Genomic DNA, 144,179 nt, shown 5'->3' on the forward strand with positions numbered 1-144,179 from the left:
AATACATTCTGGTCACCTTAATTAGACTGAGGCACTCTAGTTTTTATTAGACACAAGAGATGGCTTGATGGTTTTGCAAAAGGCTTGCTGAGTATCTCATTAATATCCCTTTCAGATACCATCATGTAGATGGCAGAACCTACCCATTTTATATTTATTTTATTAGATTATATTTCAAAGAGTGAGCTTTCTGACCCGACCTTGTCACTGAGTTAAATATATGATTACACAGTTCTTCTGGAAACTCTAGTAAGAATCAACAACAGTCATTAGCAAGAACCTAGATGATGATTGGAAAAAAATTTTGGTCAGTGAAGTTAATATTTAGACTAATCAGACTTATAGTCTATCCTTTCTTTATATTTTTTTCTTGAAACCTCATCAAAGACTAATGTGATTGTTCACCCTGAGATTCACATAACAAACAAAATTGTAACAACCAACATTTTAAAAGTTTCGTGTTTAAAGATATTAAGCACTTTAATATATAGCATTTCCTCTAGTCCTTTCAGCACTGGTAGATGATCACATTTTATCACTTTCAACCTTTAGACTAGAGCAGCAATTCTTAGAATGTGGAGCCAGCATCAGCAGCATTAACATCATCTGAGAGCTTGACAGAAATGCAAAACGTTGGTGCCATCCAGATGGGCTGAGTGAGAAACTGTCTTTGTTTGTGTGTCTTGATTTTAAAATACTTTTCCTTATCACAGGACATTCAGATCTCTGGGGCACAGGGCTGGGAGGTTCCACACAAAGTTGCCTTCTCATATGGAGGAGACATCTGTTGTATTTTCTCCTCGGTATTCATTCACCATCCACTTTCCTCCATTTATTTCTGTGGGATATTCCTCTTCTCATTTGCTTTGAGTGAGCTTCATTTCATAACTGTCCCAGCCCACTGGTTCAGGGGTAAGCCTACCTAGCCTAAGCTAATTAGTCCCTCATATTCTCCTAACACAGTGCTTGGTTCATGGGTGGGGTATATATGGCCAAATAAAATCCAGTACATAAAGAATTTTGGTGGATTGTTCTCCTAAATATATACTAGGGAAATTTTCTCACAGACCCACGAGGGGCCATGGAGAAGGATGTTGATCACAGTAGTGTCTTGTTCACTGTTGTGTCTCATGCGCCTGAAACAGTCCCTGGTGCATTGTTGAGACCCATCACATTTGCGAATAAATACATTGCTTGAAACATAGGGAGTGGGGGGCAGCCTGAATGTCTATTACCAAGAGAGCTAAGGGAAAGATAATAGTTGTATGCTGTTTTATAGCAAATAGAATCAATAGAATTCCATGTATAATAGTAACATAATTGGAACCTAAAAACAGTGCTTAGTGAAACAGTAGGATACATAACATCCATCTCATTATGTTAAAACACAATTACACAAAATAACATACATTTTTCAAAAACACCGTAAGACAAAAAGACAATAAACAAATTAAATGGTTTTCATAGGGAAGGCAGAATTGGATTGGCACATAGTGATAGAAATACATAGTAAAATACATAAACATATACTGAAAGCATGATGTTTTGTAAGGACCTGTTGCAAGAAGATGTGTTATAAACTGAAAAAAAGCAATCCATTCAATTCTGGGCACCTGATTTAAGAAGGAAAGTTGCTGGAAATTCTGAGAAAGTGATTCTACTTTTTGTTCTACATTGAATCTGGGTAAGATAGAGCCCTGGGAACTGTATGGAAAAAGGAAAACTAGAACCTGACTACATGATTAAAATTCTCTGGATCCAGCCTAGCCTGAACTGTGTCCATAAACTGGATATAATCAATTACTACTTCTTACCCCACCTCCAATTTTTTCTTTTATTGTGGTCAGTTAAGATGTTTGAATTCATGTTTTCTTTCACTTGTAACCAAGAGAATCCTGACTGATATATCGTCTCTTACTTTGCTTCCCTCAACCAACTTGGAAAAAAAAATAGTGTTTCCTAACCCCATTTTACCACAAATACACTCTTGCACATGAGTATATGAGCCAGCTGGCACTGATCCTCCTACCTCTCTACTAAAACTGCTTTTGTTTGTTATCAAGAATCCCCAAGTGGCACAAATATTTGACACCTTAATATGCTCTCCTCCTATTATTCCACTGGCTGTTCATCCTCAGATTTTATCCTTGGATCCTTATTAAATATCCTGATTTTTAGTCCATAGTAGTTGAAGATAAGTATGTAACCAACTATGAATCACAGCAGATTCATCAACCAGCAAGAACAGCTGCTGGTCTATAAACAACGAGAATGGCGTTACTGGCACTTGCTGGCTGGCTATCAGATTGAGTGGGAGCTATCTTTACTATTACTCTGAGTATCAAGTTGCTCTATTAGCCCTCTGTGATTTATATTCTCTTCCTTATCTAAATTATCCAGTGAAATAAATGATTTTTAATATCACTTCAGAGATAAAGACTTCTAAATCTGTATTTTTAAATTCAATACCTCCAGAACTGGAAACCTGAATTCCTTACTAACACAAAGACAGAGGTTGAACATAGTGACTCTTACCCACTGAAAATCTTTCCCATGCTAAGTCTCTTCTCTGGTAATGGCACTACCAGGGACCCAGTTTTAAAATACTAATCATATTTCATTTTTCCCTCTTTTTCAACTTTCTATACCCCTTCTCACCCAAGTAGCCAAGTACCAGAGATTCTACTCTATTTTATTTCTTTAGTGAGTACGTCCTTCCATCTACTCCTCACAGCAATTGTCTTAATTTAAGCTTCACATTCTTTTGTCTAGATTACGGTATTAGTCATCTAAAAATCTCTCCCTTCTTCTAGTCTTCTTTGCATTGCTGTTGAAATATTTTTTTCCTAAATCACAGACTGGATCATCTCACATGTCGCTTGTAGTCTCAAGTAATATTCAGTGATCTTCTGCTGAATATAGAAGTCTGCATGCTCTTATGTAGCATTATAAACGTTTCCTGAAATGGCCCAAAAGAAAACATCTACTTTATCCTTTCCTGAACTCTAGAATTCAATAATATCAAGTTCATTGTCATCCTGGAGGAGATAATGAAATTCTAAGACTATGACTTTTTAAATATCATTTCTTGAGCCTGGTTCTTCTTCTCTTTATTTATAGAAACTCTTTTACTCTTCAAGGTCTAATTCAAGTTTACTGTTTCCTTTATTGCTTCTGTGAAGCATACAGTCACAAAGAATGATTTCTTCACTTAAAATCCTATGCAGTGTCCCTTTTGCTCCCCTTCAGTTCAGTTCAGTTTAGCTGCTCAGTCGTGTCCGACTCTTTGCAACCCCATGAATCGCAGCGCGCCAGGCCTCCCTGTCCATCACCAGCTCCCGGAGTTCACTCAAACTCACATCCATCGAGTTGGTAATACCATCCAGCCATCTCATCCTCTGTCTTCCCCTTCTCCTCCTGCCCCCAATCCCTCCCAGCATCAGAGTCTTTTCCAATGAGTCAACCCTTCGCATGAGGTGGCCAAAGTACTGGAGTTTCAGCTTCAGTATCATTCCTTCCAAAGAACACTCAGGGCTGATCTCCTCTAGAATGGACTGGTTGGATCTCCTTGCAGTCCAAGGGACTCTTGAGAGTCTTCTCCAACACCACAGTTCAAAAGCATCAATTCTTCAGTGCTCAGCCTTCTTCACAGTCCAACTCTCGCATCCATACATGACTATTGGAAAAATAGTCTTGACAAATTAACCCTGCAATACATATTTTCCCACTCATATATATCCTCACTAATTCCTCACGAGAACTAGGTTCTAAGAAATTTTATGATAAAGATCCTGTCTTATTCATCTTTAGGTCTCAATTCCAAGAATAATACTTGGCAAATAGATGTCCAATAAATACTTAATTAAATTTAACATATATAAACATCTGTAAAACTTTCCTGGATCATGGACCCACTGAGATTATGGGTAAGGTTATAAAGATATATTCTCTAACTGAAATATACAGACGTATACACAGAATTTTGCATATAATTTAATGAGATGTGTGGTGAACATCTGGTCTGGCACACTCAAAATTTGTTCCAACCTCATTCCAGTCTACAGAGAATGGAAAACTTAAAATTATTTTTTGTAGGTTTCTTTGAAGCTTTTCATCTCCAGCTGCAGAATTCAATTTTTTTCAAAATATAATACCCACTCTTGTTTTTTATTGTTGTTGCTGAGTTGCTAAGTCGTGTCTGACTTTTTGTGACCCCATGGACTGCAGTAGGCCAGGCTTCCCTCTGCTTTACTAACTGTCAGAGTTTGCTCAAATTCATGTTCATTGAGTTAGTGATATTATCCAACCATTTCATCCTCTGTTGCCCCCTTCCCCTCTTGCCCTCAATCTTTCCCATCATCAGGGCCTTTTCTAATGAGTTGGCTGTTCACATCAGGTGGCCAAAGTACTGGAGTTTCAGCTTTAGCATCAGTCCTTCCTATGAATATTCAGGGTTAATTTCCTTTAGAATTGACTGGTTGGATCACCTTGCTCAAGAGTCCTCTCCAGCACCACAGTTAGAAAGCATCAATTTTTCAGTGCTTAGCCTTCTTTATGGTCCAATTCTATATCTGTACATGACCACTGGAAAAACCATAGCTTTGACTAGACAGACCTTTGTTTGCAAAGTGATTTCTCTGCTTTTTAATACGCTGTCTAACCTAGATAGCATATTCAAAAGCAGAGACATTACTTTGCCGACTAAGGTCCGTCTAGTCAAGGCTATGGTTTTTCCTGTGGTCATGTATGGATGTGAGAGTTGGACTGTGAAGAAGGCTGAGCACCGAAGAACTGATGCTTTTGAACTGTGGTGTTGGAGAAGACTTTTGAGAGTCCCTTGGACTGCAAAGCGATCCAACCAGTCCATTCTGAAGGAGATCAGCCCTGGGATTTCTTTGGAAGGAATGATGCCAAAGCTGAAACTCCAGTACTTTGGCCACCTCATGCGAAGAGTTGACTCATTGGAAAAGACTGACGCTGGGAGGGATTGGGGTAGGAGGAGAAGGGGACGACAGAGGATGAGTTGGCTGGATGGCATCACGGACTCGATGGACGTGAGTCTGAGTGAACTCTGGGAGTTGGTGATGGACAGGGAGGCCTGGCATGCTGCGATTCATGGGGTCGCAAAGAGTCTGACGCGACTGAACTGAACTGAACTGAACTGAAGCTTGTCATAGCTTCTCTTCCAAGGAGCAAGCATCTGTATTTCATGGCCACAGTCACTGCAGTGATTTTGGAGCCCAAGAAAATAAAATCTTCCAGTGTTTCCACTTTCGTCCCATCTATTTGCCATGAAATAATGGGACTGGATGCCATGATCTTAGTTTTCTGAATGTTGAGTTTTAAGCCAGCTTTCTCATTCTTCTCTTTCATCCTCATCAAGAGGCTCTTCAGTTCCTCTTTGCTTTTTGCCATTAGAGTGGTATCATCTGTATATTTGAGGTTGTTGATATTCATCCTGACAGTCTTGATTCCAGCTTGTGATTCATCAAGTCCAGCATTTCACATCATGTACTTTCTTATTAGCTGTCCTCATATACTCCTGGCATTGCTTAAAGATTTTAGTTTCTGGCTTTCTTGTCATTCCTTCCAATACTATACAGTTCATAACTCACAGTGATTTCAATATTTGTGGAAGAGTGTAAGATACTCTTTTCAGGTTTTTGGTCTCACTATTTCATACCTTTCTGTCCTCCCCTAATCTCTGTGGCTTTACCTCAGTATCCTATTATGAAGGTCACATGCCAGATTATTTTACTACCCAAAACTGCACTAACTCTGTGTTCTTAGTTTCAAACACTTCACTCTGTCCACTACCTCCTAAATTTCTAGTACACCACTTCTATTATCCCAATTGCAAGAATGTTATATGACTAGGACATAAAATCCAATGATCCTGTTAATTTACTATTACTATTACATGGTTCATCTTTCTGAGTACACCCTTGTTTATGACTTCAGCTGTCTTGCTTCTCTATGTCTCTTTTACACTGAGTTGGAAAAATACTAATGCTGGTTAAATTCAACTCTCTTCATACTCTGCCAGCACCTGAGCAATAAAAATCAGTTCAGAAAATCATACAACCATGCTGATTAGTCTTATTTTAACTTATGGCCATTAACCTCAAGTGCAGTCATTGTGCTGCCTTACAATTCTATATTACACCATTCTATTCACTCTCCTGTTAACCTGGGTGGGATATTATATACCTCTTTTGCTCAAAAATCAAAGCAACACTACCTCTGTCCCCTCCTATCCTCACTCTCAACTCATTGAGAACATAAAAGCAATCAGATAAGATTTTCCAAGCAATGGCACCATATTCTCTTGTCTCCTATTTATTTGAATGAATTTCACATGCATTGCATGACCTTTGACTTCTCAATGATACCCTTTTGTTTTTGTCCTTCTTTATCTCTGACATCATCAAATTTCACTCTCTACTAAGCCATTGCATCAGAATACAAACCTGCTATAATATCTCCTGTTTTAAAAAGCTAATTTTACTCATATGCCTTTCAGCTGCAGTCCCTGGAAGAATTGTATATATTTGTTGTTTTTATTTCCTCTCCTTCCATTCTCCATTGAACATACTGTAATCAAGTTTTCATTCTTGTAATTCTCCTGAAGAGTTGTCAAGATCACCAATGATTTCAGCACAGCTGTATCTAACGATCAGCTCCCTGTTCTTGTTGACTTGTGAAGAGTATTTGCTACAGCATACAGTTTCTTCTTGAAATGTGTTCTTAGTGTTCAGGAAATTACTCACTCTTGGTGTCATTCTTAGTCTCATTTGCCAAATTCTCCTCCATTCCTGTATTACTAAACCTCATGGTATCTTGGAGTTTAAGTCTTAGGTCTCTTCTTTATGTACCTGAACTCTTAGGTAAGATTATTTAGTTCATGGCTTTAAATACTTTCTGTATGTTGAAAAATTCCATTTTATATCTTGCTTCTCTCTTGAACATCAAATGGACTTCTAACCAGCAACTCAGTATCATCTCTGTTAATGGTAATTTTAGTTAATCAAATTAAAAATGTTGGTGCCATCCTTGACTCATCTCCTTGTCTTACATTTGACAGCTATTCCTCTAGACTCTACCTTCAAAATATCTCAGAAACTGACACCTTACTGCTTTCATCAGTACTATCTTGATCCAATACACTGTAACTTTTTAAGTGGATTACCCTATACTTTTCACTCAAGAAATAGAGGAACCCAAACTCTATAGTGCAGTTAGACAACTACCCTATTTTCTATAGAGCAGACAGAATGAAATTATTCAAAACTCTATCAAATTATGTCACTCTTTTACATGGAGCCTTCCAGCATCTTACTATTTCACGCAGAATAGCCAAACCTCTTAGCACAATCTAGAAGGCACTACTTAATCCAGAGGACTCACACCAATTCTAACTCATGCTCTTCCACTCACTCTTTTTTTCACTCTGACCATCCTCAACTGAACTTCTTTGCCATTTCTTGAACATACTAGATTCTTGCCTCAGAGACTTTGAACACATTAATCTTTTCCTAGAATTCTCTTCCCCCACATATCTGTATGGCTTATTCCCTCAATTCTTTCAAGTGTCTGCTCAAATATTACTATAATTGCCATCCATCATTAGAGCTTTTCCTGACTGAAAAGCATAGAATAGTAACCCTTCTTTTTTAAAAAAAAAAAAAAAAAACTTACTCTTTCCTTTTAGCCTATTTAATTTTCTAAACATCTTTTATTACCATATAGCATAGCATATAAAGAAATTTCTATTTGTTTATCTCCTGCCTCTATAAAAAGGAGATTTGCTTGTGTTGTTCACTGCTGTATCCTTGGTACCTTGAGCAGTAACTAAGTATATGGTAGGTGTTTTAGGAATAAATGAATGAATAAATTGCAGAAAGAAAGAAATTTAATCTCTAAATGTTTCATTAGGAACTGTGTCATATTAAGAGAGGGAGGTAGTGAAGCATCTTTTTTTTTCCTGACCTGGATCATGACAGAGTTGATGTGATTTTATACTCAGGAGAAGCAACAACACTCAGAGTCTTTGATCATTTGCATCGGTATCCTTTTGATAGAAGATTCTACAGAGCTAGAGTTGTTACTCAGAACTTAGTTTAGAGCCTATTAACCTACAATTTTGCATTCACATAACTTCTTCCATTAAGTCCCTTCTGCCTGAACTCAGTAGAATGAATTCTATTGTCTATTTGTAGGTGAAATTTGAGTGTCACAGTAACTGCCTCATGAAGTGCTCACAGGTAATAAATATTTAAAGAAATGCAAGTCACAACCCCCAGAATAGGAGAAAATAATAACAAAGGAAACAACTGGCAAAGGATTAATTTCCAAAATATAATAGCAGCTCATCCAGCTCAATGCCAGAAAAACAAACAACCAAATCAAAGTGGGAAAAAGACCTAAATAGGCATTTCCCCAAAGAAGACATACAGATGGCTAACAAACACATGCAAAGATGCTCATTATTAAGGAAATGCAAATCAAAACTACAATGAGCCTCATCTTCTGGGAGAGGGGTTTGAGTTCATTCTCTTGTCCCTTGGCTTGGCTGCCTTGTAAATAAACCCTTCTTCAGCAAATCTCAGCATCTTAGCAATTTGGCTTCCTGTGCATGAAAAAGGAACCTGGCTCAGTAAAAAATCTCTTGGGCCAATTCCAACTGATTGATGTACTCTCTTAGAAGATTCTGAGGCCATGTCAAGCCTGGGAATATCCTTTCTACTATGCTGTATATCTTCAAAACTCTACTCAAGAATCATTTCATTCATGAAGCTGTCCATTGAAAAACTTATTGTTTATCACGGATAAACCTGGTTACACTTGTGTTCCAGTTCATTTAGAGATCAAGCCCTGAACCTTTGGAGTGGGAGCACTGCCTCCAAGACCATAGAATACCAGAGAACTAACCCTAGGGAGTATCAAATAGTAAGAACTCACACAAAGGAAACCACTTGAATACAAGGCCCAGCATCACCTGACCACCAGTAGCACCCAGTGCATCTAAACAACAAACAAAACAAAAATACAAACCCAATCAGCAGCAGACAGGATTACCACCTCACTCAGCCTTGCCCATCAGAGGAAAAACAGACAAACAAAAACTCAGCACAAATCTCACCCTATATGAAGCTTTCACAAACCACTGGATCAAATTTAGGAGGGCAGAAACCAAAAGGAAGAAGGAATTCAACCTTCTTCAAGGAAAGAATTCAACTTCCCTTGAAGCCTGAGGAAAGGAGGCCTCAAACACAACAAGTTTAAAAAAAAATAATGAAAAGGCAGAGAAATACTATACAAATGAAGGAACAAACTAGAAACACAGAAGTCCAAATATATGAGGAGGAAACAGGCAAACTCTCTGAAAAAGAATTCAGAATAATGATGTAAAGATGATCAAACACCTTGAAAACAAAATGGAGAAAATGAATGAAACAATTAACAAGGACTTAGAAGAATTAAAGAATAAACATACAGAGATACACAACACAATTACTGAAATTAAGAATACCCTGCTGCTAAGTCACTTCAGTCGTGTATGACTCTGTGCGACCCCTTAGACGGCAGCCCACAAGGCTCCCCTGTCCCTGGGATTCTCCAGGCAAGAACACTGGAGTGGGTTGCCATTTCCTTCTCCAATGCATGAAAGTGAAAAGTGAAAGTGAAGTTGCTCAGTCGTTTCCGAATCTTAGCGACCCCATGGACTGCAGCCCACCAGGCTCCTCTGCCCATGAGATTTTCCAAGCAAGAACGCTCTAGAAGGAATCAATAGCAGAATATCTGAAGCAGAAGAATGAATCAGTGAGCTGGAATATAAAATGGTGGAAATAACTTATGAAGAGCAGAATAAGTAAAAAGAATGAAAAGAACTGAGGACAGTCTCAGAGACCTCTGGCACAATATCAAATGTACCAACATTTGAATTATAGGGGTCCCAGAAGAAGAAGAAGAAAAGAAAGGGCATGAGAAAATTTTTGAAAGATTATAGTTGGAAAATTTCTCCAACATAGAAAAGGAAATAGTCAATCAAGTCCAAGAGGCACAAAGAGTCCCATACAGGATAAACCCAAGAAGAAACATGCCAAGATACATACTAATCAAACTAACAAAGACTAAAAACAAAGAAAGAATGTTAAAAGTAGCAAGGGAAAAGCAACATACAGGGGAAACCACATACACTTAATAGCTGATCTTTCAGCAGAAACTCTACAGGCCAAAAGGGAATGGCAGGATATATTTAAAGTACTGAAAGGGGAAAACTACAACCAAGATTACTGTACTTGGCAAGGATCTCATTCAAAATTGATGGAGAAATAAACTTTTCAGGCAAGCAAAATTTAAGAGAATTCAGTACCACCAAACCAGCTTTACAACAAATGTCAAAGGGACTTATATAGTCAAGAAATTACTTTAAATGTAATTACTTTAAATGAAATTACTTTAAATGTAAATGGGTTAAATGCTCCAACCAAAAGACACAGACTGGCTGAATGGATACAAAAACAAAATTCATATATAGGTTGTCTACAAGAAACACACCTCAGACCTAAAGACACATATAGAGTGAAAATCAGAGGATGGAAAAATATATTCCATGCAAAAGGGAAGCAAAAGAAAGCTGGAGTAGCCATCCTCATATTAGACAAAATAGACCTTAAAGTAAAGAAGATTACAGGAGATAAGGAAGGACACTACATAATGATCAAGGGATCAATCCAAGAGGAAGACATAATAATTGTAAATACCTATGCACCCAACATAGGAGCACCTCAATACATAAGACAAACACTAACAGACATAAAAGGAGCAATTGGCAGTAACACAATAATAGTAGGAGACTTTAACACCCTACTCACACCAATGGACAGATCATCAAAACAGAAGATTAATAAGGAAACACAAGTCTTAAATGATACATTAGATGAGATGGATCTCATTGATATCTTCAGGACATTCCATCCAAATGCAGAAGACTACACCTTCTTCTCAAGTGCACATGGAACATTCTCTAGGATAGACCACATCTTGGGTCACAAATTAAACGTCAGTACATTTAAGAAAATTGAAATCGTATTCAGCATCTTCTCCAACCACAATGCTATGAGACTAAATACCAATTACAAGAAAAAAACTGCAAAAAAACACAAACATATGGAGATTAAGCAACATGTTTCTAAATAACCAACACGTTATTGAAGAAATCAAAAGATAAATAAAAAAATTTCTAGAAAAAAAAATAATGAAAACACAAAAACTCAAAATCTATGGGATGTAGGAAAAGCAGTTCTAAGAGGGAAATTTATAGCAACACAATCCTACCTCAAGAAACAAGAAAAACATCAAATAGACAACCTCACTTTACACCTAAAACAACTGGGAAAAGAAGAACAACAACAACAAAAAGACACCCCAAAATTAGTATAAGGAAAGAAATCATAAATATCTGAGCAGAAATAAATGAAAAAGAAATGAAAGGAACAATAGTAAAGATAAATAAAACTAAAAGCTGGTTCTTTGAGAAGATAAACAAAATTGACAAATTTTAGCCAGACTCATCAAGAAAAGAAGAGAGAAGAATCAAATCAACAAAATTAGAAATGAAAAGGAGAGATTACAACAGACAATGCAGAAATACAAAGGATGATAAGACACTATTATGAACAACTATATGGAAATAAAACGGTTAACCTGGAAGAAATGGACAGATTCTTAGAAAAGTTCAATCTTCCAAGACTGAACCAGGAAGAAATAGAATTTATGAACAACTCAATTACAAGCACTGAAATTGAAGCTGTGGTCAAAAATCTCCCCCAAAATGAAAGTTCAGGACCAGATGACTTCACAGAAGAATTCTATCAAACATTTAGAGAGGAGCTAATGCCTATCCTTCTAAAACTCTTTCAAAAAATTGCAGAGAAACACTTCCAAATTCATTCTATGAGGCCACCATCACCCTGATACCAAAACCAAACAAAGACAACACCAAAAAGGAAAACTACAGGCCAATATCACTGATGAACATAGATGCAAAAATCCTCAACAAAATTTTAGTAAACAGAATTCAGAAAACACATCAAAAAGCTCATACATCATGATCAAGTTTGATTTACTCCAGGAATGCAAGAATTCTTCAATATATGCAAATCAGTCAATGTGATACACCGTATTAACAAATTGAAAGATAAAAACCATATGGTCATCTCAATAGATGCAGAAAAAGCCTTTGACAAAATTCAGCACCCATTTATGATTAAAACTCTTCAAAGAATGGGCACGGATGGAACCTACCTCAACATAGTAAAGGCTATGTATGATAAGCCTACAGCAAACATTATTCTGGTGAAAAATGGAGAGATATTCCATGTTCCAGGTAGGAAGAATCAATATTGTGAAAATGATTATACTACCAAATGCAATCTACAGATTCAGTGTGATACCTATCAAATTACCAATGGCATTTTTCACAGAATTAGAACAAAATATTTCACAATTCATATGGAAACACAAAAGACCCCAAATAGCCATAACAGTCTTGAGAAAGAACAATGGAGCTGGAAGAATCAACCTTTCTGACTTCAGATTATACTACAAAGGTACAGTCATCCAGACCCTATGGTACTGGCACAAAAACAGAAATATAGACCAATGGAACAAGATAGAAAGCCCAGAAATAAACCCATGCTCCTATGGGAACCTTATTTTTGTCAAAGGAGGCAAGAATATACAATGGGGAAAAAACAGGTTCTTCAATAATTGGTGCTGGGAAAACTGGACAGCCACATGTATAAGAATGAAACTAGAACATTTCCTAACACCATACACAAAGATAAACTCAAAATGGGTTAAAGATTTAAATGTAAGATCAGAAACTATAAAACTCTTAGAGGAAACATAGGCAGAACACTCAATGACATAAATCAAAGCAAGATCCTCTATGACCCACCTCCTAGAGTAATGTAAATAAAAACAAAAGTAAACAAGTGGGACCTGATTAAACTTAAAAGCTTTTGCACAACAAAGGAAACTGTAAGTAAGGTGAAAAGACAACCCTCAAAATGGTGAATATAATAGCAAATGAAACATGTGACAAAGGATTAATTTCCAAAATATTCAAGCAGCTCATACAACTCAATGCCAGAAAAACAATCAACCCCGTCAAAAAATGGGAAAAAGACCTAAACAGACATTTCTCCAAAGAAGATATACAGATGGCTAACAAACACATGAAAAAATGCACAACATCACTCATTATTAGATAAATGCAAATCAAAACCACAATGAAATATCACCTCACGCTGGTTAGAATGGCCATTATTAAAAATTCTACAAACAATAAATGCTGGAGAGGGTGTGGAGAAAAGGGAACCCTCTTGCACAGTGGTGGGAATGTAAATTGATACAGCCACTGTAGAAGAAGGTATGGAGAGTCTTTAGAAAACTAGAAATAAGACCACCATATGACCCAGCCATCCCACCACTAGGCATGTACCCTGATGAAACTAAAATTGAAAAAGACGTGTACCCCAATGCTCACTGTAGCATTATTTACAATAACTAGGACATGGAAGCAACCTAGATGTCCATCTACAGATGAATGGATTAAAGAAGCTGTGGTACATACATACAATGGGATATTACTCAGCCATACAAAGGAATGCATTTGAGTCAGTTCTAATGAGATGGATGGATCTAGAGCCTATCATACAGAGTGAAGTATGTCAGAAAGAGAAAAACAAATACTGTATATTAACATATATATATGGAATCTAGACACATGGTACTGATGAACCTATTTGCAGGGCAGCAATGGAGACACAGACATTGAGAACAAACTTATGGACATAGGGGACAGGGAGGAAGGAGATGGTGGGACGTATGGAGAGAGTAACAATGGAAACATATACATTACCATATGTAAAATAGATAGCCAATGGGAATTTGCTGTGTGACTTAGGGAACTCAAACTGGGGCTCTGCAACAACCTAGGGGGGATGTAGTGTGAGGTGGGGGGAAGGTTCAAAAGGGAAAGAACATAGGTATGCCTATGGCTGATTCATGCTGATGTTTGGCAAAAACCAGCATAGTATTATAAGGCAATTATCCTTCAATTAAAAATAAAGAAATTTAATATAAGAAATAAGAAATGTAAATCATTGCTTGGCTCTGTTCCAGGGTCCAGTTATCATTAGAAAATCAGACATATTGTGTCAACCAGTGGTAAACAGTTATTTAAACTAGCTTTTGTGTTGTTACTAGAATGCAGTCCTATTGAACACAAGCTATTCAGAATGAGTTATTGTTGGTACAGTCTATTTTAATGCTGGGTCAAACATAGAAAGACTATGTGGATGGAATGGCTAATTTTAACTACATTGCAGAGTTTTGAATGTCTCAAAATATCATCAGGGAACAAAGGAATTTCTATAACTGCCTTAAATCGATATCTTATCTCTTGTATCAGCAGAGTTATGATAATGAAAACATCAAGAATCTTCTAATCTTCTCAGTGTTTTGCAATTTTGCCAAAGATGGCCTTTGTATATTGGCTGCATGTTGTTTATTTGTTTGTAGTCTCCTATTAGCTCAAAAGCCCATGAGCAGCAATATCAAAATTTTAGATATCTACTTGTTTTAATCATAGCCCAGATAAGCATATGTTAAGCTATTGAGAGCCTGCCTGTTTCCCACACCCATGAAACTACACCCAACATCTGCTAGCCATAGATAAGACCCGTAGGTATAAAAGATGCCAAGCTACTGCTGCCTTTCAAAGCTCTCTGACCCAGACTCCCTGTTGGACTGTTGAATGACGTTACCTAGACACACAGGCCCACCTCTCTGATCTCTCTCTCCCCTTGGAGTTCTCTTACCTTCCTATTTCTGAGTAGTAGTCCCTGGGTATAGTCTCTGGATGGTCTCATGCCATGAGGGACTCCTACATGCAAGTGTGTTGCCCGAATAGAGAGCTCACTGTGTGTGCTGACATCATATATATATATATTTCTTTCTTTTTTTTTTTGATCAGCCGAAATCCCTCATATTCACTATATCATGAAAGCTGAACTGAAAAGCACTATAGGTAGAATTCACAGCCACACCAGATCTCTTGAGTGAAATACGAAGCAATGTTTGGAACTGAGGACTGGACTGCTGAGCAGTGACATTTGGTGAACTGGATAAATAGGAGTTTCTTGAACACCCCAACTCTAAGTTGTATCCTGTGCCAGGAGAAGCACCCTCTCCCTCTGAGGCTCAGGTGTCTGGTTCGTAATCACATGATGACCCAGTAAAGCTTTACATGCAAGGGGATGCCAGTTCTTCTCATTTCAATATGTCTACTTCCGTTCTTTGCCTCAAGGACTGTAAATGGAGTCAGGTTTCAATATGCCCCAGGAAGCCAATGTAAAGTAAACCAGGAGAAATAAGGCTTTCGTATCAAAATAATTCCAAAACTGTGTTACTGTGTAAAAGAAAAATTTGAGGAGTAGACTCTCATATTCTAGACAAGGATGGCAAAAATATTTTAAGATAGGCTTGATATTGTTAGTATAGGTTTATATGACTAGAGCTTACTTAACCATTTTTTGATTTACAGTTCTAGTCTGAGGAGCTGAGATTGCTTTTAAATGGTTTCCCATGAGCTGATTAAAACCTAGACTCAATATTGACCCATCATTAATGAAATTAAGGTATCAGGATTTCCTGAATATAATGTAGAGAAATAATCCAAGGTCTTAGGGAAATAAGACTGTGGATTATTTTTTTATAGGTAACAGTCTCAATCACACCCTAATTCTGTTTTCACCACCGAATTGAGAATTATGTCATTATAGATAAACACATTAGGCAAAGTTCTGTAGCGTCTGCTCTCTGTAGGCCATGAACGGTAATGGGAAGTGGTGATACTGAAACAGACTCTCTGATATCAACGGGGTTATGAAATCCCTGGGTGACAGTGGCAAAGCAGCAGCAGTTAATGAAAAGGGACAAGATTGTAACAGTTATACTAATAGGCAGCAAAGCCAAGGTGGTGATAAAAGTGCTTTGATCTGCAGTTATTTTTGGTGGTAACTAATTGTACCTGGCATTTCTAGAACTGAAATGGATGAGCAGTCCATTAATTCTCTACTTGATCTGTTTTATTAGAGAGGAACAAAATTTATGTATGTTAGGAAGGTCAAAGTGGAAAGCTTTGCAATTGGAGAGATGGTCAGAAATATAGGTCTATGGTAATGCATGAGTGGTGAAGAATTTCTTTTGCCCAATTAGCAGGGACATGAAGAGAACATTATAAAGATGGTGACAATGACCTTTGAGGAGTAGATATGTGAATGGATCTCTTGAGATGGGATCAAAATGGAAGATGATTTGTTTTCCATATAAATGATCATCAATGACACCCTCTTTTATGCATTGTCATACAGATTGATCTATATGTCATACAGATTGATCCACACTGTGGGTGTTACTGTTTCTTCATCCATTCCAATTCATGCCCATTGGACTCATGAACAAAGTGGATATAATGTCAGGGACTCAACATTTCCTCCCACTGAAGTTTCTATCTGACCACTTACATTCAATTCAGTTCAGTTCAGTTGCTCGGTCATGTCTGACTCTTTGCCACCCCATGAACCACAGCACGCCAGGCCTCCCTGTCCATCACCAACTCCTGGAGTCCACCCAAACCCATGTCCATTATCAGTGATGCCATTTAACCATCTCATCCTCTGTCATCCCCTTCTCCTCCTGTCCTCAATCTTTCCCAGCATCAGGTCCTTTCAAATGAGTCAGCTCTTCGCATCAGGTGGCCAAAGTATTGGAGTTTCAGCTTCAACATCAGTCCTTCCAATGAACACCCAGGACTGATCTCCTTTAGGATGGACTGGTTGGATCTCCTTGCTGTCCAAGGGTTGAAGAGTTTTCTCAAACACCACAGTTCAAAAGCATCAATTTTTTGGCACTCAGCTTTCCTTATAGTCCAACTCTCACATCCATTGTGGTGTGCTAAATATTGCATTAACAAAGAACAGTGATGAGACCATGATATAGCAGTATATTGAAGGAATCCTACCAGCCACCTAGAGACAAGTTAACCTGTTTCATTATATAAGGGGTAGACATTTTTCATCCTGTAATTGACTCATATTTTGCATATGGCAGGAACCACTGAATAGATCTACTGAAAATTACAAAGCATTCAATAAATTACTCTGTGTGAATAATTCAAATCATTTCTATAAATCTAATGAGCACTATTGTATGGGTCTATGTCATCTCTTTATCATCAAATCAGGGTCTAAGAGCTAGTGTAAATACATGTTAAAAATTGCCTGTAGCATTGGAAATCCTTGCTAAGGATTGCTGCTGCTGCTGCTAAGTCGATTCAGTCGTGTCTGACGCTGTGCGACCCCATAGATGGCAGCCCACCCGGCTCTCCCATCCCTGGGATTCTCCAAGCAAGAATACTGGAGTGGGTTGCCGTTTCCTTCTCCTATGCATGAAAGTGAAAAGTGAAACTGAAGTCGTGTCCGACTCCTAGTGATCCCATGGACTGCAGCCTACCAGGCTCCTCCATCCATGGGACCTTCCTGATGAGAGTACTAGAGTGGGTTGCCATTATCTTTAAATGCTTAACAACGTTGATATCTGTAATAGAATTGTATTGGTTCTGCTGCCATAAAATACAACCCATATCTCAGTGTCTTAAAATTTTTTGTTGTTCAGTCATTCAGTCGTGTTTGACTCTTTGTGACCCCATGGACTGCAGTACACCAGGATTCCCTGTCCTTCACAATCTCCCAGAGTTTGCTCAAACTTATGTCCATTGAATCAGCGATGCCACCCAACCATCTCATCCCCAGCTATCCCCTTCTCCTCCTGCCTTCTATCTTTCCTGGCATCAGAGTCTTGTCCAATGAACCAGGTAGCTAAAGTATTGAAGCTTCAGCTTCAGCATCAGTCCTTCAAATGAATATTCGGGGTTGATTTCCTTTAGGATTGACTGGTTTACTCTCCTGGCTGTCCAAGGGACTCTCAAGCGTCTTCTCCAGTACCAGAGTTTAAAAGCATCAAGTCTTTGGTGCTCAATCTTCTTTATGGTCCAACTCTCACATCCATACATGACTGCTGGAAAAAACATAGTTTTGACTAGATGGGCCTTTGTTGGCAAAGTGATTTCTCTGCTTTTTAATACACTATCTACGTTTGTCATAGCTTTTCTTCCAAGGTACAAGCATCTTTTAGTTTCTTGTCCATGCTCCTCAACTGTTACACACTGCCAGGTAGTCATCATGGTACTAAGGTAGACATTTTGAATATTGCCTATTGTGCCAGAGAGAGAAGCCCACCCTAGAAAGTCTTCTCCAGATGTAATCCTTCAGTTTTGCTCACTCTTCATTTGCCAAACTAGGGATAAACTGTTAGAGGTACAATCCTGTAATAAACCTGGGGCAAGGAGGACTGGAACAGTGCTGCTCACTCCGGGGAAGAATAGATGCTTTTGAAATGTGGTGTTAGAGAAGACTCTTGAGAGTCACTTGGACTGCAAGGAGGTCCAACCAGTCCATCCTAAAGGAAATAAGTCCTGAATATTCATTGGAAACATTGATGCTGAAGCTGAAACTCCAATACTTTGGCCACCTGATGCAAAGAGCTGACTCATCTGAAAAGACCCTGATGCTGGGAAAGATTGAAGGCGGGAGGAAAAGGGAATGACAGAGGATAAGGTGGTTGGATAGTATCACTGACTAAATGGACATGAGTTTGAGTAAGCTCCAGGAGTTGATGAACAGTGAAGCATGGAGTGCTGCAGTCCATGGGGTCACAAAGGGTCGGACACAACTGAGTGATTGAACTGAACTGATCTAACAGATAACTTTCAAATTTTGAAGAAGACTGACTAATTCATTTCTCGTATATTTTCCTAAGGATTTTCTTGGAGCTATGTTGCCTTGCTTGATTTTCCTTTTTTATTTTATTTTTTCCTCCATTTTCTCTTTTCCCTTTTGTCTTGGGCATGTATTCCAAGAATGACAAATTCAGTGTGAAAACATAGGCTGATTCCGTATAGGCAAGGGAAATGTTCCTGTTGGGAAAAGGTCAAAAGAAAGATGATTCTGCGATGTACTTTGCTGTACAATAAAGAGCATTTCCTAAAATTGAATTTTAGTCTAGCTATTTCAAAATGCTTCCAGATTAATGAATTAGAAGATGTGTAAATGGTGTGACTGTGGTGGAAAATGTGGCCTCCATTATCCACTTAGCCATAGATCAAACAGAGATGTGGATATTAGGACATGGTTTTGTAACTGGATTATGAAATGTTACCCAGGCCACCTCAGTTATTTCAAAGTGCCAGGGGTCTCTTTTCTTCCATCTGACATCCAGATGGACAGGAAAGGCTGTGCAGACAGGGTGCTGAATGAGGACTATTTTATAGTCTGTTTCTTGTGGCAGTGAAGGAGGGGACAGAGACGTAAGGAATACAATCTCACCATAGACGCTAGAATATCTAGATACACTAAAGTAAGACAGATTGATGAAATTTCACCTAAATGTAAACTCACTAATATTAAAGTTCCCTCAAATATTACTGTTTAAGAAGCCTTCAACTTAATGCTACATTTAATTGATGAATTTTAAAAATTATTGAGTATCTTACATGCATTGCACAATGCAACAATCAAACACATTTCAGCTTGGGGTAGAAGTTTTATACAAACTTCATCAAATCTAAAAACTACACAGAAGTGCCACAAAAGTGGTCACAATATTGGGGAATTGCATTTACTGAATAAATTTAACTTAACAATGATAAAGACTAGATGTATGCTTTCACTACTGAGAAAAAATGATGGGAATTAAAAGAGGGAGGCAAAACTATACACGTGACAGGTTTGAAGTCAATAACATGATTTTCCAAAAGACCCTAAAAACAATGAATTCTAAACTGTTAAACTGGATTATTTCCCCCTGAGTGAGTACACCAATGGGATCTTAAATCCCCAAACCCTGTCGTGACTCAACCATACGCTTTTTGACTTATGCAGTATTCTTATCTGATAAACTCAGAGCGCTCCATTTTATTAATGTTTGTTCACAATCTTCTAAAGAACCACAAAAGGGCAAATATAATCTTCAATTCAGTGACAGAGAAACTAAAGCCAGATGAGAATTAGTGACAAGCCCAAGACCATGTAAATACCACCTGAAATTGAAATAGAATTTACTTGTCTTCCCAACCAGCAATCTTTCCCTACATCACATTGTCTATTCAGTTCTCAAGTGAATCACTTTGTTGATAAACAGGAATAATGCTGAATCCCATATAATTATGCTAACCAAGTAAGATTTAGTGACTGTGTGATATCTGTCTATCTAGAGATTGGACAGACATGTTATTATTCTTTAGCAAATTACTAAGCAGCAATTCAAACGCAGTATAACTCTAAATGCCATACTTTGGAGTTGATACTGGGAATTCTGTAGTACAATTTTCACTTTCAAAAATTTTTCAAAAGATAACTGATATGAGGAGGAAACCAGCTGCCAAAACAGTTTGTAAGATGATTCAGTTCAGTTCAGTTCAGTCGCTCAGTCATGCCCAACTCTTTGCGACCCCATGAATCGCAGCATGCCAGGCCTCCCTGTCCATCACCAACTCCCGGAGTTCACTCAGATTCATGTCCATTGAGTCAGTGATGCCATCATTACAACAATTCAAATGAAAGAAAAAATCTGAAACTAAAATTGACTTTTAAAGTCGAACTAATACTTAAACCATAAGTAAAACTGACTTCTAATTAGTATTTTTTATAGTGTACACTGAATATGATTCTCTTTATGAAGGTAGAATGGCAGATTCCCTTGCTAGACTCAATTGGTTTTATATAAGCTACCTGTTTGACAATGAGAAATAGAAGTATTTGCACCTTCATCCATATTAAGTCATAGGAATAAACTTAATGAGTGGTCTGATATTTCCTGGAGAGTGTCTAATCATCAGATAATATGTGTGGACACATTTGAATAGATTTTATGCTATCAGTAGTTCATAATTATGCAGTCAGGTGAATTATAGTTAGAAGGCATATACCATTCAATGATGGTCTTTTTACAACCATTAAGCTTATAATGGCTATGAGGAATCTATACAGCATAAGATTACACATAGGGATAAGGATAAGCATAAGCATATATGCATAAGCCTGCATATAAGGAATCTATACAGCTTCCCTTGTGGCTCAGCTGGTAAAGAATCTGCCTGTAATGCTGGAGACCTGGGTTCAATCCCTGAGTTGAGAAGATCCCCCGGAGAAGGGAAAAGCTGACCACTCCAATTTTCTGGCCTGGAGAATTCCATGAACTGTACAGTCCATGGGTTCAGTCGCAGAGTTCGACACGACTGAGTGACTTTCACTTTCACAGCATAAAAGGCATTCATTATTACAAACGTAAAATACAAGCTTCAGCTCATGTCAGCTGTATAGTGGTATACAAATAAGTATTTTATGATGATTACACCATTAAATATTAGCAGTTGGTGTTTCAGAATGTAGGTCACCTAACTAAGCCTATAAAAGTAAGGCTAACTTAGTAAATTTTAAGCTTGAAAGTAGTGATTTTACATATTCTTAAAAAGATTAAAAAATTCCCATGCCTTTCTAGTGGCAGAAAAATGTATGGAAGGTGACATGGGGAAGAATACAAGGTAGAACACAGCAAGCCTGAATTCTAGTTGGGCTGGACATGATCTTGGATTTTAATTATCATTCATATTTTCTTTATTATAAAATTATGATAATGAGCTTAACAGTTGTAAGTGAAAGTTATAAATGTATAAAATGCTAAGCAAACACAAAATGTGATCATATTAGTAAAATTTGTGTATGCTAATGGGACATTAGCATGTAGTCAATGATTATATACATTAATGCTTTTTATTTATTTTTAATTATAATTACATTGCTTTATCTACTTTCAAAAGCATTCTCCAAAAGAAACAACATTTTTCCAGTAGTTGATGCACTTATAGCCACATAATTCAAAAGACATGGTTTGAAATATATGCTTGAGGATGAGTTAGCTGTATTAACCTATGTTTTCCATACAGGACAATGAGATGTTACTACAAGCACAAGTACCAGCAAACTCTAACCAATGTTAGCAATTTGCTGTTTGGTGAAAAACACTATTGGGCACAGGCAAGCCTTTGAATCTGTTGTACACATCATCTTATAGTACTATGGGAATTTGAGACTGGTGTTTAGTAAATTGTTCACAATAAGTGTTTTTAAATTTTCAATTATAAATAAAAGTTACTGATTGATGAAGCACGAGTATGCAGTCATGTGATTTATGGGGCATGTCACTTATTCATATATCTGGAAGTGACTGATTTATTCATCCAAGGAGTTGTTTCCAAGTCATGCAACTGCTTTGAGACCATGACTGATTTATATTCTCAGGAAATGGTGAATGGTTCATGTACTTGATTTATAAGATGCATTACTGACTTATAATTCCTCCTGCTGAAGCAGAAGTCAGTGCTATATACCTGGGATATAAATACCTGTTTTATTAATAAGATTGATTTATTTTACTTATTTGTATACACAGACTTTAAATTTTAGCTATAGTGTCGCTCTCAATCCCATTGATTCTATAATGGGACTCTTCTCTAAGGTGCAGCTTGTGTAATTACAGTTCAGTTTATGGAAACATCTATTGTATGCTGTACTCTATTCTTTCAGAACATTCTCTGACCAAGATGTATTATTTGCCTATTTCTTTTTTCTTCTAGAGCCAAATACACAAGTCTATACTTGTTTTGCCTGTCACCTCTTATTCTCTATTCTCATTATTAAAAAAAAAATGCAGACAATCACAACTGGCACTTAGGAACATTAGCTGCCACTTTAGGAGCCAAAGGCTGGCTTCCTGGTGGCCTTGTGAATGTTACTGATTCAGGATAGCTTGTCTTATGAGGGAAGTGTTACCAGTCCCAGGGAGACACCTGACAGGCAACTAGTGAGGAGCAAGCTAAGAATGGAAGAGTCTGGGACAGAGGCAAGTGACCTTGTTGCAAACACTCACCTTTAAGAGAGCAACACGGGTCTAAGTTAAGAGTTTAAAAGCATGTGGGTCTGAATTTTGTTTCTAAAATTCTTGGATCTGAACACATCTAAACTCATCAAAGGTATAGCAGATATAGTGACTTGGCACTTATGTGACAAATACTTGGAAGCCAGGTGTTGATGATTCTGAGAAATAATAATAGTGGCTAATATTTATTGGTGGTGTTTCAGTCACTAAACTGTGTCCAACTCTTTGCAACCCCATGGACTGTAGCCCACCAGGCTTCTCTGTTCATGGGACTTTCCGGGCAAGAATACTGGAATGGGTTACTATTTCCTTCTCCAGGGCATTTTCCCAACCCAGGGATCAAACCTACATCTCTTGCATTTCAGATGATCTCCTGCATTGCAGGCAGAGTGCTTGCTGTATTCTGAATACTGTTCTAAAGTCTTTACATATATACATTCAATTGCCACAACAATCATTTGAGGCAGATACTAATAACAAGTTTTTCAGAGATGAACAGAGACCTGGAAATGTTGCATATCCCACCCAAGTTCAAACAAAGAGACAGTGACAGAGCCAGAAATTATATGCACCCTACTCTGTACTGTCGTCTAAGAACAAGGTGGGAAATTGACCTCAGATCCAGAAAAGAGAGGCTGAAAGCAAGAATGAATGGGAGAATTACAGAATATCAGAATTTCAGCAAAGCGCACTGCTATTGAAGGTGGAGACTACTTCTTTTGTAGGGAAGGTGGTAAAGAGCTTGACTTGTGCTCAAGATAATCAATTGGAACTAAGGAAAAGAACTGTAGGTTGCTAACCGAGATGTGGGAACCTTAGTAGGCTAAGGAAGCATTTGAGTATCAGATGGCTTCAGAAAATCACTCTGTCCTGTAGTGAAGAGGGTCAAGTAAGTACTGTGCCTGGAATAAGGATGATTGAATAAGACTTTATCAAATAAACACAGTTGAAAGAAAAATACTTGGGGAGAGACACTATAGTCTATTCCATGTATTTGGAAGACCTATGAAATTTGTGAATGTGGGCTACTTGTTGACCTATGAATTGGCCGAGGAGCCAGAGAAGGTAGCTGAGTTAGGGCAGATGTTTACCACAAACAATTTTAGAAATATGGATTTTTTCCATAAACTCATTGAATAAATATTAGCTTTTTAAATCATTTCAATTATAAAAGCAATTCATTTCTATGGTTAAAATACACGTCAATGTTTAAAGACAGAACATTCTTCTTCCCATCATAGAACAGCCATGTTTGAACTTAACTTCTCATCATAAACAATGAGAAAGCTGTCCAAAATTCATGAAACATCTGCTGTCAGACATTGAGCATCAGGGAGAAGAGATTTGCAGTTGTTGTGAAAAGGAAACTGCACAAGAGGTGAACATTTTGTCAGCAGGCTCTTTCCAGATCTCAAGCAAAGCTCAGTGGTCCTGGGGAATCAAGAGACAGAGACTGTACCCAGGGGAAGAGGTGACGTGAATTTTCAGTCCACATTACAATACAGGCGGGAGTTAGAATTCCTCAAGTCTGCATAGGAATCATTTTGAATCTTTGCCTGAATTCTAACCTGTACATGTGTAGGGTATTGCTTACCACCTATAACCAAAACCAAAATCAAATAAATCAAAGTCAAGCACAGAGGAGCATGAGGTCGAGGTGATCTCCTTAATCCAAAGTCACGACCCTTTACTTCGTGTGCATACCTGAACCAGTGTTCAGATCTAGAAGCCATTGATTGGGTTTCTGGGAGGAAGGACCCTGAAAGACACGGCAAATACATATGAGTGCAGTTCCTTCAATCCTTCCCCAACAGAGCCAATGGCCATTTACCTGGGTGCATGTCTGCTCTGGGGAAGATAGCTGAACACAGGGAAGGCTGGTGTGCTGCGGTTCATTGGGTTGCAAGGACTCAGACACAAATTAGCGACTGAACAACAGCTCGACACAGGGTCTGAGCTGACATTGACACCCAGAGATTTAAAGCGTCACCACTGTACCCTTTCAGAGTAGGGGCCAATGGGATTCAGGTAATAAGTAGAGTACTATCTAAAGTCTGGCTCACAGTGGGCCTCCCACAGTTACTTCTCTAGTTCCTAAGAGTATAACTGAAATTTCTATCTTTTGCCATTGTAACAGCATCAGCATTAAGTCCCTTGTCCCTAGGGTAGACTTTGCACATAGAGTGGGAGGCATAGCTGTGATTATGCTTATTTCATGTTTTAAGCAAGAGGGAGTCTACAGTCTACACTCACTTCCCAGGATCCATCTGTTTTCTGTAGGGGCCAGACTGGCAAAATAAAGGAAACATCAAAGGGACTAGCACTCCTACTTCATTTTACTTTCAATGGTAATACAAACCTCTGCCACAATCCCTCTCTCACCCTGGGATACTATGTTGTTTTTGAGAACCGCTGGCACTACGTTGATATCATGATGACTGATGGGAAATCAGTAAAAGTGGATGATATGCAGATGATCTTGGTAAGACATATCAGAGAGTGGGAGATAAATCCTACATAGATGCAAGAAGAGCCACTTCAGGGAAGGTTTAAAAGGTCTAGCGGTTATAAAATATTGCTTCTAAGTATATTGCACCCCCTACTACAAGATAGCCTGAAAGACTTTTATGGGTTCTTGAGGCAGCATATTCCATGCCTAGCAATATTATCAACCCATACACTGGGAGGTATGGAAAGCTGTTAACTTTGGGGCTTTGAGTAGGTCCAGACTGCAGTGCAGACATCCTATTGTTTGGGCTGTCCAATCCTGCAGACCTTATGGTGTTGGAAGTGCTAATGGTAGAAAAGATTCAGCATAGAAATTAAGGTAAACTCCAGTGGGAGGGGCTATCCACTCTCTGCACATGTTTACACTCATAGGACCCTTGTAGAGACAGATGATTTGACCAAGGAAAATCAAGTGACATATTGTAGAGAAGTGAGTCTCCAAGGATCTCTCAGATTTTTTATATTAGAGCAGGGGTGCTACTTTTGTTCTGGGCTATCTCTTTTTTTCTTTTTAGCAAAATATAACTTAATGATTAACTTCAGGGGATTTATGTTTTATCAGATACACTAGGTAAATTATTTAACTTTATAATTTACAATTCTTGTCTGTGACACAGAGAAGCTAAATTGAACATATTAATCCCTTTCTCTTTGAAGAACTTTGCTCTGAAGCAAAACAGAGTTTGAATAGAAATGTTATTATACTACAGATCAGTACCGCTGGACAGAAAATAAAAGTCTATACTAGAAAACAACCCCAATACATTCTTCTGTGTTTTCATGTTTATAACATAACATTTGGGAAAAAATCTTTTGAATAAAAAGTTGTTATGCTCACCAGGCTCCTAAGGCAACTATCAGAAATTGATTCAGCCTGTTAAAGTGGTAAAACAATTTAAACAGATATTTAAACAATTTTGAGAGGTACTGATAATCATATGGAAGCCTAGAGAATATTGTGTCCTAAAATAAAAGAGAGCTAGAAGTGAAGTGAAGTCGCTCAGTCGTTTCTGACTCTTTGTGACCCCGTGGGCTGTAGCTTACCAGGCTTCTCCATCCATGGGATTCACCAGGCAAAAATACTAGAGTGGGTTACCATTTCTTTCTCCAGGGGTTCTTCCCCACCCAGGGATCGAACCTGGTCTCCCACACTGGAGGCAGACGCTTTAACATCTGAGCCACCAAGCAAATCACACCACACCACCCGCCAGTTGGGGAACAGAGCTGCTCCACTAAGCACCAGATGTCCAGCCTGCTCGCTGGTATAGCTGATGCCATGCCCTGGATGTCACCCGTGTAACTCTGGACACTCCTATTACTTAATCCGTGAAAAACTAAATACTACTTCCAACATCAGTGTGTCCAAAGGAATTTGCCATTATCTCTGCACCGGGGCCTAGGAAAATGAGTGTGCAGCAATTTTAGATTCTAGAGTAGGAGACCGTTAACTCGTCTCTCCCCATAAAAAGCAAATGGAAGTAAAAGTGAAAGTGAAAATGACTCAGTCACATCCGACTCTTTGCAGTCCATGGAATTCTCCAGGCCAGAATACTGGAGTGGGTAGCTGATTCCTTCTCCAGGGGATCTTCCCAACCCAGGGATCGAACCTAGGTATCCCGCACTGCAGGCAGATTCTTTACCAGCTGAGCAACCAGGGAAGCCTAAAAATACTGCAGTGGGTGGCCCATACCTTCTCCAGGGGATCTTCCTGAACCAGAAATACAAACCAGGGTCTCCTGCATTGCAGGCGGATTCTTTACCAACTGAGCTACCAGGGAAGCCCATAAAAAGCCAATAAATATCCGCTTTAGTCCATCCTAACACAATATTAAGATCATCCTTTTCTTCATACTTCCAATTTTATAGATTATTCCTTTGTAACAAAAACACGATTGGTCACACAAACCAAGCACTTTCACCCTCTCAACAAATGGATTACCTCAATTTCTCATTAGGAGGATGCACGCAAATCCATCTTCAGAATTTGTGATGTCTACTCCTCCTCTATGGGCTATGTTTTCAAGGATATTTTTGTAGCTAAGAGTCTTGACCAATAGACAATACAGATAGCCTGCCCCCACTTCTTTCTCTCACGCAAAAGGTAGGTTTGTTTATTGTCTAGTAAAATAAAATGAACACATACTTTCCAGGTAATTATCAGGCAGGCTCACCAGCAATGATAAAATATTTAGATTCTTTAAGCTCAGAATCCCTCACCTTTAATCAGGTGGTGTGACCTGGGCTTCTTCACATTTCCCCATGGGAACTGGGGCTTTGGCAGCCAGGACAAATGGTGATGCTCTGGCTACTGATAGTGCTGTGAGCAATGACATCATTATCTCTCCCCAGGAATCTCATGTATTCTGTCAGAACCCATGAAACTGTGGCAGGATGACCTTTTAGCTTACGTATAGAATAAAATCCCATTTCCTTCACTGTAAGACAGCCTTGACATTTAAGTGTCATTTGTTGTTTATTCTTAAGTATTTTATTTTGTTGCTGACCCATAAGGTACGTTCTAAGTTTTAGGGATCTCTGTGGTTTTTAAGAAGCACTCATGTTCAACTAGGCCGTCTTTGAGCCTTTGAGAGTTTTAAGCTCATGTCATCTTGATACTATAAATTTTTATCTCTTGGTTGCATTCCTTCGTCTCCCTGCCAAAAATTGTTGCAAGTAAGATTTCACACCACATAGGTCATGAAAATGTGTCACCAAGACTCTAAAATGCACAGAGAGTTTCAGTTCTCTTACGCTGGGCAGACCTTTCCCTTTCAGGTCTTGCACAAGCCCCTGAGTTTCATTTTTGTTTTGTGATTCCTGGCAAATAAAAAAGAATTCATGCAAATCAAGCATTCATGCAATCAGTGTCTCCTAGGTTTAAATTTTGTTCTGAGGATTTCAATAAAGCCTTTGCAGAACATTTGTTCAAAACATCCATAAGACATTTGGTCTACACCAAAAGATCCTTGATATTTGGTCCTATCCAAAATCATTTGGCATGAACCAAATATACTCAGGGACAATTTGGACAGGACCAAATTTCAAGGACCTTTTTGCTGTTTACCAAATGTCTCATGGACCAAAAGTATTATGGATGTTTTGAACAGCACCAACTATCTGCTAACCAATCCTATATTATTTGAATAAGTATTGATAGGAAATGAAACACAGATGCAAAGAAATACTGAGAATAGAGTTCTCTGGCAGAAAAAAGTAGAATAAGCATTAAAAAGTTAAGCTGAAAATTTAAAACTGAAATCACATTCTTTGTTATTTAGCAAAGAGAAATAAAACATATGTCCTCATACAGATTTTACATGAATGTTCTTAGATGCATTATCCTATTAGCTCCAAATCAGAAACAAACATATACCTGTCGGCAGGTGAACAGGTCAACAAATAGTGGTATGTCTATATCACAGAGTGACATCAGCAACAAAGCAAAATACTGATACATGAAACAACATGGATAAATATAAAAAACTGACTGGAAGAATTAGATTTTATGCAGGCACATGCACACAAATGGTACTATTCCATCCATGTGAATTTCTACAATAGGCAGAACTAATCTATGATGACTGAAGGCAGACCAAGAATTATCTGTGGTTGTCGGGTGGTAGTTGCAAAGGGACCAGAGGGAACTTTTTAAGGGAACACAAATGTTTTACAACGTGATTGTGATGGTGGTCACAAGGGTATACATGTTTGTCAAAACTCATCAAACTAGATACTTAAAATAGATGCATTTCATTGTGCATAAATTATACCTCAGTAAAATTATTCTAAAAGAAAAAATTATGATTATAAAAAATTAATGATTTAATTTAAAATGTTACATATGTGGAGTTAGAAATATAGCTTGTATTGTGCAAGAGAAGATTCTAAGGTAAGTGTTGCACAGAATTGTGTCACCTATGATGAAAATATGGAGGTAGAGTTGGACACGACTGAAGTGACTTAGCAGCAGCAGCAGATGTCTAGAACCTGAATGTCAATGGATTGAAATATATGCTTAAGAACTCAGAATGTTTAGTGATGCTTATAGCACTTTTATATAGGTAATTACTCCCACTTTGTATATTTATAGTTTTTCTACCAAAAATTTACATTAAAAATGTTAAGTGCTGATACTTCATAAACAGCACTGCCACATATGATTGCTTAGGTTGTATGTTGTATAACTCCAGGATAACCTCCATGATACTGTAATATGATTTTATCACAGTTTTACCTGGCATTAAAAGTCCTTTCCAAACATCCTTAAGATAAAGACTCCCTGCTATTTTAGGACTTTAGGTTCAGTTCAGTTTAGTTGCTCAGTCGTGTCTTTGTGACCCCATGAATCGCAGCACGCCAGGCCTCCCTGTCCATAACCAACTCCCGGAGTTCACTCAGACTCACGTCCATCGAGTCAGTGATGCCATCCAGCCATCTCATCCTCTGTCATCCCCTTCTTCTCCTGCCCCCAATCCCTCCCAGCATCAGAGTCTTTTCCAATGAGTCAACTCTTCGCATGAGGTGGCCAAAATACTGGAGTTTCAGCTTTAGCATCATTCCTTCCAAAGAAATCCCAGGGCTGATCTCCTTCAGAATGGACTGGTTGGATCTCCTTGCAGTCTAAGGAACTCTCAAGAGTCTTCTCCAACACCACAGTTCAAAAGCATCAGTTCTTCGGTGCTCAGCCTTCTTCACAGTCCAACTCTCACATCCATACATGACCACAGGAAAAACCATAGCCTTGACTAGATGGACCTTAGTCGGCAAAGTAATGTCTCTGCTTTTGAATATGCTATCTAGGTTGGTCATAACTTTTCTTCCAAGGAGTAAGCATCTTTTAATTTCATGGCTGCAGTCACCACCTGCAGTGATTTTGGAGCCCAAAAAATAAAGTCTGACACTGTTTCCACTGTTTCCCCATCTATTTCCCATGAAGTGATGGAACCGGATGTCATGATCTTCGTTTTCTGAATGCTGAGCTTTACGCCAACTTTTTCCCTATCCTCTTTCACTTTCATCAAGAGGCTTTTTAGTTCCTCTTCACTTTCTGTCGTAAGGGTGGTGTCATCTGCATGTCTGAGGTTACCTTGGAGTAAAATGCTTCTATGGGCTTTCTTACAGGACGGTCCTAAGTTTCCTTTCAAGAAAGCTGTCAGCTGACAACTTGACTGAGGAACAGTCTAAATGCTCTTTCAATGTCTGATGCTTCTTTTTTGTCATCACTAAACTGAAAAAAAGAGAGAGATTAGAAGGAGAGTTCTGTGGTTGATTTATTTTATAGCCCTCCTTAGCGGAAATTTTTATGGTAAGGAAGGAAGGATGTTTCATTACACATGCTTAGCTTCTTTTGAAGTCCTTTACTCTTTTTTGATCAATAACTTAATTCTCTAAGTAATGTTTAAATTCATTAAATACTAGGTAGCTGTAGGTTCCCTAAGCTTTTTATATTTGAGTCTCTGAGAAAGACCATAGAGTCAATGTTCCTTTCTTATCAGACATGTTAGTTCTGTCTTATTTTAGCACAAAGGGATGAAGGAGATTTTCTCACATATATATCAGTGTAAAGCAAGCCAGAACATAATTTTGGAAATTTGATAGTTATTTATTCCATATTTTGGAATTAATTGATATGATAATTCCCTTGTCTCAAAGAGTAATGAAAATGCTAATTATATATATATATATTTTTAAATAAAATGTAGGGTATAGGCAATTATGGCTTGGCAAAATTTTTCTTAAAGGTCAAATAGTAAGTGGTCTAAGCTTGTGGGCCATATGATCTCTGTTGCAAATACTCAACTCTGTCACAACAGCAGGGAAGCAGCCATATACACTGCTTCAATGAATGGAAGCACCCAGGGTCCAGTGAAACTTTATTTACAAAAGCAGGTGATGGGACCATGAGCCAGAGTTTACAGACAACTGAATTAAGCTATTTAAATTCCCACAATAGTCTAACATGTTATAACTACTTTAATGGACTATAAAATATTTTAGAAAAATACAATGTGACTTGCTAACAAAAGTTCCTTGTCAGAAAGCTGGAACTATAATTCTGTAAGCCAAGATTTTGCATGACAGATCCTTTAGCATTTAAGATGATTATAGAAGGAAAAATTCAATTTATCTCTCTCACTATGTGCACTTTCAGTAAACTATTACATGTATTTCTTTGATAGGAATTAAGACTGTGTATATTCAGATTAAATGAGCTTGAAGTGCAAGGTGTATATCAAGAGGACTTTGATCAAAAGCCACGTTATATTATAAAGGTAAGATGTTATCATGAGTAATTTATGGAACATGAATTTAATACTCTAGCCTGTCAAATTTAGGGCATAACCCAATTGACATTGTCACAGTGTATAAGCAACCTTTCTGGGTTGGTGTTTCCTTGATAAAATATTATGAAAATATATTCTGTTCTTTATAAAATGCAAATCATTTCAAAGTACATTAAACTTGAATAAATAAATTTTTAATGAAACAGAAGGGTTGTTTTTGAAATTCACTGTTCTCTGACAGACTCTAAATGGCTTCATTTCTCTGTGCTTATCCGCTTTTCCTAAGGTCTATGACTGCTGGTCTTTGGGTACTAAATTCTGGGCAGTTTCTTGCATCTCTTACAGAGTTTGAAGAAGGAATTAATGAGCAATAAGCCTGTAAGTTTCTTGCTCAACTTCTCCTATTAAGACAATTCATCAGAGATCACTCACAAACAGCTGTGCTCTGCAAGTCATAAACGATAGGTCATGTGTGGTGACTAAAGTATGACTCTCAATCAGTGTTGGTGAAGAGCTCCTCGTCAAGAGTGCTATTTTCACTATGTGAAAAGTTATTTTAAAGGACTCTATCATCACTGAATAATTCGAGCCCTGTATAGCCCCTGCCATTTTAAAAATCTGACACATGGTCAGAGGCTCATTTACTCTCTCAAGTCATAGGAAGTACTGTAAACCAATTTAGGGCTCTCAGATCCCCAGGGACAGGATTTATCGGCTCCTTAAATCCTTTTCTCTTCTTCCTGAAGGCATTTGCCTTATAAATTTCATATGAAGTTCTGATAGTGTCAGCAACCAGAAGCAGAGAAGTATTTTTCGTTCTCTACTGCAGTTTTCACTGATCTTAGAATTAATGTAAGTAGACCCCACCTTTCTGAAAGCCTGTATTAGGAGAGCTGGAGCTAGAGTGTTGGATGACAATAACACTGAGCAAATAATACTGTGAAGCTGGTTTGGAAGGCTCGGGGTGGGGGGAAACTCATTCACAGTCCAGACTTTGGCTATTTTCTGGTTCCAGTCAGAGCTGAAACACTCACAAACATGAACACTTTTCTAAATTGCATTCTGGCGCATCCTTCTCCAGTTCCAGCTGGATTCAGGAAATGTGCCAGGAGGAAAAAGAAAATGTATTTTGAGTAAGACTTTCTTTCCTAGTCCCCCCGCACCCCACCCCTTAAAGAGCCCCCAGGACACTGTTAATACTGTCAACAGAGAGCCATGATTGCTTTTTCTTGGCATCTATCAAGTTGTTAGAATTACATTCTCAGTCCCTTTGATAGAACCCAGAGTCAGACGTGTGTATGGAGCTAGGAGGTATGTATATGATATGAGAAGTGGATCCAGGAGTGGGGCAATGGGTGCTTCCAAATGGAGCTGACAGGCAGCATCGTCCCACCTTGATTTCACCCTGACATGTCTTCAAAATACAGACTGTAAGGCCAGAACAGACGATAGATACCGCAAACACGTGCTTTCGTGTGTAGTCTACGTTCTCCTTTCCCATTAAATCTGTGCATCTTATTTTTTCTTCCAACAGTCACGTGCCATCTGCAAGACCTTAGCCTTACAAACGGTCATCCACAAAGATAGGATATTAGCAATTTAAGAAACTAAAATTTAGGTAGAATTTCAGAAACTAGAGTGGCAATTTCTTGTAAAGGTAAACATAACACTCACCCTATGATCCAGCAATCCCATTCCTAGATATTTACTCAATGCACATGAAAACACATTCACTAAAAAATCCTGGTCACAAATTTTTCTAGTAGCTTTACTCATGATAGTCAAACTGAAAATAATCCAAAGTTCTATCAACTGGTGAATAAACTGTCATATATCCACACAATGGAATAGTACTCAGCAAAATAAAACTAAATAAAGTAGAAAATGAACTACCAACACATACAACAGCATAGATGAATCTCAAATACATTGTGCTAAGTGAAGGGAGCCAGGCTTGAAAGCCTACATATTGTTTGATTCCATTTATATAACATTCTGGGGAAGTTAGGCAATGGTGACAGAAAGCAGATCAATGGGGATGGAAGAAGGATATTGAGAAAGAGGACTGAGGGAAATTTTGGAGGTGATGAAAATGTCAATTATGATTGTGTGGTATTTATTTTTCTTTGTGCTTGTCAGAGTCATAGAACTGTATGCTAGAAAGGGTGAATTTTTATAGTATGTGAATTATATATTTTTTCCTCTCTCTTTCTCTCTCTCTCTATATATAAAATTAGATCTCCACTGCAGTATTGAGAAACTTAATGTACATTTTCTGTGTTTTTCTTTGTTTCCTTTGTTTAAAATTCACCTCCTCTCTCTCACCCACCCCCAAACCAGCACACTTACTCTGTCATCTATTATGACAAGCTAAGCACAACATTGTTATTGACCAAAGCTTAATTTAATGCTTTCTGACATCTTTTCAGTCTCCACTTATCTCTTATAACTCTTTGTCTTTCTCGACAGCCCAGCTGTTTCTGAAACCCCCTGCCATCTGAGAACCATCAGATCTACTTTTCAGATTCTATCATTCAAAACTCTCCAGACAAGGGAATAGAACCCAAACAATTCCCATCATGTTTACAGTGGCTATGAGAAGGATAGCAGACATGGCCAATTTATGTAGTCATTCAACAGATATGGACTGATATTTGCTGTATGCCAAACACTGCTAAGCCTGGTGATCTGCACTGTGCAAGGAGGTGAAGCCCTGTCTTCATGTTATTGCCTGGCATTAAAGGACCACAGAGATAATTATGATCTGTACCAGAAAGAGAGAGTGACGGTGGTGGTTAGAGCAAGGTTCAGAGCATTTCTCCTGTCAAGGCACACAATTCCATGTGATAGTATATGATGGCACATGATTAGCAGATGAGATTAACAGAGGGTGGAGGAGGTTGATACCTGACTTTATTAATAGTTCATGTTAGGCTGGTAGGAAAGCACTGGTTTTGAGGACTCACCCTATCTGGGACACTGGATAAGGCTGACACCTGAAAGAAAAGTCTTAGCAGTAATAGTAGTGATGGCCTTGGTGGTAGTGATGGTGGTAATAGTTACATACTAGTAATGGCAGTAGTAGTAATGGCAGTAGTAATAGAGAAGAATTGGGCGTGGGAAGTATTTCAGGTACAGAAAATAGTAAATGGTGTGTATGTGGGGCTCTCCTAAGGTGATTAACCATTATTATAATAAAAATTGGATAGTACATGTGCTGTGCTGTGCTTAATCCCTCAGTCGTGTCTGACTCTTTGTGGTTGCATGAACTGAAGCCCGCCAGACTCCTGTGTTCCTGGGGATTCTCCATACAAGAATACTGGAGTGGGTTGCCATGCCCTCTTCCTGGGATCTTCCCAACCCAGGGAGCAAACCCAAGTTTGATCCACATTGCAGGGGAATTCTTTACCATCTGAGCCACCAGGGAAGCCCAATGTATACATATTATGTAAGAATTCACCCATAATTCTTTAAAAGTTAGGAGAATTAGACTAGATTGGATTTTATACTGACAGATAAGTTTTTATTTCTACTCATATCAAGATATATAGGACTACCTGGATGTTTTGCCTATATACTCCCTGCTCTTAAGGCACTAATATTTTGGAAAAAAAGACACACAAAGGGAATAATTAGAAAATGGGATAAAGCAGAATATTCACATCCTAAAACAACTGATGACAGTTAACTAGGTAAAAAGGGCCAAGAATGGCTTTGTGGAGGAAGACAGAGGAGGGTGGAGGGGAGGCCTGTCTAGCCATGGGGTTCTCCTGGAGCAAACCCAGAGATGCAAGGAGGAGAAATGCAAGGGAGAGAAAGCAGGAGTATATTTTGTTGAAATTATTAAGATCATTTGCTTGTCTGCTTTTTCAAAATGGATGTGTCCCAAACACTATGTCCCATTCCCATTAGGATCAATATGCTGCTTACTGCCATTAGCTTACTCCACTGGGGGAAAGCATTTATTCTCCCATTATGCCTGCTGTTTATTATCTCACCATAAAAAGCGCTAGATGCTGTGATGAAATTAGCAAGATTAACATCTATGGCGGTGAAAGGTACATAAGTACCAGATCAAACAGCTTTTGCACTTTTAATATCTTTTGGCTTAGACCTCCTGTGAGGCACACAAATCTGAGAGATGTTTTATCCTGGCTTGTAGTTCCCTCTCATCCTGGAAACCTCTCCAGGTGTCTTCTCTGAGCCTTGTGGATGGTTCCACATCTCAGTAACCTCAGCGTTGATGGTCTTTAGACCTTCTAATCTTCAGGCACCAGATTCAGGAAGTACAGCAAAGGGTTAAGCTCATATGACAATGAATCAAGAGTTTGTGGTCAGGATCTGAAACTGTTCTCGCAAAGTTAACAAAATCAACATCAGAACCCAAGCCTGAATGGTGAGAAAAAGCAACTCCCTGCCTGAAGACTCTGCTGCTGAGTTCACTGTGATTTCCCAACTGATAAATTTCTGATTTTTCCTAGTATATGAATGATTTCTCCTCAAAAGACAGGGACACTGGGATTCTTACCTACTATCCTGTCAGCAAACTAGCCTTACCTAGTTGGTCACCGTGCAAAACTACCACACTGCACGAACATAAGAATACAAAGAATATATAAATACACGATGACAAGCCCAGTGCAGATTTTAGTCTAGTTTGGCAAAGGTCAATCTATAATTAGACTCTTGATTTATCATCCTTTAATGCTTCCCAGGGGATGCTAGTGGTAAAGAACCTGCTTGATAATGTGAAAGACATAAGAGGCATGAGTTCAACCCCTTGGTCAGAAAGGTCCTCTTGAGGAGGGCACAGAAACCCACTTCAGTGTTCTTGCCTGGCGAGTCCCATGAACAGAGGAGCCTGGCGGGCTACATTCCATAGGGTTGCAAAGTGTTAGGCTGAAGTGACTTAGCATGCACGCACGACCCTTGTTCATTCATATTTACTTCAGGCCCAGCCCTTAAAGAAACTCTCATTATGGTATAAAGTCTTTTTTAAAAAAATCATTTGATTCAATTCCTTCTTAAGTGCAGGTTGTACTTTTTCTTTTCACAAGCTTGTGAATACTTGGTCATTAATTTAGTACATATTTCAATTTAGTACATTTAAGTTGATTTCACTTCAGCAAAACTGTATTGGGCATCTACCACAACCCTGGCCCTTAGGGACAATAGAGATGGCTTTTGTCAGGGAGGAAAATCTTTTTTTCTATGCCTTTTGTCAGGGAGGAAAATCTTTTCTTCTATCCTCTTAGGTTTATGTCTTGAGTGCTTGCAAATTAAACTGACAAAAGACAGATTAGCAAGAGAAAAGACAAATGAGAATTCACAGAAAAATGTGACTCAAGGAGGTATTTAGAATTTGGGGCATGAATCTTAATAGGAGAAGAGGAGATGAAGAAGGACATTTATGGGAAAATAAATGACTTTAAGGGAAGATAAATGGGCCCTTAGGAAAATAGATGGGCGATACAGTTTTGTGACAATATCTTTTTAGGTGTGATATGGGAATTGCTCATCTCTAGTGGTAAGAGTCGAATTTTTTGATAGCTCCCAAGCAGGCGATTTCTTCCCATTAAGTTTTTTGGGAGGTTCTACTTTTAGGTTGATGGGAAATTTCAGGAACTCAAAATAATTTTTGTGCTCTAATTTTTTTTTTTTTTTTTTGGCCACAGTGGCATAACTCTTTCATTTCCATTTAGTGGAGAAAGAAAAGCATATATAAATCACTGTGTCACAAGCAATTCACAAATACATCAGGAGAGCAGAGGAGGGAAAGCTGAATTCCGACCAAAAAAGCTCTGGGCAGTCACAGGATTCCTGGACAGATTCTAAAACATTGTGTAGGACAGAGGAAGTTGGGGACATGAATCAAAAGGAGGAACAAGAAGGAAGGGAGTCTGATGACTTTCTTGGATAAAGAATTCTTTTGAAATGTGATCTCTTCTTGATACTAATTTACATAATTTTTTCTCACTTTATTTTTCTGGTTTTCTTCTTGTTCTTTTTGTCATTTTGCCCTGATTTGTGCTTCATGCTTTATCAAATCCAGTTTTCTTCTTAATCTTCTTTTTTGCAGTAACAAGGGGTCTAGCTCAGCAGCTTTCTTGCTGTATGAACTTAAGCAACGTCTGAAGATTGCAGCTAAACTAATAGCACAGTGCATCACACACAGGCCACACTGCACATGATGGCTAAAAATTCAACACTCTACTCACACATACACTTTCAAATGCCTATGAGTGTGTACTCAGTCGTGTCTGACTCTGTGTGACCCTTTGGACTGTAGATTGCTGGGCTCCTCTATCCGTGGGATTTTCCAGGCAAGACTACTGGAATGGGTAGCCATTTCATCCTTCAGGTGATCTTCCAGACCCAGGAGTCGAACCTGCATTTCCTGCCCTGCAGGTGGGTTCTTTACTGCTGAGCCATCAGGGAAGCCCATTCAAATGCCTAGTTACCTTGGTAAAATCTAGGTATCTAGTAGCATTTATAGTATGATTTTATCCAAAATCCAGGTAATTTCAATATTCTTATGTATTACAAAATAGGAGCTTTTATAGCCAGCCAGGTAGGATAAGAATCCAGAATTATCAAGATGATTGGATCTCAATTATGAATTACTAAAGAAGATGGCAAGACTGATCATAAAGCACAACCTGTGCTGAGGGTACTCTTCAAAGTGGCCCCTGTGGCTGTCTGTTTCTTTAGAGAATATGGGGCAGTAGCCCTGCCTTTCAGATTAGACCTTCTAAAAGTATAAACCACAGGTTTTTCAGCCCAGGCCTCAAGTTACAATCAAATTATTCAACACGAAAGGATTTACAGTTTGGAAAACCACTGCAGTCTCCTCGTATTCTAACTTTTCCAGTCCATTCCCTATTAAGTTTTACTCCAATTTATAGTTGGAAAGTCTTAAAATAAATCTGATTATGGAAGAAACTCTACAAATGGCTCAGAGAGGAAATGAGTCTGTAGAACCTAGACAATGCTTAAGTTACTCCTTTTGTAGAATACCATAGTTGCCTGCACAGTTTTTGTTTTAACTTAGGACTTCCCTGCTCCAAAGGCAGGATGCCCCCACCTGCATGAGCGCGAATAGAAAGAGGAAATGCGTACAACTGGCATAGTGTTGCTTTTTGGTTACCTTAACACACCCTAGGATAGTGACGTCTGTGTACTGGCAGTGTTTGTTCAGGGACGAATTCTATAAAGTAAAACAGCTTCACAGATCAATTCAGATGCTTAATGCACAACTCTATCCTTTAATACATATTCGAGGCATTTAATGAATACAATCTGAATTTACCCCTGTTCCGTTTAAATATGTCTAAAATTTACATGTTGAACCTTAGCAAAATGACAAGTATTTGACCATTTTCCACCTTCCAAAGTTAAGTGATATTGCTAAAAACCTCTTAAGCATAGTAATATCCTCTAAGAAAAATTGCATATGAATTGGAGCAAAAAAATGATTGTGAATAAGAACAGAAGTTTAGGCATAGCTGACTGCATGTTAGGTTTCAAGGCTGCCCACAGTGCTTCTTTTTGATGCAGGTCAGAAGGATATCATCTAGTCTAGAGTTAGGGTAAAAACTCAGGCCACTAGCTTGTGATAGTTCTTCACCCACCATGCTTACCAATCTGCCCACTTGCATTATCATCTCCAAGTAATACTCAATCCTCATAAATACACATCATTTTTAGCTGAATAGAGGTTGCCTTGAGCTAAAGAGTGTGGATATCAACAGAGTTGAGACCAGATGTGACTCCTTAGTTGAAATAATGAAAAAAGTCTACTTCATTAAGAAGAAAATGTTACTGTTTATTAAGAAGATCCGTTTTTCCTGGTATGCTGTTCTCACATTTACACAATGGCACCCCGCTCCAGCACTCTTGCCTGGAAAATCCCGTGGGTGGAGGAGCCTGATAGGCTGCAGTCCATGGGGGTCGCTAAGAGTCGGACACGACTGAGCGACTTCACTTTCACTCTTCACTTTCATGCATTGGAGAAGGAAATGGCAACCCACTCCAGTGTTCTTGCCTGGATAACCCCAGGGACGGAGGAGCCTGGTGGGCTGCCGTCTATGGGGTTGCACACAGTCGGACACGACTGAAGCGACTTAGCAGCAGCAGCAGCATAGGGTTGGGAAGATCCCTTGTAGGAGGGCAGGGCAACCCACTCCAGTATTCTCCCCTGAAGAATCCCCATGGACAGAGCAGGCTGGTAGGCTACAATCCATGGGGTTGCAAAGTTTTGGACCAAGTAAGTAAGCATAGCACTATAGGGTCTAGAAACTGAATTGAAGACATTTGTTGAACTAAAAGTAAAAGAAGGAGAGACTACATATTTTATGAGAATTCCTACAAAATACATGTCTAGGGGGTGTGATATGCAAGGTTCACACACAAATCTATGTGTATGTGTATAGGGAAGAGGATGGATTAAATTAGATAGCCTGGTTTTTCTTTATGGTATGAAACAGTGGAAACGGATTATCTCTTCCCATTTTAGCAATGAATATTAAGGGAAGAATTTGTACATTACACTGTAATAGTAATGCTAATACATTATAATCATAAAACAATATATTGAAGACCAACTATGATTAATATTGTGGTCAAGGCTCAAATATTAGTTTAGATCTTGCCTCTACCATCTACTTCCTGTAGGACACCAGATCTATTACTTTCTTCTTCTGATCTTTGGTTATAGAAGTAATAATAACATCTATTTCTTGGAGTAGTAATAAGATTAAAGGCAATGATGAATAGAGGTATTAGTGTAGTCTCAGAATGTTATAAGCTCTCAATATATGTTAGGCTAATTCTTGTGGTGAAATTAGTCAAATTAATTATTTTTGATCTTTATTTCACTGGCATGAGATGCCAACTTCTTGGAAGCTGAAGAAGCTCCAGACACTTTTCATATAACATGAACATTAAGAAGAGTGTCAATATTAATAGAGGTTTTCAGGGAAAACTTTCTTATGTTCATTTTTTTTCCCCTAAATATGAGGCTTTCCTAGGATTACATGACCTTGAAGTCAGGGTTGACTTATTCATTAGTGCCTAGGACTCACAGATGATCACAAAAATAATTTATTTTAAAATCAGAAGAAAAGCATAAACTTGTAGGTACACAGTGTTTTGATATGTCATATCAATATAGTCATCTTTATACCAATAGCCATAAAATAACATTTAAAACATATTTTTATGAATAAAAGAGCCCAAGGTTTATGAAAATCATAATGCAGTCTTACTTAAAATGTGATGCAGGTAATAGTATTTTCCCTAGGTGACATAAGTGAGTTAGCTGACAAAGGAAATAGCAATTTGCTTTGTAATTGTTCTGCTTGATTGTAGGTGGATGGTGGATGGGTGTGCAGAGGTTGGTGGCCAGGTGGAGTGGTGGACTTATCTTTTTAGGGTGTACCAGGCATATTTTTCTCAGGTTAACATTGACACATATCATCACAGGAACATCAGCATATGGAAGGACGCAGTAGAAAGAAATGTAGGTGAATAAGGCCAAGGTGGGTAATTCAGATAATAGGGAAAGGGTAATAGAGACAGAAGTGATTTTTATGACTCTTCAGATCAGAGCACCTCATTTAAAATCATACAAATAATTTTTGAAACCCACTGAAGAGCTAGAATAAATTCATAGACAGACATGCTGCTACAAATATTACAAAAGTCCCTTGCTCAAGAGGAACTAAGTTATATCTCAAACATGCTGACATACAAGTGCAATGTCTTAACCAAAAGAATCTGAACTTGTTGCTAAGGCAAGCCATGTGCTTAAGCCTTTGGTGTAGTTATTTGAGCTCAGAATCTGATGTCTCATAAGTTAATTCTGGACATATCAGGACATGTTACACTTACTAACAGTAAGGAGGAGTCTTTTCTTTCTTGTTGCTTGGTTTTGTGGTATCATATGAGATTACATTTACAAATTGCTTTCATTACTGGTTTGGAGTTAGCTATTCAGCATGTTGCAAAGTGCTAGGAAGCTCTAAAATAAAAAAGATAAAACAGTTTGACAGCAAATAGGGATTTAGAAATCTCTGGTTTTCATTATATGCCAAAAACATGCATTTTACTTGTAGTCTATAACATGTTCTAAAAAATCCTGAGCATATGATTTTGAATATACTGTATAACTCTCAGTTCAGCAAATCTTACTCATAGCCTGCAATAAAAATGGAGACACCCACAGTGTGGATGACACTGTACTTGGCACTGGAACTCTGCCAACTATGACACAGTTGAATGAGCTTCAAATTACTTGGGAAAATCATTTCACCTCTCTTAACCTCAGTTTCCTTATCTGTGTACTAGAGGTTGTAATTTCTACTTTATTCATTTATTGTGAGGCTCAAGTCAGACAATGCCTATAAAAGTGCTTTGGAAAGCTGCAAGAACTTAGAAAATATAAATTATGGTTATTATTGTCCTTTGGGCTCAGTTTTGGTGCCATGGAAATAATTGTGAGATTTTCATAACAGTATTCTGGGTCTTGGGGCTAATTTGTGGACTTAAATCATCTGTATGTGTAATTTAAGATTTAGTTCAATGACAGTGTCCTGGGCATATTTCTCTCGGGAGTAATAAAAACAAACATCTCTAGCAAGCAACAAACTCAGTTGCCCTTTGTTGCCTGGTAAGCCATTCTGCAAAGTGATTTGTTTTTCTATTTGCATATGTGTTAGTTCACAGTCTCCACTGAAAATTGTCAATGAAAATAATAAATGTGCGATGACAAATTGGTTCAGACTCTTTGACTTCAGTTGTTAATTGAAGCTTATCTGATTTGAACGCTTTTCTCTGAAGCCATGTTTATAAGACCTTCACACCTAAAGTATACCCCCAAATTAATAACCAGATACTTAATTTTGCAGAGATAGGAGCTAAATTATTTATGCAGATGAACTTTATAGAAATTGTGACCAATAAGGATAAAACTACATAAATGACTTTGGAAACCTTTTTGGAGATTCAGGTTTTACTTTCCTGTTTTTTTTTTTTTTTAACTGTCTTTCAGTTAACTTTTGTTGAGTACCAACTCTGTCCCCACTGCTACTACATGTATCAGCTCATGTAATTGTCACAAAGATTTCATTTTAGAGACGAAGAAAACTGAAATTCACAGAAGTTGAAAATCTCTCCAAGTTCACACAGCTACCAGCAGCAGCACCTCCTACTTACTGACTTCAAGACCGCATTCTTCCAAACAACAGAGCTTATCATCCAGATCTACACTCTAGACAGAACATGTCCTCATATTCTCTGTCCTTCTAATTAAAACGTGATCTCAGGAAAGAATTTGACAAACTGATTCACAATAAGGCAGTAGGATATAAATGAGTCAGACAGTAAAGAATCTACCTGCACTGTGGGAGATCCAGTTTCAATTCCTATGTTGGAAAGATCCTCTGCAGAAGGGAACAGCAACCCACTCCAGTATTCTTGCCTGGAGAATCCCATGGACAGAGGAGCCTGATGGGCTACGGTCCATGAGGTCACAGAGTTGGACATGACTGAAGCAACTTAGCATGCATGCAAGGGACCTCACAGGTAGCTCAATGGTAAAGAGTTCACCTGGCAAGCAGGAGACACAGGTTCAATTCCTGGGTTGGGAAGACACCATGGAAGAGAAAATAGCAACCCACTCCAGCATTCTTGCATCAGAGATCCCATGGACAAAAGAGCTACAGTCCGTGGGGCCACAAAGAGTCAGACACGACTGAGTTGACTAACACACACAAGGCTTAATTTCACATCTAACACAAGGAGATATATATTTTACCAGGAGAAAAGACTAATTGTAATATTATGGCACATGCTTAAAACACTTCCCAAAATTTTAGACATGAAGATGCAAGTGGATTAAAGAAACTAATTTCAGTACTCTGCAATCATGTTGCATGTGATCCTCCCCAATTTAACAAGTGGTACCCAGAACTGAAACTGTGAGAGAAGGACTGATGCTTTACTACTTTCATGTAAAGCTCATATTCAGATTAGACTGCTTCTGATGGAATTTGTTCACATAAAGTTGCCTGCAATGAGATTGCTGGTCAGTGAGAGTGCTATTCAATGCTGGCAGTTTATGTTGTTTAGTTGGCAATGGCAGTTTATGTAAAATAGTCCCCCTACTCTTCCTCCAAACACCACAGCAAAGATGGATGATACATCACATATATTTTCTAAAAACATAGCTACAACCAAAAGTAAGATACACATCTCTGAATCTCAGAAACAGAATAAAAATACAAACTAGTAAGTGCAGTTTAATCCACAGGCCTACTGAGTTTCAGGGTGACAAACAAGCAGAAGTGGTCATGAATTCATTTCCTGAGGGTCGAATGGATGGAGAACACAGCTGGGTTCAGTGAGTGAAAAAGAAAGTTAGGTCAGGGCATCCACAGTCAGAAGCAAACATTAAGTTTTTGCCTGGAGGGTTAGAAGGAAGCACAAATAATTGCTTCACCAAAGCTGGGCCAAGCCCCACTAGCTTAGTGAGTTATCCATAGTATCCTTGCATTATGAGAGCTTTGGTTGCCAATGAAAAAGCATGGCAGGTAAAGACAACTGTAAAACAATCACACATGGAATGGTGAGGAAGAACAACTTAAACAAAACCAAAAAAAAAGAAACCAGGAAAGGAACACTGAAGAAAACACAATACAATTTCAAAACATACAAAGAACAAAAAGCAATATGAAAGACGGTCATCAAACAATCTAGTAACCTAATTATGTTTGAGTAATCTGAAAAAGACTTAAGTATGTACATTTAAGATCTTGGAATGCATGAATGAAAGAAAAAAAAAAGCAAATAATTATAATACTGAAACAAAGGTTAAAAATAAAATTCATGTGGCTATTAAAAAGTACTGAAGAGAAATCTTAAAAAAAAATGTAGCCTTTAAAATTATATAATAAGAATTAAAGATTTTAAAATTTAAAAAATAAAAAAATAAATAAAATTAAAAAAAAATTATATAACAATAAAAAAAACAAACAAACATGAGTAAACTGGATGGGCATCATGTTGGAACAGCTAAAGAAAGCATTAATAAGGAGCACTGAGGATGCGACCTGGAGCATGTAAAAGAAAGATAAAGAAGGGAAACTCTGATGTCAGCATTATAACAGACTTGGAGAATGGTCTGACCTAAAACATTTTTTCCATAAAATTTTCAGAAGAGAAAATAACAATATTTAAAGAGATAATTACTTAGAAATCTCCAGACTGAAGTATCAATCCTCACTTACAAAATGCAGATAGTTAAGAAGGATAAAAATGAACCAATTCCATATCTTGACAAACGTATTTTACTTATAAAACCATGCCTATACACATCTGTGTCTTTTTTTCCTGTCTTGCATACAGGGTCGTCATTACCATCTTCCTAAATTCCATATATATGTGTTAGTATACTGTATTGGTGTTTTTCTTTCTGGCTTACTTCACTCTGTATAATCGGCTCCAGTTTCATCCATCTCATCAGAACTGATTCAAATGAATTCTTTTTAACGGCTGAGTAATACTCCATTGTGTATATGTACCACAGCTTTCTTATCCATTCATCTGCTGATGGACATCTAGGTTGTTTCCATGTCCTGGCTATTATAAACAGTGCTGCGATGAACATTGGGGTACATGTGTCTCTTTCAATTCTGGTTTCCTCGGTGTGTATGCCCAGCAGTGGGATTGCTGGGTCATAAGGTAGTTCTATTTGCAATTTTTTAAGGAATCTCCACACTGTTCTCCATAGTGGCTGTACTAGTTTGCATTCCCACCAACAGTGTAGGAGGGTTCCCTTTTCTCCACACCCTCTCCAGCATTTATTGCTTGCAGATTTTTGGATCGCAGACATTCTGACTGGTGTGAAGTGGTACCTCATTGTGGTTTTGATTTGCATTTCTCTAATAATGACCCTGTATGCAAGACAGGAAAAAAGACACAGATGTGTATAACGGACTTTTGGACTCAGAGGGAGAGGGAGAGGGTGGGATGATTTGGGAGAATGGGAATTCTAACATGTATACTGTCATGTAAGAATTGAATCGCCAGTCCATGTCTGACGTAGGGTGCAGCATGCTTGGGGCTGGTGCATGGGGATGACCCAGAGAGATGTTGTGGGGAGGGAGGTGGGAGGGGGGTTCATGTTTGGGAATGCATGTAAGAATTAAAGATTTTAAAATTTAAAAAATAAAAAAATAAAAAATAAAAAATCCGCCCCCCCCAAAAAAAAATAAAACCATGCCTAAAAAGAAAATCTTAAAACTTCCCTGGGAGAAAAGCAAATCATCTGATAATTAGAATGAGAGAAGTCATTTCTTGAGAAGCAATAGGGCACAGAAGACAATGAGGCAATAGCTTCAAAATGCCGAAGAAAAAGACACCAAACTTACTATAACATGTATCCTAAACTATTACTCAAGAGTAAGGATGCTAGGGAACATTATTAACACATAAACAGCTAGTGGAATTTTTCACCCATACACTTTGGCTGAAGGAAGCCTGGAGCATTTACTTTAGCAAACAGAAAAGTGTATCTGGATGGAAGGAACAGGATGCAAGAGGTAATTGTGAGAAGAATGCGTGGTACATTTGATTTAAAATGAGTAATTTTTGTTGGATTTTTGTTTCTTTTTTTAAAAAAAACTGAAACTAAACCTCTAGATAGAAACAATATCTATGAGGTCATGTTTGAGAGGAGGAAAGACACTAAATTACTTTAAATTTGTTAGAAAAATCTGAAGTTTAAAAGGTATAGGCTCCACCTCAGGAAGCGCATCTGTTGAAAGTGGGTTGATGTGTTGCTAAGTGACACAGGCCAGTTCCACTCCTCTGATTTCCCCTATTTCCTGCAAACACTAGATGATAAAAAAAAGATATTGATAAAAATAAACAAAAAATAAAGGCAGAGACATAGAATTTGTTACATGGTAATTATATACCTAAATGTATATCTAAAACATGTAACTACTAAAATAATAGAAGTACAATTGATGAATTCATACAAGCAAAGCATACAAAAAGGATTAAGAAGAACTTTATCATTATAGCAGAAAGTATTTTAAAAAAAGAAGGAAACTAACTCAGGAAAATCAAAGAGAAAAAACAACATGCCAAATATAAGTCAAAATCAGTAATCTACTCATGTATTAAAATGCATAACCTGTCAGTTCAGTTCAGTCACTCAGTCGTGTTCAACTCTTTGTGACCCCATGAATCCCAGTACACCAGGCCTCCCTGTCCATCACCAGCTACTGGAGTTCACTCAAACTCATGTCCATCGAATCGGTGATGCCATCCAGCCATCTCATCCTCTGTTGTCCCCTTCTCCTCCTTTCCCCAATCCCTCCCAGCATCAGAATCCCTGGGATTCTCCAGGCAAGAAAACTGGAGTAGGTTGCCATTTCCTTCTCCAGTGCATAAAAGTGAAGTGAAAGTGAAGTCGCTCAGCTGTGTCTGACTCAGCGACCCCATGGACTGCAGCCTACCAGGCTCTTCTGTCTATGGGATTTTCCAGGCAAGAGTACTGCAGTGGGTTGCCATTGCCTTCTCCAATTAAATGGATTAAAAAAAAAAAATCAATCAGCATTAGTCATAGGGGAAGTCTCAATTATAAAAAATTTCACTTTGTATTAAAAAATTTAAGTCTCTCAGTCTTGTCCAACTCTTTGCCACCCAATGGACTATAGCATACAAGATTCCTCCATCCACGGGATTTTCCAGGCAAGAATACTGGAGTGGGTTGCCATTTCCGTCTCCAGGAGATCTTCCCAACCCAGGGATTGATCCTGGGTCTCCCACATTGTAGGCAGATGCTTTAACATCTGAGCCACCAGGGAAACCTGACGACAATAAGAAGATATCAATAACAAAGGGGTAAAGAAAAACAAGAACAATCATATACATGGAAATACACACACATACACACGGTAAATACTTAGGTTAAATAAGAAAACACAATGGAAATCCCAAAGTATTTAAAAATTAATGGCAGCAAAAAATTACATATCAAAATGTGTGAGGCATGGTTAGAGGGGTAATTATCAGAACACTTACTGGAATATATTCTTGAGATAGAAAAATATTCAGTATATGAGCTACAGCTAATCTTAAGAAGGTTCAGTTCAGTTCAGTTCAGTCAGTCAGTCAGGTCCCACTCTTTGCAACCCCGTGGACCACAGCTTGCCAGGCCTCCCTATCCATCACCAACTCCTGGAGTATACCCAAACTCATGTCCATTGAGTCAGTGATGCCATCCAACCATCTCATCTTCTGTCATCCCCTTCTCTTCCTTCCCTCAATCCCCGCTAGCATCAGGGTCTTTTCAAATGAGTCAGCTCTTTGCAGCAGATGGCCAAAGTACTGGAGTTTCAGCTTTAGCATCAGTCCTTCCAATGAACACCCAGGACTGATCTCCTTTAGGATGGACTGATTGGATCTCCTTGCAGTCCAAGGGACTCTCACGAGTCTTCTCCAGCACCACAGTTCAAAAGTATCAATTCTTCAGCGCTCAGCTTTCTTTATAGTCCAACTCTCACATCCATACATGACTATTGGAAAAACCATAGACTTGACTAGATGGATCTTTGTTGGCAAAGTAATGTCTCTACTTTTTAATGTGCTGTCTAGGATGGTCATAACTTTCCTTCCAAGGATTAACCATCTTTCAATTTCATGGCTGCAGTCACCATCTGCAGTGATTTGGGAGCCTCCAAAAATAAAGTCTGACATTGTTTCCACTGTTTTCCCATCTATTTGCCATGAAGTGATGGGGCGAGATGCCATGATCTTAGTTTTCTGAATGTTGAGCTTTAAGCCACCTTTTTCACTCTCCTCTTTCACTTTCATCAAGTGGCTCTTTAGTTCTTCTTTACTTTTTGCCATAAATGTGGTGTCATCTGCATATCTGAGGTTATTGATATTTCTCCCAGCAATCTTGATTCCAGCTTGTGCTTCATCCAGCCATGCATTTCTCATGATGTACTCTGCATAGAAGTTAAATAAGCAGGGTGACAATATACAGCTTTGACGTACTCCTTTCCCAATTTGGAACCAGTCTGTTGTTCCATGTCTAGTTCTAACTGTTGCTTCCTGACCTGCATGCAGATTTCTCAAGAGGCAGGTCAGCTGGTCTGGTATTCCCCTCTCTTTCAGAATTTTCCACAGTTTATTGTGATCCACACAGTCAAAGGCTTTGGCATAGTCAATAAAGCAGAAGTAGATGTTTTCCTGGAATTCTCTTGCTTTTTCGATGATACAATGGATGTTGGCAATTTGATCTCTGGTTCCTCTGCCTTTTTAAAACCAGTTTGAACATCTGGAATTTCACGGTTCCTGTATTGCTAAAGCTTAAGATAGTTAGGTAAAGGTAAAAATAAAGGTAATATATTTAATAGATGAAAGACAGCAGTTATAAATATAAGAACAAAAAATTAATAAGAGAGTAAACAGGGAAGCAAAAAAAGGCTGAAAATAAAAGCTTGTTTTTTGAAATGAAACATAAAATAGAAAATTTTAATCAAGGCTATTAAGAGAGGTTAAAGAAGCTCAAGCAATCAGGATTAGCAAATGGAAAAAGGAGACTCCGCTTATAGTGGCAATCTAAGAATCAAAACAAAAAACAGAAGACTCTAATGACAGAACTTTTGAAATATTTATATTGCAAACTTGAATCAAGAAGAAATAGAAAACTTAAGGAGAATATCACTAAAAAAGTGTCTCATCTTCTCCTCTTTTCCCTTCTCACCCACAGAAAAAGAAAAGTTACCTCACCCACAAACTTAAATTGTAAGTTCTTTCAAATAAATAATAAATACATAATCTTTACCTGATAAAAACTGTTCTAGAGTTTTCCCAGGTGAATCAGTGGTTTAAAAAAAAAAAAGGACAGGAGACACTGGTTAAATCCCTGATCCTTGAAGATCCCACATACCACTAAGCAACTTAGCCTATGTGCCACAATTATTGACCTTGTGCTCTAGAGTCCAGGAGTCACAACTACTGAGTCCATGCGCCTCAACTACTGAAGCCCCAGTGCCTAGAGCCTGTCTGCAACAAGAGAGGCCACTGCAAGAAGAAGCCTGAGCACAACAGCTAGAGAGTAGCCTTTGCTGGCCACAATGAGGGAAGAGCCCATGTAGCAGTGAAGACCCAGCACAGCCAAAAGTGAATTAAAAAAAAACAACCTCCAAAAAATGAAAAAAAAAAAACCTAGTCATTCTGTGAGGCCCATGTAATTTAAATAGAAAAATCAGATATGTAAGTAGGAGAAAACAAAATTACTCACCAATCTTTCTTATGAATATGGAAAAATACTAGTAAATGAACCCCAGCAATGAATTAAAATATTAGTGTGTCCTGATAATATCAGGATCATTTCAGAACAATGTATTAATACAGTAATCTATTAGCAAATCAATATCATATGATTATTTCAACACATGCAAAAAAAGTTGATAAAATTGAACACTGTTTCAAGATTTTTAAAATCTGTTAAGTGAATAAATGGGAATACATAGGGTAATTAATAGGGAAACAATGTCTTAAATAATTTCTCCAACAAATTAATAATCACAATAATTGGCAAAGTCTTGGATCTTGAGAAAAATAATCTAAGTCAAAATTGAGAGACAAGAAACAGAGAAAAAGGACATGATCCATCCCCTATCTGTGCACGCTAAGTCGCTTCAGTCGTGTTTGACTCTTTGCCACCCTACCGAATGTAGCCCACCAGGCTCCTCTTTCTGTAGGATTCTCCAGGCAAGAATACTGGAGTAGGTAGCCATGTCCTCCAGGGGAGCTTCCTGACCCAGAGATCAAACCCGTGTCTCTTATGGCTCCTGTTTTGGCAGGCAGATTCTTTACCACTAGCGCCACCTGGGAAGCCCCATTTTAAAGCTGCAATTTTAAGTAACATTTAATTTAGACAAGAGTCAGCAAAAAGAGTCCAAAATAAGCAAATCCATTCGATACAATATATGAAAGGTGACAATACAAAAATCACAAAAAGATGAGCTCCTCAGTAATTGTTGCTGGTCAACTGGCTTCCCTGGTAACTCAGATTGAAGAATCAACCTGCAAGGCAGGAGACTGAGGTTCAAACCCTGGGTCGGGAAGATACCCTGGGTCGGGAAGATACCCTGGAGAAGGAAACGACAACCCACTCCAGTATTTTTACCTGGAAAATCCCATGGATAAAGGAGCCTGGCAGGCTACAGTCCAGGGGGTCGCAAGAGTCTGACACAACTTAGTGACTAAAGCACCACCAACTGGCTTTGCATAAGGTAAGAGCACAATAAGGTTCCCTGTCACAAATTGTACACATCAAAGTAATCTTGTCTGATCTAAGACCTAAAGATGGAAAGCAAAATTATCTTTCTTATGTGGAAGGCAATAATTTCTTAAATAATTCCTTTCTTAAGAATTTCTTAACGTAATCATGAAGTAAATATAAATTCAACACATAGCACTCAAAGGTATAAGAAGAGAATTTCTCACTTCTGCAACTAAGATAGGGTAACTATAATGTTAAAAGGTATCCATAAAAGTGAATAAGAAAGAAATATTAACCATTCTAGTAAATAAGTAGAAAGATATGTGGAAAGCAATTCAGAGAAGAGCAAATGAATATTAAAGACAAAATTTTGAAATAATGCTCAATTTTATTACTAATCCAGAGAATAAAATTTAGACAGAAATGAAGGATTCTTTAATACCAATAATAATGTGGAAATTTAAAAAATTTTGACCTAAGTAGAATGTGAGTAAATAAAAATTCTAATATCCTGGGGAAAATATACAGTCTAAAGACCACTTTACAGTTTGATGATATAAAGATGAAGATGCTTCTCTCTGTGCCTTAGCAATTCTCCTCATACAGCTACATACTAGAGGCCCTTCCACACATCTCATAAGGATTCGAATCAGATGTTTATTATAGGACTTCCCTGCTGGCACGGTGCATAGAAATCTGCCTACCAATGCAGATTCGGAAGATTCCACGTGCCCAGGAGCAACCGCTGAGCCTGCAGTCTAGAGCCTGTGGGCCGCAACCGCTGAGCCTGCGCTCTAGAGCCTGTGGGCCGCAACCGCTGAGCCTGTGTGCTGCGATTACTGAAGACGATGCATCTGGAGTCCGTCCCCTGAAACAAGAGAAGCCACCACAATGAGAAGCCTGCACACTGCAATGAAGAGCAGCCACTGCTCACCACAACCAGAGAAAGCCCATGCAAAAACAGCTGAGATCCAGCACAGCCAAAAATGAAAATGAAGAAAGTTTATTAAAAAGCAATTTGTAATAGTGAAATATCAGAAACTTGTAAATCAATATCAAAAGGAGAATGGGTGATCAAATGTATATTCTTACAGGTGACATATATCAACATGAATGGGTTTCAAAAATGTAATATGGAATGAAAAAGAAAACCAAATTGCAAATGATACCACACAATGTTAGCACTTTTGGAAATTTGAAATATGCAATGTTTTGATAGTGACAATATATGTGTGATATAAAAATGAAAAAGCATCAACAGATTGGATACACAAGGTTTTGATGGTGGTGGCCTCTGGATAGTTCAGGGATAAGGAGAGTGATGAAGATCAAATACATTCTTAATAATTTCATTTCTTTTGTGAAAATATGTTGAAGCTAATATAACAGAATAAACACTTTTCATCCTGTGTTGAAATAACGCATGTGTGTTATTTTATTAACCGTTTTGAGTCTTAAATTTTTTTCAAGACCTGAAACAATGAACTAAACTTTTCCAAGATGGTGAGCTTGCAGTCAGTTAGTGTGTGTGTGTGTGTGTGTGTGTGTGTGTGTGTGTTTGTACGTGTGTGTGTTCAGTTGCTAGATTGTGTCAGACTCTGTGACCCCACGGATTGCAGCATGCCAGTCTTCCTTGTCCTTCACAGTCTACCAAAGTTTGCTCAGATTCATGTCCATTGAATGGATGATGCTATCTAACCATCTCATCCTCCGTTGCTCCCTTCTCCATTTGCCTTCAATCTTTCCAGCATCAGGGTCTTTTCCAATGAGTTGGCTCTTTGCATCAGGTGGTTAAAGAATCCAATTAATATCTTGGGTTGATTTCCTTTAGGATCAGTTGGGTTGATTTCCTTTCGGATTGACTGGTTTGATCTCTTTGCAGTCCAATGGACTCTCAAGAGTCTTCTCCAGCACCACAGTTTGAAAGCATCAATTCTTCAGCACTCAGCCTTTTTTAAGGGGCTTCCCTGATAGCTCAGTTTGCTAAAGAATCCACCTGCAATGCGGGAGTCCCCAGTTTGATTCCTGGATCAGGAAGACCTGCAGGAGAATGGATAGGCTACCCACTTCAGTATCTAGGGCTTCCCTTGTGGCTCAGCTGGTAAAGAATACGCCTGCAATGTGGGATAGCTGCGTTTGATCCCTGGGTTGGGAAGATTCCCTGGAGAAAGGAAAGGCTATCTACTCCAGTATTCTGGCCTGGAGAATTCCATGGAATGTATAATCCATGGGGTCACAAAGAGTCAGACATGACTGAGTGATTTTCAGCCTTTTTTATGGTCCAGTTCTTACATCCATACATGACTACTGGAAAAGCCATAGCTTTGATCTTACGGACCTTGATAGGCAAAGTGATGTTTTTGCCTTCAATATGTTGTCTAGGTTTGTCATAGTTTTCCTTCCAAGGAGAAAGCGTCTTTTAATTTCATGTCTGCAGTCACTGTCTTCAGTGATCTTGGAGCCCAAGAAAATAAAATCTGTAATCCAGGGCACTCTTTTAATTGTATCTCATGCTATATATAATAATAATTCCTTTGGTTCCAAGGAAGAGGAATTTTTCCTAAATAGTTCTGGCTTTTTGGCCTAATCTTTATGGTGCCTAACTTGATTATAATTTAACTTCTTCTCCTCTAGCTCTTTGGAGTCAATGGTTTGCAGTATACATGCATTCTTTGTTCTCTCTATAATCTTCTTAGATTGTTAAAGCAACCTTTAGACTTGGATGGTACACTAGGTCCCATTTATTTATTTTTGTTTTTATTTTCAGTACTCTCAGAGGTAGATTGAAAAAGATTTTGCTGTGAATTATGACAAAAAGTGTTCTGCCAATATTTCCCTCTCAGAGTTTTAAAAGCTTTTGCAAAACAATAGACAAAATGAAAAGACAACCATTGGAGAGGGAGAAAATATTTGCAAATGAAGCAACTGAAAAGAGTATACAAACAGTTCATGCAGCTCAATTAAAAAAAAAATCTCCAAAATGAACAGAAGATTTAAATAGACATTTCTTCAAAGAAGAAGTGCTCAGTGTTCAGTTGCCAGCTGTGTCTGACTGTATTAGGACCTCATAGACTGTAGCCTTCCATGCTCCTCTGTCTGTGGGGTTTCCCAGGCCAGAATACCAGAGTAGATTGCCATTTCCTTCTAAAAAGCACATGAAAAGAGCTTCCAAATCACTAACTGGTCTCATATTGGTCAAAATGGCCATTATCAAGAAATCTGCAAACAATAAATGCTGTAGAGGGTATGGAGAAGAGGGAATAAGCAAAGTTATGACCAACCTAGACAGCGTATTAAAAAGCAGAGATATTACTTTGTCAACAAAGGTCCGTCTAGTCAAGGCTATGGTTTTTCCAGTGGTCATGTATGGATGTGAGAGTTGGACTGTGAAGGAAGCTGAGTGCTGAAGAATTGATGCTTTTGAACTGTGGTGTTGGAGAAGACTCTTGAGAGTCCCTTGGACTGCAAGGAGATCCAACCAGTCCATCCTACAAATCAGTCCTGGGTGTTCATTGGAAGGACTGATGTTGAAGCTGAAAGTCCAATACTTTGGCCACCTGATGTGAAGAGCTGACTCATTTGAAAAGACCCTGATGCTGGGAAAGATTGAGGGCAGGAGGGGAAGGGGACGACAGAGATGAGATGGCTGGATGGCATCACCGACTCAATGGACATCAGTTTGGGTGGACTCCGGGAGTTGGTGATGGACAGGGAGGCCTGGAGTGCTGTGGTTCATGGGATCGCGGAGAGTCCGACACGAATGAGTGACTTAACTGGCTGAACTGATTTATACTATTGGTGGGAATGTAAATTAGTGCAGTCAGTATTTAGAACACTGTGGATGTTCTTTAAAAAACTAAAAAAAAGAGCTAAAATATGATCTAGCAATCCTACCCCTGGGCAAATACCCAGAGAAAACTATAATGGGAAAAGCTATATGCACCCCAATATTCACTGCAACACTATTTACTTGAGCCAGGACATGGAAGCAACCTAAATGTCCATCAACAGAGAAAATGGATAAAGAAGATGTGGATATAAAATGGAATATCACTCAGCCATAAAAAGAACAAAATAATACCATTTGTAGCAACATGGATGGACCTAGAGATTGTCATACTGAGTAAAGTAACAAAGACAAAGACAAATATCATATGATATCACTTGTATGTAAAATCTTAAAAAAGGGCAAAAGTGAATGTATATACAAAACAGAAATAGCATTAGATTGTAAACTAACTTATGGTTAACAAGGGATAAGAAAGGAGGGATAAATTGGGAGTTTGGGATTGATATATACACACTACTATAAATAAAACATAACTATTAAGGACCTACAGTATAGTGCAGGGAGCACTACTCAGTATACTCTAAGGGCCTATGTGGGAAAAGAATCTAAAAATGAATATATATCTATATATATGTGTGTGTGTCTGTAACTGAATTGTAATTTTTTTTTAAATTTGGAAGATGCACAGGAATATTTCCTTTGAGGCTTAGGATCAGAAATTTTATATTAACAAGGGAAAATGGTGGCACAGTGACAGTCTGACCTCAGGTTGTTTTTTCTTTAATTCTCAGGTATTAGATATTTTGATGGCCTAAACAGAACCTGAGGACAGCACATGGAGTGAAGAAAATAGCCACATATTCAGGAAGCAGTATAAAGATACTTATGCTAACAGACTGGATCAAAATTGGGAATAGAGTACATCAAGGCTGTATGTTGTCACCCTGCTTACTTAACATATGTAGAGTGCATCATATGAAATGCCAGGCTGGATGAAGTACAAGCTGGAATCAAGATTGCCAGGAGAAATATCAATAACCTCAGAAATGCAGATGACATCACCCTTATGACAGAAAGTGAAGAAGAACTAAAGAGCTAAAGATCCTCTTGATGAAAGTGAAAGAGGAGAGTGAAAGAGCTGGCTTGAAACTCAACATTCAAAAAACTAAGATCATGGTATTTGGTCCCATCACTTCAAGGCAAATAGATGGGGAAACAATTGAAACAGTGACAGGCTTTATTTTCTTGGACTCCAAAATCACTGTGAATGGTGACTGCAGCAATGAAATTAAAAGACGCTTGCTCCTCGGAAGGAAAGCAATGACAAAACTAGACAGTATATTAAAAAGCAGAGACATTACTTTGCCAACAAAGGTGTATGTAGTCAAAGCTATGGTTTTTCCAGAAGTCATGTATGCATGTGAGAACTGGACCATAAAAAGAGGCTGAACACTGAAGAATTGATGCTTTTGAACTGTGGTGCTGGAGAAGACTCTTGAGAGTCCCTTGGACTGTAAAGAGATCAAACCAGTCAATCCTAAAGGAAATCAGTCCTGAATATTCATTGGAAGGACTGCCCCTGAAGCTGAAGCTCCAAAGCTCCAACTTTGGCCACCTGATGTGGAGTCAACTCATTGGAAAAGATCCTGATGTTGGGAAAGACTGGAGGCAAGAGAAGGGGATGACAGAGGATGAGATGGTTGGATGGCATTGCTGACTCAATGAACATGAGTTTGAGCAAGCTCTGGGAGATGGTGAAGGACAAGGAACCTTGGCAGGCTGCAGTCCATGGAGTTGCAAAGAGTTGGACACTACTGAGTGAATGACAACAAATGCAGAAAGTAATTTGTATTCAGTTCTAAAAAGAGTCTCAGTGCTGCTAAGAAGGAATATAAGGTTTTTTGGGCTAAAAATAATTTTCTTCCAGGTCTATAAAGAGTATTAATATCCATACATGTTGCAAGTTCTTTATAATTTTTTTGAGGATTGTAGTAACTTATATTCCTATGCATTTTGATTAGCACAAATGGGAACACTCAATATTTATGTAATAAGACCCTGTACATTAGATAATGACTTTCTCTACATAATACATTTTTACTGTGTAAACATTCTATTAAAAAGTAAAAAAGCAGCAAATGTTAGAATAGTTTCAAGTAATTAGATTTGATCTAGATATTCTGGTATGCCAAATTTTGATATGATATTGGGAAACATTCTAATGAATGTACAAGATTTTTGTCATTTTTTGTCTGTTTATGGTAATGCTAGAAATATCTAAAGCAATGGAGTTATTTTAAGAACTGTATTCCAGAAGATCAAACATATTTCTTTTTTGTTTGTTTAAAAATTCTGATTTTAGGATAATACTATTTGGGGACTTTTTTCCTTTTCTTTTTCTTTCTGAGTATTCACATTTTAAAAATTTTATTTTTAATCGGAGGATAATTGCTTTACAATATTGTGTTGGTTTCTGCCATACATCAACATGAATAAGCCATATATATATATATATATATGTATATATATATATATACATACGCCTTCCCTCTTGAACCTCCCCCCTCCCACCCTTCATCCTGCTCTTGGTTGTCACAGAGCTTGAGGTGACAGGTGAGCTCCCTGTGTTATACAGCAACTTCTACTAGCTATCTATTTTACGACTGTAATGTATACGTTTCAGTGCTACTCTCTCAATTTGCCTGACCCTCTCCTTCCCCGATTTGGGGATTTCTATATAAAGCCTATAACTGCCCCCTCTCATTCACACAGGGGCAATTAGTTTAAGCTACCAGAGTCCTTTGCCACACAATTTAAATGATCAGCGTGAAGAAGTTTACAGTAGTATTTTTAGATAGTTCTTCGTTTTCCTAAACTACAGCCATTTTCTGCAAGATAGCGACACATAAGCCAGTGGTAAATATTTTTCAACTGTGACATACACAAATGATAATGTTGATGAACACAAACATTTGGTGTTTCGTCATCTACCCCATCATGCCCCCAGAGTGTCCTGGTAACACTGCCCCTCCAATGCCTGAGTAATGCTATCTGAAAGCCATTGTGTTTGGGACAGAGAGAGCCTGGAGACTCCTGTGCTTTCAGAACCAGCACCCCCCTCCTTGCCCACACAGGCCAGGCTATGAACACAGCTGAGGAAAGCTCTGCTTGTGAGGGGGTGGGGAAACAGAGTCGGACATGACTGAGCAGCTGACATGCACCGTCTCCTTTACTGGTGACTTTGCTCAGCTCTCCAAGCTGGCTGGAGTCCAAGTCTAAGGCCCACATACTTTGCAGACTGTACACTTAGCTCTCTCTATACCCTACCACCTTTACTTTCAGACTGGGATAGATTGTTACTCTGATAACACAGCTCAGAGTTGTGGGAGTCAATAGCTCTTGATATGAATCCTGACCAATGGGGAAAGGGAGGTGAAAGGGAACAGGGCACATAAAGATTCCTTTAATTTTCCCTTTCATGGACTGCTCCAATGGATGTTTTCTCCTTGCAGACTTTCCAGAGAAGGCTCACATACTGAATAAAACACCTGCTGGATGACCTACCTCATCTCTCTATAAAGTATACGTCCTAGCTCTCATTGCATCAGGAGCACCATTCCTTGTCCCATCTCTCTCAATTTCTTCATCTTCACTGCCCTGACTCTCACTTACTAATAAACTATAAGCATTTTAATCCCTCTCTCAGGCTTTATTTTCTGGTAGCCTAGGACAAAGATAGATACGGTTAATATCCATGATATTAACCACAAAGTATATATTTTGTGGAGGTCAGAAGGAAATTAATGAGAAACTTTCAAGGTGAAATAAAGAAGATAGCATATTCATTTCAGGGGACCCTCTAGTTTTGATCACGTGGTTAGGAAAAATGATGTTCAATCAGAGTTTAATGAGCTATAACATCTTTTTTCAGCTTCCTTTACTAATGGGCATTCTTTGATTTTTCACCTGAGATTACATTTTATTATTTGTTGTTTTCTTAATAAAAATGAAGAGTCTATGGTTACTGTAATTATGGTCAATAAATTCAAAACTAAATATGTTAAAAAATGAATGAAAATAAATGAAATGGAAATTTTAGAAATAAAACTATATTTTCTGAAAAAAATCTCTAAATGGACAAGATAGTCAAATGAACATGCTGTATGGAAAAGTAAATGATCTAGAAAAAATAGAAATAGAAATTATCCAAGGTAAAAAAAATAGAACAAATATTTTAAAAAAGTGAAAAGAGTCTCAAACACCTGTTTCAGAAGTCAGGAAATTATGGTCCATGGGCCAAATCAACCTGCAAGCTAAGAATTCAGTTCAGTTCAGTCACTCCATGGGACTCTTTGCGACCCCAGGGACCGCAGCATGCCAGGCTTCCCTGTCCATCACCAATTCCCAGAGCTTGCTCAAACTCATATTCATCAAATACTATGTTCTTCATTTCTTGCTTAGCCTTCAATTGCAGCACCTTTAAAATCCATATTCCTTTTTACAGTATTTTCAATATAGTCTAGGCTCATTTTTTCATAGCATGGTTTTTTATGTGTTATGAATCTTCAGTTCAGTTCAGTTGCTCAGTCATGTCTGACTCTTTGTGACCCCATGAATCATAGCACGCCAGGCCTCCCTGTCCATCACCAACTCCTGGAGTTCACTCAAACTCAAACTCATGCCCATCGAGTCGGTGATGCCATCCAGCCATCTCATCCTCTGTCGTCCCCTTCTTCTCCTGCCCCCAATCCCTCCCAGCATCAGGGTCTTTTCCAGTGAGTCAACTCTTCACATGAGATGGCCAAAGTGTTGGAGTTTCAGCTTCAGCATCAGTCCTTCCAACATCCAAGGAGCAGTGGCTGTGCGGGCACAGGAGGGCCGAGAGAAGCTACTCCACATCCAAGGTCAGGAGGGGCGGGTGAGGAGATACCCCTTGTCCAAGGTAAGAGAAACCCAAGTAAGATGGTTAGGTGTTGCGAGAGGGCATCAGAGGGCATACACACTGAAACCATAATCACAGAAAACTAGCCAATCTGATCACACAGACCATAGCCTTGTCTAACTCAATTAAACTAAGCTGTGTCATGTGGGGCCACCCAAGACGGGAGGGTCATGGTGGAGAGGTCTGACAGGATGTGGTCCACTGGAGAAGGGAATGGCAAACCACTTCAGTATTCTTGCCTTGAGAATCTAGTATAGAGCTACAGTAATTGAAACATTGTAGTATTGGCACAAATATATATATATATATATATCCAACATATATAGATCAATGGAATAAAGAACTCAGTAATAAACCCTATGGTCAACTAATCATCAACAAAGAAGGCAAGAATATACAATGGATAAAAGACAGTCTCTTCAGTGTTAATAAGTGGTCCTGGGACAACTGGGCTTCCTAGGTGTAGAGAGTGGTAAAGAATCCACCTGCCAATGCAGGAGACTAAGAGACATGGGTTCCATCCCTGGGGTTGGGAAGATCCACTGGAAGAGGAAATGGCAACCCACTAAAGTATTCTTGCCTGGGAAATCCCATGGACAGAGGAGCCTGTCAGCCTACAGTCCATAGGGTTGCAAAGAACTGGACACAACAGAAGCAACTTAGCGTGTATGCACCCACAGTGAAAGAATGACATTAGAACATTTTCTAACACCATGTGAGTTCAGTCACTCAGTTATGTCTGACTCTTTGTGACCCTATGTACTGTAACCCTCCAGGTTCCTCTTCCCAAGGAATTTTCCAGGCAAAAATACTATGCTGGTTTGCCATCTCCTCCTCCAGGGGATCTTCCTGACTCAGGAATCTAACCTCAGTCTCCTGAGTTGCAGGCAGATTGTTTACTGTGGAGCCATCATGAAAGCCCACATACAAAATCATATACAAAAATAAACCCTGAATGGCTTAAAGACCTAAATATGTGACTAGGTACTATTATAAAACTCTTAGATGCAGAACATTCTTTGACATAAATAACAGCAATATTTTTTGAATCTGTTTCCTAGGGTGATGGAAATAAAAGCAAAAACAAACAAACAGGACTTAATTGAAATGAAAAGCTTTTGCAGAACAAAGGAAACCATCAAAAAATGAAAAGAGAGCCTATGGATGAGAGGAAATATTTGCAAATGATATGATTGACAAGGGATTAATTTTCATTATATGCAAACAGCTCATACAGCTCAATACCAAAAGAGCAAACAATCCAATCAAAAATGGGCAAAAGACCTAAATAAACACTTTTTTCAAAGAAGACATATATATGACTAGTAGGCACATGAAAAGATGATCTGCATTAATAATTATTAAATAAATACAAATCTTTCTACAGTGAGGTATCACCTTAAACCAGTCAGAATGGCCATCATCAAAAAGTCCAAAAATAATAAATGCTGGAGATAGTGTGGAGTACACAGGACCCTCCTACATGGTTGATGAGAATGTAGGTTTTTGCAGCAACTATGAAAAATACTATGGAGATTCCTTAAAAAAATAAAAATTGAGCTATCATATGATCCAGCAATCCCTCTCTTGGGCATATATCTGGAAAAGACAAAAACCCTAATTCAAAAAGATATAAGGACCCGTTTGTTCATAGCAGCACTGTTTACAATAGCCAAGATATGGAACCAACCTAAATGTACATTGGCAGATGAGTGGACATTGTGACATATATACACAGTGAAGGTGTGACGTATATTCAGGTTCAGTTCAGTTGCTCAGTCGTGTCTGACTCTGCGACCCCATGAACCACAGCATGCCAGGCCTCCCTGTCCATCACCAACTCGTGGAGTTCACTCAAACCCATGTCCATTGAGTTGGTGATGCCGTCCAACCATCTCATCCTCTGTTGTCCCCTTCTCCTCCTGCCCCCAATCTTTCCCAGCATCAGGGTCTTTTCAAATGAGTCCATTGTGACATATATACACAATGGAATACTGCTCAAAAATAAAAAGAATGAAATAATGGCCTTTGAAGCAACATAAATGGACCTAGAGGTTATTATACTAAATGAGGTAAGTTAGACATAGAAAGACAAATATTATATGATATAACTTATATGTGGAATCTGAAAAAAATGATACAAATGAACATATTTATAAAGCAGAATCATAGACATACAAAACAAACTTAATTGTTACCAAAGAGGAAAAGGGGGAATATATTAGGAGTCTGGGATTACCATATACGTACTATTATATTGTCACCCTGCTTATTTAACTTCTATGCAGAGTACATCATGAGAAATACTGGACTGGAAGAAACACAAGCTGGAATCAAGATTGCAGGGAGAAATATAAATAACCTCAGATATGCAGATGACACCACCCTTATGGCAGAAAGTGAAGATGAACTAAAAAGCCTCTTGATGAAAGTGAAAGAGGAGAGTGAAAAAGTTGGCTTAAAGCTCAACATTCAGAAAACGAAGATCATAGCATCTGATCCCATCACTTCATGGGAAATAGATGGGGAAACAGTGGAAACAGTGTCAGACTTTATTTATTTATTTATTTATTTATTTTTTGGCTCCAAAATTACTGCACATGGTGATTGCAACCATGAAATTAAAAGACGCTTACTCCTTGGAAGAAAAGTTATGACCAACCTAGATAGCATATTCAAAAGCAGAGACATTACTTTGCCTACTAAGGTCTGTCTAGTCAAGGTTATGGTTTTTCCAGTGGTCATGTATGGATGTGAGAGTTGGACTGTGAAGAAGGCTGAGTGCTGGAGAATTGATGCTTTTGAACTGTGGTGTTGCAGAAGACTCTTGAGAGTCCCTTGGACTGCAAGGAGATCCCACCAGTCCATTCTGAAGGAGATCAGCCCTGGGATTTCTTTGGAAGGAATGATGCTGAAGCTAAAACCCAAGTACTTTGGCCACCTCATGTGAAGAGTTGACTCATTGGAAAAGACTCTGATGCTGGGAGGGATTGGGGGCAGGAGGAGAAGGGGACGACAGAGGATGAGATGGCTGGATGGCATCACTGACTCTATGGACGTGAGTCTGAGTGAACTCCGGGAGATGGTGATGGACAGGGAGGCCTGGTGTGCTGCGATTCATGGGGTCGCAAAGAGTCGGACATGACTGAGCAACTGAACTGATCTGACTATTATATATATAAAATAGATAATCAACAAGGACCTACTGTAGATCAAGGGAACTATAGTCAATATCTTGCTATAACCTATAATGAAAAAGAATCTGAAAGGAATATATATGTATTCATTTATATATAAATGAATCACTTGCTGTACACCTAAAACTAAAAAATGTTGTTAATAAAATACACTTCAATTGAAAACAGAGAAATATGGCATGGAATTCAGTGAACTAAAATCAAGGCATTAACAGGCTGCATCCCTTTCTGAAGTCTCTAGAAAGGAATCTGTTTTCTGATCATCTGTATTTATGATAGAGATGAGTTCCTTCAGGTCTCTGTAAGATTCAAGTCCTTGTTTCCCTCCTGGCTGTAAACTGAGGGCTGTTCCCAGAACTAGATGCTACCATCTCTTGGTTCCTTTCTTTTATTTTCAAATCCAACAATAGCAGGTTGAGCCTTCCTCATGTCACATCTCTCTGAACCTTCTTCCACTGTGGTTTTCTCTCTCCCTGGCCACATTTGAGAAAGATTCTCTGCTTTAAAGGATTTATAAGATTAGAATGGGTCCTTCCAAATAATCAAGGATAACTTCTTAATTTCTATGTCTTTATCATAATCACATTTTCAAAGTCTTGGAGTTGGGGAGTAAATAACCTTGAGGACTACTTTTCTCCCTGCTACTTTAACTATTTCAATAATTACATTATCATAATTATAAAAGACTAAAAGTTTCCAATTAAAAGAGAAAGACTTTTGAATGAGCATGAAAAAAATCCAACTATATACTGACTACATAAGACACACATTAAATATGAGATCACAGACATTTTCAAAGTAAAGGAATGAGAAAAATATACCTTGGAAATATTAATAAGATGGCCACAGTAGCTATATTAATGTCAGATAAAATAGATTCCAAAACAAAAATATTATCAGAGATAAAAAGAAACCCTTCATGAAGATGAAATGGTCAATTTATTACAAAGATAAAGTAATTATAAATAGAGCTCCAAATTATATGAAGCAAAATTTAGATAATTAATAGATAACCAATTACACAATCACCATAGGGAGTTTTAATATCCCTCTCTCAGCATTTGATAGAACTAGACCAAAAAAGTCAGTAAAGATGAAGAAGTTTTGAACAGTGCTATCGACTACCTTGACTTACTAATATTTAATAAATCACTATTCCAAGTGACTGCAAAATACACATTCTTTTCAAATGCAATGATAATTTTAGTAGGATAGATCATATGCTCTCATAAAATCGACTCAATATTTTTTAAAACATCTGTATAGATTATTTCTAATATAAATTAATAAAGGGGGAATGAGGAAAGTAGTAACTCATGGTCAGTAAGGAGAATAGCTATCACTGTTTTCTTTGCAATTGCAGTAGAGACTTTTGTGGTTCCTAAAGGAGGGAATGATGCTGAGGCTGAAAGTCCAGTACTTCGGCCACCTCATGCGAATAGTGGACTCATTGGCAAAGACTCTGATGCTGGGAGGGATTGGGGGCAGGAGGAGAAGGTGACGACAGAGGATGAGATGGCTGGATGGCATCACTGACTCGATGGACGCGAGTCTGAGTGAACTCCGGGAGATGGTGATGGACAGGGAGGCCTGGCGTGCTGCGATTCATGGGGTCGCAGAGTCGGACACGACTGAGTGACTGACCCGAACTGAACTGAACTGAAAGAAGCAATGAACTTAAAAAAAATTGTTTAATTTTGACTGCGCTGGGTCTTCACTGCTGCATGCGCGCTTTTTCCAGGTGTGCTGGTTGGGGGCCACTCTGTAGCGTGTTGCGCAGGCTTCTCATTGTGGTGGCTTCTTTTGCTGCAGAGCACAGGCTCTAGGCGCGTGGGCTTCAGTAGCTCTGGTGCATGGGCTTAGTTGTCCAGAGAATGTGTTCCCAGACCAGGGATCAAACCTGTGTCTCCTGTATTAGCAGGCAGATTCTTAGCCACTAGACCACCAAGGAAGTCCAGCAATGTACTTTTTAGCACCAAAAACTCTGGTGAAGAAACCTCAAGGTGCAAGACATCAGGGGATAGGGTAGCAAGAAACTGGGTAATTACCTATTTACTTTTGCCTGTCCTATGTGGCTTGTGGGATCTTGGTTTCCCAACCAGGGATTGAACCTGGGCCCTTAGCAGTGAAAGCCCAGAGTCCTAACCACTGGACTGCCAGGGAATTCCCAAAACTGAGTAATTATGAACACTGGATTTACTTCTCTATAACAAAATATTTAAACCAATAAACATTTTAATTTTTTCTAAATGCTTTAAAAAAATTTCCTGAGAATTTTTGTCTTTTGGTAATCTCTCAAATAAAATTTTGACTTTCTAAAGGTTACCCCAGTTAGGATCTATCTATATCCATAGATGGGCTTCCCAGGTGGCTCTGTGATAAAGAATCTGCCTGCCAATGCAGAATACGTAGGTTTGATCCCTGGGTTGGGAAGATTCCCTGGAGAAGGAAGCAGTAACACACGCCAGTATTCTTTCCTGGGAAGTCCCATGGACAAAGGAGCCTGGCAGGCTACAGTTTGAAGGGATCACAAAAGAGTTGGATACAACTTGGTGTCTAAACAACAACAATATATCCAACACATACCAAATTATTAGAAAGAGCACCCAAACACCATCCACACATACCAAATCTGTATTTTCATTATTTTTGTGTCCAGTTGAAAATTTTGTTTCTAATAAAATATTTTAAACATATAAATGTCTTTCGGTAAATAAACATCAAAAATAGGTAGCCTAAAAAAAGATAATATAGGTGAGAACATTTTGTAAACTTTAGAGTCCTAAAAATAAAACCACTGTATATTCTATTGATATAATAGAAATATTCCATGTGATATCTTCATTTTATAAATTCAATTCTAATACTGGCTTCTCTAGGGATTTAACCTAATATAATGAAGACCTAATTATTTCCCCTAAAAATTGGAGAAAACATTTCATTTCTGAAGACACACATACATTACAAATTTAGCAGTATAATTTACTTATGAGAAAGTAGTAATTAATAAACTATTTATGAAATACACTTCAGCACTCAGGTTTCTCTGTCAAGAAAACTTTCTTGACCTAACCCACTGTGACCACTTAATTTTATGTGTCAATTTGGCTGGGCCATAGGGTACGGGGTATTTCTGCATGAGATTGACATTTAAATCGGTAGGGCAGAGTAAAGAGGATTGCCATCCAGAATGAGGGTGGGCCTTATCCAGTCAGCTGAAGATCGAAAAGCTAAATAAGAGAGAACTTTGGCCTGACTGATTGAGCTGAAACAGTGGTCTTCTCCCATTGGATGGGAACTACTCCATTGGCTCTTCTGGGTTCCAGCTTGCCAACTGCTGAATTGAGACTTAGCATCCATAATCCTAATCATTAGCTTCCAAGCTCATAATTATTCTGAGCTTCCCTTGTGGCTCAGTTGGTAAAGAAGCCACCTGCAAACAGGAGACCCAAACCCAGGGTTCAGTTCCTGGGTTGGGAAGATCCCCTGGAGAAGGAAATGGCGACCCACTTCAGTATTCTTGCCTCAAGAATCTCATGGACAGAGGAGCCTGGCAGGCTACAGTCCATGGGTTTGCAATAGTCTGACACAACTTAGCAACTAAATCACTACCATTCCATAATCATGGGTATCAATTCCTCATAATTGTAATCTCAACCTCTCTTTCCATATACCTATATCTATTTACCTACATCTTAATTACTATCTATCTATTCTTACTAGTTCTGTCTCTCTAGAGAACCCTGATAATAAACCTACTATTTCTAGGAACCAGAGATCAAATTGCCAACATCTGTTGGATTGTCAGAAAAGCAAGAGAGTTCCAGAAAAACATCTGTGTCTGCTTTATTGACTATGCCAAAGCCTTTGAATCACAACAAACTGTGGAAAATTCTTAAAGTGATGGGAATACCAGCCCACCTGACATGTCTTGTGAGAAATCTATATGCAGGTCAGAAAGCAACAGTTAGAACTGGACATGGAACAACAGACTGGTTCCAAATAGGAAAAGGAGTACGTCAAGGCTGTATATTGTCACCCTGCTTATTTAACCTCTATGCAGAGTACATCATGAGAAACGCTGGACTGGAAAAAACACAAGCTGGAATCAAGATTGCTGGGAGAAATATCAATAACCTCAGATATGCAGATGACACCCACCCCCACCCCTCCATTGCAGAAAGCGAAGAAGAACTAAAGAGCCTCTTGATGAAAGTGAAAGAGGAGAGTGAAAAAGTTGGCTTAAAACTCAACATTCAGAAAACTAAGAACATAGCATCTGGTCCCATCACTTCATGGCAAATAGATGGGGAAGCAATGGAAATAGTAACAGACTTCATTTATTTGGGCTCCAAAATCATTGCAGATGGTGACTGCAGCCATAAAATTAAAAGACGCTTGTTCCTTCAAAGAAAAGTTATGACCAACCTAGAAAGCATATTAAAAAGCAGAAACATTACTTTGCCAACAAAGGTCCATATAGTCAAAGCTATGGTTTTCTCAGCAGTCATGTATGGATGTGACAGTTGGACTATAAAGAAAGCTGAGTGCTGAGGAATTGATGCTTTTGAACTGTGGTGTTGGAGAAGACTCTTGGGATTCCCTTGGACTGCAAGAAGATCCAACCAGTCCATCCTAAAGGAAATCAGTCCTGAATATTCATTGGAAGCACCGATGCTGAAGCAGAAACTCTAATACTTTGGCCACCTGATGGGAAGAACTTACTCATTTGAAAAGACCCTGATGCTGGGAAAGATTGAATGCAGGAGGAGAAGGGGACGACAGAGGATGAGATGGTTGGAAGGCATCGCTGACTCAATGGACATGCTTCTGCTGCTGCTGCTGCTGCTAAGTCGCTTCAGTTGTGTCCGACTCTGTGCGACCCCATAGATGGCAGCCCACCAGGCTCCCCTGGGATTCTCCAGGCAAGAACACTGGAGTGGGTTGCCATAAGTTTGAGTAAACTCTGTGAGTTGGTGATGGACAGGGAGGCCTGCAATGCTGCAGTACATGGGGTAACAAAGAGTCAGACACAACTGAACGACTGAACTGAAATATTTCTAGGGTAACTTCACATATCAGTTTATGCCCTTAGCTCCTGTTCCATCTCTCTATAGAGCACATCACTCCATATTATTATTGTCTCCATTTTTTAAGTTCTAAGAAAGCAGAAATAATGCCTTTTCCTCCACATCCTTTATTCCCAGTTCTTAGCATGGTGATTGACACCTAGTATACACTGAACAATAGCTGTTGAATAAACGAAAGAATAGATCAAGTTTCAATCAGAAAAATATCTAGACTGCTTTCATCATTTATTTATTTATGTATTTTAACTTTAATTAACCCATAAGTAAGTTAAGCCTAGGTAGACATTCCTGACTGTGATTCTTAAGTAATTAAATCCTTTAGTATACAGACATAGCAATTTATTATTTTTTAAATTTCAGTTTATAAATTTCTATTCAGCTTATAAATTTCTAAAATATAATGACTTTTACAAATAAACTATTCCTGAAGAAACTGGACATTCTAGTGGATTTGGTCATTTTCATTCTTTGGTATAAAGGCAATCAGGGCCCAAGAATGGAAAAGGACTATCACGTGCAAGTGAAATGCTCCTCCTTCCATTGTAGTCAGCCACTTTTTCAACAGAAGATAATCATTTCCCAATAATAATTAAAGGTACAGATGGCATAGGATAATAATTATCATGATTGGAAATTTCTTGTTTTAAAGTAATTCCAGTTGGACCTCTTTCATAATTACATTCATTGACCTAGAAAAAAATATTGAAACTTAAGTTAAGCAGTGTTTTGGCATGTAGACATACTTCAAGATTTTTTTTCCTTTTGTTGGGGTTTGTGAATTAAGAACAGAATGGAATTTTTGAAAGTAGGTCAACGATGGCTAAAATTGCTCTTTCTCTCTATTCTTTCTGTTAAAAATTTTTTAAATCAACACTTAAAGCCAAATGTCTAGGTTTTGTACGCATCAATAGAAATTACAAACAAGAAATAGAAAGAACACAGAGACTACTATTGATCCCTCCTTACACAAAAGGAGTTATTTTCTTTGGTACTGGCTTTAAAAAGTTGTGTTCCTTCCAACCCCTCCCCTTCAATACTTCAATAAAGGAACAGACAATTCATTGTGTATAAGCTGGAGCTGCAAGGAATTATTGAAAAAGAAGTAAAAAAAAAAAGTATTATACCAAAGGGAGAAACACTTTTTAAGTCAGACTTATCTACTCTCTTGGATTTAGGCACATGCATTTTCGGCTGTGAGCTGAATGAATGAGGGTGGATACAAGCCTGTGTTGATGGTGCGTTGCACTCAACCGTATGACTAGAATCCTTTTCTATAAAAATTGTCCAATGTTTCATGCCTTTTATTCTTTACATTGTTGTACCATAAGTACCTAGTTTAAAGTGACATGAAATGCCATTTTAGTAAGCCTCTGGATAACCATTTATTTAAATATTGATACATGTAACAGGAAGGAGAATACCCATTATGCTAGCATACACTTCCGTGTAAAAAATAACATATTTCTGTCAAAAGCTGATATTTATGACTCTAAATTTTAAACTAAACTTTTGAGACACAAGTTGTCCTTTTTTCCCAAAGACTAGTACAGTGTTTCTGACTTGTATAAAAGTATCATTGATGTATTTTTTAAAAATTTCTTTTTACATATTTATCACAATGTAATACAATTTTTTCAAGGGTTCAGTACTCACAAATGGTACTTTTTTCTATTTTCCTTCACTTTATATTTTACACAGGCAGTTTTATAGTCAGTTTTCTTCACTTATTCAGTTCAGTACAGTTCAGTCGCTCAGTCGTGTTTGAACTGTGGTGTTGGAGAAGACTCTTGAGAGTCCCTTGGACTGCAAGGAGATCCAGCCAGTCCATCCGAAAGGAAATCAGTCTTAGATGTTGACTGGAAGGACTGATGTTGAAGCTGAAACTCCAATACTTTGGTCACCTGATGTAAAGAGCTAACTCATTTGAAAAGACCCTGATGCTGGGAAAGATTGAGGACAGGAGGAGAAGGGGATGACAGAGGATAAGATGGTTAGATGGCATCACTGACTCAATGGACATGAGTTTGGGTGAACTCCGGGAGTTGTTGTGCTTCAGTCCATGGGGTCACAAAGAGTCAGACACCACTGAAGCAACTTAGCACACAAGATTCTGTAACTTTATAATAGCTGGGGAGAAAGGAAATACTCAACTCAATTTCCCCTCTAGGCTTCCACACAGGGGAAGTGAAAGTCGCTCAGTTGTGTCCAAGTCTTTGCAACCCCATGGACTATACAGTCCATGGAATTCTCCAGGCCAGAATACTGGAGTAGGTAGCCTTTCCCTTCTCCAACCCAGGGATTGAACCCAAGTCTCCCACATTGCAGGCAGATTCTTTACAGCTGAGCCACAAGGGAAGCCCATGAATACTGGAGTGAGTAGCTTATCCCTTCAGCAGATCCTTCCCACCCAGGAATCAAACTGGGGTCTTCTGTATTTCAGGTGGATTCTTTATCAACTGAACTATGAGGGAAGCGCATACATAGGGGAAGGGAAACACACGACTCCAAGCTGCTCTATCCATTTTGTGCTAACAGGGAGAAAACCTGGGAGTTACCGGTGAAGTTTAAAATCCAAGAGTAAAGGTTCACCAGAAGACTGAGACTTAATCAGAGGATTATAGAATGCTTCCCCCTCCACCACATCTTACTACTAAATTACTAAAGGCCAGTTTAGTATAGTTCTTGTTACCCAGTACATCATGTCTTCCTTTCAACACATAAAACATACTAAAAGGCAAAAAACAGTTTTGGGAGGCTGAACAAGCATTAGAATGAGAGTCTGCAAGAATGTTGTAGTTATCAGACCAGGAGTTTTTGACAAATATAACGAATGTGTTAAGAGTTCTAATGTAAAAGTACACAGAATGCAAGAACAGATGAATAATGTAAGTGAAGAGATGGAAATTCTAAGAAAGAATCAAACAGAAATTCTAGAGATGAAAAACACTGTAATAGAAATGAAGAATGACTTTGATAAACTCATTAGTAGGTAGGAAACCACCTAGGAAAGAACCTCTGCACTCAAGAATATGACAATAGAAAATTCCAAAAGTGAGAAAAAAGGAGAAAACAAGACATACATATACAAAACCCCCAACAGAATAGCATACCCAAGAACTGTGGGATAACCACAAAGTGTGTAACATGGGTAATGGAAATACTAAAAGGAGAAGCTAAAGAGAAAAAGGAAAGGAAGTAGTCTTTGAAGTCATAATAGCTGAGAATTTCCCCAAATTAATGCCAGCCACCAAAATTACATCCAGGAATCTCAGAGAACACTAAGCAGATAAACTCCAAAACAAAACCCTACACATAGGCATATCATATTCACATTTCAAAAAATCAAAGATAAAGTCATGAAAGAAGCCAGAGGGAAAATCTCACCTTACCTATAGAAGCGCAAAGACAAGAATTACATCTCACTTGTTAAAAAAAAAAATACAAGTAAGAAGAGAATGGAATGAATTATTCCACGTATTGAGAGAAACATTCATACCAATCTAGAATTTGGTACCCTGAAAAACTGCCCTTTAAAATTGAAGGAGAAATAAAGACTTGCTTAGACAAATAAAAATTAAGGGTATTTGTTCCCAATAAACTTGCTTGCAAGAAACATTTAAACAAAATTCTTCAGAGAGAAGGAAATGACATAGGCCAAAAACTTGGATCTACGTAAAAAGGGAAAAGCATTATAGAATTAATAAGCAAAGACGAAATAAATTTTTTTTCTTATTCTTAATTGATTTAACATAATTCAGTTTTTTTCAAAATTGTAATAAGAACAAATCTTAGATTATGTCCATTTATCTATAAGTGAAATAAATGATAGTAATGATGAAAGGGATAGGAGGAAAGAATTACAAATATTTTATTATCAGGTACTTGCAATACTTGTGAAGTAATGTTATTTGAAAGTGGGCTTGAATTCATTACAGGTATATATTGCAAATCTATGGCAATCACTAAGAAAAGTAAGAAAAGAAATGCAAGCCATATGCTAAGAAAGGAGAATATGGAGTCATTTAAAAAGCTCAGTTAACATCACAAAAGACAGAAAAAGAGAAGACAAAAAAGGATCAAAGAACAAGGGCAACAAATAGAAAACAGACACAAACATGTTATTACTAGATATTCATCCAGCTATGTCAAGAATCACTTTGAACATCAGGGGTCTAAATTTGCCAATTAAAAGATCGAGATTGACAGAGAGGATAAAAAAAAAGTCAACTAGATGCTGTCTACAAGAAATCCACTTTCAATATAAACACAGCCACTTTCATTCATTGGTGGTGGGAATACATAATAGTACAGCCACTTTAGAAGACAATTTAGCTGTTTCTTGAAAACTAAACATACTCTTACCCTATGATCTAGCAGTCAAACAACCCAAACGAATTGAAAAGCTATGTTCGCACAAAGACCTGCACATGAATGCCAAGACTTGGAAGCAAACATAGTGTTTTTTAGTAGCTGAATGGATAAACAGTGGTATATCTAGGCAATGGAATAGTATTTAGTGCCCAAAATGAGTGAAACATCAAACTATGAAAAGACACAGAGGAAACTTAAATGCATATTACTAAGTGAAAGACATCATCCCCAAAACTATATACCATGTTTCCAAATATATGACATTCTAAAAAAAGGCATAGTCATGGAGACAATAATAATTTCAATATTTTCCAGGGGTTATAGAGAGGAGGGAGGAATAAATAGGCAAAGCAGAGAGGAATTTTTTTAAAAAAAATTATTTTTCAAAGCATATATAGGCTAACAGAAAGTTAAGAGACTACAGGCATTCCCAAATACTCCCTGTACCACATATGCACAGCCTTCTGAATTATGAACATCCCCAGCAGACTGGTACATTTGCTACCACTGATGAACCTCCAGTGACACATTACAATAACTCAGAGACTAGACTAGGGTTCACTTGGTGTTATGCTAGTGTGTGAGTTTGGACAAAGGGATAATGACAGGCATCCATGATTGTATGTAGTATTGTACAGGAGTTTCACTGTCCTAAAAACCCTTTGTGCTTAGAGGATTTTTAGAGCATGAAAATACTCTATTTGATGCTGTAATGACACATGCCATAGTACATTTGTCAAAACCCGTGGGGTATACAACACAAAGAGGGAATGAGTCCTGGTGAAAACTGTGGACTTTGGGGCATAATGAAGGGTCAAAGTAGGGTCATTACTGCAACAAATGTATCATCCTGGTGGGGAATTTTGATAATGGGGGAGGCCATGCATATGTGAGAACTGGAGTAAATGGGAATTCTCTGCTCTGTTCTTTCTGTTCCATTTTGTTATGAAGCTAAAATTGCTTAAGAAATGAAGTTTATTAATTTATAAAGAGATTGGGAGCACTGATGCTTATTTGGCCACATAAGTGATTATGTATATTAAAAAGATAAGGTCAATACAAATAATAAAATATTATGTTGCTATCAGTTCAGTTCAGTCACTCAGTCGTGTCCGACTCTTTGAGACCCCATGAACTGCAGCACGCCAGGCCTCCCTATCCATCACCAACTCCTGGAGTCCACCCAAACCCATGTCCATTGAGTCAGTGATGCCATCCAACCATCTCATCCTCTGTCGTCCCCTTCTCCTCCTGCCCTCAAGCTTTCCCAGCATCAGGGTCTTTTCAAATGAGTCAGCTCTTCACATCAGGTGGCCAAAGTATTGGAGTTTCAGCTTCAACATCAGTCCTTCCAATGAACACCCAGGACTGATCTCCTTTAGGATGGACTGGTTGGATCTCCTTGTAGTCCAAGAGACTCTCAAGGGTCTTCTCCAACACCACAGTTCAAAAGCATCAATTCTTGCATGCTCCGCTGTCTTCATAGTGCAACTCTTACATCCATACATGACTATTGGAAAAACCATAGCCTTGACTAGACACGGACCTTTGTTGGCAAAGTAATGTCCCTGCTTTTTAATATGCTGTCTAGGTTGGTCATAACCTTCCTTCCAAGGAGTAAGCGTCTTTTAATTTCATGGCTGCAGTCACCATCTGCAGTGATTTTGGAGCCCTCAAAAATAAAGTCAGACACTGTTTCCACTGTTTCCCCATCTATTTGCCATGAAGTAATGGGACAAGATGCCATGATTTTAGTTTTCTGAATGTTGAGTTTTAAGCCAACTTTTTCACTCTCTTCTTTCAGTCTCATCAAGAGTTTCATCAATATGTTGCTATATTGAAGGTAATTGCAATCTTTGATGAATTAGTAAACACTCGGGTAACAGAAACAAAAAAAATTCATGGCATAAACATGTTAATGCAACTGTATTTCATTTAACACATGCTTAAAAAAATGACTTGATTCTGTACTAGTGATAGTTATATAGTTGCTCTAGATAAAAAACAAATGGAATTTTAATGTAGTTTTCTTAATTTTGGAAAACTGATGCTTTCAATTTGGAAATAGTGCTACTATAAAAAGATGTCAACAGATAAACAGCTCAGCTTCTTAGACATTAGCAGAGGCTCACTTGGTGGGCCCCTGGTTCCTTCCACTTAGTTGATATTGCCCAGATCATATAAGAGGAACCCAGTGTCTCATAGGACAAGAGGAGAGAGTTATCCATTCTACCTACTATATTGATAAAGCTTTTCATCCCTATCTCCTCTTTGGAAGCCTTTCCCTTTCAGCTGAAGGATGAAGAGATTGCACATGTGGAGGGTATTCTTCACTGTGGAGAAGTTACTGCAACAGTGTTAAAGCAGCAATAATTTTCCTACATAATAATCACCCAAAGGTACAATGCTATAGTCATTTTCTGAGCCTTGTTTTGAAAAGTTCTTTTAAAGGCTAAATGTTTGAATATTATTCTTAAATGATTTCTCTCTAACTTCAAAGGAAGCTATATAGTTTTGAATTTTAATGTATCTACACAGAAATTTTGGTAAAAATTTTACTCCAAGAACTGTTGGCCAAAAATACCCCATTATCTCTACTAATACTTCTTATCAAGTTAACCTTCAATATAAGTATTATTAGTATCAGATGCCATATGCCTGGGTTTTTTAAAAATAAATCAATATATATTTTGATGCTCTCTAAATATGAAAATACAAAGTGTTCTTGGCCAAGGTAGTCTGCCTGATCACTGAAATTCAAAGGAGTCATAAGAGAGGAATGTCACTGACTCATCAACATTTGAAGCTTTCAGTTTTTTTCCTACTCTACTTATTACATAAAAACAGAGCATGGATTGCAAAGAGGAAATTTTTATCATGTGGTCCAGGTATGTATCATTTAGAAAGTTTGTGTTGATTTGTGTGAATGAGGAGGTGGGGAGAGTTGTAATGCGATGTACTTAAAAAAAAAAAAAAACTAAGCTGGGTTTTATCTTTATTCCACACAGAGATAAAATAGGCTTTTGTCAAAGGGAAAAGTTACCAAGAAGAGTTAGGTTGCAGACCTCTCACTTCAAGGAATCTCTTCTAATCAGTGGTACAGCAAACCAGGCAAGTCAGATCTGAGGCTTGCCCTAAAGAGGGTTTCTTCAAAGACTTGGCTTTAAACCTCTGGGACTCCTCAGATCATTTGCTCCTCAAGTGAGCTCCCTGGCATCGATATTATGTCTTCTGTTCCTGCTGGATGCCACACACAACCCTGCGGTGGTCTAGAAACAATGGAAAAACTGTCTAGAAGAACAATCTCCTCACTTAAAAAGGCAGAATCAAAATGCATATAAAAACACATCTACCTTTTCTCCCCAGCTTTACTGAGCTATAATTGATATGCAACACCTCGTAAATTTAAGCTATACAATATGCTGACTTGAGCCACGTATGTATTATAAAATGATGACTGACGCAACATTAGTTAACACTACTATCACATCACATAGCCATCTTGTGTCTCTTTTTGAGGTGAAAACATTTAAGATTAACTCCTTAGCAACTTTTGAGAATATAAAACAGTAATGTTAACTATGGACTTCCCTGATGGCTCAGACGGTAGAGCGTAAATGTTAACTATAATCACCATGCTGTACATTAAATCCCCAGAACCTATTCATCTTATACTTGGAGGTTTGCGCTCTGATCAAGATCTCTCCATTACCCCTACCAACCAGTTCTTAGTAACTGCTATTCTTGTCTCCATTTCTGTGAGTATGGCTTTTTAGATTCCACATAGAAGTAATATCACATCGTATTTGTCGTTCTCTGTCCGACCTCTTTCACTTAGCACAATGTCTTAAGATTCATCCACACTGCTGCAAATAGCAGGATGTCCTTCTCTCTCATGGCTGAAAAACATTCCACTGCATATCTATACCATATCATCTTTATTCACTCATTCATCGATGATCATTTAGGTTGTTTCCATATCTTGGCTACTGTGAATAATCTTTTATGGTTTTACTTCTTCCTTTTCAATTTGGATGTCTTTTATTTATTTTTCCTTTTCCCCTCTAAATACTCTGTCTAGGACTTCCAGTACTATGCTGAGTAAAAAATATAATAAACACAGAAGATTAGATATCTTTTTGATATCTTGTTTTCATTTCCTTTGGATATATACCCAGAAATGGGATAGCTACTATCATGTTAGTTCTTTTTCAAAATGCTTTGTGGTCTTTAATACTATTTTCCATAGTGGCTACCCCAATGTGTATTCCCACCAACAATGCACAAGAGTTTCCCTTTATCCATATCCTTGCCAACCTTTGCAAACTTGTGTCTTTGTGATGTTAGCCCTTGTAACAGGTTTGAGGTGGTATCTCACTGTGGTTTTGATTTGCATTTTCCTGATGATTAGTGGAAAATTCTGAAAGAGATGGGAATACCAGAGCACCTGACCTGCTTCTTGAGAAACCTATATGCAGGTCAGGAAGCACCAGTTAGAACTGGACATGGAACAACAGACTGGTTCCAAATAGGAAAAGGAGTACGTCAAGGCTGTATATTGTCCTCCTGCTTATTTAACTTATATGCAGAATACATCATGAGAAATGCTGAGCTGGAAGAAGCACAAGCTGGAATCAAGATTGCAGGGAGAAATATCAATAACCTCAGATATGCAGATGACACCACCCTTATGGCAGAAAGTGAAGAGGAACCAGAAAGCCTCTTGATGAAAGTGAAAGAGGAGAGTGAAAAAGTTGGCTTAAAGCTCAACATTCAGAAAATGAAGATCATGGCATTTGGTCCCATCACTTCATGGGAAATAGATGGGGAAACAGGGGAAACAGTGTCAGACTTTGTTTTTTGGGGCTCCCAAATCACTGCAGATGGTGACTGCTGCCATGAAATTAAAAGACGCTTACTCCTTGGAAGGAAAGTTATGACCAACCTAGATAGCATATTGAAAAGCAGGGACATTACTTTGCCAACAAAGGTCCGTCTAGTCAAGACTATGGTTTTTCCTGTGGTCATGTATGGATGTGAGTTGGACTGTGAAGAAAGCTGAGCGCCAGAGAATTGATGCTTTTGAACTGTGGTGTTGGAGAAGACTCTTGAGAGTCCCATGGACTGCAAGGAGATCCAACCAGTCCATTCTAAAGGAGATCAACCCTGGGTGTTCTTTGGAAGGAATGATGCTAAAGCTGAAACTCCAGTACTCTGGCCACCTCATGGGAAGAGTTGACTCATTGGAAAAGACCCTGATGCTGGGAGGGACTGGGGGCAGGAGGAAAAGGGGATGACAGAGGATGAGATGGCTGGATGGCGTCACCGACTAGATGGACGTGGGTTTGGGTGAACTCCAGAAGTTGGTGATGGACAGGGAGGCCTGGTGTGCTGCGATTCATGGGATCACAAAGTTGGACACGACTGAGTGACTGAACTGAACTGTACTGATGATTAGCAATGTTGAACACCTTTTCATATATCTGTTGGCCATTAGTATATCTTCTTGAAAGGAACCAGTTCCTTTGTCAACTTTTTTTTTCCCCTTTGTTCACTTTTTAATCAGACTTTTTTTGTTGCTATTGACTTTTTAAAGTTTTTTTAATGTTTTCAATATTAACCCCTTACCAGGCTTTTGATTTGCAAATGTTTTCTCCCATGAAAGACTGTCCTTTCATTTTAATGGTTTCGTTTGCTGTGCAGAAGATTTTTAGATTGATGTAGTCCCACTTGTTTATTTTTGCTTTTCTAAAAAATTATAATACAAATCATTGTGAAGAGCATTGTTAAGGAACTTACTCCCTGGATTTTCTTCTGGGAGTTTTATGGTTATAGGGCTTAGTTCACATTTTATACTCATTTTGAGTTGACTTTAGTGTGCAGTGTAAGATAGAGTTCAGTTTCTTTTCTTTTTGTATGTGACTGTTCAGTTTTCATAACACCATTTATTGAAGAGACCATCCTTTCCCCATTGTTCTTGGCTCATTTATGATAAATTAATTGACTGCATAGATTTATTTCTTTGTTCTTTATTCTGTTCCATGTGTCTGTTTTCACATGGATAGCATATTTATTATGATTACCATAGCTTTGCAATGTAAGTTTGGAACCAGGAAACATGATGCCTCCAACTTTGTTCTTTTTTCTCAAGATTGCTTTGGTTATTTGGGGTCTTTTGTGATTCCATTCAAATTTTTGGGTTGTTGTTTCTATTTCAGTCAAAAATGTCATTTGAATATTGATACCGGTTGCACTGAATCTGTAAGTGGCCTTGGATAGTATACCTATTTTTAAAATATTCATTCTTCTAATCCATGAGCAGGGGATACCTTTCGACTTATTTGTGTCTTCTTTAATATCTTTCATTAGTGTGTGATAGTTTCAGTGCACAAGAAGTTCTACAAACTTCTTGATTAAATTTATTTTAAAGCATTTTTTAAAATTGTTGCTGCTATTTTATAAGGGATTGTTTTGTCAATTTCTCTTTCTGATAGTTTGTTGCTAGTGTATAGAGTAACTGATTTTTTATATAGATTTTCACCTTGCAACTTTACTGAATTTGTTAGTTCCAACAGTTTGGATGGAGTCTTATGGTCCTTCTTAGATATTATTTATATTAATATTCATCACTTCACATTATTTATTAATAATATTATGCATCAGATATGTAGATGATACCACCCTTATGGCAGAAAGCGAAGAGAAACTAAAGAGCCTCTTGATGAAAGTGAAAGAAGAGAGTGGAAAAGCTGGCTTAAAACTCAACATTCAAAAAACTAAGATGGTGGCATCCAGTCCCATCACTTCATGGCAAATAAATGGGGAAACAATGGAAACAGTGACAGATTTTATTTTCTTGGGCTCCAAAATCACTGCAGATGGTGACTGGAGCCATGAAATTAAAAGATGCTTGCTCCTTGGAAGAAAAGCTATAACAAACCTAGACAGCATATTACAAAGCAGAGACATTACTTTGCCAAAAAAAGGTCCATCTAATCAGAGCTATAGTTTTTCCAGTAGTCATGTGTGAATGTGAGAGTTGGACCATAAAGAAAGCTGAGCACTGAAGAAATAATGCTTTTGAACTGATGTTGGAGAAGACTCTTGAGAGTCCCTTGGACTGCTAGGAGATCAGACCAATCAATCCTAAAGGAAATCAGTCCTGAATAATCACTGGAAGGACTGATGCTGAAGCTGAAGCTTCAACACATGTTGGTTATCTGATGCAAAGAGCTAACTCATTGGAAAAGACCCTCATGTTGGGACAGATTGAAGGCAGGAGGAGATGGGGATGATAGAGGATGAGATGGTTGGATGGCATCACCAACCTGACGGACATGAGTTTGAACAAACTCTGGGAGTTGGTGATGGGCAGGGAAGCCTGACGTGCTACACAGTCCATGGGTTTGCAAAGATTTGGACATGCGTGAGTGACTGAACTGAACTGAAAATTAATATTATGGCATCTACAAATGCAGACAGTTTTACTTCATTTTCAATTTGGTTGTCTTTTATTTCTTTTTCTCTCTTTTTTCCCCCTAATTACTCTGTCTAGGACTTCCAGTACTATGCTGAATAAGCATTGCAAGAATAGACATCTTTCTTGTTCCTGACCTTAGAGGAAAAACTTTTAACTATACTGTTGAATATGTTAGCTGTGGGCTTGTCATATGATATTTTTGTGTGTTGAGATATGTTCATTCCCTCTATATGCAGTTTGTTAGTGTTTTTTTTTTTTTAAATCATGAATGGGTGTTGAATTTTGTCAAATGTTTTTTTCTGCATCTGTTAAGATGATTATATGAGTTTATCCTTTGTTAATGTGGTGTGTCACATTGATTAATTTGCAGATGTTGGTTTATCCTTGCATCCCTGGAATAATTCCCACTTGATTATGTGTATGATCCTTTAATGTACAGTTGAATTTGGTTTGCTGATACCTTGTTGAGGGGTTTTGTGTCTAGGTGCATTCAGAAATATTGGCCTGTAATTTTCTTTTCTTGTTTCCTTGTCTGATTTTTGTATCAGGGTAAATCTGGTCTCACAAAATAAATTTGGAAGTATTCTTACATCTTTTAATTTGGGGGAGAATTAATACAGGTCCATAATGAATCCAAATCCTCCTCAAAATGAAAGAATTCACTAGTGAAGCCATATGGTCCTAAATTTTCCTTTCTTGGAAGGTTTTTGATTACTGATTCAATCTCTTTACTTAGCAATTGGTATGTTCTGATTCTCTCTTCATGATTCTGTGTTAATTTGCTGTGTGTATCTAAAAATTTATCCATTTCTCCTAAGTTGTCAAACGTCAACATATAATTATTTATAATTATCTCTTATGATTCTTTGTGTGATATCCCTCACTTATGATTTTTATCTCTTTGAATCCTTTCTCTTTTTTCCTGGTTAGTTCAGCTAAATCTTTGCCTATTTTGGTTATCTTTTCAAAAAATAAAAATAGCTCTTAGTTTTGTTGATCTTTCCTATTGACCTTTTAGTCTTTATTTCATTTATCTCCTATCTGATCTTAAATATTTTATTCCTACTGCTAACTTGGGGGCTTATGTTTGTTTTTCTTTTTCTAGTTCCTCGAGGTACAAAGTTATGTTGTTTATTTAAGAGCTTTCCTTTTTCTTAATGTAGGCATTTATTGCACATTTTCAGTTTTAGAAGGGACCTTACAGATCATGTTTTCAGTTTTTCTTTAATAGGATATCTGCTGCTTGATCATCCAGTGATGGAGAGCTCATGGGCTTGAAATTAAACAAATCTCAATCTTGAATATTTACTAAATATAGGAATGTCTCCCCTGATATTGAAATGAAATTTCCTTCTAAACTTCTCTTCATTGGTCTATCCTTTAAGATTACCAACTATAAAGCAATTCTGTTATAATTTTTACAAAAGTTTTTTTAAATTTTATGACGGCTCTCACATCCCCACTTAGAATTTTCAGCTACAGAACAAACATCCTATATACTTTAGATGCTTTCTACATAATATGGCAAGGTCCATTTTGTAGTCTAGTCACCATTCTTAAAACTTTCTACAGCTTTACCACCGTGTATTTTAAAACATGGTGATAAGATACAAATACATTACATGGGATCTGACCAGGACAGTACAGTGGTGTGAGTATGTCCTTTTTTCCTAGCATAGGTTAGATCTTCATGAGTGTTTTTGGCAACTCATTACACATGGTAGCTTATATTAAGTTTCAGTTAACTAAAGTGCTTACTTCTTTTCCCAAGTGAGCTGTTTAATTAACTCACTTGAAAAGTAATGCAGAATTTTGAATTTTTACCTTTATCTTGATTCTTAGATTCTAGATGATTGTATATCAGCTGTATATTTATATAGGAAAATAACAGGATGAAGAAATGATTTTTTTCTATCGCACTGAAAAATAAACCATAGGTTATTAAATATTTTTGTATAAGATTATTTAAGGACTACAAACTTATGTAACTGCATACATTCTAGCTTATCTTTAGAGCAGAATATGACATATGCCTGTGGGAAACTGGCCATGTCTTCAGTGAATCCATTCTGCTTCTTGATAAGCACCAGCTTCCTTTAATATTAGCAAATTGGAATCTGTAGGTACAATTCAAATTTATCATCGTGCTTAGTTGCTCAGTCATGTCTGACTCATTGTGGCTCCATGGACTATACCTGGCCAGGCTCCTCTGTCCATGGGGATTCTCCAGGCAAGAATACTGGAGTGGGTTGCCATGTCCTCTTCCAGGGGATCTTCCCAACCTAGGGATCGAACCCAGGTCTCCTGCATTGCAGGCAGATTCTTTACTGTCTGAGCCACCAGAGAAGCCCTTTTATTACTTTATCATTAGTAATAAAAGAATAATAACTTTGGCTTTTTGAGGTTCACAACATAAATAAAAATATAACCTTCATCAAACTATCATTAAAGGACTTTTCCACGGTGATATATGCACATTCATTTCCATATCCTGAAATAGATTGCATGAGGCGTGAATCTTATAACAGGAGTTTAAATTTGATGGGGGTCATCTAGAATGTCTGTGATCTTAGTTAAATGACTTATGTTCTTGGGACCCGGATCTGTGAGGATGATGAATATGAAAACATTAGTGGTGATAACCATCAACCTGGGATTCAAACATCTATTGATGACATATACTGTACCCATGTAAAGTGAAGTATTTAGTCGCTCAGTAGTGTCTGAGCATCTCTTGCACTGCAGGCGGATTCTTTACTATTTGAGCCACCAGGGAAGCCCATACTATACTGATACTCACACTTTTTTCTTAAATTCTCCCAGCTACTTATTTTTATGGATATTACTGATTAGCATATTTCCTCTACCCCCATTCCCTATACCCTTGAGAATATCTACCATTAGCTGCACAAGTAAAGTATTTAATTAAAAGAAAACACTATCTAAATTATCAAAAATTAACACATCATTAATACTCATAAACTCAAAATTCCTGGAAAAACTCTGTGTGTCACTAAGTTTACTGAAGCCAGTGGTTCATGCTTTTTCTCATTCAGTTTAGTGAGGCTTGATATACCTTTGTCTCTTTATTCAGTCTCTTAGCATTTCCTAGAATTTTACTGCATGAGAACAGTACATCCAGGAATATTCATTTGAATTCACCTTTGTTTTCCAGTCCTTTCCTCTTTTGGCCCTGGCCCTGGATCATTGTGTTTTGGGATTGTCATCCTTTCCTTTGCCAAAGGTCACCCATTGCTACTGGCTATGCCAGTTTTACATCTGCAGTATTTTGTCTACAAAAGTCCTTTCTGAATCACCGCAGAGAGTGGGCCTAACTTCTTTTAATGACAATTGTCATTATCTTTCTGATAATCTCATATCCTTTTCTCCGGGAGGAAGAAATCAGCCTTTCAACAGAACATTTTAGAATTTAGTTATAAATGCAACTAACTCCCCACCATTTTAGAGTTTAGAAGTATGTTTTGGTGGAGTTTCAGAAGAAAAAAGCATAGCTGATGGTAAGATTGGTAAAGCTCTGGATAAGACAGCTATACGTAATTTTTCAAGAATGTCATCTATTATGAGGATAACGTAATAGATGTCATGTTATTCTCCCCAAAGACACCAATTTCACACCATTGGAGAGCATTTTTCACTTCCCTTCTGACATCTCCAGGCACTCAGTTGCAACACATAGAAGGCAGTGTTTTGAAGGACAAAAAGGCATATTCAGCCCGCAATTTTGGCTTGCTTTCCCTATTATTTTTCCTCAGAATTATGTAATCTTTGGGTTGTTCCAGAAAATAATGAAAATGATCATCATCTGTATAGGATCCTGTCCAATATGCTTAAGGATTTTTAATCACACTTCAGGTAGTGTTCGAGTTTTGCATGCAACCTCCACTGGTGACTGAACTAGGGACAATGGGTATTATGAGGGACACTATAAAGTATGCGTCTGCTATAAGCCTATACCTTTTTAATAAAATATTATTTCAGCTGATTGAACTGGGGATTATTGGTTATATGAAGGGCATGATAAACTTGTGTGTCTCCATTACAAACCTAAATCTTTTTTTAATAGAGTGTTTGGGCCATTATATTTTCACATTTGCTTTTGAATAGATAATGACTATCAGTCATGCTCTTCTATGATAAACTTTCAGTATGATTCCTAAAAGCCCTTGCATTAAAATGTGAGAATGAGTAGGAGTGATTTGTACCTTTGATTGCTATTGTCATTAGCATTAGATGATTCCTCTTAATACTTTTCACTCGAGTGGCTATTACAAAATTATAATTTTTCAAATGGATGTTTAAAAATCACAGAAAAAACAAATGGGGTGTACAAAGGTGGAAACTACTCATGCAGGAAGTGTTGTTCTTTCCTGGAGAGCTCTATAATTTCCTGGGAAATGCTGTCATAAAACATTTCATATTTTTAGGATGCTTTCACTATGAAAAACCTGCTATATTTCAATACTTCCTCTCTCCTTTTATTTGAAAAGGAAAAATCCAAGCTTCATGTGTTTTAAATAAATGATTCCCTTCACGCTCCCCTTCTTCTACCCTCCATTTGCCAAGATTGATATTATCTGGGCCTTTCTTTGGCCTCTTCTGGAACATGAAGTTGTGCCTGGCATTATCAGACATACGCGGAGGGCCATTTAGTCTTAGACACTGAGTGGTGTTACCCTAGCTGATGATGCTGGTGATGCAAGCATATAAATTAATTCTGGCTTTTGAACTTGTTAAGACATCCAAATGTATGTCATTGCAGTATTTATGGACAAAAAAGGTTTTTTTTTTTTTTCTTAAAAAGAGCAATAAGCAATAAAATAGTGGACCTTAAAAACAGAAAATCACTGTCATTGTGACTATTAAAAATTTAATTTTTTAAAAAGGCAGTATTAAGCTCAGGAGCAAAGAGGGACTTTCTGCTTCTGAGAATGGAAACCCATATGGCAGGAGACAAGGCCTCTAGGGATAGTACATGTAGATCAAAACAGTGGGAGTGGAATTTTCCTGAGTTTTACTTCTATAAATAATTAACTGAATGTCTTTACATAAATAAATATTTTCCTCTGGGAATTGCAGCATCATTAGGAATTTCTGAGTACTAATCCTAATTTGGGCATCTATTCCTCATTCTCATCTTTTAGCATATGTCTGCCTCTCTTTTAAGAAGAGATCTCTTATCTGCTGGAGAAAACAAAAGAGAAATTGCATAATAGTAAAAAATAATGTGCATTATTAAGAGCAAAATGAAATTACTGTAAGGAGGTATGATAAAGGGCCAGGAATAAATAGTTTGGTTTTTTTTTTAACCATCAAAATAGTGTTGCAATTCATAAGGAGTATTGCTTAACTGTCTCTTTCTCCTTTTAGGCCTTTATTTCATTTCTCTCTTCTTAGTAAAAGGATATCACTGAGACACTGGAGGAGGCTTATATTAGTCATATTCCCTTCATTTTTCAAACTAGTTACTCTTTTTTTATTAACATTATAGAGAAGACCATGGGGAGTTTAACCATCTAGAAATTAAAGAAGACAAGTGTTTAAATCTCTTATTTCTGAAGTTATGATCACTCCCAGTTATCTCAATATAATTCAACACAAGAATTTTTAAAAAATTGTTAAACACTTAGTTCCATAAATAAGACTCTTTACTCAGAAATGCGGAATAATCAGGAAACTTTTTTACACTTTTTTATACTTTGGGGGAGCAGGGACTCTAAAATAGGTAATAATGATATAGTCATGCATGAACGGTAGAGTTTGCCCATCATTTATATAAATCAGCTTCATAACTTCATTAGGAGAGCTCTTTGTTAAAGGAATCCTGTGTAAATTTGTTTACAGTACAAGTAACCACCTCTTCTTTGGTCAGTTCTGGAAGTCAGAATCTGATAGGTCATATATTCTTTTTTTTTTTTTTTTTTTTCATGTTGCTGCAAATGGCAAGATTCCATTCTTTTTTATGGCTGAATAGTGTTCAGTGTGTGTGTATGTATGTATATATATGTATATATGTATATACATATGAATATATGTATATATATTCTGAACATATATTGATGCATATATGTATTTACACGTGTGCTATATGTCAACTCTTTGCGAGCCCATAGACTATAGCCTACTACTATAGGCTCCTCCATCCATGGAATTTTTCAGGCAAGAACACTGGAGTGGGCTGCCATTTCCTTCTCCATGATAGGTCATATATTCTTAAATCAGGGAATTATGCAGTGTTCTTGCCTGGAGAATCCCAGGGATGGGGGAGCCTGGTGGGCTGCCGTCTCTGGGGTTGCACAGAGTGGGACACGACTGAGCGACTTCACTTTCACTTTTCACTTTCATGCACTGGAGAAGGCAATGGCAACCCACTCCAGTACTCTTGCCTGGAAGATCCCATGGATGGAGGAGCCTGGTAGGCTGCAGTCCATGGGGTCTCGAAGTCGGACACGACTGAGTGACTTTACTTTCACTTTTCACTTTCATGCACTGGAGAAGGCAATGGCAACCCACTCCAGTATTCTTGCCTGGAGAATCCCAGGGACGGGGGAGCCTGGTGGGCTGCCGTCTATGGGGTCACACAGAGTCGGACACGACTGAAGCGACTTAGCAGCAGCAGCAGCAGATGCACATTGTAAGACAGCAATGTCTCTCTGAAGATCCCTTTTAGCTAGTACTGGGGGTCTAGTTTAGGAACAGAACTATACTGCTGGAAAGTAGTGTTTAATGATGCCCTAACCTTTGGCCTTCCAGATCCATGACCTGTATTTCCATACTTTGGTCTTTATAGGGAATTGGTCCCAAGAACATGTCAAAGGCTTCCTTACCCGTTGGCTTCTTGTTGATGCTGTTAGCAGATCAGCAAGTAGGAGGAGAGAGTGACTGTTTATTTTGTCAAGTCCTTCCTTTCAGGTTGCTGTGTTCTGTCTGGATATTACCTCTATCACAGGTCCTAGTTCCTGCCTAGCTGCACTCCCTTACAGCTACCCAGGCTGAGATGCCCCTTCAGTCCTAGGTGGTAACATCTCTGTATTGCTATTCATCCCCCAATACTACTCTATCCCTTGTTACTTTCCTTAAACCTTCTGTTTGTCAATCATCTTTTATTGAAATCTTATCAATTTTTTTAGTGAAGCTCCTTGGTTCTTGATCATACATAAACTTTTTTGATATAGTAGTAGATTATATTAGTAGAATATATTTTAGTCAAAATAGTGGATTAATTTTTAATAGACTATGAACAGAGACTTCTACAAGTATTCTGCCTTCTGCATTTCTCCTCATCACCCTGTCCTCTAAATTGTCTTGGACTACAGGGAAAAACGCTCCTGTTAGACTAAAGGATACTGACCCCTTCCTACAAACGAGGGTACCACAGAAAAGTTAAAGAGAGATTGTCCATAATAATTTCTTAGCCCTTCAGGAACAAGAGACAAGGCTGTATCATTATATTGTTATTCTTAGGTTTAAAAGACAGGTTAAAATATTTTCTGATTGATAATTAGACCAAAAGAGAGGAATGGACATTTAGATAACAGACCCCAAATTTGGGATTCATGGAAAAGCACTGGGCATTACAGAACACCATTACATGGCTTCATTATTTTTATAGATTATTACACCTTAATTTCATCCACTTATCTATGTGCTCACTCATGTACATATTCACTCAACAAATATTTGAGTGGGTAACTATGTCTTGTGGTGCAATGATAGGCGTTAGTACCATAACAGTGAACAAGGTAGGGTCTATCCCCTCAGGAAGCTTTGTGAAGAGGAATCACAACTGATATTGGAACACACTACACCCCCTTTATATAACAAACAATAGCTTGTTAAAGATTATTCTCAATCTTTGTATCATCTTCATAAAACATGAAGTCATAAGAAAAAAACCACTTAATTGATAGCTAACTCAGTTTAGTTCAATCGCTCAGTCGTGTCCAACCCTTTGCAATCCCATGAACCACAGTACGCCAGGCCTCCCTGTCCATCACCAACTGCAAGAGTCCACCCAAACCCATGTGCATTAAGTCGGTGATGCCATCCAACCATCTCATCCTCTGTTGTCCCCTTCTCCTCCTGCCCTCAAGCTTTCCCAGCATCAGGGTCTTTTCAAATGAGTCAGCTCTTCACATGAGGTGGCCAAAGTATTGGAGTTTGAGCTTTAGCATCAGTCCTTCCAATGAATACCCAGGACTGATCTCCTTTAGCATGGACTGATTGGATCTCCTTGCAGTCCAAGGGACTCTCAAGAGTCTTATCCAACACCACAGTTCAAAAGCATCAGTTCTTCTGTGCTCAACTTTCTTTATAGTCCAACTCTTACATCCATACATGACCACTGGAAAAACCATAGTCTTGACTAGATGCACCTTTGTTGGAAAGTAATGCCTCTGCTTTTTAATATGCTGTCTAGGTGGGTCATAACTTTTCTTCCAAGGAGTAAGCATCTTTCAATTTCATGACTGCAATCACCATCTGCAGTGATTTTGGAGCCCCCCCCCGCAACAAAACAGTCAGCCACTGTTTTCACTCTTTACCCATCTATTTCCCATGAAGTGATGGGACCAGATGCCGTGATCTTAGTTTTCTGAATGTTGAGCTTTAAGCCAACTTTTTCACTCTCCTCTTTCACTTTCATCAAGAGTATCTTTGGTTCTTCTTCGCTTTCTTCCATAAGGGTGGTGTCATCTGCATATCTGAGGTTATTGATATTTCTCCCAGCAATCTTGATTCCAGCTTGTGCTTCAGAGGCACCTAAATATGGCAGCCTCCACGCCATTATTATTACTTTTTTGCCACTGTGTCTTTGTTATAGGACCAGTTACATGCACAGACCCAATCTAGGCTTCAAGAACTAGTTTAATATTTTCTTAAGTATTTAATACCTTTTACATAATGTTATGTATTCTTGTGATCCTTTTTTCCTTTTTCTCACAATAAGCTATGAGCTCTTTGAGGACAAGCTATATTTTTGGTTCAACTTTGCATTCATAGAGGCATATAACAAAAAATGTAACTGAATGTAATATGGAAGATGCTCAAGTGAATTTGGCTACATTAATGAATAGATGGCTGTGTTCTAGGCTGAAGTTTAGATTCTTCTGATTTATAAGATAATTACCTTAAAAATTTCATTATATCCTAAAACAAGCTATATATATATATATATATATATATACATATACATATATATACACCTATTATTGATTTGAAAGATTGACATAGATAATAAAGATTTTTCCAAAGGACAGAACAAACTCAAATTCTATGCACCTTCGGCAATCTTCTAAAGATATTGAAGAGAGAACATGATGAATTAAATTTTGACTAACCAAGATTTCAATGTCTAATGTACAGATTATCTAAGCTTCTTTTATTCTTTACTCCTTTTAGGTACTCTATTATTTACCACTTAATGATTAGCTGGAACAAATCAGCTATTTATTTTTCTTGTCAGTAGCCTTCATAAAATATTTAATAAACAAAAGAATACAAATGTCAAATAATATAATAAACAGATTTAATTGATTTCCATCCCTTCTATTACAGATCTCTAAGTCATACATGGAAATAATTAAGCTTTTTGTCTGAAATGAGTGTAAAATTATAATTCTAAAATAGCTCTGCAAAAATAAACACTATGATTAAAACATGTGCAGAGAACCTGAATAGACATCTCTCCAAAGATAAACAGATGGCTAACAGACACATGAAAAGATATGCAACATCACTGATCACTGGGGAAATGCAAATCAAAATTGCAATGAGATCACCTCACAGCTACCACAATGGCGATTATCAAAAAGACAACAAATAACTAGTATTGGGGAAGACGTGGAGAAAAGGGAACACTGTTCAGAGGAATGTAAATTGGTGTATCCACTAGAGAACACAGTATGGAGTTTCCTTAAGGAACTAAAAATAGAATTACCATATGATCCAGCAACTCTACTTCTGGGTTCTTAGAAGAAACAAAAATACTAGTTTGAAAAGATATATGTGCCCCTATGTTCACTGCAGCATTACCTACAGTAGCTAAGATTTGGAAGTGACTTACATATCCTTTGATAAAGAAGATGTGATATATACATATGTAAATATCTATATATATGCACACATATACATTGGAATACTATTCAGATACAAAAATAGCATGAAATCTTGCCACTTGTGACAACAAAGATGAATCTAGAGGATATTAAGTGAAATAAGTTTAAAAAGACAAATATTGCATGATTTAATTTATATGTATATTTAAAAAAGCATACTTACAGAGAAGAAATGGAGATGCAGACATAGAGAACGGTCTGGTGGACACAGCGAGGGAAGGAGAGGATAGGACAACTTGAGGAAGTAGCATTGAATATACACCATGGTTTACAAGATAAATAACTAGTGGAAAACTGCTGTATCACACAGGGAGTCCCGTCTTGTACTCCATGACAGCCTAAAGGGGTGGAATGAGGGGGAGGCTTAAGAGAAGCGGGATATATATATATATATAATTATAATGGATTTGCATTGATATGCAGCAAGAGACCATCATAACATTGTAGAGCAATTATCCTTCTATTAAAAAAACACAACAAAAAATGAAATGAGCAAACTAAACAAACCAGAAACAGACTCATAGATGCAGAGAACAAACTCGTCACCAGGGGTGAGAAGTGAGGGTTGGGGGGTGGGGGGTGGAAGGTTGGGTAAAATAGATAAAGAGGTACAAACCACTTATAAAGTAAATGAGTCTTGGAAATGTAATATATAGTCAATAATACAGTAATAACTTTGTGTGATGCCAGATGGTTACTAAACTTATCATGGTGATCAACTCATAATGTATTTAAATGTCAAATAACTATATTATCCATCAGAAACTATATTGCATGTTTGCTATACTTCTATTTAAAACAGAAAAAGAAAAAATGAAACAGCTTTGGATCCAAAAATAATGAGACATTTGAATATTGTTAGCTTGGTCAAGTTGTTTTATCTTCTCTGTGTCTCTCCTCTCAAATGTAAAATCAGGTTGGATGAGTAAGTTCCAAGATTTTCTGTACCTTTAATATTCTTATTTCCATTTTTAATCCTGAAATGAAAAGAAAATTTTAAACAATTCCCCTTTGTATAAATCTTTCCACACATGGTTTTATACTTAATAAAACATCCCTTAACATGGACAAGTCGATATGGAAGGAAATTAGGGTTTAGAAAAGACTACTTAATCATTTACCCAAGGTTACATATCCAGTAAATGAAAGCTAAAAACAGCACATGCAAAAGTACAAGCTCATTGTCCAGTGTTTTTTCTGTGTTAGCAGTCTGCTTCTCCAAAAACTAGACATTGCACTCACATACAAGCCCATACATGCATGTGAACACACACTCTCACACTCTCACACACTCTCACTTTCTTTATAATCACAGTGAGCTTGTATTGATATTGACATCCATAAGCACACAGCTTTCTGGATCAATTACTCTTTACCTTGTGGAAAGATGGAAATATTTCAATTATTGGTTTTATGCTAATGTATAGCCTAAAACCTCAACATGGGGACAATTATTTGAGAGCCGTAACATGTCCAATGGACAGAGGAACCTGGCAGGCTACAGTCCATAGGGTCACAAGTGTTGGAGACAGGCACAAACAAACATGTCCAAAGCAGTGCATCTTCCCTAGACTTGCTATATTCACAACATATAGCTTTTATTGCAGCAGTAAGATGAATCCAAAGCTGTTTGAAGTACATTATTAAATACAGATGAAAATAAGGTTTGCGCCTTATTCACCTTAAATACAGATGAAAATATTGTCACATGTAGATAAAATAAAATGTCATAGTTGTCTCTAAAATTTTGTTATTTACAATTTCCTATCTAACTTGTGGCAAATAGCCCTTGTGCTATTCTTGGTTTGTAATTTTTAGCAATTTTAGTTTTTTACTCTGTAGGTGTATAAATGATCATGCTTGCTATTGTACTGGAACACTGAGGTTAAAGAAATTGAGTTTTAATAAAAACAGTTGAGTATAATATTGATGCTTATGGTCTTCTCGAAATCCAGTTTTTTTATCCTCAACCTCTCTCCCCACCCTCTAGCTAGAAAAGATGACTTAGAGGTATATGGAAGTAAAACTGAGATTGTGCTTTTTCTTATTTTGTTTTGTTCAAATAACTTAAGACAGCTTACAGTGAGTCAGACAATATGGTAAGATGCAATAATTTAAAATAATATAGCTAGATGTTTCCAATGGTCAATAAACAAACAAAAAGGTACTCAAATATATTAAGTAAACTTTTGGCAAAGCATACACTACTGTTTCTGAATAAGACAGAAGGGGATCATTATTTATAAAACAGTTCTAATTGAGGGCTACTTATCAAAACAATAAATTTAATTTTATATTGTTAATTTGAAGCCATAATTAGGAACACAGACCATTAAATGTTATAACCAGGCCCATTTTCTCTTTTTAAGCACCCCAAGTAATATTCATAGTAAGTTGAATGATGAAAATATAACATATGGGTATAAGAGAACATCGGTCTTTCTGTGTAACACAAACAGAGGTATTCTTCTCATTTTAAAGGTATTCCTCTCATTTATCAAGCACTTAAGGAAAAAATTAAAAGGTAGGGAAACACACACACAATACCACTGATAAGGGAGGGTGGTTAAGTAAGTAGCAGGAATGATTGGTAGTCTATATTGAGTTCATGCAATTTTCCTAGCCAATTAACCTCCAAAGACTGAGAGGTTAATACAGCCTTCAAATAAGCATTTCATTATGGTCAAGTTTTGCTGCAGGTGTGTAATATATACTGTAATTTGTTTTTGTTGTTTGGTCGCTAAGTCGTGTTCAATTCTTTGCAATGCTATGGACTGTAGCCTGCCAGGTTCCTCTGCTCATGGGATTTACCAGACACAAATATTGGAGTAGGTTGCCATTTACTCTTCCAGGGGATCTTCCCCACCCAGGGACTGAACCCACATCTCCTGCATTAGCAGGCGGTTTCTTTACCACTGAACCGTGTAGGAAGCCCATATAGTGCAATAGCTAAGCCTAAAACCTATCTAATTTACTGATGAAAGACTGGTCTGGTCAATCCTATTGGGCACTTGATGAAGCAAGAAACAGTTATTTTGCTAATATTTTAATACATGAATCAACTGTCATTTGGAAGATTTTTAAAAGGGGGTTCTTTAAAAAAAAAAGATACAACTGAAAGTAAGGTACAAATATGGTACCAAAATCACAAAGCACTGTGCTTGTAGGATGACATAGATAAACAAATGCGCAATGATGAAAGTCTGTCATTATAAGTGGTCCATTATAAGTAGATCCATGAATCGGATACCTTCCTGAATGCTTTATTCAAGTTTTCATCATTATGAAAACTGTTTCCAGTATTCAATAAGTTCAGTCTGGGATCCCCAAAATTAGGTGGTTAATTTGACCTATAGTTTTACTAAGCTCTTCAGGTAGGACAGATACAGTGAAAGTGAAGTCGCTCAGTCGCTCAGTCGTGTCCGACTCTTTGCGACCCCATGAACTGTAGGCCACCAGGCTTCTCCGTCCATGGGATTTTCCAGGCAAGAGTACCGGAGTGGGTTACCATTTCCTTCTCCAGGGGATCTGTAGCCACAATTTCAGTAGCCACTTTCAAACTGTGGGTAACTGATTCACATGTGCAAAAAAAAAGATAACTAAATTACAGTCAACAGATATTTATGCATTGAAAAGTGAGTGAAAGTATTATACAGTCGTGTCGAACTCTTTGTGACCCCATGGACTGTACCCCACCAGGCTCTCTATCCATGGAATTCTGCAGGCAAGAACACTGGATTGGATTGCCATTTCTTTATCCAGGGCGTCTTTTTGACCCAGGGATCGAACCCCGCTCTCTGGCATTGCAGCCAGATTCTTTATTCTCTTCCCCACCAGGGAAGCCCAGATATCTGTGCAGACTTTTCCAAATAAACTTGTGTTTCTTCATTCATTCTCCTCAACAGTGAAAAATGAACTTTTCAAGAGGGACAAATTCTTTGGGAATGGTTATCAAATGTAAACTAAACTTCTATTGCATCAGAATTAACCACTTGGGGGACATAAGAAAGGTAAAGACTGAATAATCCAACTGATTCTGCTTCTTAGACCTGGAGTTGTTATCTGCAAGCCCCATCAAGTAGGAAAATCCTTGATTTATGTGGTCTATGCAGTTGGATGGCTATTCAAGTACCTACTCTTTTGTTAGGGAAAAAAAAAATTAAAAGCAAAACTCCAAAAGCTTTTAAAAAAGGGCTTCTTGAGGTCCACTGTCAAACTGTATTTGTAAAAAATGTAGTAAGTTATATTCTCACCAACAGTGTAAAAAAGTACCTCTATTTTGAAAATTTTTCTCTTATTTCCGAGAAGGCTCTGTTGGATGCTTATCTGTCTTTAATGCCTTGCTTTAATGCTTTATAAAATTGCTTTTAACAAGGAAGATCGAATAAGCTGCCAGAGGAAGGAGCTGCCAGAGTAACGGCAAACAATGAAACAAACTTGTATATTAGTTCACAGCAAAGCAAATGTCTAGAACTGCGGATAACTGAATTTCTGAATCCGGAGGATGACTGTACTAAATGTGTCAGCAGTTACACTCAGTGAATTCATACTTTTATCTGAATTGTAGAGAAAATTTTACAAAGAATTGTTAACTGAGATTATTATTCAATAATTCATTAATGACTTAGAGTTCAAAGAAAATTTAACACTATTAAAAATGTATAAAGATTAGTAACAACAGTAGCAAATATAAATATTTAATAAGAATGTGTATGAACTGGCACAACTTTGTTAAACTACAGTTGAGTTTTAATATACTGGAATGACCATCATCACACAAGGATAGTATATCCCTGACAGTCGTACACATTGGGAATGTGTATGTAGTTGTGAAGAATGTGTCTTATATGCCATGTGCTCCGACATGCCCAACACTTTGTGACCCCAAAGACTGTAGCCTGCCAGGCTCTTCTGTCCATGGAATTCTCCAGGCAAGAATACTGGAGTAGATTGCCATTTCCTTCTCCATAGGATCTTCCCAATCCAAGGATTGAACCTGTGTCTTCTATGTCTCCTGCATTGCAGGAGGATTCTTTACCTGCTGAGCCACTGGGGAAATCCAATGCAGAAAGATGAGATAATTATCAAATAGAAAATGTGTGCTTTCTGTATGTCATTTTTAAAGGCAATTTTGTAAGGTCAGAAATTACAGCATAAAATTCACATGACATTTTAAAAGTGATTTGGAAAGAATACTTTTAAATAATAGGAAATTGGGTTATATTTTGTATTTTCAACAGATTTTTTTTAAATGTTGAACATTTTTCTCATACTTTGAGGTAGGTCAGTTATCATTTCACTTTGTAAGGGTCTGCTTCTAAACCATTAGCAGGATTTCCTGATGGTTAACCTACCATTTGTTGAGTACTGTGCTAGGTGCTGGGGTGAAATATTTTAGTGAACATATATTAGGTGCATAATTAGTAGCTGTGTGTGTGTGTGTGTGTGTGTGTGTGTGTGTGTAGGTCTGAAATGGCAGAGATATAAACTAAAGATAGTTTAGAGAAAAGAAACTGTAAAGAGAGAAATGAAATAATTAAAAATTGAAAAGGATATTATGAGCTCTGTGAAAAGTGATTTCAAAAACCAAAAAGGACAACTACATTAGGTTAGGTAAATAAGGAAGGGTCATTCAGGAAGTATGCAAAATGAGGTGAATCCAAGAACACCTTATATGAGTAACAGAAAGTGCTTAGAATCAGAGAAATCACACTCATTGATTCATTTCCTCCAACAGAGAGACCTCAGACTCCTGCCTCCCTTCCCCACGTGTGTGTATGCATGCTCAGTCTTATCAGACTCTTTGCAACTCCGTTGACTGTAGCTTGCCAGGCTCCCCTGTCCATGAAATTTCCCAGGCAAGAATACTGTAGAGCTTGCCATGCTCTCCTCCAGGGCATCTTCCCTCTTTTGAGTCTCCCGCACTGGCAGGTGAATTCTTTACCACTAAAGCCAGCTGGAAAGCTCCCTCCCTTCCCCACACATATTTAAGTTTACAGAGATTAAAAATTCAGCTATGAGTAGTGGCTATTGTATTGGACAGCACAGCTTTACACTACATTGAAGGCAGGGGCTTTGTAAATGACTTCACTTCTCACTGAGCCCCACACAAGGTGGATTCATGATAAATACTCATTAACTGCTAGTTAACCCTGGGAACGACAGAGGATGAGATGGCTGGATGGCATCACTGACTCGACGGACATGAGTCTGAGTGAACTCCGGGAGTTGGTGATGGACAGGGAGGCCTGGCGTGCTGCAATTCATGGGGTCACAAAGAGCCAGACACAACTGAGTGACTGAATTGAACTGAACTGAACCCTGGAAAGATTCAGTAATCACAAAAACAGAAATAAGTGTATCAGTTCAGTTCAGTTCAGTTCAGTCGCTCAGTGGTGTCTGACTCTTTGCGACCCCATGAATCGCAGCACACCAAGCCTCCTTGTCCATCACCAACTCCCGGAGTTCACTCAGACTCATGTCCGTCGAGTCAGTGATGCCATCCAGCCATCTCATCCTCTGTCGTCCCCTTCTCCTCCTGCCCCCAATCCCTCCCAGCGTCAAAGTCATTTCTGCCGAGTCAACTCTTCTCATGAGGTGGCCAAAGTACTGGAGTTTCAGCTTTAGCATCATTCCTTCCAAAGAAATCCCAGGGTTGATCACCTTCAGAATGGACTGGTTGGATCTCCTTGCAGTCCAAGGGACTCTCAATAGTCTTCTCCAACACCACAGTTCAAAAACATCAATTCTTCGGCACTCAGCTTTCTTCACAGTCCAACTCTCACATCCATACATGACTACTGGAAAAGCCATAGCCTTGACTAACAGACCTTAGTCGGCAAAGTAATGTCTCTGCTTTTGAATATGTTATCTAGGTTGGTCATAACTTTTCTTCCAAGGGAGTAAGCATCTTTTAGTGTCATGGCTGCAATCACCATCTGCAGTGATTTTGGAGCCCCCCAAAATAAAGTCTGACACTGTTTCCACTGTTTCCCCATCTGTTTCCCATGGAGTGATGGGACCGGATGCCATGATCTTCGTTTTCTGAATGTTGAGCTTTAAGCCAGCTTTTCCACTCTCCTCTTGCACTTTCATCAAGAGGCTTTTTAGTTCCTCTTCACTTTCTGCCATAAGGGTGGTGTCATCTGCATTTCTGAGGTTATTGATATTTCTCCTGGCAATCTTGATTCCAGCTTGTGTTTCTTCCAGTCCAGTGTTTCTCATGATGTACTCTGCATATAAGTTAAATAAGCAGGGTGACAATATACAGCCTTGACATACTCCTTTTCCTGTTTGGATCCAGTCTGTTGTTCCATGTCCAGTTCTAACTGGTGCTTCCTGACCTGCATACAGATTTCTCAAGAGGCAGGTTAGGTGGTCTGGTATTCCCATCTCTTTCAGAACTTTCCACAGTTTATTGTGATCCACACAGTCAAAGGCTTTGGCATAGTCAATAAAGCAGACATAGATGTTTTTCTGGAACTCTCTTGCTTTTTCCATGATCCAGCAGATGTTGGCAATTTGATCTCTGGTTCCTCTGCCTTTTCTAAAACCAGCTTGAACATCAGGAAGTTCACGGTTCACATATTGCTGAAGTCTGGCTTGGAGAATTTTGAGCATTACTTTACTAGCATGTGAGATGAGTGCAATTGTGTGGTAGTTTGAGCATTCTTTGGCATTGCCTTTCTTTGGGATTGGAATGAAAACTGACCTTTTTCAGTCCTGTGGCCACTGCTGAGTTTTCCAAACTTGCTGGCATCTTGAGTGCAGCACTTTCACAGCATCATCTTTCAGGATTTGAAATAGCTCAACTGGAATTCCATCACCTCCACTAGCTTTGTTCGTAGTGACGCTTTCTAAGGCCCACTTGACAGCCACCAACAAAAAGTCACTGTAAATATAAACAGTTCTTCTTTCAATTTGCTTAGGAAAATAGAATATATCCAGTCATATCCATTGATATAGCATCAGGGATATGATCAACATATCCCTGTAAAGTTGATCAAGAAGACCATATGTCTTTCTCCTTGAGAGCTGTAGGCTATGGTTTACCATCAACTTTTCAGGGCATGGGGTCAAAACAGAGCCAGAATCAACTTCTATGGATTTTCTATTAGAGCTTTGCTTGAAATTCTAAGTTCCATTTTGCAACACTCTCACTATAGATGTCACAGTGGTGACTTTTTCCATGTCTCCTAAGCCTCAGACCCTTTGTTATAAATTAATTTCTAATAGCATTTTAGTACAAAGGGTCTATTGCAAGATGAGATACTTTTTTAGGTGGCTCAAAAGAAACAAAGGAACATTGACTTCTATTACGATCACAGATTTGGCTTAAATTTGAATGGAAATCTAAGGTGCTATTTTGAAAAAGAATAACAAGCAACATCTATTGTATTCACTGGGAAATGCACATTGGGCACCAGGATCCTCACCATCACACCACTGTGAAAACTGTTAAAAAACAAAACTTACTTCTTCCTTGAAAAACCTAAATCCTTTTCTTGTAATCACAATACCAACCATTAAAATGTGCCACCAATAAATGAAGTGACATGGTTAAAACTGAATAATAAAATCTGCATTGATACATCTTATATATTAGCCTTCCCCTCAGCTTGACTTTCGTTAGTTTTTGTTTTTTGTTGTTTTTTGGCCATACCACAGATCCCCAGGGATTGAACCCACGCCCTCAGCAGTGAAAGTGCAGACTGCTAACCACTAGAACACCAGGGAGCACCTGACTTTCATTACTTTTCAAATTCTTTTAAAGAATTTCTGTATAATTGATATTATCATTTTTCTATAAAAGTATACAAAAACTTTGGTACTGGAGAAATGAACTCTGATTTATACACTAATAAATAGATTGTATGAATGGTGCCAAGCATTAGGATTTAAAGGGAACAGGACCAGAGTCTTCTAGGTTATAGTGCTCACTAAGGAAAGAAGGAAGTGAAGGAAGTGAAAGTTGCTCAGTCATGTCCGACTGTTTGCAGTCCCATAGATTATACAGTCCATGGAATTCTCCAGGCCAGAATACTGGAGTGGGTAGCTGTTCCCTTCTCCAGGTGATCTTCCCAACACAGGGATAGAACCCAGGTCTCCCACATTGTAGGTGGATTCTTTACCAGCTGAGCCATGAGGGAAGCCAGTGCTCACTAAAGTAGGGGTCAAATTGAGTTAAATTTGGTGGCATATTACAAGACCGTTTGTAAAATATAAGCTTTGAATCTGTACACTGTAGGATTCAAAACTTGGAAATTAAAGATATTGACATTAGGAAGTGGGTTCTTTAGATACCTTCAGGAAATGGGGAGTAAGAAGCTAGCAAGGAGGTATATAGTCAATTCTCATTAACCATGGATTTTGTATTTGCCAATCTGCTGACTTGCTACAAACTTCTTGCAACTTCAAAATCAGCATTCATGGTGATTTCATAGTAATTTGTATTCATGCACAGAACTATGAAAAATTTGAGTAGACCACGGCTCACATCCCCAGCTCAGGTCACTCAGGCAATGCTTTGCATTCTTATTTCAGCTCTCAGACTGTTAACAAGTATTCTTTCCTTAGTCTATTTAATGGTCATTTTTCTGCCCTTTTTTTTTTTTTTTTGTAACTTCACTGTTTAAAATAGCTCCTGTGAGTAGTGCAGAAGTGCTGTTTAGTGTTCCTATAAGTGAGAGGGCTGTGGAGAAAATACCTGTGATAGAGAAGTTTTGTATAGATTATGAATTAGACAGTTGACTGTAAGTTCAATTTCAATATATGTGATCAAACAGTATATAGTAAATAAGATGTCTTTAAATAGAAACACAGATGAAACAAAATTATGTATTGACTGGTTGATAAAACTATTATGTCCAGAAATTCATAGGAACATAATTTGGATTTTCCCTAGGAGCAATGGTTCACTGTTTGCTAATTCGATGTTTCTGGTGACTTCTAGGGCAAAACAACTATGAATAATGAGAACCAACAGTATATGTTGGAGGAGTGAGGGATGATAAGACATTTAATTACTATCTTTCTGGGAATATTATTTATGTCCATAATGGACTCTAGGTCCCAAGCAGAGCATTACAATAGAGGAGACCCGAAAATTCCTGAGATATACTTTCCTCACTTAGATCCATGGGTTAACTTTGGTGAGTCCCAAACACCATGAAATGAAAGATATATATATATATATGCATACACACATATGTATATCTTTCTGGAAGTATGTTCTAGAATACCCAGTAAATTTAGTAAATTTTCAAAATTGTCCATGACACAATTAAAAATTGCTGCTCTGTGAGGTGAGCATGAGGTCTAGGACTGTGGTACCGTATACAGAGTTCCAGCTGAGTTGGAACTTGGCCTTTGTCTGACAATGCCTAGCAAGGATATAGGTTTAAGTTTGGTGAGAGATGACACTTGAAGGCCCACTGGGATTTCAAAGAAGAACGATCACTGATCCTTTTATATCTGATCATATATAAGGGTTGTTCAGTCATAAAAGAAAAGCCTAGAGAAACAGGCTCTGAAACCCTGTAATGTACATGGGAAGTCTGGCTCTTCAGGCATAGGTCCACTTTACAAAATCTGGAGGGTCAGAAAGCTCTTGGTATATGAACTTTTATAAGCAAATGTTTATACTTGAAAATCATATATTTTAATTTAAATTTTAATACAAAGGAAATAAAATCTTGATTTAGGAACTGGTAGTTTGCACAAGTGTGAATCACTACTAAATATACACATTTGTCTCAATTTGAGCATTTGCTCCCTGAATTCTGACAGTCCTGGCATGCTTTAATAAAATGGAAACCTTGACAAAGCCTTGGGGGAGCTTGAATCCTGTTAATTGAGGCTTGAGTTGTTTTGAAATCAATTGGTCTTATTTTTATGACCAAATATATCTGTAGATCATTAACTCTGAAAAGGAACATTGTTATGGAAAAGTTTAAAAGCTCATTCGTCCTTCAGGCTAAAAATGAGGACTGTGGAACACATATTAGGCAATTACATCATTTATTCTCAATATACTGACTTGCTCCATAGGCATAACTCTCAGGTTTATAAGTCAGAAACATTTTCATAAGGTGGGAGGACTCATGATGTTTGATACATAACATTTAATAATTGTTATGGATCCTTAGTGACTGTGGAGCATTGTTGCAACTGGGTGGCACATGGATTATTTGAAGTTATACACTGAAATATGACATTACATTTTCAAATATGCTTCACCATTGTTAATATATTAGCAATGACATTAGCTTTATCTTCATATTTACACATGAAAAAACAAGAGTAAATAACTAGCCCAAGGTCATACTCTATGTTAGTAGATAATTACGAATAAGAGCTAGAGTATTTAGCTCTCATTTTAGAGTTTAAGCAATTTTCCCCACTGCTTCCATCATGATAGTAGAAAAGGAAAAGAATCTCTTTAAAACAAATTATTGTTGGTGTTATACTCTTTCACAACATGTGGACTATAGCCTTAAAATTAAACTCACTCTGTAAGAGATGGTTTCCCAGAAGTCTTAGGTTAAAGTAAACAATGGTAGACAGGAGTCGTTGACAGTTGTAGACAGGACTATTCTTGTTCATTGGCCAACATTTGGTGCTCATATTAATTGCCAGTAACTTTCTCAGCCATTGGTGACAGCCAAAGACAATATGGTTTCCCATTTCATTATTCTCTGTTCTCTAGAGGCACTTTTAGATGCCCTGATGGGAGGTGAAAGAACCCAAGGCCACTGATTTTTGGTAAGTATTCTTCTTTAAGAGCTCTTGGCATTAAGTTCCCCACTTCCCATAAGCTTTTGTACATTTTCAGTGTTTTATCTACACACATTTTTCACACATTTACACACATTTTTCACACATTTCACACATTTTTACACAGCTCCTTTACACACACATTTTTAGAACTCTATATGGGAAATAAAGTTAATTATGCCTTCCTGAGCCTGACATCCATTTATATTAAAGGATAGCAGAGTATACAGGGACTTCCTTTGTGGTCCAGTGGTTAAGAATTCATGCTCTCAATGCAGGGGGCCCGGGTTCAATTCCTGGTCAGGGAACTGGATCCTGCATGCCACAGCTAAGCAGAATAATCGTGTCTTACCCCCAAGCCAGCCAAGACAGAAGTTAATCACAAGACAACCCTAGACCCCTATCAGCTCAGAAAGGGAATCAAAGAAATCTACCTAACAAACATTGTTAAAACTAGCCCTAATCCGTCATTAATTTCCCCATATGTTTGCCTTCCCACAGTTTGCTAGTCCACTAGAAGCTCAAAGTATTTTTCCTTTGCCTTGTTACTTCTTTTTTGAAGCTGCTATAGAAGTCCAAGTTCTAACCATGCTTCCAGTTACTCTTCTCTGAATGTTCCCATGTGTATGCAGGATGTGTTAGTAAACTTGTTTTTCTCTTGCTAATCTGTCTTTTGTTAGTCTAATTTCCGAGGCCCCAGCCAGCGAATTTAAGATGGGTAGAGGGAAAAAATTTTTCCTTTTTACAGTACTCTGACACTAAATGCCAGTAAATTAGACAAAATGACTTCAGTGGTTAGGCAGTTTTCCTTCCTCACTTACTTAATCTATGGCTGTCTCCTGTTTTCCTTTAGATTTTTCATAGTCATAATACCTTACCCTTAAGGTCAGGCTCACTATCAGTGTATACATATAATTTTCAGAGTTGAACTGCTTTAAAAGTTCAAGTCAAATCAAATTCTCACAATTTATGACTGTACTTCTTTTCACTGTGTTCTAATCCCTTCTTTTGAAATTAAATGAAAAAAGATTTTCCTTTAGAAATAAATATTTTTTTAACATTCCCTTAGGAAGAAGCAATTCATCTTAGTAGAAAAGTACCAATTATGGAGTAAGACTACCCAAGTTTTAATTTAGCTTCTTTGGTCCTCAGACTCTGTATGCATAAAATGAGGATATTAGGAGCATCTGCATTACCATGAAACTGTAACAGGGTAATGTATAAAAAGATGTTATATGGATCTGATACATAATAAAAACTCAGCAAAACTTACTTTATATATATACACATATATATGTTAAATATACAATGAAATGAATTTGATCGTGATGACACTACTCTGCCCTATGGCAATATCTTATTTCAACAAATTGTTATCCATTTGTATTAAATTTTTAAAAAGTTTCAAAATTTAGAGGAATAGCTAAAAATAATGAATGGCAGAGTCAATATTTGAAATCAGTTAACTAGATTTAAAAAATGGGTGAAAATCAGTGAGATATGTTTTGATAGGAATAAATGAAAAGACCTATATGTCAATTTAAATGATTAACGGGGCTGTCAAAAAGACCTAAAAGTTTTAATTCCCCCAAAAGTCAATATCGAGATGCAATAGTTAAGGAGTAAATATAATCTTGGAGTGAGTTAATCCAAATTTAGTTTCCAAGAAAGTTGCAGATTTAAGAAGTCTTTCTCTGTGCTTGTCTTATCATACGGTGGGATTATATTTTGTTCTGGGCTCTACATTTTAATGGTACACTGAAAAATGAAATAAAATATTTTACAACATATGGTGCATACATCCATGCTCAGTGGCTTCATTTGTGTCTGATTCTTTGTGACCCTATGGACTGTAGACTACCAGGCTCCTCTGTCCATGGGATTCTCCAGACAAGATTACTGGAGTGGGTTGCCATGCCCTCCTTCAGGGGGTCTTCCTGACTCAAGGTTTGAACCCGAGTCTCTTACATCTCTTGTGTTGGCAGGAAGGTTCTTTACCACTAGCGCCACCTGGGAAGCCCTAATAATGAGGTCATAGGGTAGGACTAGCAGCCTCACAAAAAGAGGAGGAGAGATCCAGAGTGTATTCTCAGAGGAAAGGCCACTTAACAACATACTGCACAGCCAGCTATCTGCAGGTAGGGAGATAGGGCTCAGCAGAAACCAACCTTACTGGCACCTTGAGCTTGAACTTCCAGCTTCCTAAGTTGGAAGAAAATAACTTTCTGTTTTTTAAGCCACCCAGTCTGTGGGTGAAGTAACTACACTGACCAAGACAGAAGATTGTAGGGTTTTTCTCTGAAAAGTGTGAAACGAAAGGTCTTTCTATAAGAGATGATCAGCTATAGTTGAGAGCAAGTTATGGGTTAGGAGGAGTCAGTGTTTATATAAGGAATGTAGAGAACCTCTTAACCCTCTTCTCTCATACAGTTTTCAGAATATTGGCAGGGAAACATATATCTGAAATATTATTTTCTGTAAATTTTTAACACACCAAGAGAAAGATCCAAAATACTAAAATTTAGAGTCTCTCAATAAAGAAGTACAGACAGATCTTCATACAGCACACTCTACAACAGAAAATCACTATCATTGTGTATTTTCCAAAGATCTTTAACTCAATCTTTTATGATATGAATAGAGGAAAAAAATGAACAAGCAATGTGGAGGAAGAAGACATTATACAGATTGAAGGAAACTTACATTTTACTACTATGCTCACAGTTAAGAAAAATATTTCATCCATAAAGAACAATAAAGTTCTCTATAAAATAAACAGAATAGTTGCTCTTAAAAATTAAAAACAGCAGAAATAGAACCTTGAGAAAAAGTTTTGAAAGATAAAAGAAATTCTTCCAGAAAGTAGAGCAAAAAAACCCACATTTTTCCTCCAAGACCCTACAACACTGAAAAATTTTTAAATAAATAGAGAATCAGAGGAACATTTTAGAAGATTCAATATGTGACTAACAGGAAATTCAGATAGAAAGAATGGAAAAACTAGAAAGCAGAAAATCACTAATCAGTTCAGTTCAGTCGCTCAGTCGTGTCTGACTCTTTGCGACCCCATGAATCGCAGAGCGCCTCCTTTGTCCATCACCATCTCCCGGAGTTCACTCAAACTCACGTCCATTGAATCCGTGATGCCATCCAACCATCTCATCCTCTGTCGTCCCCTTCTCCTCCTGCCCCCAATCCCTCCCAGCATCAGAGTCTTTTCCAATGAGTCAACTCTTCGCATGAGGTGGCCAAAGTACTGGAGTTTCAGCTTTAGCATCATTCCCTCCAAAGAAATCCCAGGATTGATCTCCTTCAGAATGGACTGGTTGGATCTCCTTGCAGTCCAAGGGACTCTCAAGAGTCTTCTCCAACACCACAGTTCAAAAGCATCAATTCTTCAGTGCTCAGCCTTCTTCACAGTCCAATCTCACATCCATACATGACCACAGGAAAAACCATAGCCTTGACTAGACGGACCTTAGTTGGCAAAGTAATGTCTCTGCTTTTGAATATAGATATTTGAATATATCTAGGTTGGTCATAACTTTTCTTCCAAGGAGTAAGCGTTTTTTAATGTCATGGCTGCAATCACCATCTGCAGTGATTTTGGAGGCCAAAAAAATAAGTCTGACACTGTTTCCACTGTTACCCCATCTATTTCCCATGAAGCGATGAGACTGGATGCCATGATCTTCGTTTTCTGAATGTTGAGATTTAAGCCAACTTTTTCACTCTCCTCTTGCACTTTCATCAAAAGGCTTTTTAGCTCCTCTTCACTTTCTGCCATAAGGGTGGTGTCATCTGCGTTTCTGAGGTTATTGATATTTCTCCTGGCAATCTTGATTCCAGCTTGTGTTTCTTCCAGTCCAGCGTTTCTCATGATGTACTCTGCATATAAGTTAAATAAGCAGGGTGACAACATACAGCCTTGACACACTCCTTTTCCTATTTGGAACCAGTCTGTTGTTCCATGCCCAGTTCTAACTGTTGCTTCCTGACCTGCATACAGATTTCTCAAGAGGCAGGTTAGGTGGTCTGGTATTCCCATCTCTTTCAGAATTTTCTACAGTTGATTGTGATCCACAGAGTCAAAGGCTTTGGCATAGTCAATAAAGCAGACATAGATGTTTTTCTGGAACTCTCTTGCTTTTTCCATGATCCAGCAGATGTTGGCAATTTGATCTCTGGTTCCTCTGCCTTTTCTAAAACCAGCTTGAACATCAGGGAGTTCATGGTTCACATATTGCTGAAGTCTGGCTTGGAGAATTTTGAGCATTACTTTACTAGCTTGTGAGATGAGTGCAATTGTGCGGTAGTTTGAGCATTCTTTGGCATTGCCTTTCTTTGGAATTGGAATGAAAACTGACCTTTTCCAGTCCTGTGGCCACTGCTGAGGTTTCCAAATGTGCTGGCATCTTGAGTGCAGCACTTTCACAGCATCATCTTTCAGGATTTGAAATAGCTCAACTGGAATTCCATCACCTCCACTAGCTTTGTTCGTAGTGATGCTTTCTAAGGCCCATTTGACTTCACATTCCAAGATGTCTGGCTCTAGATGAGAGATCACATCATCATGATTATCTGGACCGTGAAGATCTTTTTTGTACAGTTCTTCTGTATATTCTTGCCACCTCTTCTTAATATCTTCTGCTTCTGTTAGGTCCAGACCATCTGTCCTTTATCGAGCCCATCTTTGCATGAAATGTTCCCTTGCATGAAATGTATCTCTAATTTTCTTGAAGAGATCTCTAGTCTTTCCCATTCTGTTGTTTCCCTCGATTTCTTTGCATTGATCGCTGAAGAAGGCTTTCTTATCTCTTCTTGCTATTCTTTGGAACTCTGCATTCAGATGCTTATATCTTTTCTTTTCTCCTTTGCTTTTCGCCTGTCTTCTTTTCACAGCTATTTGTAAGGCCTCCCCAGATAGCCATTTTGCTTTTTTTGCATTTCTTTTCCATGGGGATGGTCTTGATCCCTGTCTCCTGTACAATGTCACGAACCTCATTCCATAGTTCATCAGGCAGTCTATCTATCAGATCTAGGCCCTTAAATCTATTTCTCACTTCCATGGTATAATCATAAGGGATTTGATTTAGGTCATACCTAAATGGTCTAGCAGTTTTCCCTACTTTCTTCAATTTAAGTCTGAATTTTGCTATAAGGAGTTCATGATCTGAGCCACAATCAGCTCCTGGTCTTGTTTTTGTTGACTGTATAGAGCTTCCCCATCTTTGGTTGCAAAGAATATAATCAATCTGATTTTGGTGTTGACCATCTGGTGATGTCCATGTGTAGAGTCTTCTCTTGTGTTGTTGAAAGAGGGTGTTTGCTATGACCAGTGCATTTTCTTGGCAAAACTCTTATTAGTCTTTGCCCTGTTTCATTCCGCATTCCAAGGCCAAATTTGCCTGTTACTCCAGGTGTTTCTTGACTTCCTACTTTTGCATTCCAGTCCCCTATAATGAAAAGGACATCTTTTTTGGGTGTTAGTCCTAAAAGATTTTGTAGGTCTTCATAAAACCGTTCAACTTCAGTTTCTTTAGCGTTACTGGTTGGGGCATAGACTTGAATAACTGTAATACTGAATGGTTTGCCTTGGAGACGATCAGCGGCCGAGAGAAGCTATACTGCGTCAGCGGTCAGTGGCGGCTGGGAGGAGACACCCCGCATCCGAGATCAGGGGCGACCAGGAGAAGCCACCTCGCACCCGAGGCCAGGGCCGCTGACCTTGAGGAGCCACCCCGAGCCGGAGGCCAGGGGCAGCAGCTGGGAGGAGCCACCCATGCCTGAGGCGAGGGCCGGCGGCCGGGAGGAGCAACCCGAGGAGTGGTGGCTATGCAGCACAGGAGGGCCTAGAGGAGCTATCCCACATTGAAGGTCAGGAACGGTGGCAGTAAGGAGATACCCCTCGTCCAAGGTAAGGAGCAGCGGCTGTGCATTGCTGGAGCAGCCGTGAAGAGATACCCCATGCCAAGGTAAGAGAAACACAAGTAAGATGGTAAGTGTTGCAAGAGGGCATCAGAGGGCAGACACACTGAAACCATACTCACAGAAAACTAGTCAGTCTAATCACACTAGGACCACAGCCTTGTCTAACTCAGTGAAACCAAGCCATGCCTACGGGGCAACCCAAGATGGGTGGTTCATGGTGGAGAGGTCTGACAGAATGTGGTCCACTGGAGAAGGGAATGGCAAGCCACTTCAGTATTCTTGCCTTGAGAACTCCATGAACAGTATGAAAAGGCAAAATGATGGGATACTGAAAGAGGAACTCCCCAGGTCAGTAGGTGCCCAATATGCTACTGGAGATCAGTGGAGAAATAACTCCAGAAAGAATGAAGGGATGGAGCCAAAGCAAAAACAACACCCAGTTGTGGATGTGACTGGTGATAGAAGCAAGATCCGATGCTGTAACGAGCAATATTGCATAGGAACGTGGAATATCAGGTCCATGAATCAAGGCAAATTGGAAGTGGTCAAATAAGAGATGGCAAGGGTTAGTGTCAACATTCTAGGAATCAGTGAACTAAATCGGACTGGAATGGGAGAATTTAACTCAGATGACCATTACATCTACTACTGTGGGCAGGAATCCTTCAGAAGAAATGGAGTAGCCATCATGGTCAACAAAAGAGTCCGAAATGCAGTACTTGGATGCAATCTCAAAAACGACAGAATGATCTCTGTTCGTCTCCAAGGCAAACCATTCAATATCATAGTTATCCAAGTCTATGCCCCAACCAGTAACGCTGAAGAAACTGAAGTTGAATGTTTTTATGAAGACCTACAAGATCTTTTAGAACTAACACCCCCCCCCCAAAGGAAAATCACTAATAAAACAAAAAAAATTTCCCACAAAAGAAGGTATGAAGTCTTAGATTAGACCCAGCACAACAGATGAAAATCAGTAGATGCAGACATTTAACTGTAAAATTTCAGGACTAAAGGGATAAGAAAAAGATTTTAAAAGCTTCTATGATCAGAAATTAGAAAGGACTTTAATGTCTCAAAGTTACATTAAAGCTAGAGGACAATGGAGAAAAGCCTTTGAAATATAGAGGAAAGAAAATTATTTTGAATTGATTAACACCATGCCAGTGAAACTACCAGTCAAATATGAGGGTAGACTACAGATATTTTACAGATGTACAACCTCCATAATTATTTATTTCTCATATTGTCTTTCCCACAAAGCCCCTGGTAAAGTAATTTCACCCTGATGAGAGAGTAAATCAAGAAAAAGGAAAGCATGAGATGTAGAGAATGGGAGCTTCAATTCAGGAAAGATAATGGAATTTCTCTAGGTTTAAATTGAAAGTAGATCTTGGGATGATGGCATTTCTAAGGCATACAGCATAACTGATCCAATTTGAAAGATCAGCAGCCTCTGAAGAGTTGTATCCTAGAGCCTGATACAATCTTAACAAATCTGGAACAATTCAGGGAAAGTGAGGGCATAGAAAACCAAGTCAATAAAAAGTAGTCCAGGTGGCATTAGTGGTAAAAGAACCCGCCTGTCAACGAAGAAGACATAAGAGACACAGGTTCCATCCGTGGGTAGGGAAGATCTCCTGAGGAAGGGAATGGCAATGCACTCCAGTATTCTTGCCTGGAGAATCCCTTGGACAGAGGAACCTGGTAGGCTACAGTCCATGGGGTTGCAAAGAGTCAGATACAACTGAAGCAACTTAACATGCACATTTAACATCCTGATGGCTCAGCAGGTAAAGAATCTGCCTGGAATGTAGGAGACACAGATGTGGATTTGATCCCTGGTTGGGAAGATACCTTGGAGGAGGAAATAGCAACCCATTCTAATATTCTTATCTGAAAAATTCCAAGGACAGAGTCACAAAAAGTTGGACATGACTGAGTGACTATGCAGACAGATACTGAACAGCAAGAGAGTTGTTCAAGAAAGCAAACATAATCCTAGCATAAAATACAGTACTGTCAACTTTTACAAAAACATAATTATGTGAACCCTGAATACTGATCTAAGTAATACTGTTTAAGTCTTGAGTATGGGTAAATTTTTACAGCAATGAGAGTTAGAACGTGGAAAAACACCAATTCCACATTTCCCATAATGGGAAATTAATAAACTGATGCTTTAAAATTTTTCTTAATGCTAACAATGTAACAATATTATGTGACAATATGGAGGTAAATATACGTAAGTGAGTGTGGGTGAGTGAAGTCGTCAGTCGTGTCCGACTCTTTGCGACCTCATGGACTGTAGCCTACCGTCTCCTCCGTCCATGGGATTTTCTGGGCAAAGGTCCTGGAGTGGGTTGCCATTTGTAAATGAGTACTAAAAGGGACCTTAGAGTTGTGAGAAATGCAGGAGTCAGGGAGGATAGAACTTTTCCATTATTGTTATGGAAATGTTTGGCCCATTAAACCATCTGTATATATATATTTGTTGACCATATAAAACTTAATAACAAATTTAGGAACAGCTACATTTAATGATAGTATTTTTACCTGAGTTCTCCTGAGTTACATTCTGTCCTACTGTTGCAAATCCTAAACTTAAGCTAATCTTGGTATTTGCAACCTACATTTGAGTAACGTTGTGTTTTATTTATAATTACGTGCTTTAGCCTTTGCAAAATATATGCTCACTGTAATTATTTTCAAAAGATATTTATGGTCTAGCCAATATAAGAATGCACTGTGTTTTAAAGCCCTTTACATCACTAAACTCTCATTAGAGCAAAGACTAAGATAAATCTGAGGCACACATAACTTTGTAGGTGACCTCAGAATGTGCTGATGTTGTATGCAATAGGAAAAAAGACAGCCACCCTCAACCAGTACAGATAAATGAGCAATAAGTGACTACGGAATTATATTTCCTCACCTCAAGAGGCTTTGGCTTCAAACAATGTTTACCCAACTTGAGGAGACTCATTGACACTTTGCTCACTTCTATAAAACATTTAAAATCTTTATCTTTATCTGCAGTTTTCCTAAATGACTTCCATTGTCCCTGGTCTATTTGAAGATCTAGTTCACATGTTTCTTTCTTGATTTTAAATCTCATTCGAAAATATTTTCTTCTCACCTCATTATCGGTTTCTTTTGTTTTCCCCTTCACTTGCTTTATTATTTCTACACACTTCACTGAGCTTTCTGACACTCAAGTCTGTAGAAAAGATAATTTGCTGTTTCAGTAAATTCCTTGCTGGAATTAAAAGTACAGGGGAAAAAAAAATCACAGAACTATTAAAACAGAGTGTTGTACAAGCTACTGGTGTAGAAAAGTTGAAGCAAAAGCCTTGTCTGCTCTCGTCATTTCTTCCCCTTCCTCCCCTCCCTCTAGCATATATCTTCCTGCTCTTCCCCCAAGCATTGCAACTCATAAAATTCTCAAAATCATCATTTCTTTTTTCTGACTAAGGAAATGACTTACTGCTCTGTTATTTTACCATGAAATGAGAAACAATAAAGCAAACACTGTAAAAAAAAATCAATGAATTTAAGAGACCAACAGGAAATGACAGCCTTTTAAAGCAGGTCAAGCTTATTATCTTGGTGTCAATATACTTAAAGAATTTTCAAGCTGCTCTGGCCTTTTCTATTCCTCTAACACATGTACATGCTGAACCATACCCAAAGGCGTATCTTTAAGCATCACCACATAGACCACTGGGTAAATACCCCATTTTTCTATGTCTGCATAGATATACTACCTTTAATTTGAGCCAGAAGTTTTACCGACAAAAAGAAAGCAAGTTTGGCTTGCCAGAACTTATGTCACCTTGAAAGGTTTTCAGTATCAGTTTGCCCAAAATGTAGCATTCTAAACCAGTTATTCTCTGACAAGGAAGCACACTCTTATCAGCAGACCACTGAGCAAACTCAATAGCTCAGACATGTTTAACACAAAGGATAAAATAGGTATTTGCTACTTTTTGGCATTTTTAATAGCCCTCATTTCCTACTTGCTTTTCCCGCCATGCAGTTTGGTGGCAGAGAAGTTGCATTCACTGGTAATTTACCAAAGAAATGCCAATCCTTCCTCTCACCATTTAGTCAACCAAGAGGAGAGCAAATGGCCGAAGCTCAGCCAATTGAACTGAACTGAGAGAAACTCGAGTCTTCAGCACGCGATGCAAAAAGCGAAGAATGAGTTGGAGTTTCTTCTTCACAGTGGTGGTGGCCTCATCAGACTGTTCTCTTGTCCAGTCCAGGCCTACATTTGGTTTCTTAGTCCTCTGAAGTTTTCCTGGCTCTTCCAGGCTAATTCCAGTCCAGTCAATGGTCTCCTCATCTCCACAATGCATCCTTAGAATCTCACACCTGCCTTGCTTAGGCTAGCCGGCATCCATTTCTGTTTAGTCAAAAATTCCTAAGTGATACAAAGCCATTTTGCAAGGAATCTAAGAAAATAAAGTTACAATACACCATTTCATATAGTAAACACTACCCTTTGTTATCAGATATTCTGAAAAAAAACTTATCATTGTTGTTCATTCCCTCAATTGTGTCCGACTCTTTGCCACGCCATGGACAGCAGCACACGTGTCCTGTTTCTCCTATTTGCCATTTCCTCCAGGTATGAGACCACAGGCAAGCCACTTTTCCTCTTGGGCCTCAATGTCCATGTTTTCAAATGAGCTCTAGCATTCAGTAATTTCAACAAGGTCATTTCAATAAACATCTGTAATTACAGATTATAGATGAGAGTGGCATCTATATATCACTCTGTGTTCAGATTGTTGTTCAATTTTATATCAGTTTAACATTTGTTATGGGAGGGATAGCCTATGTCCCATACCTAAGTAGTTAATAGGCAATCACACAATTTTAGGTGAATGGACATATGCCATCCTGAATTTAATGGCTATGACTTAGTAATAATAATAGTAATAACAGCACCAAGCTACATTTTTTAAATTAATGGCCCAACAACAATAAGTTGCATGTGAACAGATATTTTAAGAGAAGCTGCAATATGAGATTTCTATCAAAAATCGATTACCTTGGCTGCATAAGTCGATGACTCTGTTTCTAATTGTTAAATATCAGCACATTTCAGTGTAAACATTTTCCTACATTTGATTTTTATGATTGTCAAAGTTATTTTTCACACATTTAAGAGTCAAATGACTCTGTAATTCTTTTTTTTTTTTGATAGTTTGCTTTTATTTATTTATTTTTAAAACTTTATTTTTACTTTATTTTACTTTATAATACTGTATTGGTTTTGCCATACATTGACATGAATCCACCACGGGTGTACATGCGATCCCAAACATGAACCCCCCTCCCACCTCCCTCCCCACAACATCCCTCCGGGTCATCTCTGTGCACCAGCCCCAAGCATGCTGTATCCTGCATCGGACATAGACTGGTGATTTGGTTCTTAGATGTGTATAGCGGACTTTTGGACTCTGTAATTCTTAATAAGAAAAACAGCTATACTCCAAACTTCCTACCATTTCCATTTTCTCACAGGCAACGTTTTCTTAACTGTTCAAGCTTTCTAACTAGCTGTTATTTTTGATAATGTTCCCCCACTTGTGTAAGTAAAGTAAAAATATTGTTATTTGTTGATCTTTCAGATAGTATTTATTGATTTCCTACAATGGAAAAGAAGGATTGAACTTTCTTTAACTCACTAGGCCCCAGCAGTAAAAACACATACTTCCCATGTCCTCTATTCTCCCACTAAAATTACTGTATAATTTTGATTAAAATTTTCAGAGAACATTGTTATGTTTATGCAAGAACTAGTCACAGAGAAGCTGTGTATAAACCATGACTATTTTTTATTTCTTTAAGTGACTTTTTGTTTTATTTTTTTGGCTTTACTTTGTATGTACTAACCACTGAAAAATGCCCAAACTCTCCCAGTTATATCAGATATTCTATCATTTTTATTTTCTTAAAGATAATCTTCTTGGAAACTTCTGGGCTGTTCTATTCTTGCTCTTTCTGACCAATGATTTGCTACATTCCTGTGATATTTCATCATCTTCATCCTGGAGATGATCTTTGCCTCTTTCTTAAAGGAAGGAAAATCCCATTTTCTGGATTCCCTATCTTTCCTTTTCTTGGTTACTTCTTCATTTTAGGGAGACCTACAACATCTGAAAATGTCTATCTTTGTCTTTGATTTGCTAGTTTGTCTATAAATAGAAAATCAATATCCTTTTACTTCAGAGTTCTGAAATTATATTTTCATTTTCTTTCAGTTTCCAGCACTGCTCTTGAGAAGTCCCAAACTATCCAGTTTTCTAATCCCTTATTTGTGACTTATTTGCATCTTTCTGGAAGCTTTAGAATCTTCTATTTAAATTGTGAGTCTGAATTTCCACACTGATGTACTGTGGAATAAATCCAGTGTATCTACTCAATGGGCACTTGATAGACACTTTCAGCCTTTGAATTCATGTCTTTTAGTTCAGAGAAATTTTCTTGATTGTTTAGGTAATGATTTCCTAAGCTCTGATTCCTCTGTTCTTTCTTCATGGAATTTTTATTATTGAGCTGTTATTCCTTTTGGACTGGATCATTAATTTTCTAATTTTTTTCATTTAACTCTCATCTTTTTGCTGCTTTGCTCTACTCTCTCAGAGATTTCTTTGATTTTCTAAATGTTGCACTGAGTTCTTCTTTTTCTGTTATTATATTTTTAAATCTTTAAATGGATTTCTTATTCTCTGAACAAACATGTTATATATAAATTATTATATAAAATGTATTACTATATAAATATATGCAAGATACAAACAGGAAGCATATGAATATATATATTCAACACATTTATATACATACATATTTCTATATTTGTTTCACAAATGCGGTGCCTCTTTTTATTCTTCTATGATTATTAGTGCATATATATTTGAACTTACCCCTTCTTACATAATGTTTCCTTTTAATGCTTTTTCTGCTGTTTGTACATTTCTGTCTTTTGAGTCTATCATTCGTTACATGCTTGAATGAAGAGTCTATTGATTCTTTAATGTTTATTAATGTATTAAATGGTTACAAAAAATTGTTTAGAAGCTATAAGTTTGTTGAATTTAGCCTTACTGTAGTGACCTGGTTATAATCTTTTATTGGAAACAGCAGGCTCTTTTCTTTAGCTCTGGTCATTACTTAGAGAATAGTTTTGCCTAAGGTTCTAAATCTGGCTGCCAGTCTCCTGGAAATTGAATGGGGAAAGATATCTGGTCATTTTCAATTTGCATATATACTTCTGCTTTGAGAATAGTACTCTTCCCACTCTAGTTCTTGGCTTCCTGAGGCAAGCAAGAACTTTCCATTTTATTGTCACCAGAGAATAAGCCTCCTCCAGCCTTCCACTGAGGTGTTGGGTGGGATTTGGGCTTCCAAATGCTTCTCAGACAGAAAACTTATCAAGTTTCCATTCGCTTTGCTCATGCCTTTACCTCATCTGATATTTATGCCATTGTCATTTCTCAGCCTTTTATGAATTCTGATGTACTATTAGATTGTTTCTTGGATTTCCCCACTGCTTGATTAGCTTTCAGCATATTTGGGCCTTCTGAATCCCCAATTGTCATTTATACTGGTATTGATACATTCCACATTGCAAAAGGCTATTCCTAATCTGCTTTGTTTTATCCTTTCTATCTTTTTGAATTTACATTTTAGAATTTCTTTACTGTTATTTTCTAGTTTTGGAAAGAAAAGAAGTAATTATATACGGACAGTCCATCCCTGCTTAACTGAAAGTTTGAGCATTATATTTCTATTTCAATAAAACTTTGTAATATATAAAAAATATAGTACATATTATATATAATTATATATAATAGTAAAACTTAAACTACCACCATTGAAACTTCAAGTTTTTTAAAACTGTATAATAATTACAATATTTTGTGAAGAAACACACATATATCTATACTTGATCCATAAAATAGTCTATAGTAAGAAATTGATAAACAAGCCAATCAGTGCCTTCTTACGTATTGACAATTTTTTTAAAAGTGAGAACTTGTGAGGATCTTTAGGGGAAAAGAGGTGTTTAAAAGAAATATTTATGAAGTCTGTGATGTAATATGCTTTCCCATTTCCAATAAATGTACATTATCCAAACATATTTATGGGTTACATTTTTGCTTTACTTAAGCAAATATCAATAACCTCAGACATGCAGATGACACCACCCTTATGGAAGAAAGTGAAGAGGAACTAAAGAACCTCTTGAAAGTGAAAGAGGAGAGTGAAAAAGTTGGCTTAAAGCTCAACATTCAGAAAACGAAGATCATGGCATCTGGTCCCATCACTTCATGACAAATAGATGGGGAAACAGTGTCAGACTTTATTTTTTAGGGCCCCAAAATCACTGCAGATGGTGACTGTAGCCATGAAATTAAAAGATGTTTAATCCTTGGAAGGAAAGTTATGACCAACCTAGATAGCATATTCAAAAGCAGAGACATTACTTTGCCAACAAAGGTCCATCTAGTCAAGACTATGGTTTTTCCTGTGGTCATGTATGGATGTGAGAGTTGGACTATAAAGAAAGCTGAGTGCCAAAGAATTGATGCTTTTGAACTGTGGTGTTGTAGAAGACTCTTGAGAGTCCCTTAGACTGCAATTGAGATCCAACCAGTCCATTCTAAAGGAAATCAGTCCTGACTGTTCATTGGAAGGACTGATGCTAAAACGGAAACTCCAATACTTTGGCCACCTCATGTGAACAGCTGACTCATTGGAAAAGACCCTGATGCTGGGAGGGATTGGGGGCAGGTGTTATTTAAAGGAGTAGAAATAAAAATTAAGTAGATACTAGAATAGCACTAAGAATAGGAAAACTTCTACCTGTTGTTAACATGTGCAAATTCAAAACCATGTATATATTCACTTTATTCACTATTCATCTTCCTTCTTGTTTCACCAAGAGTAATTCTGGCAAAGTATACTAAGTCTTAAGGAGAAGCTGTCTATTCTAACTGCAGTCTATCCTTTCCATCTTCTTGCCAGGAATAGTTGAAAGGAAGACTCATTTTCAGAGTGCTTCCATATAGTAAGAAATGGACTAATGTTTAAATCTGTTTAATGTTTAAATTAATGTGTGTCCTTAGCATTTCAGATAGCAATTGACATATAGTATGTTCTTCACAAATATTTATTGAGTGAATAGATCAGCCGAAAATATTGCTAAAATTAAACTACTGTTTTTTTCTAGTTATGCTTTCAAATTATGTTATTCTTTCCTAACTCATCTTTAGATATATAGCTTATATTAAGGCAAGGGTGGGCAAATGTTTTCTTTAAAGAGTCAAGTAATAAATATTTTAGGTTTTGTAGGCCATCTGGTCTCTGTTAAAGCTACTAAACTCGACCATTGTAAATGAAAGCAACCATGGAAAGGATATGGCTGTGTACCAATAAAACTTTAATTATAAACACTAAAATGCAAAGTTTATATAATTCTCACATGTCATAAAATATTATTTTTCCTTTGATGTTTTCAATAGATTAAAAATCATTTTTAGCTTGCAAACTTTTCAAAAGCAGGAAGTGGGCCAGATTTGCTAAACAAGCTAGTTTGCCACTTCTTTATTAAGGGATGGTCCTTTGCTTAAAAATGTAGAGAGAAAACTGGATGAATAATTTCCTCTAGTTGTCAGCATAGCTATACAGCAAGTACAATATATTTTTATTAGAAGTTAACAGTTGGATTTCTTTTCACATTATTTTCATAAGACTAGCATGGTAATTTTGAAATCCAGTTTCCTTAGGTATGAGGTTTTCATGTCATGACAATAATGTTTATGAAGGCATTTTAATCATCTTTCAAAGTTCTGACTACCTCCAGAAAACAAGCAAACAAGTAATTATTATTTCAATTCTTTCACCTTACTTAAAACCTTAATCATAATTAAATCCTCCCCTTCCTTACATCTTCCCCCATCCCTCAAAGCCAATCAATCCCCAAATCTTGTCAACTTTTCTTTTTTTCAAGTCCATGATGTCTTCTTTTCTATCCCCATTCACAGCCTAGTTCAAGACCTCATCAATGGTTATATTTTGTGAAATAAACATTTTGTATACTCTATTTCTATTCTGTCAATCACTTGTCACCATAATCCTCTGAACTGTGAAGATGATACAAATAGAGAGTCTCATTAGAAAAACTGCCACATGTTTTTTACTTATAAGGACAGGCATAGGGCATTTGTCAAAATTATAAGACAACTAGTCTAGAGATAAATACAAAGGAAATAGTTTTCAATGTCACAGGTCATGACAGAAAACAAATTGCATGGATAGGCTGCATTTAACCTGAGCCACTTATTCATTGAATTTGCAACTGAGCAATTGAGAAAGAGAAGATCAAGATGGCAGGCAAAAATGACTAACTTTAGGGATCAGAAGGACTCTTTTAATCATTTCTCTCTTTTTTTGGATTTAACTGCATGAATTTCTTTATGTAAAAGTTTTTTTATTGGATTCTGAATATCAGATGTTTGGTATTTAGGCACCAGTATATAACTTTTGAAGTTTCTGCTACTGAGATTTCATGAGCTTCACTAAAATCATTAAATATTATTAGAAATTGATGGGCAACTAGGAACTTTTCCAGGTCCCATTCTAGAACACCACATTATTACTTTTCAAAAAATTTTTTTGTTTGTTTGGAACAATAAATGTAAACCTCCTTATGAAGTACCTGTTAGATCTAAGGACTAGAACACACAGGAGGCAGATAAGTGATTCTGATAAATGAACTTTTAAAACAGTCCTGACTTCCTGTGTGCCCAGATATTGCCTTCCAGACCTGTAAGAGCAAGTTAAATATTCAAGGAAATTGACCACATTTTGAATTTTCTCTGTTCCCAAGCAATGTTGGTTTGATCTTTCCTTGACAAAGCTCTAAATCCAAAAATTCTCCACTGCCAGCCTTGATTCTCATTTCTGGACTTTTTTTGATTCTGTTGGTGAATGATCTATTCTATCTGGGGTCCTTGACTTTACACAGTGGATTGCTGTCTGACTTTCTCTTTTGTTTCTAGAAAAAAAAATTTCTGCCCCAGAGTTAGTCCAAATAATTTAGTATTCCCCACTTTTTGTTTTTGCCACTTTAAGCCCATATTTACAATTTTAATCACTCCCCAAAAATCCAAGGAAAGAGGCACCCTACCATGGTATGAAAACTTTGTAGGAAGCACATAGTGGATTTTAATCACTATTCATTTGTTTGATAATTGCCAAATGAGAAGATGCCAAGAGGGAAAGCTGGAAATCTGTCTGGTACTATTAATTATTTTGATGATATAAATAAAGCCTTGGGAAGCTTATTTATCAAATTCCCAGATGACTCTATTCCAGGTGATCTGACTAAAATGAAATGTAACAGATATTCAAAATAAATGGCTATCTAAGAATAATAAGCATAGGAGTTAGTTTTATTTTTTCCTGTATTTTCAATATTTTCTACATGTATTATTTTTAATAAGAAAAAATTATTTTAAATATGAAAAAAGGATCAGAAGAGGTTTAAGTATTTAACTAAACACAATAAAATGATATTCAAAAGAATGATATAAAAAGTATGTTCATGCTTTATTTCAAAAAATCTGTTATAAAAACACAAAACAGTGGAGACACAGCTTATCAGCTGTAAGGAACAGATTTATCAGCTGTCAGTATGTGGGAAAAAATCTGGATATCAAAAGGCACAAATTGACTTGATAACAAAAGAAAATTATTGATCATAGGCTGAATTAATAGAAATATAGTGTCCAAATAAAAAGATAAGACTGTTAATGAAAGAAGACACTCAAATATTTCTATGATAAAACATATTTGAATATGAATATGAACACAGTCTGAACTTCATTCAGAATAAGAGAAATTCTTATCAAGCTTGTTTCAAAATACATTTCACCTTTCAGATGACCAACAGTCTGATATCAAAATGTATCAGTGAAGGAATGGTGGAGACACTCATATATATTTTATCAGTTTAAATTTCTAGTATGTTTAGGATAACAGTTTGCCATCTTTCAAATTTATAAAATATATCCACTCACTGTGGTGAACTGTGCTAGTATTCTAGTTTTTTGTTTTCCATTCCTATGGGTAAAGAAGCTCATATCCATATTCTAATGATGTCAGGCTTGACCACGTGACCTTCCCTGTCCAATGAAATATAAGTAGAAGTGACATGTACCGTTTTTAAGCAGAAGCTCTAAGAACTATCATATAGCTTAATCATGTCCTCTTCACCTTCTATCAAAAACCTAGCTTGCCTGGAAAGGGACTGCTCCTTTAGCCTAGGTTCAATTTTGATTTCAATTCAGTCACTCAGTCGTGTCTGACTCTTTGCAACCCCATGAACTGCAGCATGCCAGGCCTCCTTGTCCATCATCAACTCCCGGAGTTTACTCAAACTCATGTCCATCGAGTTGGTGATGCGATCCAACCATCTCATCCTCTGTTGTCCCCTTCTCCTCTTGCCTTCAATCTTTCCCAGAATCAGGGTATTTTCCAATGAGCCAGCTCTTCACATCAGGTGGCCAAAGTACTGGAGTTTCAGCTTCTACATCAGGCTTTCCAATGAACACCCAGGACTGATCTCCTTTAGGATGGACTGGTTGGATCTTCTTGCAGTCCAAGGGACTCTCAAGAGTCTTCTCCAACACTACAGTTCAAAAAAATCAATTTTTCAGCTCTCAGCTTTCTTTATAGATCAACTCTCACATCCATATATGACCACTGGAAAAACCATAGCCTTGACTAGATGGACCTTTGTTGGCAAAGTAATGTCTCTGCTTTTTAAAATGCTGTCTAGGATGGTCGTAACTTTCCTTCCAAGGAGTAAGCGTCTTTTAATTTCCTGGCTGCAGTCACCATCTGCAGTAATTTTGGAGACTCCCAAAATAAAGTCAGCCACAGTTTCCACTGTTTCCCCATCTATTTGCCATGAAGTGATGGGACCAGATGCCTTGATCTTAGTTTTCTGAATGTTGAGCTTTAAGCCACTTTTTCATTCTCCTATTTCACTTTCATCAACAGGCTCTTTGGTTCTTCTTCACTTTCTGCCATAAGGGTGGTATCTGCCATCTGCATATCTGAGGTTATTGATATTTCTCCTGGCAATCTTGATTCTAGCTTGTACTTCTTCCAGCCAGTGTTTCTCATGATGTACTCTACATATAAGTTAAATAAGCAGGGTGACAATATACAGCCTTGACATACTCCTTTTCCTATTTGGAACCAGTCTGTTGTTCCATGTCCCGTTCTAACTGTTGCTTCCTGACCTGCATACAGGTTTTTCAGGAGGCAGGTCAGGTGGTCTGGTATTCCCATCTCTTTCAGAATTTTTCACAATTTTATTGTGATCCACACAGTCAAAGGCTTTGGCATAGTCATAAAGCAGAAATAGATGTTTTTCTGGGACTCTTTTGCTTTTTCAGTGACCCAGCATATGTTGGCAATTTGATCTCTGGTTCCTCTGCCTTTTCTAAAACCAGCTTGACCATCTGGAATTTCATGGTTCATAGTTCTTCTTCTGTACCCTTATAATTCAAATATTGGTGCATTTGATATTGTGCTGGAGGTCTCTGAGACTCTCCTCAGTTCTTTTTGTTCTTTTTTCTTTATTCTGTTCTTAATAAGTTATTTCCACCATTTTCTCTTCCATCTCACTGATTAATTCTTCTTCTTATGTATTCTGCTGTTGATTCCTTCCAGAGTATTTTTAATTTTAGTAAATTTTGTAGTTTGTCTCTGTATGTTTATTCTTTTAATTATTCTAGGTCTTTGTTAATTGATTCTTGCATTTTCTCCATTTTGTTTTTAAGGTTTTTATCATTTTTACTTTCATTATTCTGAATTCTTTTTCAGGGAGTTTGCTATTTCCTCTTCATTTATTTGAACTTCTGTATTTCTAATTTGTTCCTTCATTAGTTTAGTATTTCTCTCCCTTTTCATTATTGTTATTTTCTTAACTTATTGTGTTTGAAGTCTCCATTTCCCAGGCTTCAAGGTTAAATTCTTTCTTCCTTTTGGTTTCTACCCTCTAAGGTTGGTCCAGTGGGTTGTGTAAGCTTCATATAGGGTGAGATTTTTGCTGTTTTGTTTTGTTTTGTTTGTTTTTTGCTTTTCCTCTGTTGGGCAAGGCTGAGTGAGGTGGTAATCTTGTCTGCTGCTGATTGGGTTTATATTTTTGCTTTGTTTGTTGTTTAGATGAGACATCTTGCACAGGGTGTTTTTGGTGGTTGGGTGATGCCAGGTCTTGTACTCAAGTGGTTTCCTTTGCGTGAGTTCTCACTATTTGATATTTCCTAGGGTTAGTTCTCTGGTAGTCTAGGGTCTTGGAGTCAGTGCTCCCATTCTGAAGGCTCAAGGCTTAATCTCTGATCAGGAACAAAGATCCACAAGTGGTTTGTTATGGCATTAAGTGAGCATAAAACAAATACCCAAAAGCAAGAAGCCAAAGATGAACTCCAGACAAATGGCAGTTACAAAGTCAGACAGATAAAATAATGGAGTATACACATATACATATACACCCATAAGAAAAGTCAAAATAGTCCAACTATTAAGTATAGTAGATTGACCTGGTGAACAAAGGAAATAAAAAATTATATTTACTAGTTAAGAACAAAACTTAAGCGCAAACTGGAAAACAAAACTAAAGCAACGTGCTAAGTGGGGAATAAAGCAATGAAAACAAAACTAACAAATATTTTGAGAGGAAAGGAAAGAAATAAAGAATAGATATGCAAAGTTAAATCTTTTCCATATTTTAAAATTTTGAATGCTTGTGAATATGTATATATTCAAAAGAAAAATGAAATAGTAAGTAGTAAAAAAAAGAATATTAATAGTTGACTAGGTCATATCTGGATTCTAGAGTCCTATTTCCCAGTAATTCTATACTATAATTATTTCTGCCTCTTTCCCTTTGTTTAACCCTTGCATTGAAGCTGCTAAATAGCTCTAGTCATTTTGTACATCCAAGCTCGAAGCCATGACACTCTGCACCTTGGTCTTACCAGTGTAGCCCCCAAACTGCAGTAACATGGTGCCCTGCCTAAAACTACTTGGTTAGGGAACCCATATGGCAGCTACTATGAGTGTTGGCTGGTAATAACTCACATCTATGCATTTCTCTGAAGATCTATCTTTGGCCAACAGGAGGCATCCTACCCCAGGACTCCTGGAAGGTCATGCCACTCTTCCCAGTGGAGGATGATAGCCAGAACTGACTGATAAGGGTAAAAAAAAAAAAAGAAAAGAAAAAAAGCTCAGCTTTTATGCATTGAGATGCAACAATTTTGTGAAGTAATTTGTGCTCCAGAGTTCTCCATAGAATCAGGTGCTAAAATCACATATTAATTGAGCTTCTTCTCCTGCAATATCCTGATTACTTCCTCATAGGTTTGTCCTAATAACTTTCTTGGGAGGGCCCATAGGGCACTATACTTAAGAACATAATAAGGAAGATGTGTGTGTGTAGAGACAGCAGTATCAAGGTCAGAGATGGCTATCTTTGGTACATTGAGCCTTATAGGAAATCATGCTATTAACAGATTGAAGTTTTTAAGCAGTGCTGGGAATGACAGAGTCCTGAAGTAGCAAAGAACAGGTAACAGTATTTAATAATCAAAAGTCAAGAAAGTGTAATTACTATAAAGGGCTGTTTGGTCCTCATGACAGCTGGGAGCACTTCATTTAACAAAATCAATTAAAAATACTCACTATAACATACTATTATAGGACGAAGGCAGATGCATAGACCACAAGGGTATTGTTTGGTATATAATCAAAAAATGTGAAGACCAGATGAGCTCTTATACTCCTACATATTTCCCTGAGTAAGGGCTTAGACTCAAAATCCGTTGATTAAACAAGGGATCTGTTTCCCAAGAGGAAGCACATTACAGCCTCAGGGAAAAAATATAGTGGTGAGTATATAGTCCTTCCATAAATGATCTATGCCATTTATTTGAATAATCATTACTAAATATAAATACAAGGTAATGCCCAGCCATTTTGAGGGCTTATTCAAATCATCTATTTCATACTGAATAAGCTTTAGTAATTTATCTTTTCTAAGGAATTGATTTATTTCATCTAAGATGTCAAATTTATGTGTGTAAGGATTTTTGTAGTATTCTTTTATTTTTCTTTTGATGTCTAGAAGGTCAATAGTAATATTCCGTTACACTCCTGATATGGGTAATTTATGTCTTCTCTCTTTTTTGCTTTACTAGTCTTGCTAGAAGTTTGTCATTTTCTTTTGTGATCTTTGCAATGAACTAGCTCTTTGCTTATTGATTTTTCTACAATTTTTTCTGTTTGCAATTTCATTTCTGCTCTTATTTTTATTATTTCCCATCTTCTGCTAGTTTTGGGTTTATTTTTCTCTTCTAGGATCTTGACAAGGGAGCTTACTAAAATTTCTTTTTCTTTCTAATATATGCAGTTCATGCTGTAAATTTCCTTCTCAGCTCTTAGTTATATCTTTTATTTTCATGTTGCGTCTTCATTTTTATTCAGTTCAATGTATTATTTTGTTTTATTCCTTAAGATTTCCTCTTTGACCTATGGATTATTTAGAAGTGTGTTATTTAGTTTCCAAGTGTTTGGAAATTTTTCTGCTATCTTTCTGTTACTGATTTCCTATATGTCTTTATTACAACTTCCTATTTCATTGCTATTTGCCATTTTTAAAATTTGTTTCAAGCATGTTCATAATTGCTTATTAAAGCATGTCTTTTGTGGCCAATATTGACATCTTTGTCAGATAATTCTAACATCTCTGTTATCTTGGTGCTGGTAATGCATCAATTATCTTTTTTTTTAGTCAGTGTGATAACTTCCTGGTTTGGCATATGCTTGATTTTTTAAATTGAAATGCAGAAATTTCATTGAAACTTAAATTATCAGGCTATGTTGTTATATCAATAATTTAAGTTATGACTGTGGATCATATTAATTTTCTGTTAGAAGACTTTGGATCTTACTTTAACCTTCTGTTTGAGGTGGATTTCTCTGACACTGATTCAGTATCTGCCTCTTTCCTGCCAGGCGAAGGCAGAAGTTCAGGTTCCCTAGACAGTCTCCAGTGTGTGTGCTTAGTCGCTCAGTCATGTTCGACTCTGCGGACTCTGCTCTACTCTACTGTACTCTACTCATGGACTGTAGCCCACCAGGAGCCTCTGTCCATGGATTCTCCAGGCAAGAATACTGGAGTGGGTTATTATTCCCTTCTCCAGGGAACTGTCCCGACCCAGGATTGAACCTGGGTCTGGGAAGCCCTTGCCGCCAGATATAAGGGGAACTTTGCAACTGCTTGATGGGTATGGTAGTTCCAGTTCCCCATTTCTTCTCACTAACACCACAGTGTGAGTGGCTTCAATGTTGTTGGTTGATAGTGAAAGTCCTGGATCTACACTAGGCTTCTTCTGATTCACCCCAGTGAAGACTGAGGAGCACCTCAGTATTGTTGGCTTAGAAGTCCAGGCTTGCCATGTGGTTTCCATGACAGGGATGGTGGCCATTCTCACCAACACTGGTGAGGGTTGTGGAAGCCCCAGGTCCATACTTGACCTTCTCTGACATGACCTTTGGGGGAGTGTAGGGAATACCTCATTATAGCTAGGACAGAATGGACTCTGGTTTCCCCACTCAGCCTTTGCTGGCATAGGTAGAGGTGGGAACCTCAGTTTTTTCTGTGTTATTTGTCTAGAGTAGAGCAGTTATTACGAAACAGTTTTACATTTTTCCAGTTTGCCTTATTCATGGTAGTTTGACCTGAGAGAGTAGGATTCTGAGGGGTCTTTTGGGGGCTACACCTGCTGGTATTCCTGGGTTACCAAATTCTTCAGCTCCAAGTCTTAAAAAGTGAAGTTAAAGTGTTAGTCACTCAGTTGGGACCATCTCTTTGTGAATATAAAGGCAAAAAAACCCCACAAAAAACAAAAAACAAAAACCTCAAGGAAGTCACTACCATGTCATTCCTTGTGTCTTGAAGTCAGTTAGCAAACTTTCTTCTTTCTACTTTTCAGTCTTCTTCCATATTTGTTTCCTACATAATATCTAGAGTTATTAGCTGTATTTATTTGGAGGAATAGGATAAACTACCTCCACTCCATTTTTGTGGAAGCAAAATTCTTAAGACTTAAAAACAATTCACTGTTAGGACTTATGTTTTTCCCCTATTGAATCAAAACCAAATTTGATATTTTATTTCACTCTAGAAACAGAAATCTCACCCCTTTCTATTCCTAGAGGTTTAAAAATAAATCTTTCAGCCTTTTTCCATTCCTCAAACTGATATTTCCCTATTCTGACTTTAATAAATACTTTCATCAAGTGGCAGTCGATCAGATGGTTTGTGTGACCTGATAGGGTGACACAGAACCTCTTTTCAAAGTGACAGAATATTCAAAGCCTTTACTCTTCCCACCAGTAAAGCTGCTTTGTAAATGCCAGATTCTTTTAAATTTGTGTTGCTTGCAAGCACATGTATTATTCATCTGACTGAGGTATCCCACTCTATCAAAGGGGAAAATTGCAAGAAATCTATCTCTGAGTTTCTCTTTGATCCTGTGAGAAGATTCAGAATGAGTGGACTGGAGGGTGATTGTATTTTTCCTTTACCTTCTGGTTAAACTGACAATATCTGCCTTACACTTCATATTCCCATATGACATGTCACCCAGGAGGAACACCCTGAAAACTTGAGTCACCCCAAAAGAGGAAAAACTAGTTGTGCAATCCAAGTGTCACAGAAGAGATACCAGCGCTGACAAATGGCCGCACACATTTCTTAAGCACTATACATGATGCTTTCTGAACAGGACTACAAGTATCTTACTTCAGAAACTAGCAACAGCAGCCGAAATTGAAAAGCGTCTAGATGTGCTCCTTTCAGTACACGCTCTCTAAGGCTAGATCTTAAATGAGATAGAACTGTACAAAGGTAAGACTAAAAAGACAAGAGAGGTCGCTGAATCACAGCTCCCTTTCAGCTCTGGCCATTTTGTAAGTAGGAAACCAGACAGCTTCAGTGACTAGTGGCTCGAGTTAATTAGTGGTGAAACTAAGACGTGCTTCGAAAGCTAACTTTCATCCAATATTCTTTTATACAGACCATATGGTCATCAACGATGACTTTTAAAATGCTGGTTGAGTATTTTGCATTAGAGTAGAAAATTATCAGTCTACCATAGAAGTACAATCTATGTGAACTTTGAGAACTGATTCCGTTAAGGGTCAAGATTTTGATGACTAAGTCACTCGAAAACACCAAGAAGCTGCAAAAAATAGTCAGTGATTCATTCAGTGGGTAGGACTATTGCCTGCGACAGTCTACTCTCAAGGCTTCTTATGGTCAGCTGAAAAGTGAGCCAAACCTGGGCCTCTCTGAGGTCTCCACAAATCACAGAGCACAGCACAAGTTGACTGGTCTTCCAAAGGAGGTCCTAGTTGGGCAACAGCTCTAGGATTGCTTTCCAATAGCATTTTAAAGAATGACCTCTATGACCTCTATTCTCCCGAAAGCTTAAATTGGATGTGGTTTCCAACTTCCTTAACTATCCTAAACAACATAGCTCTCTGAACAGCTGTTTAAAAAGTTGTAGATTCTTTTTTTTTTTTTTTTTTTTTAGTTGTAGATTCTGTATAGGGTAATGAGTACTAGTAGTTCACACAATAGTTGCTTGGGTATATAAATATAATCTACACACATAGGAAGCTTTCAATATGAGTTTGTACAACCTAGATATATTTTATGAAATATACTTATCATTCTGTTAGGAAAAAAATGAAGAATGTGATATAATGTCATATGAACACATGAGATTAAATATTATTCTATTAGTTATATTTTCTGAAACTCAAATCAGGGCACAAAGTAAGGAAATGTAATAATAAGCAAAACCTGAATTCTCATAGATTTTAGGATTGTTCGAGTTTGAAAAAACTAAGTTGTCATAACAAGATCCATTAATTCTTTAAATACTTATTTATGGGAATGACTAGAATTGTCCTTTTAATTTTTACCTTGATTACCTTTTAAATCTTTTATATTTGTTAGATCTTAGTTTTTGCAGATATCTGATAATTGTTCAAGTCTAATAACAAGCAGTAAATAAATACTGATTAATGTGACAAGATGAGGAGTTTATCCAATAGATAATAAAGAGGCAATGAGGGGTTTTAATACAAGGGTGAAATGAGATATTTCTCCATGGATTCTTCTCATTTCTGTAAATTTTCTGAGCAAAGCTTTTGTCCATAAGTATCTTTTCAAGGGTATTTGTAAGGTAAATAGTCTTGAAAGATGGAGAAAGTATCTTCTTTTAGGGCAGAGGAAAGATTTGTTATTATCCTGCTCTGCAGGATGATATGGAGAAGGCAATGGCAACCCACTCCAGTACTCTTGTCTGGAAAATCCCATGGACGGAGGAGCCTGGTAGGCTGCAGTCCATAGGGTTGCTAAGAGTCCAACACAACTGAAATACTTCACTTTCACTTTTCACTTTCATGCATTGGAGAAGGAAATGGCAACCCACTCCAGTGTTCTTGCCTAGAGAATCCCAGGGATGGGGAGCCTGGTGGGCTGCCGTCTATGGGATCGCACAGAGTCGGACATGACTGAAGTGACTTAGCAGCAGCAGCAGCCAGGATGATAAAGACACTGTTTCCCTCCAAAATTAAGATTGGGTAGGTTTACCAACAGACTTTTTGGAAGACTGAGAGTTCCATAACCTGAGATTCTTAAGATGTAATGTGTCCTCACAGTGAACACAACATCCATTTAGGTATCACCCTATGGAACTTGAGAGGCAAGGGGAACTGAAGAGAACATGTAATCAGTGTACTAAAGTCCTTTGTTTCCAACCCAGGAGTCTCTGGTCATCTGCTAGCAACTATGAAACAATGGCAAGCTAAGTTAATAGATTGGAAGCAAAGTAAAATTCCAGACTTACAACAGTTCTTAACAATTGCCAAGGTTCACATAGTACATTCCTACTATCCTTAGCTATGACATCTATGTTAGGGATTCTGAGTGGCACTATGAGGAGCCCTAAGGAAGATCAGAACAAGCCAGAGAAATGGAATTAAAGGTTGTGTGGATGGTCTATTTCCTAGTCAATTATGGTAATATATTTTAACTGAAGATACAGCTCCATGTTCTCATCAAAGCAATATATAAATATGAGAATGCCACTGTTGGTGGTCTTGAAAGGTAACCAGAAGGGCATTACCCAGTTAAATGCTACCCTGAGTACAACAATTATATCCTTTGCTTTCCTAAACTCTGGGTGTTCTTTCAGTGGCTTATAGCACCCGTTGACATTTCCTTTCAAAGACTGTAATTTTATGTTGCCATTATAGTTCTTCTACCATGAATGTTAAACATATCTAAATACCGTTAGTAAGACAATATCAAAGCATCGTGGGTTACCAGTAAAAACACTGAATATATATTCAAGAAAATTGAGTCCTACCTTGTTGTCCCTGGCATTATCAAATATAGACACACCTCTCTGTTCCTTAAAATAATGGAGATTTAAATATAAGGATAAATGCTGAGGTAGAAGGCTTGAGTATAGATAGATAATGGAAATAAATAACCTACTTGGCAACTCAAAGGAAATGCTTGATCTATGTTGTTAATACAGAGCCGCTAGTCACATATGGTTGTTTGAAGTGTGGTTGCTCCAAATTGTGATATGCTATACATATGAAAAATACACACTGGATTTTGAAAACTTAATGCAAAGCAAAATGTAAATACTTATCAATACATTTTATACTAGTTTCATGTTGAAAAGATAATAGTTTAGATACAATTAAGTAAATTAGTTTTAAAATTAATTTGACTTGTTTTTTAAACTTTTTATGACTACTAGAAAATTTAAAGATTATCCATGTAATTTTTGTCTATACTATTTTATTTCCACCAGACAATGCTGTGCCAAACTATTCCTTGTCATTTATCTTAGTTATATGAACAGAGTGGGCTTGTAAGGAATCTCAGGGCTGACTCGGTAGGTATAAATTAAATGATGTCAATTATTATACACTATACGAAAAAACTAAATCACCTGAAGGCTTGTAAATAGACCACAAATTTCTTGACAGCAAAGGTCATGTGTATTGTCATAACCCTTTCCTTTCCCTAGTGACACGATCATTTTCCCCAGTTAGCTCAATAAAATTTTGCTAGTTGAATGAGCCATAAGAAAATTTAAAAAAAAGAAATGACGTAAGTGGAGTGGTTCTGTACATGAAGAGATTGTACATATTAATTCTGAAAAGGATGCCTGTGAGTCTTTTTTTTCATTCATTTATATTCTTCATTTAAGAATTCAGGCTTACAGTGCAATTTGTCTTCCAATAGGCCCCACTGCCTCTCTGGAGATCTAGGCTGGAAATGCTTATTTTCTGACACCTATCTTCTTCTTTTAGAATACACAGAGCAGTCACGGGGGTTAATTACAGTGGGAATCACTTGGGCACAGATGAGTAAGTTAGTAGATACATAGGTCATGGAGTTTTCAATTTTTCTGAAGATTGTGGCCTTCAAAAAGCTTTCAATATTTTTAGTGTGCAGAGACAAAGAAAGTCCTGACAGAGGACAAGCCAGAAAGTCTCAGGTGATGTCCTTGCGCTGTTTCCATTTATTGCTTCATCTACTGGTAGGAAGCAATAAAGTGAACAGGGAGAGATGTCCCCAAAATATAGGGTCCATGGCCATTAGCACTCATACACGTTGCAGCAGAAATTAATGGCTGGTATATGAGGCTGACAGGGATACAGGAACCAGTGGTATTCTAAAACATATGCAACTTTCTTTGCGTGTTCTTTATTAGATGCAGCTAATATCAATACTGGTAAATGAGGATGATTACTATATATCACTTATAATTAACAATGTTGTGCACTTACTCTGTGCTAGGTAATTTGTATTATTAATATAAATTACAAAAACTTTGGAGAGGAGATGTTATCTTTGTTTTATAATTAAAAATAAACTAAGTGTGAGAGAGTTGCCTAGGGACATCATAATGATAGTCATTGGAGGAGTCAGAACTTGAACCCAAGTGTAGTCTAACTCTAAAATTCATCTCTTTAATTAAACCAATGTCACCTCCTCTCCAGTGTAACAATGGCATTATTATGATGATAATAGAGAAAACTCCCAGTTTTAGGGGCCTTGTCCTTACTAACTTCCTGTCTTTCCTGCTCCCTCCATCTTTCCTTATCTTTTCTTCCCTTTCTCTCTTTCCCTTCTGTCTTCCCCTTCCTCCCACTCTCTGCTCTCTCTTTCTCTCTGTAACAACTCTCCTTTTCTTTTCTTAATTCCAATTTTTCCTCTCCTCTTGTCCAGCTTTTCTACCTAAGCAGCAGTCCTGCCAATGCCTTTGGAGAATCTTGCTATGTGACAGTCTGGCTACTAGGGAAATACAGAGGCAATTTTAATAGCTGAAGAAGCAAACTGAGTCCAGAATTCTTTAGATTTGAAGATAATTATTTCTTCAAATACCACTAATATTCCACTAACTTAGAATCCTAGAGCAGTAGAACTGAAAGGAAACTTTATGATTACCTAGCCTGACAGCTTCATTGCATACCAGGGGGAACTCCAGCCAAGGGCAGCTAAGGGGCTGCCCACAGTGACCAAAGTAAATGGGAAAGCCAGACTGGGATTCTGGAATTCTTAATTCCATGCATAGGAAGATGCATGGAAAATTAAGTTATGCAAACTTTCTTACTCGCACTGAGTGAGGCCAGGAAAGGTGAAGTTTTCTCCTACATAAAGTTTTTGAGACGATAAATGAGATAATACCTTAAAAGTGCTTAGAGCTCTTAAAGAGAGAGGACCGATTTAAATTGCTTGAATATTAAAGAACCACCTTTCATAGCTTTAAGCCAAGCCTAAAGAAGGGGACTGTTGGACTATCGACCATTTTATGCTTCTGAACTCAGATGATAAGAAGACTTTGCTTTATATATAATAAGTGAGTATTGAATGGATGCTGAGGAGATGTCTGTATTACCATTATTTCCATTCAATAAAAAAGTTCTTCTAGGTAAATATATAAGGTAGTGCCTGGACCCCTGAAGATGCAGTAGACAGAATCTCACTTTCTCTTTCTCTGATTCTCCAGCTGACCCTAAAAGAAATTTATTGCTTTAATTCAATCTGATTCACATTAGGTTCACCTTTTTATTCCAATATGTATTTTAATTGAGAGGTAGATCATTTTAGAAAAAAGATGCCTAGACTAGAAGACAGAGTGGATCTTATACCTGGTTATGACTCTATTTGGCCAAATGATTTGTACAAAATATAGAGCCATTTTCTTCTCTACCTTCTCATCTGTAAGATGCAGATAATATTGGCTCCAATCTTCAAAAGTAAATATTAACTGAGATATTATACATGTATTAGTTTGCATAGAGTCTGGAACATTGTGAGGTTTCATAAATAGTAGCTATTATTACTATTGTTTTTATTTGAATAAAGGTTTTTCTTAAGGTGTTTGCATTTAGACTGTCAATATTTCTGCCTCTTAAAAAAGAAGCCTCAGAAAATTGTACTGATCACTCAGTAGATCAAAGCTCTGTGAAATGGAATTGGGTTTCATAAGAACAGATTGATGCCTCATGCACAGATGTCTATCTCCAAACCAACAGGGAAAAATGTTTTACAGACTAGATGTTTGGCACAGGGCAGAATTCTGAAATAAAACTCCTATTGTTTTTCCTTCCTTCTTCTTCTTCTTTTTTTTTTTTTAGTATTTAAAGGGAATTGGAACCTTGGTTATTTATTTTCTTCCTTGTGAAGAAAAAAAAGAGCACATCTGTTTGCAATAGTGGATTGAAAGGTTTAAAAATAAATATGCTTTAAAGAAAAGAAACACAACTTTGTTGGCATTCTAAATCTAATCGACGCAGAGAAAATGTTTGTTCTAGAGATGTTTGGCTTCTTTTAAAAAAGAAAATAAAGAGCAAATAATGTAGAATTATACAGTTTTAGTTAAGTGGCTCACCACATAAAAAAGTGTTATTTTTACTCATCTGGTAAATAGTTTTAACCATGACATAATGTCTTAACATTTACATTTCAAGTCTCAATATACTCTGCATTTGTCATTTTCTCTAAGAAGAGATTGATGAAATGTAAAAATGATTTCTTTACTTTCATAATCTGTAATTAGAAAGCAAAAAGCCAAAGTACCAGTAAGATATCTGTAATTTGTGTCAACTGTGATCTTAGGAAATTCAGTTGCCCACTCTGGTGAAAAGTGCTATATTTAGATACATATTTTGGATTTTTCACTTTGTATAAAAAATAAAATTTTTTCATTTCACATAATTATCCATTGTAAAACAGGGTTACAAATATTGCTGTGACCATTTCATAGAGAAGGGAACGATCCTGCCAAATGACTTAACATGGCAGTTGTCTCTTGGGAAGCCCAGATAAACTAAGATTAGGGAGGGGACAACGTCAGGGGAGTGATTAGGGTTGACAAGTAAAAAGGAGCTTAGAGGAACTGGAATAGAAAACAGATGGAGTTGATAAATATGGAAGGCCTGCTGGGGTATCTTGAAAGACAAACATTGGTTTCTCAGAAGCAGTTGAGCCAGAAAATCCTTGAAAACTACTGAAAAGGATTTGTTCAGGCAAAAAGGAGCCCAGGAAAGGGAGAGCTGGGTTAAAGAAGGTTTCTATAGGTGAGAAAATAGGCTTGCTCTTTACACTCCATTCTAAGAAAGAACACCCAGAGGAAAACAGCAATATCTGGCCTCCTCGGTGGGCCCAGGAAATGAAATAGAGTATTCTATCTGGACCAAAGTTGTGCCTTAAATGTTAAATTGGAAATAATCTAAATAACTGATTCATGTTAAATAAATGAATACTTAAATATACTTTGAACCTGAGATTTTTACAGTTAAATGACTAGTATTCACACTGGAAATACTATCATTAGTAATGTCAGCATGGAAATGCCAGGAAGATAAGCATATGAAAATTGAGCCCTTGAATAGTGGACCTGGCTAGGTCAGACTTTACTATAGTTTCGTTTACTCATCTAGAAAAAATGGATAGAAGAGTTAACATATATCAATAATATACATTGCATATATAAACAATTTCTTCCCAGGTGGCATAAATGGTAAAGAATCCCCATACAATGAGGGAGATGCAGAGATGAGGGTTCCATCCATGGGTTAGGAAGATCCCCTGGAGAAGGAAATGGCAACCCACTCCAGTACTGTTGCCGGGAGAATCCCATGGACAAAAGAGCCTGGTGGGCTACAGTCCATGGAGTCGCAAAGAGTTGGACATGACTGAGGGACTGAACAACAACAAAATCCTCCCATTCTCTTTTAACAGAGAATTGAACCCAATTCTGAGATTTTAATCCAAACACATATTCAGGTGTCGGAAAAAAGCATTTAACAATTCAAGAAAGAGGAATGTCTTTTATTTGGTTCCTAGACTTTGATGACTCAGGCAGAATTTTGCATTAAAAAAAAAAAAAAAAACTAAACGTCATGTACATTTAGCATTCAGGTATAACAATTTCTCTAAGGACACATTTCAACAAACATTTGAACTAAAACTTCTTGCTTAAAATTTTCTGTTAAGTTCTGATGGCGATTTTCACATAAGTGAGAGATTGGTAACAGTTTTGATTTTGTTTTTCTTGGTTTTCTTTTTAATTGACAAGATTTCCAGGAAATGTCAGGCCTCTGTCCTTCTCATTTGTTAGTCTACCCCAGGGTAGATATTTTTGTTCTTTAAATATTCATCAGCTGAAATGTTAAAAAAAGTTACTCATAACTTCTTGGAAAGTTTTAATTTTTTTCTTTTTCCCGGCTTCATTCTCATCAGATACTGCCAGGAATTCTTGCGAAGTGCCAGCTGCAGCCAGACTGACCGTAACAGAGCCACATTTTCTCCTGTGGTGGGCCTGTCTTTTTACATTCCGAATAGTCTGTTTAAGACAAGTTTATCCACACTCACCCGGCACCTGATACCAAGCTGAGGAGAGTAACTTTGTATGTACTTAGTGTAAGAGGAGCAGCTGCCTGGTATATGTGAGACTTTTAAGGAACACATTCATTTGATTTATAGCAATCTACTTTCTTCCACGGCTGGTTAAACACACTCTGTAGAGTGCCAGGCCACAGTGCAAAGCACCGATTGAATCCTAGGTCACAGTGCCTGGAGCACCATGGGATTTTGTTAAACTTAAGGCTAACTCTTTTCTCAAGCAGAGGCACACTGATTCTTCAGTGTGAAGAATCACAGCAGTGAAATTCCTGGATTTAGATTAAAAATTGGATTATAAACTGCCTCCAGGAAGGTGAAGCAGTTTTAATCAGTGAGGCCAGATGCTTCTGTCTCAGAGGAATAACTGCTGAACAAGTGAGACAAAGTTCATTTCCCAGGCTGGTCTCTTTGGTGTTGTATGAACCCCAATAGATATTTTTTCATTATCTAGTTGTCTAGGGAACATGAGTACTACCAAAGGAATTTGCCAAAGCTCAGCCCAAGAAAAGCTTATTTGGCAGCATCAGGAATCATAGGCATAAATTCCTTACCAAAAAAAAAAATAATAATAACTTAAAAATATTTTTCTGTGAGAAAATTTGTGAATTAAATTATTTTATTTACTTTTTTTGGACAAAAATAATAAGTTTTTAGCCTGGCAAAGAATCTGTCCTGAAACCAATGATATATTTTATTTATTTTCTAGAGACACTTTGTGAATTTTCAGGCTTTTTCTGGTATCCTGTCAGAACTCTAACAAAAACACAACTGTTCCAGATGTCCCAATATTTGCTTAAAAATTATAAATGGGAAAAAATTTTAAAGAAGAAAAGAACAATGAAAGCAATTGGTATTTGTACAAAATATTAGTTTCATCTGCCCAAGGCCTCAGAGGATTTCAAAGCCTGTTCTGTGTATTTGTATGTGAACATTTTGAAACAAAACTTAAGAATCTTTCTAAGTAAAACATAATATTTGTCTTTTTTTAATGTGAAATTACAGTTCTCTGTGAGGAAAACTAGTATATATTTTTTCAAATAAAATATCCAAGTTAAGTTTTTCCCCTTGACTCTTAAACGTGTGATTACATTTTTTGAGGTGTAATATTTCTCATTTTCAAAGTTAGGCACAATCTTCACCAGGCCTTCTAAACTTGAAAAAAGTATAGAATAACCACTGTAGTGTGTATTTTATAACTATTAGTGTTTTGTTAATTCTGTTTTGTTTATCTAGTTTTTTCTTTAGAGTACAGATCTGCAGTAGATTTGAACTCTGAACCACTCTGCTAGTATATTTAGTATATTCAGTTGAGTTCAGTTGCTCAGTTGTGTCTGACTCTTTGCAACCTCATGAACTGCACACGCCAGGCCTCCCTGTCTATCACCAACATCCTGAGTTTACCCAAACTCATGTCCATTGAGTCGGTGATGCCATCCAACCATCTCATCCTCTGTCACCCCCTTCTCCTCCCGACTTCAATCTTTCCCAGCATGAGAGTCTTTTCTTATGAGTCAGTCCTTCACATCAGGTGGCCAAAGTACTGGAGTTTCAGCTTCAACATCATTCCTTCCAAAGAACAGTCAGGACTGATCTCCTTTAGGATGGACTGGTTGGATCTCCTTGGAGTCCAAGGCACTCTCAAGAGTCTTCTCCAACACTGCAGTTCAAAAGCATCAATTCTTCGGCACTCAGCTTTCTCTATAGTCCAACTCTCACATCCATACATGACCACTGGAAAAACCGTAGCTTTGACTAGACGGAACTTGGTTGGTAAAATAATGTCTCTGCTTTTTAATATGCTGCCTAGGTTGGTCATAACTTCCCTTCCAAGGAGTAAGCATCTTTTAATTTTATGGCTACAGTCACCATCTGCAGTGATTTTGGAGCCCTCAAAAATAAAGTCAGCCACTGTTTCCACTGTTTTCCCATCTATTTGCCGTGAAGTGATGGGACCAGATGCCATGATCTTAGTTTTCTGAATGTTGAGCTTTAAGCCAACTTTTCACTCTCCTCTTTCACTTTCCTCAAGAGGCTCTTTATTTCTTCTTCACTTTCTGCCATAAGAGTGGTGTCATCTGCATATCTGAGGTTATTGATATTTCTCCTGGCAATCCTGATTCCAGCTTGTGTTTCTTCCAGTCCAGCGTTACTCATGATGTACTCTGCATAGAAGTTAAATAAGCAGGGTGACAATATACAGCCCTGACGTACTCCTTTTCCTATTTGGAACCAGTCTGTTGTTCCATGTCCAGTTCTAACTGTTGCTTCTTGACCTGCATACAGGTTTCTCAAGAGACAGGTCAAGTGGTCTGGTATTCCCATCTCTTTAAGAATTTTCCAGAGTTTATTGTGATCTACACAGTCAAAAGTTTTGGCATAGTCATGAAGCAGAAATAGATGTTTTTTCTGGAACTCTCTTGCTTTTTTCAAAGATCCAACAGATGTTGGCAATTTGATCTCTGGTTCCTCTGGCTTTTCTAAATCCAGCTTGAACTTCTGGAAGTTCATGGTTCACATATTGCTGAAGCCTGGCTTGGAGAATTTTGAGCATTACTTTACTAGTGTGTGAGATGAGTGCAATTGTGTGGTAGTTTGAGCATTCTTTGGCAGTGCCTTTCTTTTGGATTGGGATGAAAACTGACCTTTTCCAGTCCTGTGGCCACTGCTGAGTTTTCCAAATGTGCTAGCATATTGAGTGCAGCACTTTCACAGCATCATCTCTTAGGATTTGAAATAGCTCAACTGGGATGCCATCACCTCCACTAGCTTTGTTCATAATGATGCTTTCTAAGGCCCACTTGACTTCACATTCCTAGCTGTTTGGTTCAAGGTGAGTGATCACACCATCATGATTACCTGGGTTGTGAAGATATTTTTCGTATAGTTCCTCTGTGTATTCTTGCACCTCTTCTGAATATCTTAATATGCTTCTGTTAGGTCCATAATATATATGTCCTTTATTTAGCCCATCTTTGCATGAAATGTTCCCTTGTTATCTCTAATTTTCTTGAAGAGACCTCTAGTCTTTCCTATTCTATTGTTTTCCTCTATTTCTTTGCATTGATTGCTTAGGAAGGCTTTCTTATCTCTCCTTGGTATTCTTTGGAACTCTGCATTCAAATAGGAATATCTTTCCTTTTCTCCTTTGCTTTTTGCTTTCTTCTTTTCACGGCTATTTGTAAGGCCTCCTCAGACAGCCATTTCGCTCTTTTTGCATTTATTTTTCTAGGGGATGGGTCTTGATCCCTGTCTCCTGTACAACGCTATGAGCCTTGATTCATAGTTAGCCATGTGTTAATTATGCAGTATCAATAAACTGTAAGGAACAATTCAGAAATAGGTTTAAAATTAATTCTTAGAATTTAGATAATAAATCCTTTACTTCATCTCTTAATAGCTACTGCTGCTGCTGCTGCTGCTAAGTCACTTCCGTCATGTCCGACTCTGTGCGACCCCATAGACGGCAGCCCACCAAGCTCCCCCATCCCTGGGATTCTCCAGGCAAGAACACTGGAGTGGGTTGCCATTTCCTTCTCCGGCTGTTGCTGCTGCTACATACTCTTAAATGTACAGATCTCTTTCTTATCCTTTTGTTAAGATTTTTGCACTAGACAATGACATACTGGAATGAAAGAAAGCTTGTGTGTTTAACAAGCTAAACCCAATGAAGTTAAAATTACTTTAAACACAATTCTGGGAAAAACAAAAGTCGTCAGTTTTGATGTACTGTTCATATGCTGCCATCAAGTAGCTGTGTGGTCTTAGGCAAGCTACGTAGATTTTCTGGGACTTAGTTTTTTCATCTATGAATAGGTTGTTGGACTGAATAACTTATTTCAAAACTTTATGACTTCACAGAAGGAAGCAGAGTACATAGCATACAACTGACAAAATCAAGAGTTTCATCATTGGGAAGTTTCCATCAGTTGGGAGGTATGAAATACAGGTTTTAAAAAATCTTTCACTTCCGTAATTACTGTGATTGCGGAGAGATCCTTAAATTATAATTTGGAAAACACTGGGCCAAATAGCATCCAAGACAATTTGTACCTCTATTTTGTCATTGTAAGGCTGTTCTGGAAAAATTTAAGAAATTAGAATTTTGAACTCAAGTAAATTTGGGAATTTATTTAGTTCAATACCTTCATTTTGAGGGCTTCCCTGGTAGCTCAGCAGAAAAGAATCCACCTGTCAATGCAGAAGACTCGGGTTTGGTCTCTGGGTTGGGAAGATCCCTTTTAGAAGGAAATGGCAACCCACTCCAGTATTCTTGCCTGGGAGATCCCATGGACAGAGGAATCCGGTGGGCTACAGTCCATGAGGTCGCAAGAGTCAGACATGACATAGTGACTAAAGAACAACAACAACATGTTCATTTTGAAGATGTTATAATTAAGAGACATCCTTGCCAAGTTCCCAGAAGGTGTATTGCTAAACTGGGTTTCTTCAGAACACCAGTTGATTGAATCAGGAATGGCTCCCTGGTATAACTGGACTTTGACGGTGACTATGCCTGTTTATCTACAGAAACTGCCTAAATTTGTTTCCCTAGGACCATGTTTAGATTATGTTGAGGTCTTCAAAACAGAGGGTAAGTCTGAGAAATCTGATTAGATCAGGGGTATCCCAACCTGAATGTTTCTTCCGAGGTTCTGACTCTGTTTAGGGGTTAGGGGTTAGCTCCCTAGATTGAGCTGGAATGAAGACTAATCTTGAGACTTTATTATCCAAATTACACTCTATACATATTTGATTCCTTAACAAAGGCCATTATTGAAATCATTATTTTGAGTTAAGGGCAGTGGTTATTTTATTCCAAAATTATATATGTGTGTGTGTGTGTGTGTGTGTGTGTGAAGTTGCTTCAGTCATATCTGACTCTTTGCAACTTTATGGACTATAGCCCGCCAGGCTCCTCTGTCCACAGGATTCTCCAGGCATGAATACTGGAGTGGGCTGCCATGCCCTCCTCCAAGGCGGGGATCTTCCTGACCCAGGGATGGAATCTGTGTCTCTTATGTCTCTTGCACTGGCAGACACTAGTGCCACCTGGGAAGCCTATATATATGTATAAATCTAAAAGGGAAATGTACCTTAAATACATATATACACACATATATAGGCTTTATATATATATGTGTGTATATATATTTTATATATATTTATATATATATAAATGTGTATATATAATATATATATATCAGGTACATTTCCCTTTTAAATTTTCTCAATATGACATTACTTCCTGGGGAAGAACAAAATCTGACACATAAAGAAAGTACCTGTGAAAATTTCAGTTCTGAGGTGCTAAAGCAGAAAACAAAAGGCAGTCATGTTGGTGGATTTCCTATAATCTTGTCTGGTGCTTGAGATAGGTGTGCAACCTACATACCACTTGTAAACGATGCATGTGTGAGGTCCTCCTTCTAATTTAAAATGCTTTAAACTGGAAGTTACAAAATTAGGTTTCTAATCTCTGTCCCAACCTGTACCTGTAGTGAGGCCCTAGGCAAATCAATTAACTTATGTCAGTTTATTTATACATAAAATCAATATGCTAAAACTTGCTCTCTGCTAGCTTAAGTAACCCTGTGATAACAAAAATAGACATTTTAAAGAGATTTGAAGACTATAGCCAAAAAAGATATTACTTTGGAGAAATAGAACATGTAAAGAAGTTCATGATTACTGGCAAGAAATGGTGAATTTCATTTGCATGACTGCAGGTAAGCAGCTTCTATTTTTATTTTTTGGAGGACATGATAAAATGTAACAATAAACATGGAACAGAATGGCCCCAGGGAGAAAATTGCATTTTGAACAGCGCATTCTGGACTCGTTAATAATAAGCAAATATTATTTCAGTGGAGACTGAAAACTTACAGAGGGAATTGAAATGTTTTAATTTCAAGAAGGATAAATTTGTTACATTTCTGAAAGTTCTAGGAAATTTTGTGATCACAATAGTGAGGGGATATATGTACATATATATTACCTTCATGGATGTGTTGTGGCACATTTCTTGTAGCAAAGGGGCTCGTGTAACTCAATGAAGCTATGAGCCATGCAATGCATGGCTACTCAAGACAGGCCATAGTGAAGAGTTCTGACAAATCATGATACAAAGGAGTAGTAAATGGCAACCCACTCCAGCATTCTTTCTGTGAGAAGCCCTAAACAGTATGAAAATGCAGAAAGATATGACACTGGAAGTTGGGTCCTCCAGGTCAGAAGGTGTCCAATAAGCTGCTGGAGAAGAGTGGATGGCAATTACTAATAGCTCCAGACAGAATGAAGTGGCTGGGCCAAAGTGAAAATGATGGTCGGTTGTAGATGTGTCTCAGGAAACTGGGAAAGGTATGTGACTAGGCTGTATATTATCACTCTACTTATTTCACTCATATGCAGGGTCATCATGTGAAATACCAGTCTGGATGAATCACAAGCTGGAATCAAGCTTGCCAGGAGAAATATCAACAACCTCAGTTATGTAGATGATCTGTTAATGGCAAAAAGTGAAGAAGGCTTAAAGAGCCTCTTAATGAAAGTGAAAGAGGAGAGTGAAAAAGTTGGCTTAAAGCTCAACATTCAGAAAACTAAGATCATGGCAGCTGGTCCCATCACTTCATGGCAAATAGATGGGGAAACAATGGAAACAGTGGCTGAGTGGATTCTTGAGAGTCCCTTGGACTGCAAGGAGATCCAAGCAGTCAATCCTAAGAGAGATCAGTCCTGAATATTCATTGGAAGGACTGATGCTATAACTGAAGCTCCATTACTTTGGCCACCTGATGCCAAGAACTTACTCATTGGAAAAAAGACTCTGATGCTGGGAAAGATTGAAGGCAGGAGGAGAAGGGGATGACAGAGGATGAGATGGTTGGATGGCATCACCAACTCAGTGGACATGAGTTTGAGCAAACTCCAGATGATTTTGGATGATTATGGAAGCCTGGCGTGCTGCAGTCCATGAGGTCGCAGAGAGTCACGCACAAGTGAGTGACTGAACTGAATGAGTCATTAACTCCGAGCATAAAGAAAGTTAGCCTTAAAGACTGTTGTCATAGCAACTCAGAGTTTAAGAAAAAAATTTCTTCTGTAACTAAGACAAAATAATGTAGAAAAAAAAACTTCATTGTTTTCTCCTGATTGAGAGCCTCTGACTCCTTTCTCCTTCTTGATGACCCCAGACTTCTTATTAACCTACCTGAGAATTAATTCTCACAGGCAACAACTATATAAGGAGGTTATTCAAGGCATCCAGTGGACAGGTCCATGAAGTCTTCCTACAAACAGCTAGCACTAACTAACCTTTAAGAGGCAGATATCTTAGACTGAACTCTTCCTTGCCCAGTTAAGTAATCAGATTAACACAGTCCAAGGCATTACCTTAACTGAAGCCTTGTGAGAAAGACCCCCCATCCCCTGCAAACAGAATCATCTATCTAAGCTGCTTCCAAATTCCTGACCCACAAAAACTGTTAGAGAAGAAATGTTTTAAGTCATTAAATTATGAGGTGAATTTTTATACAACACCAGATAATTAACACAGCTTACTTTATCACATGAGAAAAACCAAACATATTAAATATGTTTGAATGACAACATGTTTTATATGTTTTGAATGACAACAAAGAAAAATATATAGTAGAAGGAACTTAGCATATGTGTTTATGCATTTATGTCTGGAAAAAGCTAGATTTTCAAACTTTACAGCATTTTCATTGGAAAATCATAGAGTTTTGTTTAGTTACTGTAAACAATGATCGAAATTGAGTTCAACTTTTGTTTCGCTATTATTATAATTTGCTTTGAACAATATTATACAGACTTTAAACACCCTGTATTTTTTCAAAACATTGAAACAGATCTCTTAGGTAGTCTAACAAAGGAATGAAACAAAACTTGCAGCAATATTACTTTCTGTAAGAGCTGCAATTGATTGCAGCCAGACTCTATGAGTAGAATATTAAGATCTGATTTCTACTCAGTTATTTTCAGTGGGAGGGGATGTATTAGCAGAAAAACTGATGTGAAAAAAAGAAAGAGACTTCCCTAACCAAATCTATCCTTGTTACTTGTTCTGTAAGACTATAAAAATCCCCAAATGGGGTCTGAGTCTTCATATCAGTCTGACTCAAAGAGTCAGACTTTGAGGATTGCTTATTAACTGAAGTTCAACAAAATTTCTGTCTCCTTCTGGAGACAGGCTTGATATCTGCAATAGAAGAAAGTACATAATATCTATATATTCTTTCCTTTAAAAAAATCTCATTTAAAAATCATATTGGTTAATTGTTTAGTGTTTTCATAAATGAGTAAGAAGAGACTCCTCCTCAGTGTCTCACATGAGTAATAAAGTTGTCACAGAACGTCCTGCGGAAAGTGGCAAAGGGTCAGAACACCCACTTACAATGGCCACCTGTCTAGCTGTCAGATCTCAGCTATATCATAGTCAGCCCCCTTAGCACACACATTCATCTCTATATCTCTACATGTCAGGCCCATTTATAAAAAAAATTCCACCTTGTAGGGAGGGGAGGCAGGGAGAAGCACATCTGGTAAGAATGGCTATTGCTGGTTTTCATTTAGTCATAAATTCAGAGAGAATCAAGACCTTCCAAACTGGCCTCTGTATTATTGTGTTCTTTAATTTCTTCGTGAGTGAAATAAAAAATAGTACTCTTTTACTCAGAGCTGACAAGATACACAATGGTTTCTCTTGCTCCCTCTCATTTTTTTTTTTTTTTTTTCAGGTAGCTTGTGTGTTCTTAGTAACCAGTCAGGGTTCCAACCAGCACCCTCTGCTATGGAAGGCCAGTCTTAACTGCTGGACTGCCAGAGAAGTCCCTAGGCTTATCTTTACAGAACAAATACTTATTTATTTAGTTTACTATAGTTACATCTATTAATAACATTCTTTCATATAAATGATTATGAATAGAATATTAATATATGTTCTCTTTACCAATTTAGTACAGGAGGGATAGAAGCTTTGCCTCCAGGGGAGATTTAGAAGCAAGTGTGGCACCGTGGGAGGAAAAGGCAGCGCACATTGTCTCTGTGGAGCTTTAGGACAGCCACAGACCATGTGAAGATAGTGAATATTGGGGTGCTGGAGGTAAGAGACGAGAAGGAC

This window comes from Capra hircus, chromosome 1 (genome assembly GCF_001704415.2).
Source record: "Capra hircus breed San Clemente chromosome 1, ASM170441v1, whole genome shotgun sequence".
Lineage (NCBI taxonomy): Eukaryota > Metazoa > Chordata > Mammalia > Artiodactyla > Bovidae > Capra > Capra hircus.